Genomic DNA, 139033 nt, shown 5'->3' with positions numbered 1-139033 from the left:
GAGTCTCCCCTCCAGGTACTGGCCAGGCTCACCCTGCTGAGCTTCACACAGGCCGTCCTGCTGGGCTCTGAGTAACTGGGGAAGATGAAAGCTCTGTGTGTGTGTGAGAAACGTGACCTCTGTCCACTGACCCACTGTCGTCTTGGCGACCTCAACGCCACCGCAGACAGGATGTGCTCTCTCAGCGCAAAAGTACCAGGCAGGGTGAGAGGCACATGAGGTCAGGTCACCCACAACAACGCCAGCTGAGCATTTTCAACAGTCATTAATCTGACCCCCCTCTCTGTATCCCCCTCCTTTTTGTGCACCCCTCACACTTTAAATGGTGTGTCTGCCAAAAACAGCCACTGTATGTAATATTATTTGACATCTTCAATTATATAGCTGTCACACAGCATTTATAGTCCATGCATTCGCTCAAGTACGCTATGGAGTTCATGAAGTTTGAAAAATACTAATTTTAAATATAGAACACAGGAAGAAACCGTGTTGATTAATTTGTTAATTGATTGGCAAATGAATTAGCCTCCTTGTCCCATGTCTCCCTGCCTATCTCTCTCGGAGTGTCTCGGCTGCTAGGACACCCTGTGGCATTCAAGGCCCTGGTTGGCAAGGCAACTGAGGAGCTGTCCTCGCGCGGCTCTCGGAATCATGAATGGGGAATGAGAGAGGAGGGGGAGTGTGTGTGTGGGGGGGGGGCACTCCGGGGTTGAACTTCTTTGCCTGTGAAGACAGCGCGGGGCCCGTTGCCGTGGCAGCGCGCTGTCCTTGACGACGGACCGCTGCGCGCAAATGGCGCATCGCTCTGCTTGGCACTCGGGCTCGCAAACGGCACTCGAGCGATCTCCTCTGCTACCCGCGAAGCGGCGACCGCAATCAAAACACTGTGCCGTACAACAAAAAAGCTCTAACATGCCGCTTGGTGACAGTAATAGAAATGGTGTCTGCCCTCAGTCCTCCTGATGAGCAACGCAAATTAGCACCTAATAACCCTCTAATTTCTTAACACAGTTTGATGAGACATTTAAAAGAAAAACTAATAGATTAACAGTACTTACTTGCTGATCACACATTAGCTAAATTTCGAACATTGCAAAGAGGATAAAAAGAGTTATGATTAGCCAGGACTAAAAATGCTCGATTGTACTAGTGATGCTAAACACAGCGGAGGACACACAGTAACTGCAGGCTTCTGGGACTGACCTTGCTACAACCTGCTCTAACGCTGCAGTTTGCGTCTGTCTGTGTCATTTCAGACTGTGACATTTCCACGCACAACTCAAGGCAACTGTTCTGCACGGCCTAACCGTTAGAAGTGTTGTACTGTGGGTGTACCGCCACCTAGTGGACGCTGTCGTGTGCGCCTTGCAATTCTAAAAAATGTAAACTCATACTTATTCAGCTCTTTTCCCACCCAATGTAGTGTAAAGATAATTAAAGAAAAACAGGGAGCATACTGTTCCATTCAAACTCAGTTGATTTAAAAGGCCTGCAATCAGTTTAAAGTAAATGATCTTGTCGCCAGCAGCCATATCACCCTGCAACTCACAACAACCCACTGAAGCTCAGCAGGTGTGAGCCTGGTCAGTACCTGGATGGGAGACCTCCTGGGAAAAACTAAGGTTGCTGCTGGAAGAGGTGTTAGTGGGGCCAGCAGGGGGCGCTCACCCTGCGGTCTGTGTGGGTCCTAATGCCCCAGTATAGTGACGGGGACACTACACTGGTAGTGGTACCAGGTGGATGCTGCATATTGGTGGTGGTGGAGGGGATCCCCATTACCTGAAAAGCGCTTTGAGTGGAGTGTCCAGAAAAGCGCTATATAAGTGTAAGCTATTATTATTATTATTATTATTATTATTATTATTATTATTATTATTACACTGTAAACAGGCGCCGTCCTTCGGATGAGACGTAAAACTGAGGTCCTGACTCTCTGTGGTCATTAAAAATCCCAGGGCGTTTCTCGAAAAGAGTAGGGGTGTAACCCCGGCGTCCTGGCCAAATTTCCCATTGGCCCTTACCGATCATGGCCTCCTAATAATCCCCATCTCTGAACTGGCTCCATCACTCTGCTCTCCTCCCCACTGAGAGCTGGTGTGTGGGGAGAGTATTGGTGCATCACCCAGGTGGGGCTGCACACTGGTGGGGGTGTGGGGGATCCCCATTACCCGTAAAGAGCTTTGAGTGGATGGTCCAGAAAAGCGCTATATATGTAAGCTATTATTATTATTATTATTATTATTATTATTATTATTATTATCATCTTAATAGCGTACTACAGATGTTTGCACGATGTCGTGATAAACGCAAAAAAACAAGAGGCGACACAATCTAGTCAGATTTTGTGCAATTAATCATGCAGGGAAGTGGAGTTGCAGCCGTTGTCTCATAAGACGTCTTACAGCGGATTCATCGTGCACCGTTGAGTGAAAAGGCCTAATTCTCCACGAAAGAGGGTCTGAAGAAATTCCCACGATCCCGCACGGAACGGTGTTTCGTGGGAGATTCTGTTCGATGGATACTACCCCTCCCGCGGAAAGAATTCCTTAGGAAAAGAAAAAAATTCTTCCAAACCTCTCCCCGTATGTTTTGGAGAAGGTGAATGTCGCAGACTCACCCTGTGTACTGATAGACCCCCCACACACATTATATAAAATAATTAATCGTATTTGTGGTTTCATTAACGTAGGTCAGCGCAAAAACGTCTTTATCCTTATTCTTAAATACAACATGATGTCATGCTGTTTTCATCAGCAGTACGGGTGAAAACGACGTTGTGGAGACAGATGCCCTGCAGAGGGCGCTAAGCACCCGCAGTCTGTCCCTCGACTGCTTCGCCCCGCGCCGTCGCTCGAGTTCACGTGTGGAGCCCGATCACCGCTACTCTGCGACGTTCAAACCAGCGCAAGGACATTTTTTTAATTTAGAAATCTGCACCGTAATTCTATTTACACCACTGTCTTTATTCCCATTATCTGAATCCGCTCCTCCCTGAAAGTGTTGTTTTTTATATATATAGATCATTCATATCGTTTAGAGGACGGTTATTTAATAATAATAATACAGCTGCCTTGAGGATCCCGGAGCTTTTGAAGAAGCTGCAGTCACGTTGTACGCATCGCGGAATGAAAGGCGAAGAAGAAAGATATTGCGCGCTGAAGAGCCAGTGTAACCCACAGCGTGAAAAGGGCCAGGATAAAGGAAGCTCTTTACGTGAGACACCCGTCCCGGAGTTGTGGAGTCCGGGCTTGGGCTGGAGTAGAGTACGAGCTGGACCATACTCACGCATCATGTCCTCAACCTGATCTGGTGCTGGCCCATCAGCTCAAGCAGGAGAAACCTCAAACCAAGCCAGTGCAGCATACAGAGAGTGGGAGAAACGTGCTGGTGAAGAGTGCAGTTAGCACACAAGCTGCAGGAGTCTGGACATACTGGGGCCCATTCAAATGTAGAAGATACCCCAGCTAGTAAGACATTAAGCTCTTAACTAGGTCTAAGCATGAGGAAATAAAAAACATATATCCGGTGAAGGACTGGATTGGATCTTTTATATATAATCATAATCAGAGCATTCCTAACAGGCCTTCTGTATATCTTCTGCATAACCAAACTGTTAACTAGAAGCATTGATGACCTTATACCTATAGATGTTGCTTATTCTTAACTTTTTTGTGTGTGCTATTGTTAGATGTTTATTTGTAATTCTGATATAAAAAATATGTGGACTGCTGACAGTTACAAATTATGTGTGTCTGACAGGTGCAGAAAGCACTCCACAGTCTTTTCTATCGACATGCATTGAGATGAGGAAGCAGCCATTGTGCCGCAGTTTTTGCTAGATGTGTTTGTATCTGACTGTAAAGGGAACCTAACTTCTTCTCTCATGCTGCTGTATCACACCTGAACTTCAGCTGAAATAAGTAAATAATAATAAAGTGAGTGGAGTATCCAGAAAAGAGCTATATAAGTGTAAGCAATTCTTCTTATTATTACTCCACTCAAAGTGCTTTACAGGCAATGGGGATCCCCTCCACCCCCACCAGTGTGCAGCCCCACCTGGGTGATGTGTCAGTCTGTCCCCCACACACCAGTTCTCAGTGGGGAGGAGAGCAGAGTGATGAAAGGCCAGGGGGGAAATTTGGCCAGGACATCGGGGTTACACCCCTACTCTTTTCGAGAAACACCCTGGGATTTTTAATGACCACAGAGAGTCAGGACCTCGGTTTTATGTCTCATCCAAAGGACAGCGCCTGTTTACAGTATAGTGTCCCCGTCACTATACTGGGGCATTAGGACCCACACAGACCACAGTGTGAGCGCCCCCTACTGGCTCCATTAAAGCCACCTTTGAGAAGCCACCTTTAAAGGCGCTATATAAAATAAAGTTTATTATTATTATTATTATTATTATTATTATTATTATTATTAACACCCACTAAATAAAGGCCTGATGATTGCTCCACCTCCATAGTCTGGCCTCCAATTTTTTCAGCATAGAACAGTTGAAGCAGGGTTTGACAGACTTATATCAGAACGATACACTTGGGGTTTCCTCACATGAGCTGCAAATGACAACACAAGGTCAAGAGAAACACAAAGGTTTCCAGATTCCACCAACAACCGCAACAACACTGAAGTCACCAACTTTGAGAAGCTCATTTTGGATACCTGTGAGCAGAACGTCAGCCCCGTCACAGCTGAGCTTAAATAAGCTCTGATGGTGTCTGCACCTTCATTACTGACACTTAACACCCATTCCGAGAACCACGATGCACTGTCTGACAAAAAGACAACATAATAAAAGGCACCTAACATTTCCAACTGCCAGCCCAGGTGGAACGCCCTGAGTAAGTGGGGCAACATCAGATCTAAAACATGTCATATTTAAAATTGGCTCCTGCTTACAAAAAAGAGTCAAATTATTTTTGGGAAGAGGCCAAATTATTCCTTAATAATAATTTTCCAAGAGATCCAACCGAATGCTGTGATTAGAGGATTCAAGTGACCCTCTGCCCCAGATCCCATCAGCAAATTTAATAAATGTATCTTAATACTGGACGATCGAGGACTGTTTCAGTACCGTGTCTCAGTCTACACCCCGTTTATTTGCTACTGGTATTTTCTCCAGGTTGTGTGTCATCAATGTTTTTCTTTCCTTTTGTGACTCTTGTCTACATTTCTGGAATTGAATTGAATTGAATTGAAGGTGACAGCCCGTACCGACTTCAATATGCCGCCGTGTTCAAATACTGATTCCACCTGGTTTTGCCAGTTATAATGGCGCACAGCTAGGGATTCCAATAAATCTGAAAAAATAAGCCCCAACCAGAAATAGTAAATGGTGGTTTCTGTGGAAGAGCGTCAGACCTTCAGGAGAAAAAAATAAATCATTGCAAAACATAAACTGCGGTGGCGCGCTTGTTGTTTACCTTCGCCACGTGCCTACGTAATGCGCGCTCCCGCCAACCTCCCCCCCCTCACCAGCGCTTATTAACTGGCAGCGACCAGCAGGGTCCCCTCCTATTGGTGGAAGGGGAGGGGGCGGGTCGAATCCTCATTGGCCGGGGCCCGCGGGCCGGGGCGGGGTTTCGCGGGAGCTGGCCCGTTTCGTAGGTAACAAGTTCGAATGTAACGGATCGGCAGGACAGAAGCAAAACAAAAGCCCAGGCTGCAGCAGCGCTCGAGCTGACGCTGTGATATCAACGCACGGAGCCGTGCGCGAGCCAGCTGGGTCCAATTAGCCGAACGTGCGGCGGAGCCACACGGCCGATCCACGCGTGGGAAGCAGGGGGGAAACAGCGGAGCAAAACCTTTCTTTGATGAAATATTTCTGGGGAAGAGAGGACGGAGGGGGCTCGCCTAGCAAACACTGTCGACGCTCCTACCAGACTCTGCGTTGAACACCTCGGGCGAATCGTCGCGTTGTGTTTAGACCTAAATCCAAAGATTTGTTATTTCGGAGAAAGTCTTGAGGCTTTTGTTTTTCAGCAGAAACAGCCCGCAGTAGCGCGTAGCCGAAGTGCAACCGATGGAGATATCTCGCAGCTAGTTTTTTGTTTTTCGCGTGGAATGTCGCTGAGGTCTCGCCATTCCGCAGTTCGCTCGGCGCTCAGGAGTAAAAACAGACATACGTGATCGCCGCCAATGAATTGCAGGGGTCGGGCGCTGCAATTAACAAGCAGAAATATGAAATGCAGTAACAGACACTGAAGACGCCTCGCCATCGGGCTCAGACCGCAACAGAGAGAGGCTGATAAAAGGGAGAAAATTGCTTCTCCACGATTTGACGAAGAGGAGGAAATTAATTGAGCGTAAGTATGGTTTTCTGGGGACATGCGTTCAGGGAAGACTAAAGTATTGCTTTAAATTAGTTTGATTGCTAATGTTATTTTATGGACTTTGCGAATCACTGAATGTGGCAGTTGTTTGGTTTGAAAGAGATCTAGCTGGCAGTGTTTTGGGATATTCGTGTAGGGAATAAAAGGTCACTCTGGCTTCTCTCTGGGTCATTATCCCAAATAGGTTTATGACATGCGGGCCAGCGCTTCTGAATTTTTGTAAAAAGAAAATTAGTTGGGTTTTCAAATCGATTTTTCAATTGAAAGAGGCGCGTGTTTAGGTGCTCTCGGCGATGGAACAACTAGGTCACAAAGCAGAGAGGACGCGGAATGCAAACACATGACGTCACCCGCTTCTGGGCTGGATCACGGGTTCAGTTCGATGCAGATTCCAGTCCCACTGGGTCCATTGTGATGGAATCAGGAAAACGAGGCAGTTGTCTTTCTGAAAGGGTGGGCATACGCACTGACTTCATGAATGGAAATCGGAAACGCATACACGAATCGTAGCCGCAAGTTTAATTTTCTTAGTTATGATTAACAAACTAAAAACTAGTTTCCTGTGAAGTTGTCCCCGTTTTTTAGATTTATTTTCTTTCGAGTACTTCCGCTGTTGATTGCGGTTATAGAGGAGTGTAAAATAGTCCATGGGTGATTAATTTCCTCTTAATTTGCTTGTTGTGCGTTTTAGATTGATTGCTTATGGGTTAGTTTTCCAGCAGCACATGACTTGTGTAGCATTTTTTTTTTGTCGCGCAGGATTCTTGATTTTATATAATGTCCTCGACGGCTCCCTTCATCTTCTTCCTTTGAGAGCACATATCCGAGATAAACCCATTCTTATTTAGCGTGTGTGCATCAAATGCTCGTGTCTATAGAAACCTTGCGCGCATTATGAAGTCATGCCCAGATCGGCTCTACTGCACATGCTCCGCATGCGTTTATCCCGTATTTGTTTACACATCCGGGTCTGTGATCGTCAGTACCCTGCTCCCGCCCCCTCTTGCCCGCCGGGTGGCCGCTTCGCCTGTCAATCGCGTCGTGATTCGCCGTCGCGGCCCCCCGCCCCTTTGTGACGTCGCCCGCGCGGAGCCAGCAGGCCAGCTGAAACAGACACAAAGAAAATAACAAAGCGGACAGGAGCGCGCCTGCACAGCCTCCGCTGTTACAGCGCCTGACGTCGAACCGGACGAACTAGATACACACTTATCTGCCCCCCCCTTTTTAAAAAAAGGAAATATCTAATTTACCCTAAAGATCTTCTATGTTGGAAAACTGGAGAAGGAAAGAGGTCGTCACAGGTGGTGAGTTTCTAAGTGCTAAATTGGAACGATTAAGGGAAATTAAACCAGCTGGGTCTGATTTCATGCTAAGCGCACAAACGGTTCCACTTCTGTTGTTTTTATTTATTTTTGGGGGGTGAAGGCCATCTGTTTTGACGTGGGTGAAATCACGCTTGGTTCGAAGCTTGGAAGTCTAATGCTATCGCAGCTGACTGCTGAATTAGTTTGAGATTGGCGCAGTATCCTTCTCCTGAGCTCCTACAGTTCGAAAGCGAACACTATGTTAGATGGTGATGGATTTAACATATTTCTAAAAAATAACCTGGAAATCGTAACCCGCGACGTGCGTTCTTGTCTGGAGTTTTTTTTTTTTTCGTTTTCACGCTTCAGGTATGAGACCAAAACTGCTTCCTTTACGGCCTCCATAGAAAACATTACCCCTCCAACATTGTTATGCAAGTGTATTTCTCAACATTTAACATCAGTCAAGAGGGGAACACGGGTCGTTGTAAGCAGACACGTTTCCCCGCACGTAATAGACCCCGTTGTTCAGACTGTCACGGCTGCACTTATTGTTGCAAACTCCAGTCGGGCTTGCAGAAGACAGAAGATGCGCCGATGGCTACTTGATCTATAGGCTAGGCAGGGGGAGCGTGGTCTCTTTGTTTTTATTTTTATTTTATTTTTCTTTGGACTCCGTAGAGCCTTCCAAGACTAGTTATCAGAACGTGCTGTTGAGAACACGGGTGAGCCAGTTCACGACTTTGTTTGAAAGTGGCCTAGACGTCGAGTTTCGAGACGGAAACGTGTTCCTCTTTTATTTTGTTTTTGTTGCGCTTCCTGTTCGGCGAGCGCCGTGGTCTGTGTGTGCGCGAGCGGACGCGCGAGCGCGCGCGCGCCCAGGTGTCAAACCCTTTTCATTCGCGACGCGACAGCTCGCGTTACCGGTGTGGGGGGGATTTTTGTACCCCCAAAGTTTTTTTTGTTTTTGGGGTGGGGTGGGGAATAAGTTCGTTTTTGTCTTCGGGCTTGTTTCAGAGTCGGAGTGGGAAAGCTCCTGTTCTTAGGTTAAGGCTGATCTCGCTGTGTTCGGGGTGTAGTAAAGACAGCGCACGCAGTACAGAAGCACCGAGTGTCCAAAATAAACAAAACAAGTGTACACAGCGGGCGCCTTTGGGTGTACCTGGTTCGGCTCTGTGACCGCCTCCTCACTCGTGAATTTGCTACCAACTCTAAATCATACATTTATAAATAGAACAGAGCGCACGTCAAAGAGCCCCGAGAAGAAATGTACATATTTAAAGACGTGTAAGCTTTAATAATAAAAAAACCTCAAAGCCTTAAAGTGGCCTTTGCCGAGGTGAACGCTTCATTTGAAAGAGCGCGGGGCGAAACCACAGGCGGACTCGTCCCCTTTTCCCTAACTGCGTCCTTCCCACGCGTGGGCTGCAGCTCTTTGTGGACGAAACTCAATGCGGCGAGCTGCTGTGGCGCCCCGGCAGGGGCTACCCGGGGTACCCCCGCCTCCAGCCCGTGTGCGCGGCGAGCAGAGGAAAGCAGTTAACCGCGGTCACAGCAGTAAATCTCTTTCTGCAGCCTCTCCCATAGGAAATAGGTTGTATTTTTGTCTTGTGTTGCTTGCCGTCTGCTACGGTTGACTTTTTTTTTCTGGTGTTCTTGCAAAATTTATTACAGCTCCCTCTCGCTTCTGCTTCCCGTTTTCTCACTGTTTCTGGCCTCGATGCACAGTTTTATAAGTGGCTGGTGTTTACCCGTGTTTAAAAGTGAAATGCGTGGCTTGTCACGTGTGCTTGCTGTGGGTAAAAAAAAAAAGGGAACGTTTTCATGATTGCCGGCTTGAAATGGGGCTGCCTAGTTTCCTGCAAGCAGTGTTAGAAACCCACCACAGCACCGCGGTGACAGTGCTCTAGATCAAACTGTGCCACCTTCCACCACAACTGTGTGAGATTATTGTGTAGGAATACAGGAGTCTTGGTCTTTAAAGGGAGGAGTACGCGTGATGAGGGTCTGTCGAGAGCAGAGAAACTAGCTCAGTTCAGTAAAACATTCTGTACAGCAGCCTGCCTGCTAGTCTGGCAGTAGTTCTCAGTATGTAGCATCACTCTAGAAACGCATCAAGCTGAATTTCCTGTTCTTTTGCGGGAACTCTTGTGCTGGTGTGCGGAGTAGCAAGTGTGGGTTTAGGCTGTGCACATGGTTCCTGTTCTAAGCTGCCTCCTGAGCCGGGGAGATTTTACTATGATACTTGTGATTTTCTGTTTTGCTGTTGTGCAACACGGCTCAGCTGATTAGCCATGAGCTCCAAGGGCCCTACAGATATCTGTGGGCAAAAAAAAAAATGTAGTCACCCAGTTGCATGGCCGCTGAGACGTACCGGATGTTTTGTGGTTTGAAGTTTCAGTCTGTTAGGCTGGGATTTTTTGCAATGAAGTTGACATCGATGCATCACTGATGGACTTCCGCGGTTCCTTTTTATGAGTCTGCTAGCTGGATGCTAAGCTGCTGGGAATTTCTTTTTTTTAAATATCATTAAGACAAGCTCTAGGGGCCCCATAAAAGATGCCATTCATGTTTTCTATTATATGTTTAAAAATTGCCAATGCAAACACCTTCTGATTGGTCTTGTAGGTACAGGATGGAGAAATAAGGGGTTAATTCCTTCGATCCGTGAAATCTGACACCCCTTCTGCTGTCTGGTCTTTTTTCCTTTTTCCCTGACTCGTGTAGACGTGGGGCGTTAGGCAGCTAGCTGCAGTCACAGCATTGCTGTGCACAATTGCAGATTCTAAACGGGAAGACAGTTGTCATTTGATAGCACCTCAGCATGAGCATTGAAACCCCTGCCTGAGGCACAAGTTAAAACTGCACAGAAGTGCATTTAAAATGAAACAGGAGGCACTTCTTTCCCCAAGTGGGGGTTTGGGAATTTGGAATGAGCTATCAAGCCCATGTGGATTGGTTTCCTCAAAGACATGGCATGATGAGATGCTCAGATCAATAAGCTTACTACCTGATAGGCTATGTGGCCTCTTTATCGTGACCTGTCTTGTTCTTATTAAGTGATCATGGGTCAATTCTGATGCCTTCGTCCCATCTGAAAGACCAGATCCATACGGGTCCAATTCAGCATAGATTTCACCTTTTCTAGTTTCAAATGAAGATCAGTTAAGTAGGGCTTACAAGAATAAGCATTTAAAAAGATTGAAAGGTGCATTGAGCTGTTTTTTTGGCCTGAAATAGTGAATAAAATATGAATAAGTGAGGTCATGGTCACTCATGGTCTTTTTGTTTGTCTCCCCTCCCCCGTTTCCTTCTCTGTCCTGCAGGTGTCCATTTCTCTCGTGGTGCTTGTGTGGACCGAGCCACACACCCACTCCAGAACAACGACGGCTTTTGCTTGCATTTTTCAGTGTTTCTTCTGTCAGCAAGTCCAGCAGAGTTGTAACTCTTCCAGCGCCAGCCCCGAGCTCAGCGAGGAGCAGCCCGACACGGAGATGGTGAAGATGACAAAGTCCAAGACTTTTCAGGCGTACCTGCCAAACTGTCACAGGACCTACAGCTGTATTCATTGCAGAGCGCATCTTGCGAACCACGATGAGCTCATCTCGAAGGTAAGAGGTCTCAGCCCCCACCCGTTTTCACAGTCCTGGGGCGGCTGTCAGACTCCTGATTCCCTTCAGTAGTTAGCTACAGTAGGCCGCACCCAGGCACTTTTCAGCTCGGCGATAAAAGCAATTTAAAGCATAAATCTCCTTACAGTTAAAGTGCCAAAGAGTCTGGGGAACTGAGCACAATGCTGCTTCAAAGTTGTGCTTATGTGGCATTTCTGAATTTTCCAGTAGAGTAAAGAACTTTGTTCATAATCAGAATAATTACAACAGTAATATCTCACGCTTATATAGCGCTTTTCTGGACACTACACTCAAAGTGCTTTACGGGTAATGGGGGTCCCCTCCACCACCAGTGTGCAGCCCCACCTGGATGATGCGCCAGTCCTCTCCCCACACACCAGCTCTCAGTGGGGAGGAGAGCAGAGGGATGAAGTCAGTTCAGAGATGGGGGTTATTAGGGGTAACACCCCTGCTCTTTTCAAGAAACGCCCTGGGATTTTTAATGACCACAGAGAGCCAGGACCTTGGTTTTACATCTCATCTGAAGGACAGTGCCTATTTACAGTACAGTGTCCCCGTTGCTATACTGGGCCCTGTACTGGTCCCGCTAACAGCTCTCCCAGCAGCAACCTTAGTTTTTCCCAGGAGGTCTCCCCTCCAGGTACTGACCAGGCTCACACTGCTGGGCTTCAGTGGGCTGCCAGCTGTGAGTTGCAGGGTGATAGAGCTGCTGGCAGAATCACTTTGCCAAGTAAATTACAAGCACAAGGAATCAATATTAGGTGTTCGCCTCACACAGAGCACGTGTACAGATCCACAGCTGTGTACGCTCCACGGCCATGTCCCTGGGTTCCGGTTAAGCAGGGTGATGACATTGGGGAAGACGCTCTGTGGAGGCCGGGCAGGTCTGATGGCGTCTCCCCGAGGCAAGGTTCTGAAACGCACGGCGTCTTGCATCAGGGGAGTCACGAAGAGTCATTTCTGCTCACTTCTTTTAGTCTGAGTTTATAAGGGTCTCCAGTAGATCGCTAATGGCACAGTGGGCCATGTGTGCCGGTAACCAGCTTGAGAGACTGGTAGCACTGCGAGGGTGAAGCCTTCATGTTAGGAGACCAGCTTCTTCCTGACAGACTGGGACTTGGACGGTTCTACCCCCTGGGTTGGCTGTGGCACTAGGACAGCCATCGGAAGCCCTGCCTGGGTGTGCTGGTGTGTCTTCAGTGGTGATGTGCGTGGGGAGAAAATGGGCCGTGGGCTGTGTGTAAATGAGTTCAGACCTGCGCAAGGGTACGATTGCAAGTTCTCCAGTCAGAGATGAAGACTACAGATCCCTTGGTGTCGGCCAGTCTGTTTTTTCTGCACTCCGTTCATCCAGTTGCTCACTAGCTCGAAGAAATAAAAATAGAAATTGCAGTTAAACACCGGCGTGCCCTGTAGGTCAGATCGATAAGGTATGCTGCAACGCCAAACCCATTTCCAGTCTCATGAAAAAAAAAATCTTGATTTCACGTGTCCGGAAAGCAAGATAGTGCACCGAGAGAAACTTGGAGAGGTCTATTCTTAGCACAACTGCAGGCTGTGAGTGAGGCATTGCTTCTGTATGTCCAAGGTGAACCCAGCAGCTGGTGTGGACAGCGGCCAGGCTGCAGGTGTGATCTTGGCAATGTCAGACTCAGGCGGGAGGCGTGGGGGCTGTAAGGCATTCAGTTCCTCAGTGTCGTAAGCATAAAGCATCTGTCAGAGCTGTATTAATACACCATGCACGAGTCAAGTCTATTCAGTCATAAGCCGATTATCGCGTATGAGAAGATGATGCCCTAAACCCCAGCATTTTTTCCATTGGTACAGCAAAGTGTGCTTGTCAAAATCAATTTGTATTGACTTTATCATAGCAGTCAGCATTATGAAGCCTGTCCTGCTGGCGCACAATACATTGCCTGCAAACAAGAGCCCCAAGTTTGATCACTTTGAATATTTGATCACTGTTTTATTAGTATAAATATCGTACTGATCTAAATTAAACAGTTGCACTGTGCTGAAACAGCACAAATTTGCAGAGCCAGTTTAACCTAGTTGTTCATTCTGTAAATTCATGAGGTGCAGGGGGTTAATGAAATCTGATTCTGTTTGTAACACTTTTCCTCTAGTCTAATACTGATGGTAAAATTATTTTCCTAGGCAGATTGGGCACACTGAATTTATGCCTTTCATCGTATCGGAAAAATGCCAAGACTATAGATTTTCACTTCCTGGATGCTTACATCTGAATTAATTTCCAGAGGTTTTTCTCTGCTCCCCTCATTAGATTATGTAATAGCAGCACAGGGCTTTACTTTGGCTACGAACTGCACGTAACCTTCGTTTGGAAACAACAAATCAGAAATATAAAGGCTTGGGTTCTCTCTCAGAAAAGTTCAGTGTGGTAATTGACTCGGAGCTTGAGCATTTCTGCTGATCGCAGAAGGAACAGTGTTGGGTATTTCCTCTCCTTAATAAGGAGCTTAATTCAGGTCGGAAGAAAATGCTTTAATAAATCAGCACCTGTACATGTATTGTCATGGCTTAAATACTTTGCATGAAAGAAAGATTGGAAATGGGCACAGTACTTAACCTAATAATTTCCATCAGGCTTTCCTAGTTTAAAGACTTAGGGGCCGACATATTTTTGCAAGCTGGTTAATTGATGCCTGGCGTGTGACTGAAGGAGAATGTAGTCAGTCTAGTCACTCAAGTGTCACAGGTAATGAAAAGAAGCCATCAAGTATTTTCTAAATGGCTTTCTGTGTTTACATGTCTGTCTTCCCTTGGGTCCTGATGCCAGCAGTGAAGATGACTGTTACAGCTCGTTTCACCTCTGTTCACCTCCTTCCTCCAGGAAGTATCTGCAAAACTAAAACTTTACCACACTCTTGATCTTAAAAAAATAAAGTGTAAGAGTGTAGAGTCGGGGGTGAAGTTTTTGTCCGTGTGTCTCGGCAGGTGCTCTCAACTGCCCATCTAAACAGAAGCTTTTTTTTTTTATTTCTCTTTTAAAAAAAAAAAGTATTCCACAGCTAAAACCTCGTTTATCTCCCCTGTCTCCCTTTTCAAATCAGCATGCTTCTGCCGTGACGCAAGGTGGTAAATGCGTCTGGAGATCAGCAAGAGAGCCCTGAATGCAAAGCAGGCCTGAGCTGCAGGGCACCCTTTCCCTGTCCGAAGGGAGGGAGCTTCATGGCGCCTCTAGGAAAGGGGCTGGAGAGGACGAGCTGCCTACTGCAGCAAAGGTCTTCCTGATGGCCAGTTCTGCAGCTATTTATAACTGTGCTCAGGAGGCTGTACCTTCTGAGCCTCTCGCCCGTAACCCCGTAATGCTTCATGAGGTGAGGTATTACCCTTAAGCTGATTATGCCAATGGAAGGATGATACTGTGAGGCTCATCTTTTCCATTGAGCGCTGCCAACTGTTTGCCTCAATTAGGCATCAATTTAGTGTGGTTTTTGTTTATGTGCATGCAACAGGTTGAAAGGGCTCAGGGTGTATCTTGCCTGTGTAGTGCTCTGCACCCTTGACAGCTGAGCAGCTGTAGTTCTTATATTGAACGCGATCATCAGGAACGTTTGTTCACAGAATTCTAGGTTTTTCCATGAATTTGCCATTAACCTGCAGAGGTTTGTGTTCTTCCCTTGCTCCCTGCAGTTCAGGGGAAGAGACTGTTCTCTGTATGGGCCTGGCGTCCTGTCATGGGAGGATGGAGGGGCTGGTTTGCTGTGGTGTATCGCCCTGTCTCATTGTTCCCCTTGGCCCCGCTTTCAGAATTAAAAAGAGGGTGTGGATTTTGCCCGGCTGGAAGGTTCTCAAAACTCCACTGGTATTATTCTTGCTTTAACACATTTCCTGATAAAATCTGTGGCGTTCTGAAAAGGAATTTGCCTGAAAAGGTGGAAACTGTTTCAGCTGGAGACACCCGGGGCTGCCAGAAATGTACGTTGTTAGGTATTTAGTAACAAAGCTGCAGCACATGGCTTTGCGTTTCGGCACACCAGCAATGGATACTTCCTTTTCTCAGCCCTTTACCCCAGCAGAGGCTGGAGAGTGGGCAGGCAGCCAGCAGGGGATACAGGAGACTTTGCTCCGAGTTGAGCTGAGCCTTTCTGCTCTCGGCCAAGCTCAGAGCAGGCCCGCCCCTCCCTCTACGGGAGCTCTGCTGTGTTGTGAAGTAAGCTAGCTTACATAACAAACACCTTCGTAAAGGGTTTCTTGAGTTAAGATGATGGATGCTACAGTGTTCTGCAAAATCGTGATTCCTTCCGTTTCTTCAAAACGACTCCATTCGGAAACGCAGATCATTTAAGGATAAGGGATCTGCGTTGGAAATGTCTTGATTTCCGCCTGATTCTGTCTGATAGGATCTTCACACCGCACTTGACTGGGCTGTTGCACATTCACAGAAGTGCTCTTTCATGTGAAGTAGGAAACTTAATCAAATGAGGAACTGTCTTTCTGAATTAGCAGAGCCTGGCAGGATTCTGGTGATAAGAGGCAGCAGTAAAGAAAGCTTAGCAACTCCACACCACCCTCAGCAGTGGGCAGGGGTGCGTGTTCCAGATTCCATGTCTGGCTGTGTACGTGCTTGTGGAAAGATCTTTAGAAACATTTTGAAAACAAAATCACGAGTTCTGTGTCATCCTAGCAAGAAATTGAGGTTCTGAAACACTCGCGAAACCTAATATTTAGAGATCTTGTGTGGCATCAAATAAAATACAGCCCTAAGGTTCCTTGTCGGGTGTCTAGAATTTGTTTATAGCTGTAATGACATTTACCAGTTGCACACTAAATATGAATATAGAAAAATGCTGTTTTCTCCAAGCCTATTTCAATAATTCAAACAGTAACTGCTTAGGTGTTATTGCTGTCTAGGTTTAATGGATTAATGTTGCTGCATTAAATGATGGAGCTTTGAGGTGTTATCTGATGGGTGCAAAGCTCTGCTTTTCACAGTGATAAGGTGGCTAGAGCAGGATCCCTGGCAAGCATCTACAGTTCTATTAATGAATAAGACCTGTAGAGTAGATCACAGGTGGATTAAGGCCTGGTCAGTGTGGAACTGAAGATGCTTCCTGCAGAAATACTGGAATATAAGTTAATGGAGCTGTAACCATGCTTAAAATTCAGACCTCTCATCCCGTGCGAGTCTTTTTTTCCCCAGAGATTAACCCTGATATAAACCAGCATTATAGATCACAACGAATATCATGGATACAAATTTTTTTTTTCTTGGATACAAGTGATCTTTTTCTATATTGTGTCTAGGCATTTGTATTGGAGTGATCTTGGTGAAGCACTATGTTCAAGTGAAGAATAGCTGTGCCTCACAAGGGGTTTGAACCAGCAGCCCTCTAGTTAGGTCTACTTATCGCTGCTTCACGCTGCTGCCTGTACATACATAATCAGTGAATGTATCCACACATAGAGAGGCAGCCACTGTGAGATTGCTGAATCGTATGAATCGCTCTATGTATTCCTGAGTATAGTAGCAAGAAACCTTGCCATGCTCCAGGGAAATCTGATTTGCAGTATGATTGTACTTTGCTCCTAGCTGCTCTCCTTCTGTTTCGGGAAGAGCCACGTGACATCCTGGAGGGTTTGTGCTCTCCGTGATGCGTATCCCGCAAGCAGCCGAACCCAGGGGATGTGGGAGTGGGCAGGTTGGCACCACAGGCTTTCCTGAACGTGGCAGACGGGCGGCATGCTTGAGGAATGAAAAAGACGAGCGAGACTGTGCGCCAACCTCTCGGCTTCCTAGCGGGGATGAAGTAGGAGAACCGATCTGGTTTGGCACTTGAAATCGCCTCGGAATGATTTTGCTTCTGCAAGCGCAGAGCAATGAGCTCCTAGCAGGTAGCAGTAGATGGACCATCTCCACTTGCGTTCAGTCTTTCCTGACATTTATTCACCAGACTGTTTTCTTTGCCCTGTTACAGGGATAAGGCAAGATTTTGGAAGAACTACTTGTAGTTAAATCCTTAAATGGTCATTTAAGGGATATATATGAGCACATGTCGCTTGGGAACTAGTAGAGAGCCATGCCACCGAAAACTCAAATCCTGTTCATGCTCAAATGCCCTTGGGAAGTGCTGTTTTCCATGCGAGTTTTCTAAAATGCAGTTCACTTCCAGTCCTTTTGCGCTCCCTGGTTTTGTTTTTTGCTTCTGCCATGTTTTTCTTTTTTAAAGTTTTCGCAGACCCCAGCTTGCTCTCCATGAGACACACAGACAGGGAGAGAAGCTTGGGGTCAGAGCGCAGGGTCAGCCATTCATACGGCGCCCCTGGAGCAGTTGGGGTGAAGGGCCTTGATCAGGGGTCCAACAGGGTAGGATTTCGTGGGACTCAAACCGGCAACCTCCCAGCCACAGCCACAGGCACAGATCCTGAGCCACAGAGCCACTGCCCTGCCCATGCTCTGTGGGAGGCAGCTTCAGTAGTGCAGGGCTTGGCCATTTGGAACGGGTACTGTGTGGTGCCAGTCGCTTGTTCCACGGTGACGGTGGAGCCTGTTCTCCAGCAGATGTGCCGAGCTGGCAGCACTGCCCCACCTCCTCTTCAGAGTTCCCCCTGAAGGTCACTCCAAAGTGAGAACCTGCCTCTCTTCCCAGAGAACAGGCTCTCCTTTTGTGGCTTTGTTGACTGATGTAAGAAGACGTGAGAGGGAGAGAGAGAGACGCAGAAGCAGCAGCTGTCGGCTTTGTCAGCCTTTGGTAAAGCTAATTTGGTGTGGAAAAGCAAAGCCGATCTGATTGTCGTTCGTGTGGTGGTGACAGACACCTATTTACAGGACACCACTCTGCAAACGCACGCACAGACGAGCCTTAAGGGCATTTCTAGCAAACATACTTTTTAAAAAAAAATGCAAAACGCTCTTAACCCATTTGCCTAGTTTTTAATGTGGTTTAACCCACTGGCTGCTTTGCATCTGCTCTGATAACTTTTTTTTGTTGTTCCTAAAACATTGCCCCAAAAGAGCACTTGTTAAGCTGCTGCGTAATCATCTGTTCCCCCTAACACCCCCCCCTGTGTTGCCAAAAACAAGTATTCCATTTTTTTTCTCCTAACGGAAAGGACAATGACAGCAGCTCTTGCTGGAGAACATGGGGGGGTCAGACCACCTGTGTTCCCAGGATGAGCGCTGAGCAGATTGGAAGCAGATGTCTCATGGAGCCTCCTCCTCCTCCTCCTGGTGCTGGCCTTCCTCCGAGCTGCAGCTTTCACGCACTGTGATGGGGACACCAGCACAAGTGCTTCTCCAGATGGACAGTAAAACGTTTCGTGTCAACGTTCCAGCTGCTCGCTGGAGTGGCTTTCCGAGAAGGGCTCTTTACGCGGAATGACGGTAGCTAACCAGCACTCGGCGCCAGCCGCCCTCAAAGGGGCCATCAGCGAGCAGGCTTAGCAGTTCAAACCACACCTGTCGTCTCCAAATGCTGGGGGGGGGATGGCAAAACACCTGTGGAGCACTTTCAAAACGGAGCACGTGAGAAAGGGAAAGAGGTGCCTGCGGTGCGAATCGTCCTGCGCCTGGGTTTGCTCCATCACAGGGGCGCTGGCCTGCAGGGTTCCCAGCCTGCACCTGGAATGTGCTGCATACCGTCGCCCTTTGCTGTGCTGCGCTGGCGCCGTTCCAGCGGAGCACAGCCCCCCTGTGATTCTGCGTCGGGGTACACCCAAAAACACAGCGAGGGGTTTAAATCGGGCTGTGGCCTGGGGGAGCCGGGAGGAGCCACTGTTTTATGAACTCTCCTAAACGGTGCGGACGCCACGTGCTGTTCCGCTGGCGCTTTTGAAAAGTATTTCTGCAGGGGGGAAAAAAAACCCCGAAAGCCTTTGGCTCGAAGGCTGGTCCTCTGGACTGTTCCTGGCAGGACATTTGCAGGAGCTAGAATTCGTGGAATGAACTTGTTCATGGCGGTAGGGCATAGCTGTTGAGATTTTAATAGTGAAGGCTCTGGGGCAGGGAGCTGCGTCAGCATGCGAAGGCTGCAGAGGAACAGGTAAAAGGTCATTCCATGCCAAGAGGAAAAGAAACACCTTTTCGGCCGTGGGGCATTGCCGTTTTTAAATACCGAGGAAGGTTATTGTGCATTATGTTCTGCAGAATCGGGGACGTATTGTGAAGAACCACGACGTGCATTTACGTCTTCAGCCCCGTCTCGTCACATTGATGCCCTTCAGCCTTCAGCTTGGGGGATAACAGGATTACAGACAGATCTGTGTTTCTCTCTTGTCAGAAAAACAACAAGCCGAGAGAGCTGAGGCAGGAATGTGCTTGTGTTCTGGGCAGCGCTGGTGGAGCTGCGCTCGGAATGAAAGGGGGTTTTGTGAGGAAGGCCTGCCAGTGTGCAGGCACCCATTAAACCCTCACTCCAGCAGGCTCCGGCTTTCTGGCAGACCCCTCGGAATCTGTGTACAATAGGGATATTTTATTATTTTAATTCGGGCACAAAGGAGGCCTGCTGTAACCCATTTAAATAAATCTATAGCCTGTGAGAGATGCACACACAAAAAGAGTGCGTTTCATACTTAAAGCACACATTTATGTAACGCGCATGCTGGCATGCAGCCGAGCTGAACAGTCGGGACGGGCGTTTCTTCCACCAGGTCCTAGTGCCCCCCTCACCCGCTCTGCCCTCCCTCGCTACCTGGGCTCCATGTGAAACACAAAGGCACTGTGTGGCTGTGCCCCTTCTCTTCCCAGTCACTCTCAAGTCTTCAAGTCCTTACTTTTATACAGCTGGGCTTCCCTTTACTGAAATGTAACACATTTTCATTGCCTTTCGACTTACGTGAACTCTCTCTCTCTCCCCCCCCATCTCCTTGAAGTCATTCCAAGGCAGCCAAGGCCGAGCCTACCTCTTTAACTCTGTGTAAGTATCACTGAAACTTTTTTCTTTGCAAGTAAAAGATCCCTTTTGGGGAAAAAGGCCGATGCTGAATAATCTCATAGGAGCACGGTCGCAAATGTCAGGCAGCCTTTTGGCCCACCTAACCTGCTTTCCATGTAGTCTTCACTCGCATCTTGTCCACTGCTTAGCAGAAAAAAACGCTGGGCTGACCCTGTCAGCAACCTCTGAGGCTTTTAAATGCTTGAACAGAAAAGACTACAAGGGGACCTGAACAAGACTTAAAAAGGTTCAGTTCCTTCACCCTGTCAGTGGAGGACATCCCTATAAGCCCCAGATTGTAATTTTAACTTTTTACTTTTCTTAACTTTTATTGTGCCTAATTTTTTTCTCGTATGACTTGGGTGCCACTGACCTTTTGGTTTTCGTCTGTGTCCGCCAGTGTGAACGTGGGCTGTGGTCCGGCGGAGGAGAGGGTCCTTCTCACTGGTTTACACGCTGTGGCCGACATCTATTGTGAAAACTGCAAAACCACTTTAGGGTGGAAATATGTAAGTCGTTGGTCGGTCATCCCTTGACCTTGAGCACAGAAACTCCCCGCCTCTGCTTCTTGGGACTGTTCTGGCTGTTTGCCCCTTAATTGGACCTGGAATTTATAGGAATTTGCTTCATTAGGTTTTGTAAAAAAAAAAAATGCTTCATAATTTGATGCCACTTGACATGTCTCGCTATTTGTTTAAAAGAGTTTTTAGTTTTGTAGTAAGCATTTATAATCGCACTAGTGAGGTCATCGAGAGCTCCAATAGAAAGGGACTAGAGGATTCTGATGTCTGTGTGGGGAAGACAGTCCCTCCCCCGATGACATGTCCCATGTGTCCACACCTGGGCTTGAATAGTCACGCTACTGGACCATGAAGCAGTTGTCTCGTGATTCACCCCTTAAAAGGTTAATTAATTCATCTTAACTGAGTTATTACAGGAGGGGGTAAAAGCATTTTCCTCTGTTTCTATCTTTGGGTTAGCTGTGACGTTAATTGTACCTCTGCAGTGCCAACCACGGATAGGTGATTGTCAATTGGCTAATTTGCTGTCTTTCTTTGTTAATTGAATGCTTTCATAGCTTCTCACCAGTAGGATATGTACTTCAGTAAAAAAGGAAGCACAAGTTCTTGGTTTCTGTGTACAGTTATTTCTACATTTTGATCAACATCTATAGTTTCTTTTGCAAGTACTTATCGCAGCTCTGTCAGAAGCACTGTGTACCAACCAGTAATACTTCACTTCAGAACTAGAGGCTAGAAGTGACAGAAACCGTTTCGTAAGGTTCAAAGCGCTGGCTTTATACACTGAAGAATCATAAAAATACAACTCAAAGATCACTACTGATGCTGATTTTCTTTTTAAATTCCGTTTAATGAAATCTCTGCTTGACCCCCGCAGGAGCATGCCTTTGAGAGCAGTCAGAAGTACAAAGAAGGAAAATTTATAATCGAACTGGCTCACATGATCAAGGACAATGGCTGGGAGTGACCCCTGGACCTCTTGAGGATGTTGGCTGTTTCATGCCCTATGCTCTGTCCAGGACTTTGCAGACTGACCCAGGGGATGGAGGACATGTTTTCCAGGTGTCTCCAAGCTTGTCGCAACATTTTACAAGAAGATGTAAAAAAAAGAAGACAAAAAAATCTTTGATGTTAACCTTTTCTGTTGCCTCGTGAGGGGACGGGTGGGGGGGGTGGGGACTCTTTCTTCTGTTACTCCCTGTCAAAGATTTGGTGTTTTCTATTATGTGTGAACCACTATTTAAATGAGAGGCCGCTATTCAGAAAACCTTTTATTTTAAGAAGAAAAGCAAGAAACAAAAACCTTGTGGTTTTAAAGAGTGGGTGTCCACATTTCTCACGAGAGACTTTTACCTGACGGCAGACTGATGTTACTGGTTAGCATTGCTCTTCTTTCAGCTCCAGTCTGTTTCTCTCTTGCTGTGCATGCTTAATTTGCAGTGTAATAATGGGATATAGCTGACGGCTGTGTAGAGGTAGGGAGCAGTACTATGTAGCAGTGTATAGTGTTTTCTAAGTGGGAAGGGGATTGCAGTGAATTGGTATTTTGTATTAATGATATCACCTGTGTACCATCTACTCCTTGTTGTTGTTCTGATTACTTCACTGTGCATCTGTGGGCACACCTGGTACTATACCTTACAGCACCTGCAGGTGTTGGTCGTCAGCCGTAGAAGGTGCTTGGGGAACTTACAGACGATTGCTTTCAGTGGCATTTGTGGCTGGTCCCATATTGCAGCAGTACTGAAAAAAACAATGCACTGGACAGTAGGGGAAACGAGCAGACATTAGACCCCCTCTTTCTCCCCCTCCGTATCGGCGCATTAAGAATTAAAACAAGCATACTTGAATGCAGCAACTCTTGCACTTTGTGGAGGTTCCAGATTTCATGAGAGTTTAGAGGCAAAAAAAAAAGTCTGTTTTATCTGCTCTGTGTGCTCTTCATCTTCATGGCCTTTCCTGGTGACGATTGAAAGATTGTACTTGAATTCAGGTTTGAATGATGGCTGGGAAAACTGCCCCTTTTGGAACTGTGATGTGTGAATATTCGGAAGGAGAGAGGCCGAAAACTGGCAAAGCCCTGATCACCTTTAGAAATAATCGGGGGCAATCTTCTGTTTCTTTCATGATGACACTAATTTCTCTCTTTGCTAATTTGTTTAAATCCATGCATTAGAAACATTACTGTCACGAGGGTTTAACGATCCTGAATATTTTACAACATCCTGCTGCTGCTAAAAGAAAAATGAATCAGTCCCCAGCTCTGAGGTTCTTCTTCTGCACTTTACTGTTGTACCAGAGTGTCTGAATGGTCTTTGCCTCTAATCAACATGAATCTTGTGCCTCTTCAAAAGATATTGTCTCTCCTGTTGTGCAGTGCATAACTTGTGCTCCCTGAGGAAGTGTTATGGTTTAAGGCACGTTTCCCTGAACGTATTCACCAAAACCTAATTATGCTATATAGCGAATGAAATAAAAAGTTACTTTTTTTTTATAAATTATATTGGCATCATTTGGGTGGTTGTGGTTCTGACTATATCGGCAATTTTTAAATTGGGTGGGGAATTTTGGTTTAGAAACATTTTAATAGTGTCGACGTTGCATTACAGAACCCCGTATTCTAGAATCTTCAGTGATATTATTTCTTGGGGTGTGAGGAGGGGAGAGGACAAGCTTTTTTTTTTTCTTTTTTTTTTTTTGGTGAAGCCAAGACTTGGATTGTTGGAGACTGTTGAAATGTAGAAAAGGTCGGTCTGGTTACACGGCCTGTCATTCAGCACGTCGGATTAAACTAAAATGAAATAAAGAAAACGGATATAAAAATAACCTACTTGAAAAACTACAGATGGAAAAACTTAGAAAAGGCGTTTTCCCTGTAACAGTTTTGTACATATAAGAACATATTTAAAGTTTTATACATATTTCTACTGGGTAAGTTCTTTCACTTCCCAACTTGAAGCACTTTTGTTAACTGTACCTCTGGCTATTTTGTGTGTGTGTTTTTTTTTTTGCTGTCACTCTGTATCTTTCTTTTGGAGCTGATAGCGAGCGTGAAGATTTATAGCTTTTTTTTTTTTGTTTCCTTTCTGAAGTCTTGATGGCAGTACAGTCGCTAGCTCTTTTTCGGGAGCCACACGGACTTAGGGTGAGCTGGTTTCTCCTGGACATGTTGTTCTGTGACGGTAAACGGGAGAGGGCTGGCGCAGTTATTCATGGAAAAAATAACTTTTCGGAACCTAGAAGCCATTGTCATTGCGAAAACAGTCGGATTAAATCTCGGGTTAAAAAGAAGGAAACAAAAGGGCAAAAGCAGATTATGAGTTAGTGTATTAAAGAGTTAAAGAACAGCTGATGCTGTTGTGAGGAAATACCACTAGGGATGACATGATTGGAAAGAAACCAGATTTATATACTTTTAAAAACAATGAAACTGTCCCTTTCTTTGGGTATCCAAAGAATCTTGATTTGTGAGAAGGAGTTTACTCTCATTGTTGTGCAATGACACTGGCTGAAGCTTTAGAACTGTTAATATATTAGAGATGCTACTCTAAAGACATTATTGTAGGGTATCTTGGGGATGCAAAGGAAAGGATTGTAAGTTTGAAGAGTGTTATTTTCATAGGACTGTTAAAATATAAGGTCTAAAGCATGTTGTATTTATAATGGTTATATTGAGTCGTGCCTGATTTTACTTCAAATGCAAAAAATATGCTTTCTTTTTTTTTCTTCTTACTTGGTTACATTGCTTCGCTAATTGTCTTAGTAAAGATGTACGTCACATTTGTCTGTTTTTTTTTTCACTGTAATCTACTCCAGATATCACAATAAACTTTGAATGGGATTTGTGTCGGGATACTCACTTACTGTACTGGGGGGTTGTCTCTAGGCGTCTGTGAGCGAACTCAGATCTGCTGTGCACGTCTGGGATTGTACGGGCGGGCAGAGAGTCCGTTCCCTCGGGATCTCGGGATTCTGTGCAGCTGCAGGTATGGATCAGGAGCGATTGCCTTTGGGTGTGAAATGGAAAACTGGGCCATTTCCACAATCGCGAAACAAAAGCACTTGTTTGGCCTTGCACTTGGTTCCAGGCATAATGCACAGGGCCTTGAGGCTGAATGGGGTGGGTTTGAAGTCGTTGGTCCCAAGATCGATGCGAAACCTTCAGTAGCTCCAGGAAGGGGATACCTGAATGCAGTAACCCTTGCACTATGCAGAGTCACAAATGCAAAAAAAAACATGCCTTTTCTTTTTCTTGGTTACGTTGCTTTGTGCTGATCGAGGAGTTGACTGGTCTCCCCCTCCTGCACCGCCGTTGCTACTGGCAAGATCAGGGACCTCTTTAAACCGCGACAAGGCCGAGACTCTCGGATTAATGAGCCGCTAGCAATCGAATGAATTTCTCTTGAGTTGTAAAGGAAAAAACGTGAATTATTCCTTTGTAGTTTTAAAGAATTTCACCAAAAGCTGGTGCCTTTGTTTGTGTGCAGGCCATGTCTGCTCTCCTGTGCATTCATTTCTCTTTCCTGCTGAGCATCACCTCTGTGCTCCTCCCTCCTCCCTGGCTGTACTCCTGTAGCAGCTCCCTGGCTCATTCCTCGTGTGTCCTCCAGGGCAGGTGAGTGATGACAGGTCAGCTTTCAATACGATTCTTCTCTGCTCCGTGTTACTTGGAATTTGGCCGAACTGTTGATTGGTGCAGCTGGTTCCTGCATGTCTGACATTCAGAAGGTGTCCACTTTTTCCTCGTGCCTCTCGGCTCTCCAGTGTCCCCGCCGCCAGCTTTTCTGATGCTAGTTCATCGCTCGGCTTCACCAGGTGTGTAAAGCAGCCCTCACAAGCACCTTGGGGCCTGTGTTATTACAGTGGGGTTGGGCAGCAGCTCGTCTCGCTGGAAGCGATACAGGGGGTGATCAGGTCCGCCCAGTCCATCACTGGGGTACAGCTCCTCTCTACTGTGGACATGTTTACAACTCGCTGTCTCAGGAAGGCTGGAAGTATCGCTAAGGACACCAGTCATCCTGGTTTCTCACTTTTTTCTCCCCCCTTCCCTCTGTTAAGCGTTACAGGAGCATAAAGGCAAAAACTTCCAGATTCAGACAGTTTCATCCCACAAACTGTCAGATTACCGAACTGTACCTGGACCCTTAGCTCACACTTGTGTGTTTTTTTTAAGTTGTATGTTAATTAACTCGTTATTGCTGCTGCTGTTGTGTTTGTTTTTGGTGATTCCCTTCGGTCTTTGTATTGGAGCCCAAATACAAATAAACATTTCATTGTACTTGCGCAGATGACAATAAACTGAAGTTTTTTTCCAAAATATTTTTTCCTCAAGACCAGCGCAAATCAAGCTCCTTTTTTGTGTTGCCAGAGGTAGTTCACTGCTTAGCTAGCAGCTGGGCCATTGTGTCTTTCTTCAGGCAGGATCTTGTACAGTTTCCTTGTTACTTCACTCCATTTGTCCTGTTCCTAATGGAAGTGAGCTGATTTCTACCTTCTCCCAGGCACAGGTGGACGTTCAGTTTAGGAGGAGGGGGGGAGGGGGCAAAGTGACTGTTATGGATGCCAGGAGGATATTGGGGTCAAAAAGCCTCACCTTACAGAAAGTTGTTACACTCCCTGATCACGCTACAAGCTGGATCTCATCCCAGTCTTGGTGGATGAAGACAGGGGTGGCATTAATCCTAAATTCAGCCCCTTCCAATTATAGATACGCCACAGGACAGACGTTTCCTTATGAAGTGCGCTAAAATAGGCAGTCAGCACTTTTCTTTCCATGACCTGTTTAAATATAAACACCACAGTTTCCATTGAGCTCCAGTAGCAGAGTCACAGCTGCTGAGGGCGGCACCGAGCCAAGTGAACGTCACGGGGAAAGTGGGCCTCCTTGCTTCTCGGTGCTCAGGGCTTCCTCAGAGGAATGCCATATACGTTCCGAAGGAATGGAATATCTTTAAAGGCATTTTGAGCTAAGAGTCCACCTCAGGTGTACACTGAAATGAGAACCAGGTAGTTACAGCCCTAGACTGGGAAGAGAGAAGGATTATCCCAACCTTGTAAAAATGCCAGACCATTCCAACCCAATAACTACGTACATGTACATTCCTTGGCTTAAGGGAGTGTCCTACACTTATAGGCTGAAGGAACTGAGTCTCTTTAGGCTAAAGGGAGTGTCCCACACTGACAGGCTGAGGGAACTGCGTCTCTTTACCCTGATGGGAGTGTCACTCACTGCCTGGCTGAAGGAACTGAGTCTCTTTAGTCTGGAGGGAGTGTCCCACACTGACAGGCTGAAGGAACTGAGTCTCTTTAGTCTTGAAGAGAGATGACTACAAGGGGACCTGACACAGGTATTCAAAATGCTCAGAGGCTCTAACAAACACGACCCAGCACGTGAACCAGCAGCCACAAGTGGAAAATGCAGAGAAGTGAACTCAAAACTCAGGACAGCCTGGACCCAAGCTACTCACCCATGTTGTGGAAGCTAATATCCTAGAAAAGAAGAAAGGGCTGGCTGAGATCCTCTGAGCAATTAAATACTAATTCTCACAAGGGCTAGATGGACTGAATGACCTCCTCTGGTTTGTAACTGTTCCTATGTTCTTAAAACCAAGAACAGGACATTTGCATGAGAGTAATATATCAGTGGTACCATGGCTCACACAGGAAACTGAAACCTGCCTCTTGCATGAGGCATATCTCAATTTGAGACGTCCCGTTCCCCATTGATAGCGGTGTATTGTGAACCACAGCAGTGCTCAGTGAGTGTAATTACACAGCAGACAGAAGACAGTAAGTACAGATTTCCTCTGGTCAGAAACACAGTGGCTGCAGCACTTGTCTGCTCTATCTCCCAGCAGTGAAGGCCTTCCTCCAGTCTGCTCTCTCCATTCTCTTGAGGCCAGAGAACTCTTAAAAAAATCTTCTCCTATTTTGATCCTTGAAAGCATAGAACAGTGGAGTAGGTAGTGCTATTACATACAGTATATAAATTCAGATAGGCATAGATCTGTCTGCATAGATGTCATATATATATATAATACATATATCCCTCTGCAGAGCTAGTCAGACAGACAAGTAGGTATAAAAATGCATCTGTTCCTTGTAAAAAAAAATAGGTTCAAATCTCCAGACTTGGAGTGGGCAGGTATGTCTGGGTTTTCCATGCTTGCAGGAATACAATACAGGGGTGTGAAAGATTTTTTTTTTGCTGTGGTAGGAGTGTCCATCTCTCCCCAGCCAGTGGCTCTGTTCACTCCCTCACAGCTACTAGGGACTGTGGCCCCTGCCAGTCCCTTCACGGCGATAGTTACTCCTGCTCCACGCGGGACCGACGGCCTCTCCTCTCCTGTCACGACAGGAGTGAACACCCTCCTTTAATCCTCTCTCGCGCTGTCTCTCTCTGTCTCGTGCCCCGGCACATGCTCACAGTGTCACAGCTGCTGGAATGAGGTTCTTAAAATAGCCCGAGTCTCTGGCGCTGGCGCTGGCTTGGCCCAGCTAAGGGTGGGAGTTCAGGGAGAAATTTAAGCGGGATGCTTCCGAGAGCCAGCAATGACTGCCGGGCTGACGAGCAGTGAAATGACGTGAAAAGATTCAGAACAAACTTTTGCAGCAGATTGAGGTCTTTTTTTTTTTCTGGCCTATACATCAAACGGCACCTGGTCTTCCTTCTTTCTTCATTTCAAGCACTTCCTTCTGAAGGAGGTGCCCAGTGTGTCGTGCGGTGTTTTCGAAAACAACAACAAAAAAAATGTCAGAAGAAACAGGCCCAAAAATAGACATCTCGAAATTCCATTTTGACCCGAAGTGCTGAAGCATTGTTTATCAATCGAGGATGGAAAACATAAGAAAAAGGAGTATTTGTCTTCTTTTTAAAAGTGAATTGAAAAGGGTATGGGAAAATAATTGTATAAAAAAACTCATTTGGCACCTGAGAAGAACAGGAATCCTGCTTTTTCAGGAACTGCGTTCGCACAGACGGTTCTCACACGGGCAGCACCTGGAGCTCGTCAAGGAGACCGCGGGACGTTGCTCTCGTTTCCCTGCGGCTGGCGAGAGGCCTGCGAGGCAGGCCTGCTCTGGGCGGGTCTCCGCTCTCTGCCTGCTGGCACCAGACTCACCGCTTATATCCTGGCAACCGCAGGAACCCAGGCTGCCTTAGCCAGAGTGCACAGGGGTTATTCAGGCTCGAAAATAGCTCTGCAGTCTTCTCACAAGGAACTGAGAGCCGTTTCCTCCTCGCCGGGCCGTCAGAGCTGGGCTGCGTCTGGGCCTCTGGCTGAGTTGGTGCTCATCGTGGTTCCTGCTCGAGCCCAAAACGGTGAAATTCAACAGTGCAGCATTTAGACAGGAAGAAGAGCTCTGGTGCCGGACTGTCCTGCAGTCTGAGGTCTAAGCCACTGAACTCGCCAAAACGTTTGCTTGAACTGAACCGGCTCTCCCAGGTCTTGAATTGCTGGTGCTTTTTCAGAAGTGTCACCCAGGCCCTCAAATGGCAAATAAAAGAGGGCGCATCTGAGACGGAGCAAAAGGAAGAGGCTCTTTGCATGACACGAGGCAGGTGTCTGGAACAGACGCCCCGGCCCTGTTGTGGAAGGTGACTCCACCAGCTCTTTCAGGAAACGTGGATGCGATTCTGGGAGCAATTAGCGGGTGGTGACGAAGCGAGGAAGCCAGGTCAAGTGGCCTCCTGCTTGAACACAGGAGAGCTCCTCCGGCATCGGGACAGCTCGATGTCTGCACTCCACAGAAGCTGAATCATCGTTTCCTGGAGGTGAAAGGCGTTTTTTTTTTTTAGAAACAACAGCTTCATCTCCCTCCCAGAGCGCAGCCGTTTCGAGGACGCGTGACATCATAGACTCCTATTGTGAGACTCCAGGAAGGGAACCTGATCTGCTGCCGTCATTAGTCTTCCAACATCCTTCGCTGTTTGCGGGCAAAGCAAAACAATTCCCTGAATTTTCCATTGTTTATACTTCTGTCAATTTAGCATGGAGATAATGTGTGTATATACACAAGTATATGTGGTTGCTGTGTGTGTACAGTTAAAAGGGTGATATTGCTGCTGCTCTGAACAAGAAGGAAGCTGTACTTGCTAAAGGAAAGGAGAAACGGACTCTTCTACACCACTGTGTTTATATAGCATGCAAAGTAAGCTGGGAGAAGTAACAAGTGCAGCAGATACTGCATAAAACGCCATGCTGAGCAGTTGTAATGTCATAGATCATTCTTAAAGGAAACGGTATTAGACACAAGTGGGAAATGAGGAGAAGTGCACTCAAAACTCAGAACAGGACAGCTTGGACCCAAGCTACTCACCCATGTTGTGGAAGCTGATATCCTAGTTTCTTTTGGAGAAAGGGCTGGCTGAGATCCTCTGAGCAATTTAATACTAACTCTCACAAGGGCTAGATGGACTGAATGACCTCCTCTGGTTTGTAACTGTTCCTGTGTTCTACACCTGTCTTAAAGCCACTGTGTTTATACAGCATCCAAAGTAAACTGGGAGAAGTAACCAGTGCAGCAGATACTGCATAAAAACACCATGCTGAGCAGTTGTAATGTCATAGATCATTCATAAAGGAAACGGTATAAGACTCTCATCTCACCAGCAGGTAGACTTTGGGTGGGACGGCTTCAGGAAACGCCCCCTGGCTATGAGTACGGGCGCAGAGCCGAGACCACTGCGAGCAGGGGTTCGAAAAGCCAGCCCTGCCGAGCCGGGGCAGGACAGGCGAGAGAGAGTTCTCTGGCCGGGCGAGGCTGTCAGGGTGGGGGAGTGTCCGAAACAAGACTTGCGCTGATCAAGGATTCCCTGGGTTGATCACAGCTGCCGAGGAGCTGAGGCAACAGCACACTGCCAGATGCTCCCGTGTGCAAACATTCTCTCTACAGCGGGCCAAGGGCTGAACACAGCACAGGGCTGGTGTCAGGTGAGAGAATGCCACTGCAAGGCAGCCTGATTGCATTTCACTAGGAATGACAACAGCCAGGACGAAAGCACCACGGAGCGAAACTGTGGCTTTAACCCGCTTGGCTGAGGGCTGACCTCCCGGGCAGAGGACGAGGAGGCCAGGACCCCCCTGCAGGGTGACCGGGGGGCAGCTGCAGAGGCGGAGATGGGGTGGAGGTGGGATGCAAGAGAACATGAGAGGGATCTCGTAGGTATTTATCGTGTTTGGGAGAGGAATGGATGGCAGGGGCGATTGCTAATTACTGATGGACGAGTCTGATTGAGCTTGGTTGTTGTCATTCCTCCCAAACTTTCATTCTAAACTCCCTTTGTTCTTCCAGACTGCAGATTACCGTTTAGATTAAAGCACCAGGTGAAACAAAGGCATTTATCCTGTCCAAAAAAAGTCTGGGAAAGCATCCGTGAGAAAAACAGGCCTGGGTGCTTTCCCCTTCATCTTCCTGTTTCGAGCTTCTGCACAGAGTAAGAGGAATCTCAGGGTCACCCACCTGCCTGAGCTGGTCAGCCCTTCCCCTGATGTCACATGCTCTCTGGCTCTTCAGCAGGTGGAAGGCGCAGCAATGCACAGTAAAAAATCAATCAGCCCGGCATGCTTGAACCCCCCTTACTTTGGTGTGGGCTTCAGTGTCCCTCCTGCCTCCATTTCATATCAAGAGTCGGCGTGTCGCTGCTGCAGTGGTGCGCCCGTGCCTGCTCAGTAACGGCACCGCCAGGGCATCAGCGCCCCAGCTCCTGCTGGCCTGTCTTTGGGGGGAGGCTGAGCCTCGCACTGGCCGAAACCAGAGCGCCTTTCAGCAGGAGCTCACTCACTCACTGGGGCCACGGCGACCTGCATGTGGATATCTGAGCTCATCCCTTCCGCTCAGAAGAACTGGCCCCCCGGCTGGAAGCAGGACTCTGGAGGACAGAAGAGAGGCAAGGAAGACGAGGGCGGTTTGTAGGCAGTCGTGGGGATTCAGCTCTTTACTTCGAAGCGTGTTGAGGAACGGTGGGCTCTCACCTGCTGGTTTTCTTCCTCTTCGTTCGTCTGTCCTCCTTCCAGCTGAAGAGAAAAGGGGCAAGCGTGCTTGTGATTACTATTCGGAATTTCACAACAGCACAGCACAAGCAGCACACAGCTCTTTCTGCAAGTTTCAGGTTCAGAGACAATCAGAAAAGGTCTTGCACCCTAGTTGACTGTACTGAAACTCCTGACGTCTGCTCTGAGTCTTGCTGGGAGTCTTTGTTCTATTTTTGAAGTTTACTTAAGGACTGACAGCCACCTCCGACCTCTGGTTTAACAGTTCCTTATGAACTCCAGTGTCAAAGGTTGCCGATGAATCATGAGCATCACAGATCTCTTTCTGCAGCTACTGAACAAAGCATGGCGTCGTTGGGTTAAATACATCCGGAAGTGTACCTTCACCTATAATTATTTTATAGCAGGCAGTACATGCTGTGCCATTTCAATAGGGTTAGACAGGGGCGAGATCTGCCATTCATTATGTCAGCAGCATAAGATCTGGCTGAAGTCCGTTTTTCTGTAAAGGTATGATTTAGCTTCATTACATTACATCAGGGCTGTGAAGATTAAAGATCTCTCCAAGCCCATTGTTTCTCATTTCACCTCTGACGGCCACGACCACACTAATCTCTCCGTCTGTGTTCTCAAAGACGGTTTTCCGAACTCATACATCAGAAAGACCACCGAAACTAAAATTATTCTGCAGTTAGGATCACACATTCTCCCTTCCCTTAACGACAGATTACTGTTCTTTTAAATTTTCTCCATTCATTGGAAGTTTCATTTCACACCTCTCTGCACCCATTCTGACTTCACACCTCTTGATTGGCCTCTCTTTCTGTCCCATGCTCCCGCCTCTCACTCCTCCTCCCTCCCAACCTTTGTTCTCCCGCTACTTTACCTTTGCCTACTGCCCTGTCTCTCTCACACCTGAAGAAGGCTCCACGGCCGAAACGTTGTGTTCTCTTTCTTCTTTTTTTCAGCATGGAATAAACCTATTACTTGTTCCTTTGCAGCCTACGCATGCTGACGCAGCTACCCACCTGAACTTCATTACATTACTCTACTTATTAACCAACAGCATTGCTGTACATCTCCAGTGGACTGTGGTGCACTGCTGAGCTTAAGGAGATTTGACTAACTTTACATTCTAAAACAGAACAGCAAAATAAAAAAATATGGCAAATATTCTGAGAGTAATTCCATGCAAGTGCTGTATCAGGGCTCCTATGTGTTATTCTACAGCATGCCAGCCATGAAACAGAAGAGTCAGGACACTTTCCTCACCCTCGTGCCCCTGGTCCTCTTGACCTCTGACCCTCCCTGAAGAAGGTGAGAGGTCAAAAGGAGGCCATGCCCCCCCCCCCGGCCTCGGGGTCTCCCCACAGGCCCCAGCGCTCTGCCCCGTGCCCACCTGCACTCACCTCTGTGTCCCACCGCCATCCCAGCCAGCTCAGCCTGGAGAATCCGATGCCCCCTGTGTTCAACTCTCCACTGCAGCCTTCGTCTGACCCCGCACAGACTGCGCAAGCAAGCCAGAGAGGTAGGTCAAACCTAGCAAGACCCCTACAGGTTTCCAAGATGCTTTTAGCTCAGCATCACCTTCCTTCTCCATCTTGCTCTCCTCCAGGGCTACTCTAGTAGCCTAGCAACCACAGCCCCTGCTCTGGAGTCCGTGCTGTTGTAAGAACAGGCCTCCTTTTCAGCGCCGTCAGGCCTAGTAAGTGCCTGTTCTCCATTAACCGGCGGGGTCTGAAGGGCCTGGCAGGTTTCAGGAGAGGCAGAGTTAATCAGGCTGAGACCTGCCACACGGGAGGCCCCCCGAGTTTTCAACAAAGGAGGTACAGTGAAGGCAGGCCGGGCAGCGCTCTGGAGCGGGGAGGAGGAGCCGAGCTCGACAGAGGGCCTACACATCAGCGCGGCGCCCCACAAAAAACACCCGCCAGCCCCTCATTACGGCCTTCCGGCCACCTGGCGGTCCGGCCTCTGTTGAAAAACAAGACGTGTCTGAACAGCAGAGGACTTGCGGCGCATGGCCACAGGGCCGGGCCTTGCGAAAGCCCACAGCGGCGGTACGCCGCTTCGCCAGGACAGCGCTCACGCTGGCCCCGCACTCTCCCGCAGAAACCAGGCCGGGGATCTCAGGCACCGGCTTCCCGACAAACAGAGGAGCCGCACTCAATTCCAGCCCACGTGTCCTCGTTCTGGGAATAAGGAGGGGGGAAAAAACAACAACCTCAAGATGAACTGAGCTGTTGATATTATTTTCTCACTGTTTTTCTTTCCCCCCGTGCTCGTAAAGAACATCTAGCCACGATTTCCATGGCAACTCCTAAAGCTAAACAGAATATAAAGGCAAAGGGAGCATGGATCTGTTTGTTTTTCCTTCCAGTCAGGTCTGTGGAAACGCAGCTGTACTACAGAGCTCCAGCCAACCCAGACGTTATGTAAGTGGTGTCAAGGCTTTTTTTTCTGACTCCATATATACCCCCCCCCACACACACACACAGGAAAGTGTTTTGTGTAGCTTTTACATTGTGACCAGAAAAAATAATATTTTTGCTTCCTTTTTCTTGGCAAATGTCCTTCCCAGATATCAGGGAGTCGACTTCAGGCGAATGAAAAGAAAGAGCTCGGGGCTCTGAAAGAGCTGGTGTTGAACTGCCCTTGCTCTCTGCAGTGCACACGGGCCAGTGAGGCGTCCTCTGGTTTGCTCACTGGGCCAAACGGGCCCCGCCTGTACGGTTCTGGAGAGTCCAGCTCCTTCCTGGCAGCCCCATTAATGAAATTACCAGGGATCTCCACTCCTTACCTGAACTTATAACACACACACACATCTTTCTTCATCTTCCCCTCTCTCCTCAAACTATAAAGGAAACTACATTGAAAGGAGTGTCGATATTCAGTGGGGGTTCCTAATTTTTTGGCTAGAGTATAAAGCTAAAAATATGATGTAGACACAGCTCATATTCCAGACTGCCAACATACAGAGAGGCAATAAAAATGCAACATGTGCTATTGTTTCAAAAACTCCGTCCTGCCTCTCGGTGTACATCCAGTTTATGTGGTTAATTGCTTGCATATCTAGCATCAAGACCCCTGCCTCTCACATAAGTAACCCAGGACTGCAGGCAGCACTCGTTAGATCCTTTCAGACGCAGGGAAATTACGCCCAGTAAATTGTAGTAATTAAACCGCTGTAATTATGACTCATTATCTTTTGATGGTTAACTGTAAAAAGGACACAATAAAAAAAAATACATTAAAAACACAGGCCGGCTCTCAACTTTCATGCTAGAATGATTAGGAGGGTTTTGCTGCACAGGCCCGGAGAGCCTCCTGTGGGAGACGCAGTCAAAGCCACCGACTAACGAGGTCATTTAACTGCCGCCCCAGACTTCCTGTCGTTTGTTCTCCTCTTTCCTGGCATTTCGCTCGGTACGCCGTGACCTTTTCTGCAGAATCCAGCGACGCCTCGCTCCCAGTTAAACAAAGCTGCCCGAGTGGCGACGCATAATTCCCCTTTTATGGTGGAACAGGGCTTTTGTCTTTTGAGAGGTTTTCTATGAAAGGGGGGGCTGTTGTAAAACCTTCTTCCTTCACAAGAGACTTGCTGAGGTCTGGCTCTTTGGTGTAAGTACAAGCGTCTGTCTTTCCTTAACGAGACACAGCGCTCCGACGCGTACAAGTGCTGCTATCTCCGGGTGAGGCAGGAACGCACTGCCAGCCTTAAACTAGGATCTGATTCCCGGGATCTTTTTTTTCCGGAGAGTAAAAAACAACTTTTTATCCAAGGGCACTCTTGGTCCATTAAAAAGAAGCTCGAAGAGTGTTTGTCTACTTTCCTGAGGCAGTGGCTGGACGATCCTGCCCACTGTCGTCAGCTCTTACGAAGTTGCTCCTTCTAATTTCATCACCGCAGTCAGAGAAACTTGGGAGATTCTGCTTCAGTGCCTTTTCGTTTCTTGCAGGGGTACAAACATACACAAAAAAAAAGGTGAAAAAAGACTAGACCGAAATCTGACCGCGTGTTTTAAGGTAAGATTTTCTTTCTTTACCTCTGAAAGGCCCACGAGCCCAGGCTTCTCATTTTGTGTCCTTGCAGGTCTCTGCCCCTCCGACTCAACTTCAAATGATTCTGTCAGCAGATCAGAACCGATCGATTGTCCCTGGAGATGTAACTCATTATGACTTGGGAGCCCCATCACCTCCCGCTGGCGAAGGAGTTCAGGAAGAGCAAGGGCAGGGAGATCAATAACTGCAGGTGCCTGGGGCTCACCTGTCGGACTCTGAACTGGCAGACACATTGACAGCTCTGCAGGGTCGTGACTATCAGCTGGGCCTCGGGAGCTGTGCCCCAGTTTCAGATCCAGAGACGACAGCCCGAGCCTAAGGCTTCCTTCTTGTCTCCGGTTCTCTCAGACGACATCAGCTCCTCGCTTTAACACACTCCGCCTCTCTGAACTTCTGAGCTGGGCAGCTTTCAGCAGGTTACCTAGGTATTGGGTACAAACCTTCATTCTTCCAAAAGAACAGATCCCACCCATACTCGTTAGTTTAATGTTGTATATTATCCCTTGTGTTCGTGCTGTGTACCTGCATTCAGTCCTCGGGTAGACTCATACAAGGCCTTTGACCTTTCATCCCTGGGTCTACGACCTTAAACCGCAAGGTGGCAGTCAATGAGACGGCTGTAATCGCCTACTCCGAAGAGTATCCTCGCATCCTCATCACAGTCTTAAGACACACGTGTGATATACGATATACGAAGGAGTTCAGGAAGAGCAAGGGCAGGGAGATCAATAACTGCAGGTGCCTGGGGCTCACCTGTCGGACTCTGAACTGGCAGACCTGATTTTGCAGGGTCACAGTCCAATAGTTTCATCTGGTCTATTTAAATTATAATAATAAATACTTGTATAGCTCTTTTCTGGACACTCCACTCAAAGTGCTTTACAAGTAATGGGGATCCCCTCCACCACCACCAGTGTGCAGCCCCACCTGGATGATATGCCAGTCTGCTCCCCACACACCAGCTCTCAGTGGGGAGGAGAGCAGAGTGATGAAGCCAGTTCAGAGATGGGGATTATTAGGAGGCCATGATTGGTAAAGGCCAGGGGGAATTTTAGCCAGGACACTGGGGCTATGCCCCTACTCTTTTAGAGGAAAAAAGTACCTACAAGAAAAGCAGAATGAGTACAGTATTTCTCTCTTTGACCAAGTGAGCAGTTAAAAAGTGTCCATCAAGAGCCATGAGTCTCTTTTTGGAAACTGGTTTTGCTCTGTCCCTTACTGGCTGTGTTTTGTTCACCTTTTGATTCCTCTGTCCAGAGGACATTCTTCCAGTAGTGTTGAGGACAGTGCAGGTTCTGTTTGGAGAATTTGACACATTTCTCCAACACCTTGATGCTGTACAGTATCAACACATTTGGCAAAATCCAAGAGGTGAACACAATTAGTGTGAGTTTTTTTCCATCTCTATTCTACTATTAAACTTGACACAGCATCAGAAAACTTCTCAGGTTTTTGCTGAATGAGTTCAGCACTGTCTAGGGACATTCACTAACAGATTGGGAGAGATTAATATTTTAATTAATTCACACACAGTAACTCAACCAATAGGGAGAAATTAGACTCTTTGAGATAATTGGTTAATTATAAGGCTCAGGGTCTAGTTTAAGTACTGGATTGTGTGGCACAGGACACATAATTTTTGCTAAATAATAAGTAAAAGAAAATCTTTTATACCTGAGAGATTAATTAATATTAATTTTTCAATTTTCAGACATGGGAGTGAATAAACTAGGAAATATAGCTCCAGAATATTTATCGATGGTTATTTTGGTCGTCCACAACTAATTACAGGCACTTATTACTCCTAGCAATGACGCAATGGTTGTCAGTCACTGCCGACATGGGTAATTCATTCAGAATCACACTTAAGTATGACGTCCAGTTCTAATTTCCCTCACTGCACGACCCCGGTATGTTAACAGGTGATCTTTTCTTCCTGTTTGTGTTAAACAAACATGTCTACCTCTCTGGGAGCTGCAGGCCGGAAAGAGGAGTTGCCATAGTAACCGCATCAGGAGGTGCTGAACCACTCTCCATCTGTTTGAGCCTGAAGGGAAGCATGCTTTTTCACATGAGTGCACAAGCACACCCTTCTGCCAGGAAAACCTATTCTGGACAGCAGGACTGCTCCAGAAGAGCCGGAAATACCTCGGCAGGATCCCCGATGGTTGGCTCCTAAGAAAAGAAGAAGTCAAACCAAATAATTCAACCCCAGAAAAGTAGAGGATGGTCTGATCTTGCCTTGGGGTCAATTACATTGGAACTAAGAGGCGTCACTGTAATGGCTGAGACTTATTACTTCACGATGCCCCACGCAGTCCTGTACTTCCCAACCTGTACTTCCCACAACACACCAGCTGGTACCAGCTCTCAGATCTGGCCTGCTACTTGGAATGGGGTCTCTTTCCTGACATCTGAGCCTGTCATTACAGCATTAAAAAACCAGGCTTGGGTATTTGGATCCAGTTTTCCAGGAATGTCCTGAATTAGCCCGCAATGGCCAAGATCCTCCGTGCTCTTCCTCGTCTGACTGCAGAGCCAGAAGCAATGGGAAAAATATTCCGGCAGTCCTGGAGAAGAGCATTCTCCCGAACCTCACACTACTTCCTTAACCCCCTCCCTCAAACAGAGAGGGGTGTCATCTTTCCAAAAGGGGGTGACGCTGCCCCTGTGGTCGGGGTACCTGATTGCACGAGCCTGGGTCCGCCCAGTGACAGACCCGGCCAACACACAGGGGCGACCAGCCCCACAAGGGTGTTAAATACTGGGGGCGGCTGGAGCCCCTATTTCTCAGACCGGTTAGCAAATCTCGCTAACAAAATCAATTCATCGACAGTATTACAAAATTGGACACCTTCCGAATTCAGCACAAAACTGTGACCTTTGTGGAAAAAGCGCTGAAAGTCGGCATGCTGTCGCAAACTCGCATTTGAGTCAAGGGCGAGAGCGCGAGTTCATGCGAATTCCAATGTGAAGCAGCCCTTCCTGCTCACTAGTCTCTGTAATGAATAATGCGATGTGATGTACAAGCAAACAAGTACAAGTTATGCAGCAGCCACTGCAGAAATGTTCCAACCTGATCTGTAGGCAGTGTAAACAAGTGCCATTTATTGGCAAAAGCATCTCAAAACTGAAAGCAATATCTCTATTGGATTAGAAGAGATGTAGTCATAAGCCTGCTTGTTTACTGCGTAATAGCGATGCAAAACATCACCGGATGTTTTGTTGCCTCCTTCCAAATCGCAGAACATGGTGCTGTGCATATTTTGTGGTGTAAACTGGAAGTTTTACAAGTTACTGTGTACATTTGACTTTTATTGTGGTTTGAAAGGCTCATCAGTGCTGATTCTCTCTAAACCCTGGAATATAAAAATAGCGCTGCGGTTCCCCTTTGACGAGTTTAACGGACCAGATGTCCGTTGTCAGGAAAAAAAGGGATTGTATAACCCTTGATGGGTACAGAAGCGCCCGAATCATCAAACGTGATCTCGCCGCCATTTTCCTCCGTCGTCTCTGGCCATTCCAGACAGCTGTCACCGGACCGCGACTCTGCCCTCGGTGAGGGATTCCCCTTCTCCAAAAGGTGGGCTCCGCAGCTCGGGCGGGAAAGGTCCTGGAGGTGGCTCTGGAGTCTCCCAATTCCCCACGGCCCCGCCACACATCAACGGGGAGCAGGAGCGGCCATCCCCCTCTTTTTGGGCAGGATGCATGTTTTCGGAATGGCTCTGGCAGTCCAGATTGCCATGCTGGGCAGCGATGCCCAGGGATTCATTCCCTTCAGTTTGCTTTGTTTTCCTTCCAGCTGTCTTTCTGTCCTTTCCTCGTTCGTGAGACATAAAGTGACCTACAAACACAGAAACACGAATGACATCCCTATGCAGCTATAAATACCAGGACTGCGCCGGCTGGCTGGCGTGGTGTCTGAAGCGTAGTTCATATTCAGAGCACATCTCCCAGTGTTTTTCTGACCTACTTTCTTCTCCTATTTAACTCACTGTGCCACAGCAGAAAAGTGCATAATCAGAAAGGAGAACATCCTTCTTAAGCATGACACACATTCTCGCTGACACAGAACGGAACTTTCCTGTCTTCTCTCCTGTGTTTTAAACAAGGGCGATCCAATGTAAACATTACCTTACACAGAGACGCGAAGATCTGCACCGGCGGGGCTCGATCAGCTTGTTGTAAGACCCATGAAGAACTGTAACACACAGACAGCAAGTCTGTATCAGTTCTAACAGAATAGCATGTACCTGTAGATTCAAAGAGAAGGGAATCACTACAGCACTGAGAATTCACTTAGAATAGTGTAGGAATGGCAAGGGCATTCCTTACAACACATTTTTCCTTCTACCCCTTCTGATTGCAATCCATTAAGGTGCTAAGACCATTTACCAAGGGCTCCTTGGTCGTGGTTCAAGATGGTTCCCACACAGCTTTATGGGATGTTTGAAAGGGAGCCTGCTTTGCAATCGGCTGGGATTTTGGCTTCTACGACACTGGAATGGTTTATGCTACACATGCCTTAGCAAGTGAGCGTCTGAACGGAATCTATGGCATCTAATAATAATTCCTCACACTTCTATTGCTCTTTTCTGGACACTTCACTCAAAGTGCTCTACGGGTAATGGGGATCCCCTCCCCCACCACCAGTGTGCAGCCCCACTTGGATGATGCACCAGTCCGCTCCCCACACACCAGCTCTCAGTGGGGAGGAGAGCAGAGTGATGAAGCCAGTTCAGAGATGGGGATTATTAGGAGGCCACAATTAGTAAAGGCCAGGGGGTAATTTGGCCAGGACGCCAGGGTTACACCCCTACTCTTTTAGAGAAACGCCTTGAGATTTTTAATGACCACAGAGAGTCAGGACCTCGGTTTTACATCTCATCCGAAGGACAGTGTCTTTTTACAGTATAGTGTCCCCACTGGGGCATTAGGACCCATACAGACTACTGGCTCCACTAACACCTCTTCCAGCAGCAGCCTTAGCTTTCCCAGGAGGTCTCCCATCCAGGTACTAGCCAGGCTCACACCTGCTGGGCTTCAGTGGACTGCCAGCTGTGAGTTGCAGGGTGATATGGCTGCTGGCATGTTCAATATCTAGCAGTGCAATAACAGTGAGCCCATGTTGAACTAACTGGAAATGATACACCTACTGGTAAACAAAGGGGGGTAAAGCCTTATTATACAGAACAGACAGGAAGGCTGTGGGAGATGTATCCCCTTTAAGCACTGAAGTGAGTGGAATGCGTCAGCAGCCAGATCTGCTCCTGAGCTGCCTGTTGGCTCTTTTGTCGTTCAGCTCCAGGGTGCGTCTGAGGTTCACCGGACCTCGATCACCATGTCAGCAGCTGGACAGCACTGCTCTGGTGCTTGGGCTTGGGCTTCATTTCCAAACGGTCAGTTTTTCCCCCCAAGGGTCCACACGCTGGACTGGTCAAACTCCCGACAGCGTGAGTCAAGTGTCCATTAATGAGCTGCACTCACGTGAGAGAAAATAGCCACCTGAATAAACACAGGTAAAGACAGAGCCCCCAGTGCCTGGGCACAGAGCTCATCCTGGTTACTGCAGTGTTGAGTGAACTCCGAGTATGCGACTCCTCCCCTGGACGGGACACCAGTCCGTCACAGAGCCAGTCCCAGTGAGCACAGGTCCCCCCTCCCACAGCTGGGGGAATGGAGCCTCTGGGGTCAGTCACCTCACTCAAGGAACAACAGTAGGGTCTGCAGCAGGGGCTCGAACCCACAACCCGCCGGCCACGAGTCCACAGACTGACCCACTTCTGTATCCCATCTGCCTGTGTAAAAATGTTTTTCATATGTGAGGAGAACACAGTTTCTTAATGACTGCGCTGACACGATTCCTGAATGTACACAGCTCTAATCCCCTGAGATATGCAGCTGACAGGACCCTGAGCTGACGAGCTCAATTTAAAAGCAGGGTCCAGAAGCGTCTGTGAAAATAAGGCACGCGTCACACGATCCAGTCTCGTCCTGCTCTGGGTGAGGAGCCTGAGAGCCGAGCTGCGTCGGGCCCCAGTGGTTCACTGTATGAACCGGTGAAGTGTTTGTCAACAGACCCTGGCACACAACTGCCAAGCGCTTCCCAGAAATCCGACCTGCCCTCTGGATTCAAACACCGATGGGTTATTATTCTTACAACACTCCTTTATCGTCTCAGCAAGGTCAGGATAAATTTACCAGCGGGATTTTTTTTCTTAGCACTGCCTGTGCATTTAATTAACTCAAACGGCACTGTGAGGCAATACATTTGGACACACACAGAATCTAGATGTTTACCATGACATAATACCCATACATTTTTCTAAAAAGGCCTTGTGGATGTTTTAAAATTTTGCCTAAATACAGTACAGATCTTACCCCAGGATCTCTACAGCAACCAGAACTCTTGACCATGAGACGAGAGACGCCACGTGTCTATCAGTAAACTGCAGGCCTTGGTCCTGGAGAGCCCCAACCCAGCAGTGTCTGTAGATCACCATTAGATCACCAAGATTCCACTGTGAACAATGAACAATGAGTTCTCTTAATTGAAAAGTGAATGGATTGCTTTCTTTACTCATCACCAGCACACAGCTTTTGACAATTTCTAAAAACAGGTGAGCTTGAAGACTAACTGGAATGGTGCACCCCAGGACCACGGATGGGAAATCTCTGATCTGTTGGACATCGCTGGAAAATGCTGAAAATTGTGGTGTGATGTGTATTAGTGTCAATGAGAGGACAATTTATAGTGCCAAAGTACTCAAATTGGATCTACTTTCACTTTATGCTGCGTTTCATCATGATGCAGCACAAAATTGTAAATAATATCATGATAGTCAAAGTTGAGTCCCCACAAATACAGGAATACAGGCACCGTTGCGTGTGTGTGTGTGACAAAACACTACATTTAAGATTTACTATTACAAGATCACGTATCAGCTGCAGGAAGACAGCCAGGAGTTCAAGCTACTGTACAGTCTGAAAATAAAAGCTGAAATATGAGCACAGAGCCAGCATCAGCTTGAAATCAAAGTTGCGCCAAGGTTGTAGGAATATGAGCGCGTTTGTACGAGAGACAACGAAGGTCTCTAACACTTGAAGGACACCAATCGCTTTACAGGGAGAAGCTTTAACAGAAGATGAAATCTGAAAGCTGCTCACACATGACAGTGAACCTTGCTTTGAGGAACATTATTTACTTGTATCCAGGGCTTTCCAGGAAAGGGAGAGGGGCAGAGAGCACAGGACTGGTTGGACAGGCCCTGTACACGGTCCAGCGTGCACAACCAGTACCGAGAACTGGCTCCACTTCTCTTTCGACCTGGGTGTAAGGCCACAGTAGATCAGCCTGACTAATTCCCATTAGTGGACTGAAGCCTCTGAATTAATACAGTAAACACTTGTCACTTGAGCCCCCCAGGGACTTGTTTCTCGAAAATTGCTCATCAGGTGAAAACAGATATAATGGAAATTAAATTCCCTTTACTTCCCATTTTAGAATCTAGTTCCAGACCTCAAAAATGTTCCCTAAAACACCCAAACTTCACTTTAATACAGTACAGAACAGTGCCTAAGTATGAAAACATTAACATTCCTGGTAAATTCTTTGAGTAACGTGCTTAAAAGTCGCTATTGAATGCAGAAACAATGGGTAGGAAAACAATAGCACTCCTGCTTGGAGACACTGGCACGCAGTGCATACTGGGGCGCTGGAACGTTTCACATGGATGCAGAGGAGAACGATTTAAAACGTCTGATAAGATGCCAGGAAATAAGAACCCCAGCCATGCTTTACAAGAGCTCAGCTCGTAAGAGTGAAAACCTGCTCATTTCATGACAAAACAGGAATGACCGGATCTCATATACTGTAAATGAAAACTTGAACAATGAGGGATGACTGTATTCAAAAACAGAAGGAGAGCTGAAGTCAGAAAGGATCAGACAAATTCCTCACTAAATCAACAACTGGATTATAAACCATGATCACCCCACAGATTCCAGTTTAAGACAACTACAGAACCACTCAACTGCATGGTGTACAGATATGCTGTACAAATACTTGGTTACGTTGTTGGCAGCCGCAGCCTAATGAATGGACTACCAGTGGTAGGCAACGCAAACAAAGTGCACTTGATCCCAAACCTGACGAACAGTAGGCCGACATGGGGCTGTGCAGTCCAATACTACATCAATACCCTCCCCCAGGAGGGGCTCGGGAGTGGGCTGGAAACACTTCCAAATACTGCGGTTTCTGCAGTTTCCAGCGGGCCAGCATGTTCTCCTGGGACGGTTTCTAATATTTTGGCCAGTGCCCCTGTGCTGGTTCGAAAAGAGAAAGCACAGAGAAGGGCAACAGCACTTGCACTAATGAACTAGTAGAGGCGCAGGCAGACAATGCAAGATGTGGGGACGATCTTGGAAGGAGAGCAGGCGTCGTACAGTACAAGGCACTGTGTGCACCCATTTAGGGGGAGCAAGAAGAAACCAGTCCTTCTCCCAGCACAGGATAACCATCTGAAACAAAAGGCATGTCTTCTGCGCCAATCACTGCTGTTCTGTGCTCCTGTACGCCAACTCCTCACCAGGAGAAGACAGCCGAGTGAGGACTGGGCCTGAGTGAGTGTCTTTGTGATCATGCAGCAGTGTTCCATTATCAGCGCAGCTATTTCCAGAGGATGATGTCACCCGAGTGGCACTGACCTTACCCAGAGAGTGACTCAGTGCCTGGATACCAGAGCACACACACGCCAGCCGAAGATGTCAGCCTTGATATTAGGCTGGAAATACAATTAAGAACAAGACTCAGATTCAGAAGCTGATGCAAGGTAGAGTCAACAATGCTATCTACACGTATTTATAAAGAGCACTCAGTATTCATATGCACACGTCAGAAGGGCTCTGCGATCAATATCTAACTACATTATGTAACTCTCTACATCCATCTAACTAATTATGCTGGTGGGCAAAAAGCCCGTTCTGTCATCGTTTTCAAGTCAGCGCAAGAGGAGGAGCTTCAGAGAGGTGCTGTTTGCAAATAAAAATGGAACTGCAAATATCAACAGCCTTGCTGAAGGCAGATTCCCTTCATCTCCGGCTGTAACCGGGAGAGAAGATGGGGGTGGTGGAGGTTCTTGCTGCCCGTGCATTTCAGCTGAGCTCCTGGAATACACGCGAATTGCAGCCGGGACGCGACACTGAGGTTACCTCTGCTGTGGGAGAGCAGGCCGAGAGCAGCCTCCTGCTCCCCTGTTGGTGATCGTCAGCGCCTGGCCTCCCTCCGGTCAAACCCGTCTCCAGAGGGACGTTGAAGCAGGAGCCACTGAGGTCCCGTCCAGGTCCACAGGACTCCCAGGTGGCTCCAACTTGAAACGCCAGCTGAGCCCTGTAGCTCCCTAACCCTGTGCAGGTGTTGCAGGTTCGAACCTCCTCTGAGTGCTGTGCCACGTGTGGCTGGTGTTCTCCCTGGCGGAGTGCTGCTGGGATTGCTGAACAGATCCTGAGGGTTTCTGCTTCCTTGGGACTCGTGAATGCTTGTCTGACAGTGAGAGTTGTGATGAAACATTTCCTTCTCTTCTCAATCTGTCCGCTGGTGGGGGCAACCCTACTGTACTCACCCACAAACAGCTCCACAACGGCATTTCAGCATTCTGTCTCGACAGCTTTCCATTGATTTGCTTGTGCTACAGCAGGGTTCAGGCCTGGGCTACCCCACCGACATTCAAACCCTCACCTTGCATGACAGACACCGGATATGAACCGTGGGATTTAACACCAGATGACACCCAGCCGGCCTCCCCTGGGACAGAATGCAAAAGCAACACCAGAGGGAAGAGAAAGTCGATCCCTCTTGCATCTCTCTGGGTCTGGATGGTCTGTTGAGCTCCGGACAAAGAGAAATGTTTGTCAGAAACCTTAGAGGCAGGGAGTGGAGGGGGAACTGCGAGAGGGGAGCCCAGGGCTGGAAAAGGGGCCTTTGTGTGGCTTTGTTCTACATTGAAACGGTTCTGACCAGGACAGATCTTTCTCCATCGCTTTTGTTCCCTCTGCTTTCATTGGCAATTCCCCGGGCTGCCGTTTCGAGCGGGAAAGGGTTTTAGCTCCGAAGGAACTCGTTATTTCAGAGGAAGACACCCAGGTGAGGATTCCCTTACACAGGGAGTGGGTTTGCAGGAGAAAAGGGAAGATCTTCCCTGACAAAGCGCACCGATGAATGGGAAAGACGAGGTTCTCCAAGTCATTGTCAACCAAATGACCTTTTATTTTCAACAATAAAGATTAAAGGTCTCAGTGGGCTTCAAGAGACCATGGAGGTTAGGAGGAAATATTTTCAGATCAATGCCTTTCAGGACACAAAAAAAAAACCTTCCATCAGAGTATAAAAACCATGTCTAACCTTTCCTTAAGGAAGTGCAGCAGCTGGAAAACTAATGCTGAAACTTTGCTGGAAGAGAATTCAAAGCATTCTAAGGTCTATTGGAAGAATATTGTTACGGCACATGTATTTACATGCCTGTTACTTCCTTGAGTGCAACTCAACTTGGCTTCTCATGTCACACTGCAAATAACCACATAAGCAGAGGTTCAAGTGAGAGGAGCCCATTTGACCCGTCTAGTCAAAAGATAATTGATCAGGATCTCCTGCTCCGGTTTCTTGAAGGAAGCCAGGGTACCTGCTTCAATACCATGGCTGGGTCCAGACTCCCACATCCCTTCGTGTGAGTAAGTGCCTCCTGTTCTCCTTATTAAAAGCACTTCCGTGCCGTTTCCAGTCACTGGTTCACTGGTTCTCTGTTCCGACAGGAGGAATCCAGTGGGTTGACGTGGTCAGCACCCTTGAAGATTTTGAGTGCTTGAATCTGGTCCACTCACACCCTTCTCAAAATCAGAATTCAAAGCCCTCAAGGGCATTGGAAAGGAAGTTTGAGTGGAGTGGGAGGGGACATCTCGACAGCTGCAAAACACGCTCGGCACAGATCTCCCCCACAGACACGACAAATCCGAAGACATCGAGCTCACTGGGATTCTCGCAGGGCCCTGCGAGCTCAAGTGTGACTCAGCTCACGAAGCAGGCAGCCTGGCTCATCTGGACACGGACTTGTTTGTCCCGTTCCTGCGGACTTGCAGGGGTGAGGTGACGAGAACACGCAAGGGTGCCAGCAGGCTGAATCACTGCACTGCAGAGGACAGCAACATGAGATCACACCAGCTGGCCTCCTCATGAACCATGTTGTCATGCCGGTGACCTCACCACGGCCATCGTGCAGGAAGTGAAGACAAAGGTGCCAGACTAAGCAGAAAGAGAGAGTGTCTGGGTGGCCAGGAAGTTGTCTGTGTCGGATTCAGGAAGATCAGATAACTTTTTTTTTTGGAGAACCCAGCTGTACCATAAGGGACCAGTGAGGTATGAGGCAAGACAGGAGAAGTTACAGTATGTTTCATACTTGATAGGCATGCTTTATGGAGCTCAGTATAGGGTTACAATGCCTATTAATATTTCACAGCAAACGACACAGAGGGTAGCAGTGCACAAGGAGGGATTCTGAAATCAATCTCTTTTTTTCAATGGGTTTCTTCTGAACAGAAATAAGTAAACACAATTTTATGGCAAAGGAAGCAGCAGGAGTGTCCTCTTTTTATATGCCATGACGCACAGACCGTTACTGTGCTGGATACACTGATATTTATTCCTCCTGACTCATGGATACTTGTCTGAGAGGTGCAGCAACAGCTGTGAGAGCTGAGTGTGGAAGAATGGACAGCGTTCTACAGTAAAGATACTGCTGAAAACATATATAGAGAAAAGAAATTATATAACAAATTGTGGAAAGAAGAGACTAACAACTATGAATACAACAAAGACCTCTCCTGTTTAGATCTTGTTCATGATTGTAGAATAGAGAAAGCTTTTTAGACTTTTGGAGTAGGATTCTATCCAGTATCCTTGATTGGAGTTAAAAGCTACATTCTCTTCCCATTTCTATAAGAAACTGTGAAAACATTTCAGACGATTGTGCACACGTGTTGTCCAGCGTCATTGTCTGTACTTACATTTTCTTCCTGCTTTGTGCAGACTTGACAGGGTTGAGGAGGTACCTACTTATCTGTGCAAAGAAGTTTGTAAAGAAGCAAAACAGAGCTTCATCTGTAACCATAGGAACAAGGCGTGCTGCTTAGCCTGCTTCTGCAGAGAATTTGTGGAGACCTAAAGCAGGCCTCATTACTAAAATATCTAGTCCTCTGCTTCCAACCAGGAGATGGGCCCGTCCTACAGTGCTGGTCTAGTAAGAAATGACGCACCGATTTCCTGCTCATGGAACAAACCAGTGCAGACAGATCAGGAAGTTTTGGCGGCAACAGGGGGAAACGAGAAGACACGATCATTAAAAGTGAAGACAAAATAAAAACAGGACATCACACAGAGCGCTTGCTTGCCTGGAGGAGCATGACAGAAATAAAAATAAAAATGTTTTTGGAAACATAACTCCAATGGTATATTTGATTGTCTGTTTAAGGGGAAACTGCTAAACTTTTTTGGTATTTCGGGGTTAGAATCAGCATTGATGACAGCATTTCAAACCCCAATCCGTTAAATGTAAACAGTAACTTGAAAAACCTCCAATTTACATCCAAAAATAGATGAAATTTCCACGTATGTGCAGTGTCATGTTCTGCGATTTAGTACGATATAGCGAAATTTCTGGTACCGTCATGTGGCCCTGTTATACTGTAAACAAGCCGGGTTGTGAATACATCTCTTTAAATCCAATAGAAATATAGCTCTTAACTTCAAGATGGTTGTTGTCGATAAATGGAACTTACTTGTTAACTTTGCATGCAGATCATGCTTGAAACTTTCTACGGTGTCGTCTGCTGCACAACCTGTACTTATTAACTTGTCGCTTGACATTAATCATTACAGGGACTAGCGAGCAGGAAGGGCTGCTTCACTTTGGAAGTCACACGAACTCGCGCTCTCGCCCTTTGGGACTGCAGTTCCCCTTTAAGAAAAAATCGACTGTAGCCACCATAAAGGTATTGTCTTCCACTTTGCCTACAATTAAATGTTTTGCCATTTTAAAATGATATTAAATTAATTAACAAAGCTTTTTTTTTCTCAAAATACTCTCAAGCTTTAAAGTATATAGTTCCTTAAGTTACTCTGTAAAAAATGTGATTGTGCTCGGAAGTGAATCGTTTTGATCATGTCCTGGGGATTACTTGCAGGAGCTAGTCAAATACGTTTGCAAATGATCACAGCAATTGTGGATGGCTAAAAATCCAGCAGAACTTACCGCTTCTGTGTCGGAACAGGTCTACCTGTGGGCTTCTTTAAAATGCCCAAGACAACTTATTGTACACAAGAACAGGAAACAGGGACTCCTGACATAGCCTGTTTTTAGAATTATATTCAAAGCTGAGATCCCAGCCCGAGAGCACAGTATCTCTATCCTCAGCCACACGTTGATTTCTGGGAACACAGCGCTGTCTCTCTCACCCACCCTCTCTTTCATCTGAAATGCAATAAGGCCACTAATTCCATTGGTGTCCGTGTCCCAGAGACCAGCCAGTGGCCAGATTGCCTTCAGCATGGACAAACCCAAACACATCAGACATGGATTAGTCTCATAACCGAGCATCTGCAAAGAATTAGAGTTAGGGCACATAAATGGGGCCTGACACAATGTTGATCCTAACCGAAGCCATAATTCTGTGTTGTTAAATAATGCCGTCCAATGAGGAATCACTGTGGGAGCGCAAGAACAGCAATAACACTTAAGATTGCTCAGTGCTGCATCAGGCCTGCATTAACAGACCCTCTTATGGGTCGATGCACATGCTAAATTTAGTCAGGGGTGTTTATTTTAAGACCAGAGTGTACACAGTCTCCCCCTCCCTCTCCTCTCTCACACACGCAGGACCAGAAATGAAAACACACAGCCCTTTTCTTCTCTTTCTGAGGCCGGTAATTGATCTCAGCTGATTTTCCAATGCATTTAATGCTTCCAAAATAATAAAGCCAAACATACAGTCTTTGCAGAACACAGTTTGGTCTCTCTTGCTAAGTCATACTCCATGAAACCTGGTGCCTTTGTTACCTGAACACCAGCTGTAGGCGTGGTTCCAGGGTCCCGCGGTCTCTTCTAGACAGAAGCAGAAAGTGTAGGAGCCTCTGGACTACCTAGAAAACATTCCCTTACAGGAAACCGACAGCGATGTTAACTTTTAGCGTGCAGAATCTCACAATTTCACTGTTCGTAACCTGACTGACTTGTCTGATGGTGGAATAAAGCACAGGGGGTCTTTGTCTTTCTGAATCAGATTTTTTGGGGGGAACAACATTTTCTTTTTGTTCCGTCTCGTGAGTCAGACAAAAATGAAAACCAGATGCAGCAAAAAGGCACTTTTGCCACATCCGTTACGTTTTCTCATTCAGCTTGATCGTTAAGGAGATTCCTGAAAAAGGTACACCGTAAGAACCGAGGGGCTGAGAAGCAGGGGGTCAGAAATCTTGTTGGTGAGGAGTCAAACTCTTTTCTAATGGGGGCGAGACAGATTCACAACCTGGCCTGGCAGAAAAGACATAATCACCATGCCTGAAGAACTTCAGCACAGAGTCTGAACCCTGCCTTTCACCAGCTCTCCCTGTTCCTTTCCACCTCGAAACAGAATTAAAAGTGGCAGGAAGGCAGGAACATTATTTCCACCATCTGTCATCTGTTTTTAACCTTTCAGGCAGTCCTTCAGCCCTTCATTTCCCAAAACATTTTTCTATTCTTCATCCAATTTCCTGGGGCTGTTATGAATTATTCTCTTGCCCACAATTTCTCAGATGCTCATTTGCTGTTGCGTGTGGAGATGCACACCACGCCTGTGGCCGTTTCTTAGGTTTCAGTGAAACCCCAAAATTAATTTGGTCCATCAGTGTGCAAAGGCAAAACAAAAAAAAAACAGATCCCCATTTTCTGAGAAGCAAATTAGGAGGTTTTTTTTTTTTACTTCCCATTCAAAATCATTCTTCCTATGAAGAATCGTCCGGTCATTAAATAACACAAGGACGCTGAACTAGGCCATCCAAGATAAAAAAAACTGCAACACAGTTCACAAAACTGGACCCTCGGGATAATTCTCTGGCAGTCAGAGAACACAATGAACAGATCCAGCACATGGTGGGTCCATTCACCCGTTAAAGAGGAATCACAGTGCCTCTAAGTAACGGGAGCCGGGATGATGATGGCTCTGGAATACTTCGCTCATCCTTCATCAGAGATTCCCTGATCCCTGGTGAGGGTCACGGCAGGCAGGGGCCTTTCCCAGGAGCACAGGGAGAAAGGAGGGCAGACGTCTGGGTGGGACAGCCGTGCACAGCAGTGCAGCGATTCCGATTGACCCAGGCAGAGCGCCATTGGAACACCTGGAGACAGCCACATGGACAGAACAATTCTGAACAGAGGGAGCCCCGGATCAGCTGCCTCTGCCGGGGAGGAGTGGTGGCACTGTGGCTAAGGATCTGCGCCTGTGGCTGGGAGGTTGCTGGTTCAAATCCTGCAGCCAGCAGAGGAATCCTACTCCGTTGGGCCCCTGAGCAAGGCCCTTAACCCCAGCTACTCCAGGGGTGCTGTACAATGGCTGACCCTGTGCTCTGACCCCCAGCTTCTCTCCCTGTCTGTGTGTCTCATGGAGAGCAAGCTGGGGTCTGTGAAAAGACACATTCCTAATGCAAGAAACTGTATATGGCTAATGAAGTGATCTCATCTCAGCCTGCTGCCCTCCACTATGTTTTCCCCTTTATTTCTATGGCAATGTAACAGCATACTTAAAACCAGGTGCAATCTTTACCATCCCTAAATTAGATGTTGCCGACCCCGATCCATATCTGACCTGGGGGAACTGGGGAGCTGTGGGAGACCACCATCTCAGCGGCAGAAGCGGGGAATTCTTTTACTCCTCTTTTTTTTTTTACCAATTGAGAATGAATCCCAATTTACAACATTGTCCTGGGTCTGTCCTGATCTGAGCCCACAGCCCTCTGATCGTGAAGATGCCCAACAGACGGGCTGAGCCTGAGCCGTGTGTGTGTGTGTGTGTGTGTGTGTGTGTGTGTGTGTGTGTGTGTGTGTGTGTGTGTGTGTGCGTGTGTGTGCGCGCTCTCGGAAATTAAGATCAGGCACTGCGCTGCAGAGAAGGATCGGTATTCGACAGCTGGCACGGAGGAGAGACAGGCCTGAGCCTGCCGCCGTGTGCGCGGGAGTCCAGGGCGGGAGGCCCAGCCGCCCTCAGGGAAGGACCCGTGCGTGTCCGCTGGCCGTGCGGCCCGGCCCGTCGCCCAGGTGTCAGTCCCGGCCTGGAGAGGAATGTCAAACATCTCCCCGGACCCAGAGGGGGCCAGGAGGGCGACCAGCCAAGCCTGCCTGCCTGCTTCACTTTCCCAACAGCGGCAGGCAGCGCCCCACCGCGGCAACTCACTCTCCCACTCCGGGGAACAACAGGACGCCCTCCGTGCCGAAAGGAGAGAGCCGGGACGGGGCGGGAGAAATTTCGGGCGAGCCCGTCTTTGAGAGAAGCGCAGGTTGAAATCGGTAAGGGGGGGTGACATCCAGGACTCTAAACTTCCCTTCTCATGATTTCCACAGATTTGTTCTGATCTCTTTTTATATCACCGCTCTCAGGCAGGACTGACGACACTGCTTCCGTCAGAACACGAGGCTGTCGAGGAGCACAGATAAAAACCCAGGATGGATATCTACGCCTTGATCTCCAGGGGGTTCTATCACCTACAGGCAAGATGAGGGTGAAAACGGGAGCTAAGATTTTAATTTGCCCCAGACAGTAAAAACACCAGCTTTATGTTCCTCTTGTAAAGCTAGATTTATTCTTAGAGCGTGCTGGCAAGAGACAAACTCTCTGTCAGCTGTGCGGATTCTAATGCAGTAATGAACGAGGCTCCTGCAGTGACTGTTATCAATGCTTGAGTTCAGAAAATGAAGGTAAACACAATCACTGACTTTGATTATTAAGGGCTGTCTCTTTGGCTTTTAAGCAGCACAAAAGTGAAATTTAAATTTGGTATGAACCCGTCGGTCCCACGAGTCTGAAAGATGGAGGCCGGTGTGCCCAAAGAGCCCATCTCTGAGTTCAAATGAGTATCAAGGCCTGAACTTTTTTCGAAACATTTTGTCCATCCCTGAGCTCCACGATTTGCAGCCAGCAGCCAGTCAAGGGTCAAAGGTCAACAGCAAACCATTCTCTCATTTTCCTCTTCTTGAAAATCCCACACTCCCGAGACAGATTTCAAAATCGGGAAAAGAGCAGCTTAATATTTCAAGAAAATCAGGTCTTACATACATTATATTTGAGCCTCCAACCAACACATAATATGACTACCGGACAAACCGGAATACATTTCCCTTTGGATTCATGTCCTTTGTAAGGACACAAATGCATTCCACAAGCCAAGCTGACCACAGCGATTTAGTATTTCAGTGGCCCTGGAAAATTCTCTCCTACCTGACCCTCAATGAACTGATCATGCATTTAGCTTAACTACTGTACTGTATATCCCCTCTGTTCTCAAGTTTACAGGTGCTGGGGAGAGAGGAGTCCTACAGTGGATGTACTATAATAATAATAACAATAATAACAATAACAATAACAATAATAATAATAATAATAATAATAATAATAATAATAATAATAATAATAATAATTGCTTACACTTATATAGCTTTTTTCTGGACACTCCACTCAAAGTGCTTTACGGGTAATGAGGATCCCCTCCACCAGCACCAGTGTGCAGCCCCACCTGGATCATGCGCCAGAACGCTCCCCACACACCAGCTCTCAGTGGGGAGGAGAGCAGAGTGATGGAGCCAGTTCAGAGATGTACTGTAAGGGAAAATGACGCAGTTTGATCATCTCAGTGTACAAACACTGCTGTTGACAGAGTGTCTGCACATACCCCTTACATCTGGAGGTAAATCACAATTGAACATAAAGGCAGCACTGCGCAACACTGACTGAGGACAAAAGAACCCAGTCTGCTAACGGCTGTCCTGTTTCACACTCTGGAGATGAATAACAGGGGGGGGCTCTGTGGCTCAGGATCTGCGCCTGTGGCTGGGAGGTTGCCAGTTTGAATCCCGTGGCCGGCAGAGGAATCCTACTCTGTTGGGCCCCTGAGCAAGGACCTTCACCCCAATTGTGTCGTATATTACAGTTTCCTGCTCTCCAGCCAAACTCATCAAGGGGGAACCGCAAGGGCGCCATGCAAATATACCGTGCTATAACTTCCATCAGGGCAAGCATGATGAGCCCCACACAAACCAGGGCTGTCCTGGGGTGCACTCCCTCTCTCTCAGGAACACGCTCACACTAATAGGAGGTGACTGCCTCCCATGGACGAAGCCGTTAAAAACAAGTCCCTTCAGAGAAGATACACAATCAGAATTGAAGGCCCGTCTTCTTCATTTTCATGTTTTTTTTGCTCCTTTCTGTGAATTTTAAAGTGCTTTGCACAACTCTCAGAGGAGAATCACGTCAGGGGGTGAACCAGATTTTTATTTAATGTCTACGGCATAATTTACCATTTTTTTAGCAGGCAATGCAATAACACATACAGCATGCCCAGTTCGGTGCAGACCGTTCCCTTTATTAAAGCATCATGTTGTATAGCAGCTCAAAGCGAGTAAGGCTGGATGAAGCTACTGTAAACTGATCTCTATTTCTCAGGAATCAGGCACTACTACTATAATGCGTCTCTTCAAAGACATGGAAGAGAAACGCAAAGGAACAACAGAGAAATGTGTAACAACTGAAAATCGCACGAGAGCGATATCATTCCTAAGAGCAACCGAGCCAGATATATTTGCCTCAGCGCATTCGTAACTTAAAATCCATCAGGAACTGTTTTTCAAAAATAAAAAAGAAGCGGATTAAAGTTTTTTTTAAAAAAACATCATATACTACAGTGGCTCGGGCACACACACAAAGAAAGTCTCTTATCTCTCTAACCCAGTAACACACATTTTCCCGTCCCGCTCCGTCACTGCCAGAGATCTGCACACGCAGCGTTCGCTGAGGTTTGCATTTCCCGACTCGGCCTTTGTGTTCGGACCAGAGCTGTGGGCTGATGTCAACCACAATGCAAACCCCCCCCCCGAACCGGTCTCCACAGCAGGTCTGAAACCAGGAAGCTTCAGCCAATGGCGCCCCAGGCCCCGGCCGCGTGGGCCCCCAGAAAGTTCCTATGGTGTCGACAGCGAATCGCCCCCATTGTAACCTGAAAAGGTCAGCGCTGCAGAACAGGCCGCCAGCACTCCGGCCCCCGCCGCGCGTCAGCTTCAACAGGCTGGCCGGGTTTCAGCTCCGCACCAGAAAGAAACGCCGCGCCTGCGTTCGTGCCTTCTCTTCTCGGTTTTCACGGGAGTCCCATCCGATCAGAATTCCTCTTCCCCCCCATGACAATGTGCTTCCCAAAACGTTTATTTTTTTAACTGACATTTACACTGCTTTACTGCATTTCTGTTTTCCTTTACAACTGAATGTATCCCTCTTCATTTTAAGATTTTATTTTGACGCTTGGTTTGTAAAGCACTTTGAGCTGCTATATGCATGAAAGGTGCTCTATAAGTAAAGTTTCCTTTTCTTATTATTTTTTTAATATAACCAGCGCCACAGTTTGTTTTAACGCATGGTGGTTTTGAATGCCAGGCTCAGGCAATCAAGGTGTTCAGGTAAGGAGGCTGTCAGCCTGCTTAGGTTGAGAAGGAAAAGGTGAAGAGAGGGCTCGTTCCACGCTGAAAGTTAAAGAGGAGAAATATGTCGGCTTTCAGCACGGAATGACCTTCAGCTGTCCCTTTAAGGCAACCAGTGCTTCACCTTCAGTCAGTGCCGAGAGGGAGCTGTGATAAAAGGAAAGTACCTGAAATGTTTCACTTTCTTCAAATCAAGACTGAAAGTTCTTTCAATCTGCACAGAACATGATGCAGGTCTGAACCTCCGGCTGCAACAGAATCAAAAGCTATTCACGCCCGGTGCACGCTGAGCTAATGCCGAGAATGAGTTATGTAATGGCTACAGAGCAATTAAAAAATGAGAATGAAAAATTTCACATTAATCAGTAATTAACAGAGAACCGAAAAGGGAAACGTTGGTTCCACAAACGAGAAGGAAGACAAGTTTTGGAAAAATGAATTTAACCTGCACAACATCAGCGAGAGAGACGGAAAGAGGAACTACCTGATAAACACAGAAGAGAGCGAAAACGCAGAAACGCCGAGAGAAGACGGAACCTGCTTTCTTTTAGAATGTCAATTCTCAAATAAAATGTATGAGCTAAAGGTCAGGTCATTTGAAGCAGGGATTATACGTTACAAAAATTTATAGAGCAGAGTAAATATTTAACAAGCCTTGGCGGTAAAATTTCCCCCCCATGCGGACAGATGGATAAAGAAGCCAGCAGCCATATCACCCTGCAACTCCCAGCTGGCAGCCCACTGAAGCTCAGCAGTGTGAGCCTGGTCAGTACCTGGATAGGAGACTCCTGGGAAAGCTAAGGCTGCTGCTGGAAGAGGTGTTAGTGAGGCCAGTAGGGGGCGCTCACCCTGCGGTCTATGTGGGTCCTAATGCCCCAGTATAGTGACGGGGACACTACACTGTAAACAGGCGCCGTCCTTCGGATGAGACGTGAAACCGAGGTCCTGACTCTCTGTGGTCATTAAAAATCCCAGGGCGTTTCTCGAAAAGAGTAGGGGTGTAACCCCGGTGCCCTGGCCAAATTTCCCATTGGCCCTTACCAATCATGGCCTCCTAATAATCCCCCTCTATGAACTGGCTTCATCACTCTGCTCTCCTCCCCACTGAGAGCTGGTGTGTGGGGAGCGGACTGGCGCATCATCCAGGTGGGGCTGCACACTGGTGCTGGTGGAGGGGATCCCCATGACCTGTAAAGCGCTTTGAGGTGAGTGTCCATCCATGAAACTCCTGGGCTCAGACTGGCCTCCGGCAGGGCTGGGAGCAGCTCCTTTCCCAATCCTGACAGGTTGGACACCCTCCAGCCCGCCCTGGAGCAGCTCCCCTGCTCCCAGAGAGAGGAGGGGGGCCCGACTCCGCGGCCCAGCAGCGCGATGCGTCAGCGTGGCTTCCCCCTGCTCTCGTCTGGCCGCAGTGCGGACCCGTATCCGGACCTGTGTCGTTCAACCCCCACTTGCTTTCCTCTCTCCGCCACACCTGAAGAAGGGCTCCACAGCTGAAACGTTGCGCCTTTTTTCTTTCCGGCAGGGAATAAACCTTTACCCGTTCCTTTGCAGCCTACACATGCTGACGCAGCTCCCCACCTGAACCCGTTTAACCCCGAGGCCGCCATGTTGCACCCATCGCTGTCGGGCCGGCGGTGAATGTTCGGTGACCCCCGAGGAGGCCAGAGGGTTCCTGAAACCGAGCTCTGGTAAAGAGAGCAGTGCCACGGCGCTCTGACTGACCCTCACGAAGGTGCGCTCTTACCACACGCTTCCTTTGTGCTGCCCTGGTTTTTATCCCGCTTTCCCAAAACTCCCACAAGATTAACCGCGATTTCCCCTCCCTTCTGCTGAAACGAGGAGACGCTACACAGAACGAGGGGGGCGTTCAGGCCAGAGATGAGCTGCGGGACAGGAACTGCATCGCGGAAGTGTGCTGGGACAGACACAGGGCTTTCACAGCCTGGTGACTCACTTCCAACACATCGAGACTTCTCCTGCTCTGAAACAAAACACTTTTCAGGATTTTGCTGGCAAATTCATCTTTAATACAAAAACGCGCGAGAAGGTTATGTGGAGAGGAAAAAAAACAAAACATGGGTCAAACACTTTTTAAATCATCCCCTGGATATAAAAGCCTGAACAGAAAAGTCAGGACATATCCATGGGGGGAAAAAGGGATGTGTGCAGAGGTGAGTATTCTATCCCAACAATGTGGTGCACAGGCACAAGGTCTCCCTGTCTCCTGCACCTGTGTGCCCTGAGAGCAGCACCACGTCCCAATTATTCCCTCCCATCCGGCTAGATGGTCTCCTCGGAGACAGTGCCGGTGCTCAGGAAAGCACTCTGCTCGGTAGATTTGGCTTGTTGTGAAAACTGGAAGAAAACCCTGCTATTGTGAACATTACTTCAAGGTTGTGGGGAGATACGTTACTGAAACCCGCAGAGAGTCCATTCCAGGAATGTAGAACAAAACGGCAGCGCGGAGAAAGAAAGTCATCAGGAACTGGAGTGATCGACGTGGATCGCAGGAGAGATGCACACCCCGACTGCAGACCCTAGCCTCCGCCTCGTCTCCTCAACAAATAAAACCCGTACACGTCTCTGCAGCCTTGATTGGTTAGTAACGGAAGCTATTCGAGACAAAAATCAGTTTCTAACCAGACGCAGCCCAACAACAGCAGTAGTTTTTAATGCTGCGGTACCCTTGCTGGCATTTCTGCACGGATAGGGTGTGCCCACTTCACAGGAAAGATGCCCATCCCAGAAACAGGCTGTGCGGAGACCCATGAGGACTGTTCAGCTTGTACCCCTCCGCCCTCAGCTCCGACAGCCTCAGAGAAGTCTGCTCCTGCAGGGTCATTTTATTAGAGCTTTCCTCTATTCAGAGCGGGGAAAACAACACATAAAAGAATAATAAAAAAAAGTTTGGTTTCCAAACTAGACAGAATGGATGATAGCCATATCCTCCAATTATACAAGAGTAACAAAATATTTCATGCAATACATCCCATTTCCAGATTTTCTTTTTTTTTTTTGTTTTGGCCTCCACACCTCTGGCCTCCAGTCCTCTTATTTTTAAAAAAGTCAAATGGAATAAATTTCCTTTGCATCTGTTTCGGGGGCAGTGTGATGGCCTCCCAGCTCCACTGTGACCCCTGGCCTGTGTTCATCGGAGCTGGGGGTGCACGGCGGCAGTGAGGGGGTGCAGGGTGGCGACGCCAGTTTGCCGCTTGGCGTTCCTGAGGTGGCCCCCCCGCCGTCCCCCGCGTCTACCAGGAGCTGAAGTCCCCAAAGCCGGCTCTTCCCTTCGGCCTCTTGGCCGCGGCGGCGCTGGTGGAGGGGCCGCCCTCGGCTCCGGCGGTGGAGCGCTTCCTGCAAGACAGCAACGATTCCCGTGAGACGGGGACAGCAGGCCGGCTCTTCCGAACGGCACTGGGGTTCGGGAACCAGAGGCCGAAAGCTGAGCCTCATCAAATTGCCCTTTCTCATCACACTTGTTCCGCCCCCATTAATGCCCCCTGTGAGCAATCACACAAGGACACTAATGACCAGCGGACAGATACAAACTGCAGATCGGCAGAAACTCTGCGATAGTTTGGATCATCTCAAATTACTGCTTTATTCTAGTACTGCTGCAAGAACTGCAATTCACATGTATTTAGATTGTGGGAGTTCTCCACTCAGACTGATGTCAGGGCTGTGTGGGGCTCCAAAGCAGATCTTTTAGCAGATCAGCTCCTACCTTGGTTCATGAGATACCTTTTAACTGTATGAGCAACAGCATGTCCCTGGCTCTGAAGAATTCGGACCATGACACTGAAAGCAATCCCATACAGTTCCACAGAACAGTATGGATGCATGTAAATGTGTATGTGTGGGAATTCAGAGGAAAGTGTACTGGGAGACTGGGAGACTGGCAGGGTCAATCAGAAGCCTTCAGCGATCTCTAAGACCGGCCTCAGGCCACGCCGAGTCTGTGTCTCAGTTAGAAACCCCTGCTGACTCAAGCTGAGCTCAGGCCCCCCGAGCACCAGCTCCGAAATTAAAAATAAAAAAGCAGAGCTCAACAGAACGAGGCCGCAGATGGCTAATTAAAAACAACACCCTTACAGCGGCCCTCCAACACTGTCTGCACAGTCTGGGATCGGCTTAGTCTTCGCTTCAGAGAAAAAAAAACCTTACGGATCATCTGAGACAAGCAGAGTGGGTATCTCTTGGATAATACAACATTGTGTTTCCCGGGATCAGTCCGAATCCTTCCCTCTTACACAAGAGAGCAGGATGCCAAGTCAGTCCATGCAGCTGCCCCGCGCTCCACCCTGTGCCTATCACTGGCTGCCACACGCTGAGCAGAAAAGCAATTAATGAGAGCCTGTTGCGCCAGCGCGACGTGGGGCTCTTGGCGGGCGCTCCCTCCTCTGAGCAATGCCCTGCTGTGGGAAAAGCCAGGCCACACCGTGCCCTCGCTTCCTCTCCACGGTCTTATCTCCTGTTCCGGATAAAACACCCAGCGAGCTACTCCTGCCTGGTGGTGGGGGAGGAGAGAGCCGGCTCTGCACCCAACACTACTGTACCGTGCTGGCTGGGCACCCGGTGGGGGTGGGGGGGAGGAGGAGACTGCTCAGGGCGAGCTCTGCACTACAGGAAAAAAACATCAAATCTGCCCTGAAGAGGTGCAGTACTCGCTGGGAAAGCAGAGAGCTCACAGACCAGAGGAGTGTAGCCATGTCTTATCCTGGGGGTCCCAATTTCCCCAATTTAAAGGGGAGCAGCAGTCCCAATTTCTCAGACCGGTTATTAAATCTTGGTAACAAAGTGAACTCGCTGACAAAAAAAGGACACATTTGGAATGAAACACCAAAAAATTGTGAATTTTGTGAAAGAACTGGAAGTTGCCATGTTGTCGACAGACGTGCCTTCCAGTTCCCACGAATGGCGATGTGAACCGGCCCTTCCTGCTCACTAGTGACTGATGTACTGTGAATTACAAGCGAATAATGGGAGGTTGTGCAGCGGATATTTCACCGCAGAAACATTCCAATGTGATCTGCAGGCAGAGTTAACAAATAAGTAGTCTTTGCTGGCAAAATCGTCTCTGAGTCGAGGGCAAATATCTCTATTGGATTAAGAGATGAATTCACAAGCCTGCTTGTTTACAGCGTAATAAGGACGCAACAAAATATCGGACGTTTTGTTGCCTCGTTCTGAATAGCAGAACATTACCTGGAAATTTAATCTATTTTGTGATGTAAATTGGGAGCTATACTGTGTACATTTTATATTTTTTGGAGGTTTGAAATGCACTCATTGGTGCTGATTGTTTCTAAACCCCGGAATAAAACAAAACAGAACGTTGCAGCTGCTCTTCCAATATGGCAGGACTCGTGGCACTAGTGATCATCATCTTGCTCCAGGATTCAGCACTCCCAGCTCCGAGACGGGTCTCTGAACCCCGGAGCAGTGCAGGGGGGGGGGGGGGGGGGTGGGCGGCTGGCTCTTACGTCGCTGCAGTGTTGATGTACTTGCCCACCCCGGGGCGGAAGGTCCTGGGCGCGGCGTCGGCGCCGCTCTTCGGAGCCGCTGCGGTGGCTCGGGCGCGCTCCTCCTCCTCCTGCTTCCTCACATCCCTCTCCCTCTCAGCCGCGATCTGGCGACACAGGAGAAGACCGGCCGCGTCACTGCGCGAGCCGAGGAATGCTGCGGCTCGACCGCAGAAGTCTTTGCAAAAATTCAAAATGGCGGAAAATAACAATGATGACAATGGCGGACTATGTGAACATGAAGATGAAAATAAACAAAGCTTTATATTGAAGACTTGCCTCATACTTTGTTAAATGTCCCTTTGGGCGCATACAAGCCAGAACTCTCCTCGGAAATGTGCGGTACAGATTTCTGACGTAGTTAATATCAAAGCTGACCCAGATATAATGGCGAACAGTTCAGCAGATGTAGTGACATTTCAGGCTTGATTTTCGTTTGATCTTGAACCACAGATTTTCCTTTTTTTTTAGGTCTGGGACTTTGCAGGCCGTACGATACACCGAATATTGTTTAAAATCATTGACAACAAAGGCTCTGTGGACAGGTGCGCGATCATCTCGAAATCGGAATGGTTTATTGAAAAAATGACGGGCCAGTACAGGCCATACATGTTCATCCGATATCTGGATATATTTTATAGCAAGTAATATCTCGGTCAACCACACTCAAAGTTCTACACCGCAGTATGTGATGCATCCCCACACCATTACTGAAACACGTCGCTGGCGTGCATTCAGGACGAAAGGCTTCTTGAGAAGTGCATTTTCTGTCACCTGTATCGATGACTGGAACTTTTCAGGATCAGCTACGTCCAAGTCAAAATATCGAAACAATAAGAGGGCACTGAAGCGGGCAAGCCTGCTTAACAGGCTTAGCAGGCAGCATGGTGAAGGCCCACCAAGAACCCGGACCAACCTGGGCATCGGCTTCTTCATACGGGTCCACGAACACTGTGGCGCTCAGGAGCTTGATCTCTGACTGGGGCAGCGAAGGAGGGGGAGAGGTAAAAGAAATATTTTACACCACAGGAATCAATCAGAATCTACACATACTCTTATCTAAGGATTACCAGGGGGATTTGTGGAATTTAATCTCTCAAATAGAAAAGAAAATCCCTCCCTGTATTTTTTTTCTGACAGGGCCGTTGTCTTTTTTTCCCAGAATTCCCCCCAGCTGATGTGCCAGAGTTCCTCTGACAGCCCCCCTCCCCCAACTCACACACACTGCAAATATTAATCAGAAAGCGTTACATAACTAAGGAACTTGTTTGTTCACTGTTTGCTTGTTTGTGGCGTCTCAGATGTTGCTTTCTGGGTGCTTACTTGTGAGATCGATAAAGGCAGCCTTGTAAAAATGGGTGCTCTCTAAATCATCATTGTTAATAAGACCATGTTCTTAAAATGTGACTTACGAGGTCCAATAAAGGTTTCATTTAGCCACGCTACCGGTCAAATGGGCTAGATGAGCTCCTCTAGTATGGAAGCTGTCTTCTGCTGTTGAGGCTCAGTATCTTGGGGTTCCTGCGAGAGCGCCCCACTTTCCACCTCAGTCCAGCACCCTACGTGCCGGATCTGAGCCCGACTCCCAGCTCTCGATTTGCAGGACAATGTTCTTCCCCCAGTCCCCAGAAGAAAAGATTTCCGAGTCCAACAGCATCAGCTGATTTCTTGGAAGACTCACAACAACCGACTACTACCAGTGCAACTCAAACACTGAAAAAGACATGTTTCTGAGAGAGAAGAGTCCCCTGCCGGATACATATGTTTTAGCTTCCTTTAAGCTGCCTTTGTGATTGAAATATTTGAATAAAAGAACTGCACAGTTAAATGACACAATGGCAGGACTCCCTAAAATCTCTTAGATCATTTTAATTGCAAGCAAGTTACATTCTTATATAATCATGCTTGATGCACCTGAATCATTTTATCACAAAATCAAACACAACAGCCATTAATGAGAAATGAGCTGCACTTTGGAATTAAACATTTGAGTAATGTCAGAAATGGAACAAGGAAGCACAAGTGCTCCACCCACATCTATTAATGATTTCAATAACAGAACCTGGAAGCAGCTCTTTGTGTGGTACTGCAATCAAAATTGAGCCAAAAGGCCTGTGGAAAAGGGGCAAACTTCAAGGAAGGATTTTAGAAAAGCATCCATCAATGGCTTCATACCTTTGGACGGTCTGTTTTGGCATCACTCTCAACGTTTTCCATTGCAGTGAGCGTTTCAAAACCACCTACAACTCTGCAGCAGGGGGAAAAAAGCAGATGTTCAGAGTTTTAATTTATCAGGGTTATCTGGGTTGGATCCTCCCTTGTACACTAAATCCTTAGCCGTAGAAATCTTGGACAACCTTAGACCCTATCCTCTGATGCAAAACTAACAAACAAGAAAACTAGATTAGTAAATCCCATCATCATTTGGACATTTTACTTATGCCGGACAATTTTCGAATTAAAACAGATTAATCACAAGTGAAGCAAAGGTTCTCTTCTCCTGTTTGCAATTTATAGTAACTCAGAGCAGGAAAATGCACTGAAGGGCATCTCTCCTGCATGATGTACTGCTTCCCGATTCAAAACCCAAATAAACCGACTGCTGTCCATTGCTGCCTAATGCAGACTGAGGCTGTTCTGCGTTAGACTCAGACTTCAACTGAAACACAAAGCATAATGCAACAGACTAGAGCTTTAAGGTCACTACAGTGTACAGTTTCACGTTTAAAGGCAGTTTCTCCTATAGGAAATAACCACATCTTTTTTTTTTGCAGAATTTCTGTTCAGAAACAACAGAGTTATTATATTGGTACTGCCAGCACTGTGAGCCAGGAAAAATAAAAATCCCACATTTCTCCTGCAAGGGCCTCGGAGTTTCCCCTTTCCCTTCGTCTGACACAGCAGTGTCAAGTCCTCTCCGAGAGGGTGTGTAAACCTGTCTCAGGGCATTGGGCTCCATGCGACTGGATCGCACCCAGACTCTGGAATTCCAGACCTGTAGCGCACGCACGCAGTCACCAGTTCTCACAGGGGTCTGGAACAAAGGCCCGGGCCTCTCTAAAAATCACACCCGGTTGTGAAAGAGGGTTTTTTTTCTTCTGGTAAATCATTTCAGAATGCTGCATTTGTGTGCTGGCGTACGCAATATGTTGGAAAGATTTCACCAGAAGACAATCCTGAAACCAGTAGGAGAGGTTCGTCTATGACCTTCTTTCTTTAGACCTACATTGGTACGCATGCCCGCTGCTTCAAGCGTGGATGCACGATGAGGAGGCCTTGTAGGCATCTTGAGCATTTTGGTTGTTCAATTTCGAACAATAGGGATTGGTTTTTCCTCCTGGTTAAAAGCGCTAACCCAGCCATAGGGGAAGCGATTACAAATCCGACCGTAAACAATCCCTCGAGGCCTCCTTTACCACGTTGTGATCAAGCACATGGACCTCCAAGGCAGCACATGAAGACATTCCCCTAGACCAGATCCCCTACAGTAAAATCCTCTGAAGCCTCCCCTCCCCCCTGTTCAGCTTTGTGAAGTGGTTTTGGACCTGTGCCACCGTATTGTAGCTTCTTTAATTTTTTTTAACCTTTGAACCTTTTCCTCAGTGTGATAATCCTGCATCTAGGCTGGAACGCACATGGACACAAACGCCCAGGGAACAGCAGAGCGGCCTTTCAGTCTGCTGATGTCATATCCTGTCCCCACCTGCACTTCAGGAACTACTGCAGAACATTAACAAGCAAGACACCGGCCTGGAAATGTTTGCTGTGAGCCATGTGACACCTATTATTTCTTTTATAATATGGCACAATTGGCTGCTGACAGATGCTTACAGCAGATTACAGGAAATTAAAAATAATTACAGCTTTAGATTCAGCTTCAAACCAGCTCAGTACCACCAACTACAGTTAGGGTGCTTTTTTTTTTTTTTAAAAGAGTTGCACACTTCAAAGCCTAACCTAAACAATTACCGCTACTTTCAGAAACACGGCCGATATTGGGGTTTACTGTATGTAGTCTTTGGCGGTTCACAGGGAGTACAACTTTAAGATCCACTTCTCAGGACAGCCTAGGAGAACCCACGCACGCGGGTTGTGTGAGGCGCTCAGTGTGGTCCTCCACACGGACCCAGCGGCACCTCATCACATTCAGAAGCGAGGGCTTCACACGAGCAAATCAGACAGCCCAGCTCCTGGTATCGAGAAGATGCATGAAAGTGCATGCTTCGAACCCCATGAATCACATCAAGCCCAGAAAATAAACATGGCTGCCCCCCTACCCTGAAAGCATGAGCTGATGCTGCTGCTAATAATAATAACAACAATTCCTTACACTTACATAGAGCTTATCTGGACACTCCACTTAAAGCGCTTTACAGGTAATGGGGATCCCCTCCACCACCACCACCAGTGTGCAGCCCCACCTGGATGATGCGCCAGTACTCTCCCCACACACCAGCTCTCAGGGGGGAGGAGAGCAGAGTGATGAAGCCAGTTCAGAGATGGGGATTATTAAGAGGCCATGATTGGAAAAGCCCAAAGGGAAATTTGGCCAGGACGCTGGGGTAACACCCCTACTCTTTTCGAGAAACGCCCTGGGATTTTTTAACTACCACAGAGAGTCAGGACCTTGGTTTTACACCTCATCCGAGTTAGACCATGGGGTGAGCGCCCCCTACTGGCCCTACTACCACCTCTTCCAGGAGCAACCTTGGATTTCCCAGGTGGTCACCCATCCAGGTACTGGCCAGGCTCACACTGCTGAGCTTCAGTGGGCTGTTGGTTGCGAGTGGCAGGGTGATATAGCTGCTGAACCCCTAGAACATCAAAGGCGGAACTTTGCAGACAAGTCATTTCGGGGTGAAACCCGCCTCAAGGCTGACTTTAAATGGCCACCATGTCATCAAACAGTTAACACCGTTGCTTGCTCACTTTTGTGTCTGCTGGAGCCCAGGTCAGTCCAGTGTTTTCTTCATCTAACACAGCTCCATTGTTCCTGTTCAATGTTTGACTCTTACTTAAGATAAGATTTCCCAGGCAGCGCAGAGTACCTGGTAACCAGAACAGCCCTAGATAATTCTTGATGCTGTTTTTCAAGCACACACAGAAAAATGTACACAGTACACACAAATGGCAGTCTCTGACAGCACTCCAATCACTGCAGACGATCAATAACTGTATCTTAAGGGAGCTCAGGTTTAATTATAAACGGATTATGAAAAAAACAAGCCAGCTGCATTTCCTTGTAGCTCTGTCTCACTAGCAGTACATGACAGCATTTTCTTATCGTGGGTTGGAGCTGCTGTTTGCTGTTTGTAAGATACAGTCAAGAGAAGAGCTGCTGTTTGCTGCAGTAATGCCAGCATTTTATTGATTTTATTCGGGGGGGGGGGGTGTCTTGATGATGTGATGGTGCAACAAGCTATTTATTACTAATAGACTGCAGCAATGAATCACAAAGACGCAGGAGGCGTTGCAAGCAATGCAGCCACCTGTTGAGATGGACAAAGGAAAGCCCAGACTGGGGGGTCCATTTTTAATTCTAGTGCATGCTTGTTTTTTAGGTCTTGAACTACTGTCGTCCTCTTCATTAACTACACTTGCTGTATATTGTAAATTAAATGTGTGATGTTGCTTTAGAATACTGGATGGGGTGTGTGCACTGTTACTTTTCCACAGCTCCCTGGATTTCAAGTACAAGTCCCGATTAAAATAGATTTGATACATAAAGAAAAAAATAATCATTTAGAAGAACCTTCTCCCGGCAAGGATGACATAATCCATCCCTGTTTTTTTTTTTGAATGGATAACTTTGCTTGCCAAGTTGTAGCTCCTTGCTAATTCACAGACTGCAGCTTGAGTTTCAAGCACTTCATACTGAACCCCCTTCACTAAGGCTTGTTAGCTTTGTGCTCGTGGAACATAAATGTATACGCTGCGGCTCATCTGCTCCATTTCCTCAGCCGCCTCCTGCTGTGAGAGCCTTCAGTGTTAAGTGATGCAAGATTGTTCTCTCCACAGACAGGCCCTGTATCACAATTTAAAAAAAAGAAATATTGCCTACTTTTTGTTTTAAATTTAACACCCTGTTTTCATCATGTTGTAAAGTTCAGGCGTTTTTTTTCTTAGATATGCATCAACAATCAGAACGAACTGCATTTGTTAAACAGGTTCTGCCACGGATTTAAGACAGACCAGTGCTGAGATTTCTTTATGTCAATCAACATGACATAACATAAAAAAGGCATCCTGAAAAATTTCCAAATTTTCTTCAACACGTATTGAAGTTTTAGCATGCATTTCTCTATAACACCAGACGCTTTTTAACTTCGAAAATACAGTTTTGGAGCTGGGGCTATCTTTCACAGAAACGCTAGTCTCTGACAGTTGTGGGGATTTTTGGTGGCACTCATAATATTGCCCCAGGAGTTCAGAACCTGCACAACAACATTCCTTAGTTTTAATAAGAACCTACAAAAATGAGTTTGCATATTGCAGGTTTCTCAGTCTCTAGTAAAACAACTTTATTCACTGCCTGCAGGCCATATAAAAATTCTGTTTCAGTGTAAAATTTTAATTCCTGGTAATTTATTCCCTAGAATAGCTGGCCTGAGAATGTAATGTCATCTTTTCTTCCTTTCACATGCGGACAAGTTTGTTGTTTTTTTTTTTCCAGGAGGTATGGGGGACGTGCCGAGAGACATAAGGGCAACAACTGACAAACAGAAGGAACAATACAAGTGACTCAAGAGGACACCAGTCTGACCTCTGTTTCCAAGAAAGCCCTCGACCAGTTTAGCTCTGTGCACGTTTAAAACAGGCCACCCCCCTGACAGGCATCACAGCAGTCATTTCTGACAATGCACACGGCAAACAATACTATCAGAAAAGCTTGTTATGTAAGCTGTTATACAAACAGTTCCAGAGGCCCCAGGGGATCCTCAGAATTGCAACTCATCCCAGAATACAACTGAGAAAAGCAGAATGGGTATCTCCTGTCTTTTAATGCTTTTAGACCCAAGACAACCAGGGTTGACTCAAGCGCAACACACACAAGGGGACACCAATACAGAAGCTACAAAAAACAAACAAAAGACAGTCCACACAACGTCTTAGATTACCCCATGGAAATGTTTACTACCACGTGCTAGGATGAGGGAGTATTCAAGAACTCTTAGAAAAGTTACCGCTGACAAATAAGCACAGCTTGATGACACTGAGCACACTTAACACATTAGTGAATAACTCTGTTGGAGAGAAACCTGAACCCAGGACTTGAGGATTCTTAAGACAGTGGTTAGGAAGGTCCTGAAGACAATTATAATGACATTTAACAAAAACTTATTAAATGTTATTCCGTTTCTATTACATCTATTATTAAGTAACCTTATTTTCATAACCTCAATTTTGTGATTTCTGTGTTTTTTCTGATTTTTGTGATTGCCAGCAACTACTGCTGGACGCTGTATTGTTGTGCATTTGATAAACTTTGAGTTGAAAAACATGAACCTGTCTGATGCCTTTTAAAGATCCTATCGCAATGAATGCAGCAGGGGAAATGATGAGCAAATTCTAATCAGACTGGGATTGAGGTCTCAAGAGGGGCTGTTGACTGTGGGCCACAATGGGAGTGATGTCTCGTTTAGCCTCTGTCTCTCCCTTCCGCACTTCCCCATAACCCACACAAAAGCTACGCCAAAAACGGGAAGAGGCGGGGCAAGTACCTTCCAAACACCGTGTGCTTCCTGTCCAGGTAGATGCACGACCGGAACGTGATGAAGCTGGGGGAGAAGCAGGAGACAGAAGTAGCGTTAATCTGGGGAGAACATCGCAGCAGAGCTGACACACCGAAGGACTTTCTTTAGGTATGGAGGACGCAGGCTGCTGTCCCAATTTCTCCGACTGTTTATCAAAACTTAGTGACAAAATTATTTGACTGTATCACAACTTTTAACAAATTCCAAATTAAGCACAAAATCGTGAACTTTGTGAAAGTACTGTATGGTCGCCATGTTGTCGCAAACCCCTGATCTCTCCACGGTTAGAGCGAGAGTTTGCAAGAATCGTGACGTAAAATCTGCCCTTCCTGCTCACTAGTCACTGGAATGACTAACGTAATGAGATGTATGAGAAAATAAGTACAGGTTGTGCAGCAGACATTTCACTGCAGAAATGGTCCAACATCAATTAAGTGGTTATTGTTGGCAAAACTGTTGAGAGCAATATTTCTATCGGATTAAAAACAGATGTATTCATGAGCCTGCTTGTTTACAATGTAATGGGGCCGATTCACCTCGTCACAGGTTTTGTTACCTTGTTCTGAGATATCACAGCATATGGCACTGCTCATACCTGGAAATTTCGTCTATATTGTGATGTAGGTTGGAGGTTTAACATGTTACCGTGTCCATTTTACTTTCATTGTGGTTTGAAAAGTATTCATCACTGCTGATTCTGTTTAGCCCCGAAATATAAGAATAGTGATGCAGTTCCCTTTTAATCACTCATCTTCCCCTTAATGAGTGATCCTCCGGAGCTGCTATATTCAGTCAGGAGTGGGAAATTAAGGATTAGAACTGGGGACTGTGCTAGAAGTGTTCTAGCACAGAATGGGATGGAACACTACAGAATGGCTCAGAATGGAACAGTGGCTCAATTATATTCAGCCACACGGCAAGTCAATTGCGAACAGAGTCCTGACCTGGAGGCCCACACCTACAGCAGCTCTTTTGCCGTACTGGAGGGAACCGAGCGAATGAGTGCACCACGACGGCGTCCCACCCCCCAGTTCCATCTGGATTCAGACCCACGACCCTCCGGGAGGAAGGCCAGGGCCCTCAGCACTCCTCCATGCTGCCACCTTCAGGCGGCACTGAACTGGCGCAGAACAGAGGCGTCAGCAGAAACCCACCCTTCAGAAAACCATTGTCTTGGGTGGGGAAAAAAAAATCACACACACAGGACAGCTACGGCTCTTTTTTTTCCCTGTTCTGGCTCTGCTGCATGAGGAAAATAAGAAAGGGCATTCCTAAACGGATTGACGGAGATACCGCTCCAGATGCCTACAGATCTAAACCGGCCTTAGAAAGGGATGAACTAGAGGGAAGGACTTGCTATGTACCGTTGGGTATGTTCAACGTGTTAAGAGTAATTCAAATGTTCCCTCCATCTCAAACGTTTTTCTAAAAACAGGGGACCCTGGGCCACACCATATAAATAGCTTTTTGAGGATTTTAATTTTTTACCCCTCCACTTTTGGAAACGTAATAAAAAGCCGAGAACAATGTTCCCTGAGCACTTTCCATTGTTACCGCGTGACAGGTAGGTAGAGAGGAAACAAATTACCTTCTAATCATAGCTTGTTCTCTTAGGAAGACTGACTCATCAGTAATGATGGCAGTTTTTTTTTAAAAAACAGCATCAATGAATAGATCTGCTTTGTCCATCATAGTTCCCAGGTCCTCCCTCACACAAAGATGTTTTTAAAGGGGAACTGCAGCACTATTTTTATATTTCTGGATTAGGAAAAAATAGCACTGACGAATGCATTTCAATACAAGTAAAATGTGCACAGTAACTTATAAAACCTCCAATTTACATCACAAAATAGTTGGAACAGGTGTACGTGCAGCGCCATGTTCTGTGATTCAGAACGAGGCAACAAAACATCCGGTGAGGTGAAAAGGCCCTACAATATTATAAACAAGCAGGCCTGGGATCACATTTTAATCCAATAGAAATATTGCTCTCGACATCGAGATGGTTTTGCTGACAAATACTACTTACCTGGTAACTCTGCACGCATATCAGATCGGAACATTTCCCCGGTGAAATGTCGGCTGCGCAACTTGTAATTATTCCCTCGTAAATCTCATTACAACAGTCAATACAGTGACTAGTGAGCAGGAAGGGCCGCTACACGTCTCAATTCTCGCAAACTCTCACTCTTGCCTGTGGAGAAACCGGGGGTTTGCGATAACTTGGTGACTTCACAAAGATCATAACTTTGTGAACAATTCGAACCTTGTAAAATTTTTCTATACAGTCAATGAATTTATTCGGTTACCGATATTTAATAACCAATCGGAGGAACTGGTACTGCAGCTCCCATGCCATTTGCCAGCTGTTTTTATGGACCTTACGCTCCCTCTCCCTACGCCTCTTGAGTTCGTCGTCTCTTCTAGTGGAGCACGGAGCGCGACGGATGGACTTACAACTGGGACTTGTTGGTGTTGGGGCCGGAGTTGGCCATGCTGAGCACCCCTCGCCCAGTGTGGGACAGGTTGGGCCGGAACTCGTCCTTGAACGGCTTCCCCCAGTACGACTCTCCGCCTGCCATCAGAGAGGGACAGACTTACAATCGGAGGACAGACGCCACCTCCTGAACAACGCACATTTCCGCCCGGCAGGTTCACCTCTCTCAAAGAGCTCCTAACTTGCAAGTTCACGTTTATTTTTATAAAATACTCCACGCACAATGGTTTTCGGCCCTCTGACTCCTGAACATGCAAAATAGTAGAAGGTTTCAAAGTAATCCTGGGAAAATGGAAAAATATCCACTACTAACACCTCCATTAGTTAGTGTGGACCACATCTGTAATGGTCTCCTTGGAAAAACTGATGGATTCAGTTTGAATCTTTAAGAACTGATTAAATCAATTCAAAATTCAAATGCAAAAGTGCTGATATCACCCCTGTAATTAACCAATAAAGATGGAGGTTCCCCTAGTAGTGTCACACAGCAGCGCTGCAGGCCTAATTTTAGCCTATACCTGTATGAGTACTCTCTGCTTGCCACACATCACCTGCTAGGGCATGACAGATGCTTGCATGCAGTCAATGAGAGCTGTGTCACTCCTCCAGTCAGTGTGACTCTGCTGTGATCTCTCAGTGCTCAGTGAGGGCTGTGTCACTCCTCCAGTCAGTGTGACTCTGCTGTGATCTCTCAGTGCTCAGTGAGGGCTGTGTCACTCCTCCAGTCAGTGTGACTCTGTTGTGATCTCTCACTACTGTCAGTGAGAGCTGTGTCACTCCTCCAGTCAGTGTGACTCTGCTGTGATCTCTCAGTGCTCAGTGTGAGCTGTGTCACTCCTCCAGTCAGTGTGACTGCTGTGATCGCTCAGTGCTCAGTGAGAGCTGTGTCACTCCTCCAGTCAGTGTGACTCTGTTGTGATCTCTCACTACTGTCAGTGAGAGCTGTGTCACTCCTCCAGTCAGTGTGACTCTGTTGTGATCTCTCACTACTGCCAGTGAGAGCTGTGTCACTCCTCCAGTCAGTGTGGCTCTGTTGTGATCTCTCACTACTGTCAGTGAGAGCTGTGTCACTCCTCCAGTCAGTGTGACTCTGCTGTGATCTCTCACTACTGTCAGTGAGAGCTGTGTCACTCCTCCAGTCAGTGTGGCTCTGCTGTGATCTCTCACTACTGTCAGTGAGAGCTGTGTCACTCCTCCAGTCAGTGTGACTCTGCTGTGATCGCTCAGTGCTCAGTGAGGGCTGTGTCACTCCTCCAGTCAGTGTGACTGCTGTGATCGCTCAGAGCTGTCAGCTGTAGTGATGTCACTTCTCTAGTTAGTGATGCAAGTTGAGATCTTGCAGTGTTTTTGGTGAGAGCTGCATTGGCCCTCCAATCAATGCTCACTGAGCTCATCATGTGAGTAAAAGTGTGACTCTCAAGTTCAGGAACCCATTGCCCTTGAGCAGCCTGCTCTGGGACTAAGATATGAGCAGCAATATTGAATGTTTCCAGTGCTAGGTAAGAAAACATCCTAAGAACTGAATCAAGATGATAAACAAAATTAATAAAAATCTGTGAGGAAATATGAGAAGTTCAAGAGACACATTTATCAAGCTTTCATCACAACAAATTAAATAAGAATAGAGAACATATGCATTTGGACAAAAACAAAGCCATCTAAATTTTAATAACGGCACTGAATCAATTTCAAAACACACAATTATGTTAATTCAATCCTAACAATTTTTTCCTTGGCTGAATTTATAGATGTGCATTAGAATGTTTCCCCTCAGGAACCCCCCCACAAAAAGCTGAATTATGCTGAAAAGCAATGCAGGGAAGACCAGAAGAAGGAAACAAACGCATATGTAGTTTGGAGAGATAAAAAGTAGAAAATGAAAATCTTATTTGGCGTGTCAGGACAATTACACCCGTCTTTTCTTGCAAGAACACAACTCAAAGTTCCACCAACCATTCAACTTCTTACATTTTTTGGCGAAGGTTAGGACTTCGAACCGAAGCAAAATGCATGAAAAACTGCAAAAGGAGCGAATATCAGCTACCTGAACAAAACTGTCCCACAAAATGGAAGGAACAGGTGTGGAGAAACGAGCAGATTGAAGTTCAGAAATCCTTTCAGCCTCAATTTTGTGTGCTTCTGAGCTGGGGAATGAAGAACTGAGTAAACACATTATGAGCTAAAGAGTACGCAGGCCTCTGTCTGCATGCTGGGAGGTTTTACTGCTTTGCATTTTCTCTTTAAAAGCTGTGCTCTACTATAAACCTTCCCTCGGTGACATTTCTGCATTATTTATGCCAAAGCTGACATTTTCACTTCACGCCGGGCTCTCCATTAAATAAGAAAAAGGCTGACTCACTTCCTTAATGTACAATCTAGCACAGCAGTTAACCAAGTAATTTTTTTAAAAAAAACAAAACATTTGGACCAGAAAAAAGGGAGTTTTCATTTGACGTCCCGCTCAGAATTTCCTGTCGAGTTTTTTTGCATCTTTGTCGGTCAAGTCACGAGAAAGCCGAGCTGACTGTCCGGTTAATTAACCTCTCCGCCCAGGACAACTGTCTTCCGAGATTTTCTCCCGTGACCCTGCAGCGCATTCCAAAAAGCTGCAAGGAAGGAATTTAAATCCTGCACAACATTTCCCTGATAAAGTTAAAGATGAACCTTAAACCTTACTGTTTTTCCCCTTCTCTGCAAGTGTTTGATATGTGAATTTGTGCATTAGGCCCAGATGCCTCTGAGAGTTGACAACAGCAGCCGCAGCTTGAAGAGCATATTCTCCAGGTCACCCTTAAATCATTCAATTTCTAAATGCATGGAGCAGCTTCACTCTCTCCACTTAAAGCAGGTGGGTTCTTCAACTACAATAGGTTAGAGATCATTTGACAGAGGTCAAAACTTGATCCTATACTCGGTGTGCCCCACGTCTTACTGACCAGGTGCATTCATAAAAGGTAGGCTCCCACAAACTAGAACGTGGGTGGCATCTTTCTGGCTTGAATGTACATCTACAGTCTTGGCAGGTGTACTTGACTGAATACAGATCAATACTGCTACATCCAGCCATTTCATGGAGAATAACCTCAACCCTCCTGACAGGTTGCGTCACAGTGTGGTATGGCAACTGCAGTGCTGCTGACCGCAAAGCCCTACAGCGGGTGGTGAAAACTGCCCAGTTCATCGCTGGGGTTGCCCTCCCATCCATCCAGGACATTTATGACAGATGGTGTTTGAGGAAAGCTCTAAGCATCATCAAAGACCCCACACACCCCAGCTACAGACTGTATGACTCTCTACCATGTGGAAAACGGCACTGGAGCATTCGGGCCCAGACTACCAGACTCAGAGACAGTTTTTACCCCCGCACTATCAAACTATTAAACTTCCAGCCTCTCTCACCTCACCTCTCACCTATGGTCTGAACCTCACAGTGCCTTCTTTCTTACCAAAAACTTAAACACACATTGAAATCTACCTCTACCTTACATGTCAAAAAGCTCACTGCCCCTAATTTTCTATCCTTTTATTTCATTCTGTGGATGCATGTTTTTTAGCACATCTGATGTTGTTTTTGCACATTACCTGTTACTTTTTGTTGTTTTGCACACTGCCTGTTGTCTCTGTCTTTCTTTTATTATACAATTGTATTGTTTTTGCGTACTGTTTATCGTCTGAGAGCTAGCTAAATAGCATTTCGTTATACCATATACCTGTGTATGAGTATAATGACAAACTTGAACTTGAATACAGTGCAGTCCATAAGTATTTGGACAGTGACACAATTTTTGTTGTTTTGGCTCTGTACTCCAGCACATTGGATTTGAAATGAAACAATGACTATGAGATTAACGTGCAGAAAGTCAGCTTTAATTCGAGGGTGCTTCCGTCTATGTTGAGTGAACCACATAGGAATCACAGCCCTTACTAAAAGTAATTGGATAATTGGGTGCTCAGTTGTTTCTTGGCCAGCTGTGCGTCGTTACCTGTTTTGCCACCAGCAGTCGATTGCTGAAGCCTCACTGCCCCACTACGTTAACTTGCTTCCTCCGAACTTTGCAACACGTTTTAAGAGTTAAGAGTTTTTTTACACCCAAGATTGACAACAGCTCCCTGCATGCCTGCTTTTGCTGGTACATCGCTTTCTTGTCTCAACCTGACACTGCATGCCTTAGGAAGCTGGTATGGCTCATGAAACCCAATACCCGTCTGCCAGATCTTATTCCTTCAGTTTAATTTCAATCCTGTTTTCCAGTCCTCCACATCATCAACGAGCCCTTGAGATCCTGAAGTGGTACCAATGGCCTTTAAAATGGCTTCAGTAATGCCTATGCCTGAAAAACCAAATGTGGCTCTGGGCCACCTAAACAATTTTCATCCTATATCTAACTTGCCTTTTTTAAAAAGAAATTAGAACAATTTGCTGCAATACAATTTAACCATCACCTCATTGTAAAAAACCTCTTCATAACCTGCCAGTCTGGATTCAGGCAATTACACAGCACAGAAATTGCCCTTGTTAAAGTCCATAACGATCTTCTTATGGCAGCCGATGCCAGTTTTGCGTCAAAAGTGCTGCTTTTGACAGATTCTACCCCACTCTTATCTTCCTGATCACTGACTTTGTTTCTCTTGGGGGTCTTAGTTCTGAAGTTGGGTTTGTTAAATCAGGTGTTCTCCAAGGGTCCCCTGCTATTCAGCATTTACACGTTCCCACTTGGTCAGATACAAAAATCACAGATTCTGCACTCTCTGATTGTATCTTTTTACATAAAAACCTGGATGACTCAAAATTTCCTTCACTTCAACTGCACCAACACAGAGAGGTCATGCTGCTTGGCATCTGCTATCACCTATGTAAACCCATTACACTCACCCTGTCTGTGGATGGCACTGTACACTGTACACTGAATTTCATTCACAACTAAAGACGTGTGGGGTGATATTTGATCCTAGTTGGGGTTACCTAAATCCACACTCTTGGACTCCCTGGACTGGCTTCCTATTAGGGTTCGTGTTGACTTGAAAATCCTCCAGCTCACCTACAGGGTTATACATGGCTTGGTCCCTCAGTACCCGTCTCTTATCTGTCTGCTCTCACCTGGCAGCCTGTGTTTGTCTGACTCTGGTCTCCTAGATGTACCTCAAGCTCATTTACCCTGTGGGTAACAGGGTCTTCACCCGCTGCGCCCCAGAGCTCTGGAATTCTATCTGCAAGGAAATCGGAGAGTCATCTACCTCTGAGTGGATATAAATCCAAACTTGAAACCTTTCTTCAGAAAGGCTTTTATTTAATCATTGTCCACGTCTGCTCCATTTTCTAATGACCCCAAACCTTCTGCTGTAATTTGCAATTCTTCTAAAAGTTTTTTTACACCTACCATAAAGCACTTTGAGAGTCACACTGACTGGACACTGACAAAGTTGTTTTAATAAGAATAAGAATATTTTAATACCATTATCCAACTGCCGAACAGGACCAGACCTGGCCATTCCCAACTCCAATTAACCAATTAACTCTTGCACTCCAAGTCTTTACAAAGTGACAATTCAATAATTTTCTAAAGCCTGCTGGATTGTGGCATGCCAGGAGTCTAAAAAAAGTAAGAAAAGAACCCCAACAGCGTTAAACATTGTGCCAACATGCTATTTTAACCCGGATGGAATTAGGGCTATGCTGTGCAAGCAGGGAACACAGATTTCTGAATTCCACCCCTAACCCTCTACTTAACTAAATTAAGCATATGTTTATGTAATATTAAGGTTACATTCAAACATGCTGCTTGAGAATGTCAGTCAGACCAGGCAGATTCATGAACACAGAACTGTATTGCTACATTTCTTCTGGGGCTTTGCAACCATTATTTTTCAAGCATTCTGATTATTTTTCATCTTGGCATGCAAATTCCATGTGATTATAAACCTTCTCGGCTCGTTAAACCCTTAACTTATTCTGAGCACGTCACTCCTAATGAAGCTTAAGCGATTTAGTTTATTAAGATCTCTCCTCTGTGGTTTTTAAATGGCCAGATGCTAAAAGTCACCAAACATAATTGATTAATACTTGGCACGTCAGTCTGCATAAACCTTATTTTTCATCTTCATACCCAGCCAAGATGCCTTCATTCTACTCTCATCCTTAAAAGAGTGGGGTCTACTGGAATCAGACCAATCCAACCTGTTTATGACTTACTGGCATAAACATTCTGCAGCATGTCCTGGTCAACCACATCCTCAGACTGCCCAGTGCAATCGTCCAGCTCTAAAAGTCACATCTGGACCGCAGGCGCAGGACAGACGGGACAAATCAGGTCCAGCTTGTCAAGATAAGACACAGGAGTCACAATGTCTCCTAAATGTGGAGAATTCACCAATCTCCAAACAACTGTGAGTCTGGTAATTGTTTTACAGAAGTGACTGAATAACAATAAGAGTCTGAAACAGTACGGTTTCTCAAAACCTCACCACAAACAAAACACATTCTTACGGGTTGGTCAGCTGTTACTGCAGAAGGCAGATTTGTAAACACAGAGCAGCATCATTTTGTTTTAAACAGAAACCATGTTGGCCTTTCCCAGGCAGTAAAGAAACAGCTCAATGATTTTTCTAAATGTGACGAAATGTAGCATGTAAAGATACATTTAACATATTGTGAAAAGTACACAAAAAGTAGAACAAACCAATATGGAACCAAAGCTCGCTGCCTTAAAACAACCCACTGTTAACTACCTTAAAAATCAGACCAATATTCTAATGGGGATCCCTTCAGGATTAACAAGCACTTTCTATCGGTAAGCTCGTGACCAATCAACCTGATAATGGGGTCAATTATTTCAACCAGAAGCTGAGAGTTGAAAACAAGGCTTTGTAGTTTTCTCGGATCCAAACTGAAGACCCCTGCCTTACACTGACAAGAAAACAGAGTGTCGTAACTCGAGGAAGAAACGCATCTTAAAGACGGGACTCTCTTTCTTCCCCCCCCCCCTCGCGCCGATGTGTTTATCTAGCGGCGCGTCTTGCCAGCTCGGAGGTTTTAGTGCTTGTGACAATCTGTCAAGGCCAGGCACAGGCCCACGTGTCACTGTTCTCTCTCCAGCAAAACAAGTGTGGCAGCGATCCGCAGGGGGAGAGGGACAGAAATAGAGAGAGCAGGGGCAGGGGGGACGTGTGGGTGAAAGCAGCAGAGAGGCAGCATGGACGCGACACGGACCAACCACAGGGCGACTGAGAGCCCAGATTACCCATGAGTCTTCACCTTCACAGCTTAATTAACAGTCCTGTGCTCTTCGCCGACAAAACAGCTGCGGAAATAGATGTCTCCGACACACCGTTAAAGGTGTGCAAGCAATTAAAACCAACCTGTGCCGGCACTGAACATCTTTTACTCTTTCGGCTGTTAACCCCACGCCGACAGTGGGAAACAGAAACACTGAGTGGCTAAAAACATCCCCGCCCTACCCCGAAATGTGAAAATCTCACCCCCCCCCGCCTCCACCACCACCGGGTAGTGCCCGGGTCTTTAAACATGAAATGAGATAATGCCCCTCCCCATCACAAAACCAGCCCCCCCACCGTGGTTCTGTCAAGCCCTCCCGCAATCAGGACCACACTGCTGCCACCAGCCCATCTTCTGCCAGCCCCCGCAGAGCGACCCTCCGCGCCAGCGTGATGCACGAGGGAGAGCAGCATGCGCGCGGGTGTGGGCTGAGCTCCCGGCCACTGTGCACGGGCGTCCTGGTCTCTGTGGTCTCCCCGCACAACTGGGTCATGAACCTGCAGCCCCACTGCCGGTCCCGAAGCCAAAGCACAAGGTCCTGCAGCGAAGCTCCATCGCCTCGGAGGTCTCCCCGCTCCGGGGTGGCCAAGCGGGTCGGCGGAGGGGCCTGTATCCCCTCGATGCAATTCGCCCTTTCTCGCTGCATGCAAAACGATTCCCGACAAATTGTTCTCAAGGTCATCTGTTTTTTTTTTCCTCAAATGAAACAATCACGTCTGCCAAGCTGCTGCACTTTTATAGATCTATCGCATTAGTCGACGAAACAAAAAGGTTTTGCATCGGCACTCAAAAGCAGTAAAGAACTCATTCCAGATAATTAGTCTATGCCTGGGTGATTCAATCTAGTGGTACTCTGAGGGGCACTTATTCCTCTTATTAATCGTTCTCATTGAAGAACTACACATGCCAATTCCCACTGCCTAGATCTTTCTTTTTTTTTGGTACAGAAATAATAAAGCTGTTCTCAACCACTGATCACATTCGTTGAAATAGCTTAAGAACAGTACACAATCCACTGCCTCACGTCCACGGATAAAACTAATACTGCCTCACAGCTCTTAGGTCTCTGGAGCACCTTCTGTGAAGAAACATGCTCTACCATTTGATGGTCGATGGGTGTTCTCAGTTCCACCTTGCTCCCTGTGATTCTGGGACAGGCAGTGGTGCCGTCTAGGGAATCTGGGAAGTGTTCAGGCTGACGCACGTACTCAACAGCTCCCAATCAAGGCAGACTCTAGCTTTTTGGAAGCCCTAGCCAAGACCTTGGAAAGGAGCCTCTCCAGATCACAATCTGTGGATACACTACTATTAATCAGCTCCCAATACAACCCTTTTGTTCTATTTAGAACAATTAAATTAATTTTAATTATTTAATTATTTTAAATATTCATTTATATTAATTTATTTACTAGAAAATGTTTTTGAAGAACGTTAAAAATGAGAACAAGAAGTAAAACTTTAAAAAGGATAACGTATTTTAACACTGAAAGTAAATAGTAAAATTAATAGCAAGAAATAATGATAAACAGGATCGCTGTTGCTTCAAAATGATAGCCAATCATAACAAATTACGGCATTGAAACCTTAGTGGAAAGAAAATTGTAGAAATAATTACGTAATTAATTAAAAAAATAAGTGCACTCATCAAGAGATCAGTGAGGCTGAGCAGATGGGAAAGTTGCAATAAAAAAGTTCTAGAAATCAATTTGCTGAGACTTTAGGGAGGCAAAATCATCAATTACATCTTCGTACAACAGTCCACCCACTGCATGACTGATGCTCATGGGCCATGGCTGACCTCAGGTATGTTTTAATCAGCCTGAGCTCTGAAAAGCCCCTCTCTGCTCCTGCCTCTGTCACTGGGAGAGCCGATGCAATCTGACGGGCTGCAGGCTGGGATCACAATACCCCCAGTTCATGAAATATAGGAGAGAGCACAAGGAAAACGACACGTTTTAAGGCCAATTATGTATAATAGCCGGGCAGTTTTTGTTCTACTGTACAGCTGCTTTCACGCTTTTGCTTGGCCAATCAGCATCAAATTTTAGCCGGGCAACCCACACGGAATGTGTCCAATTGTGGGGAAATGTGAAATCGGTTAACTTGCTACTAAAGCACCTCAAGCAGTCTATGTCTCTAGCTTGAAAATATGGCTGGTCGACCGTCAGCTAGTTACATGGATCTGACAGCCTCAAAAGAAATTAAATGGAAATGATATCGTCATGCATTATTACAATGACCTGAGCGCACCTCTGTTTAGAGATCGCATATCCCGCTCTTCAGAAACATGTTTCCGTACTAGATCAATTGGTTTTTTTTTGCACCAGGCTCCCTTTAGGATGAGCTGCAGCAGCAACAGAAAGAGCCGCAATCAGGAAGTCTCGCTCACATTTGAGCGTGCAGGTTAGAGATGTAACGTTGCACCTCGAGGGGACCCCCAAGCAGCTTCGGGGCCCCGAGCAGCTGCCTAGTTGGCCGATGTTCAGGGCCGGCCCTGCTCCCAATAACCTCCCCTGCAGAACGCCTCCGGACCGCGAGGAGCAGGGAAGGACCTGTAGACTGCGGGGGAGAGAGAGAGCAGGGGCCGGCCATGACAGACAAAACACAAGAAGGAACGAAAGCCAAAGATAGCAGGGGTGATGATACAGGAATGAGGAGAAGATCCTCTGGAAGACTTCAGTGACGTGTGTCTCCGTCTGCCCTCAGACCGGGTTGACTTAACCTAGATGCACGCGATTATTATAGGCCAGTCTGTCTGCTTGCCCCAGAGGGGACACAGATCCTTATTCTTTAAGAATATGCACCGAGACAGAGAAATAAACAAGCCTCTTATGACTGCGCCCAGGTGTCTACATCATTTATTTGTATCTTCTAACACAAATCTGCTGTATAACGTCCATAAGTATTTGGACAGTGACAATTTGTGTTGTTTTGGCTCTGTACTCCAGCACACTGGATTTGAAACGAAACAATGACTATGAGGTTAAAGTGCAGAATGTCAGCTTTAATTCGAGGGAATTTACGTCTATATTGGGTGAACCATATTGGACCAAAAGTAATTGGACACATTAACTCGTTTGGTTTTATTGTCCTGGATGAAGAAGCATTAGGCTCTGAAAATAAATTACCCTGCTTGGGAGGAGAAGCATCATTCATCTGTTCTTTGCTGAAAAGTGGTTGTGTATGCACCCCATGCATGCATGTCTCACAGGTTGTACAACACATGGGAACTAGTTAGCACACGTCATCAGCTTTGTGAACTGGAAGCATATTCTTTGGAAGAACCCACAATTGCAAAAGAGGTCTTAAAATGTGAATAACCCTCAAATCAAGTTCTGTTCGTGACCTGCTCAATGCTTTTCCTCCATCTCAGCTGCCCTACTTCTCACCCACCTGAGCTTCAAGCTGAGCGATGGCCAGAGGTAAAAACAAATGAGCGAAGGTTACGATGCAGTCCATACCAGCGAGAGAATGGAGGGCTCTCTGCAGGCCCGTGTGTCAGCAGGGACTGCAGTTCTCCTTCTGAGCGATGCACTGATGTTTGCCAAGCTCTGACACGCAGCTCAGGGAGGATTCTCTAGACTGGACACTGCAGATTGCAGTCAACTCTTGTTTTTTTCCCCAATTCTGCATCAACATCACCCCGGCAACACCCCCTCCCTCACCCGAGGAAATGCAGGGCTTGTGATTGGCTGGAACACAGCACACTCCCTACGCCCATTCAGCCCCTTCCTGCCTCAGTGCTGTCCTGTCAGCGTGAAGGTGCACTGATCTGAGCTGACAGCAGCTGGGGAAGAGCAGAGTGATGGATGGGGAGGAGGAAATAAAGGACATAAGAGAACAGGAGACACAAAAAAAGAGGGAGGAAGGGCATGCTTCCGGCACATCTCCTCCATCACCATTCTTAGCCTGATTACAGTCCAACGAAATCCTCCGACCTATACCACAAAACCACATTGCATAACATTTATTTTTTTTAAAAAGCCATTTGCTTTCAGATCGAAATCAGAAACACTCAAGTCCTAGAGTCGTTTCTCCAGAAACAATCTCTGAGCAAATTCTTGCTTTGTTGTTTGCACATTTGTATATTTCAGCAACAATGCAATAAAAAGACACTCTGCCTCCCTTCCCAGCTCTCCATGCCTGTTAGCAATAAATTCAGGTCTGAACGGGACTTCGCTACAGTGCATCACTGACACTGGGAACCACCTGGGCCTGCAAATACTCCTGTTCCACTGCATAAACTTGTGCAGAAAATATTTTGAACAGATGCAGGTGTCTCCTTCTCTTCCCTAAGCCCATCAGCTGTGACTGTATAACAGGGGTGGTTTCAAGGGTTTGAACTGCTCCTGAAATCCGAGTTTCGGCTGATAAGTTGCCAGTTAAAAAGAAGAAATACAGTGCTTGTCCAAAAAACACATCTATGAGGCAAAAGGAAGAGAGGAGCAGAGGAGTGCCTTTGGCCTTTTAAAAATGAACCATGAATGTGAGTTTAATAAAATGCTGTGCTGGGAACATAAAATGCTAACATCAAAGAATCACCATACACACAATGGAAATGTATTCTGTTTTATGTATATGTTTAATTACCTTAAATGTAAAATGTACTTCTCAATGCCTACACATTAGATGTGAAAAGCTCATCCTTTTATAAACTGGAGGTAACCAAGACTCAGAGTTTGCCTTTATTATGTGTTGTGCACAGGAAACATATATTAGACTTAGTTATTGAATCCTATGCTGAAAATGTGTGTTTTCAAGAACAGCACCATGCAGCAGGTGTGACTTTCTTGCTAGATTCCCACCTATCTAGACAGAGGATATTAAACCACTGTAGCTACTGATCTTTACAGTTCCACTTGCCTTAAAACACCATCTGCCCTCCAGCTGTGTAAAGCATCTGTGTTATGGATTATTCACGGTACGGGGACTATTTTTTGCCTCTGTATACATTGTATATTTATCAAAAGCATCACACAATTGCCCCCGGTTATATAACTCGGTATTTTACTGGAGCAATCCATCTTGTACATTGTACATCTTGCTCAATGCAGTCTCACCTGGGATTCAAACCCACAACCTTCCAGTTACGAGCCCAGAACCCTGACCACTGCTCCACACTGCTGCCCTTAAAACAATTTCCTTTTTTTTTTTTATTTTCCTTTGCCATTTCTGCAGACCCCTAGCTTCCTCCAACCATATAAGGGTTCAGTTTGACCATTCACATTTTAAAGAATATTTTCCCTTTAATGTTTGAATGCGTTTGCAGCATTTGGAGTTGAAAGAAATGAAAGCAGAGGTGAATACTTTTGCAAGGTACTGCAGTCAGACTCTTCCATAGCACTGTAAATGACAAACTGGCTGTAACACAGCTGAGTGGTTTAATCAGGGCCAGATGGAAAGTCAGGCACAAATATAGAGACTGGAAAAGGACCCAGAATCCAACAATCTGACAATAAAAAGGCCCATATATCTATATATTTATTTTTCCAAAAAGATAACCAACACGAAGAAAAACATTTTTTCGGAGGAATCAAAAGGAACAAAAATGAAATTTTCCACTAGAAAAGCATGCCTGTCGTGGAACCAACCAACCTATTAAAATGAGAATCTACACACCACAACTTTGTTATCATTACGTCCATCTTAGTGGCATAAACACTGTCGCTACATATCCAAAATCCTTTCTGACCACCCTGTGTTAGACTTTGTACTTTCAGTGTTAAAAAAAAAGACTTCAGATGTTCTCAAACTAAGCATGACTTTTTTTTACCTGATTACACAAGCCAACAGAAACGCATATTAGAAACAATTCACAACACCATCACCTTCATTGCTCTCCTCTTTCACTCCTGGGAAACTATCACATCCACAGGCAACTACAAGAAATCGTCCTAACGATTCCTTGGATTTTCAATACGATCGCACGCCTGCACTTGCAGGTGATCTGCGGCTGGGAATGGCTTAAAACGACCACCTGTTAGCTCAAATCCTGCTCTGTGTACAGTATGGTATGGGCTCAAGGTGAAAAACCGGATACACCTTCATTTCTTCTGCAGGTTTGGATTAATTAGGGGCAGTCAGAACGGATCCAGCTGTCCAAGATTTTGTTCCTAGATCCCTGATTGCACAGACTAAAGCGGACAACTAAATCCGTTTGCTGTCAGGAAGGGCACGGTGGAAGATAGAGTATGGATTTTTTCATTTCAGAACCTTGCGGTGAGCCAGTAAAACCCCCAAGGTGTCAAGACACTGACCACAGACACATCACTGTATGGAAAATGTGAAGAACGCAAATTAAGTTATTAGTTATTAATGGGAAGACGAGTGCCGAGCCTCTTCAGGGTACCTATGTTTGGAGGACAGTGCTCACTCACCTAGAAATATTTGATTATCTGCCCAAGCTGCTCAAGTGTTGTTCTTAGAATAAAGAACCTTTGAAAAATCAGTAGATTAAAAAAGCCTACTTTTTTCCATTCACAGGAAGTGACGGCACACTTCTGCATTACACTGAAATCATGCAATGAAAAAATATAGGAGCAAACGTCCCAAAATCATTACCTGTGCCAGTTCCAGTGGGATCCCCACCTTGAATCTGGAACACAAAGAAAATATCAATAAAAGATACATTTCACACTACGGAAATCGGTTAAAAATAACCCCTCAACAGCATTGACGAAGTCATCCCAAAGGACTTTTTCAGGATCAGCAGTCAAGCAGGACGCAGAGGACTCGACTGAAAATTAAGGGGGCGCCCTTTAAAAACAGGAGGCATATCTTTACAAAGAAGGGTGATTGTCTAGACGAAGTAATATTGTGAAAGCTGAGAGACAGTTAGACTCCTACAAGACATGGCAGGGTGAGATCTCTGGACAAATGAGTTAATAACAGCCAAATGGAATTTTCACCTTTTCAGTTTTTTAGCTCTGAAAAGGGCTGGGGAAGTCTACGTTGCTCACAAAAATCCACCAATAACTCAAAATCTAAAACTTGTCTTTAGGTTCTCATTGGAATATCAGTTCAAACGCGATTTAAGTAACCGAAAGCCCAGCTGGAAAGAGCAGAAAAGACTGGGTTTCTGAGACTTGTCTCAAGAACAGACAGGAGAGCTCAGATAAACAACATTCAGACGTGATAGCACAGGAGTAAAATGTCCTCTGACTGCAGCGTTCAGGCAACTGCGCCCAGAAGCTACTGTCCAGGACAGTCTGACTCTCTCTCGGGTTTCTCTCCCCAACAGAGCAAGCATCGTGCTACCGCAGACACAGACTGATCGACTACGAGATCTTGAGATGGAGTAAATGCGACGGCGATCGATGGAGTGAGTGATTAATTGCTTGACCAGTGGGACATCTGACAGTCAAACTGAACGCTAGTGTAGCGGCTCTCTTTTAATGGTTTCTGAGCCTTCCCAGTTCTTAATCACAGGCCGCTTGATTTCAATTTCGGTTAGAGCTGTGTTTCCGCAATCGTCTTTCAGCTCTTAAAAAGCCCAACAGGACTCGTAACTGGTGGTATAAACCTTGTGCTCATCACTGAGTTTCAGGACTGTCGCCAAGTGAAATCAACTGGACTTGAGCAGAGGGGACCTTGCCTGATCCAGTCCTTCCCACCTGCGTCAGTTCATCAACAATCCTTCACTTGTTAAGAGCTGTTTGGTCAGAAATACGGGATCAAATTCTCAGTTAGAAAGTTCGGTGTGCTGATGTTGTTGGACATAAGGACTGAATGCAGCAAAAACGTTTGTTTTCTTTTATTATACCAATTAATCAATCACTGGCACTTAATTGGCACCACTGATTAAGAGCGCACTTCGGATGAAAACCAGCAAACACAATGGTCCCTCGGGGCTAGAGTTGATATGCATTGTGCCAGTCTACACCAATTTAGTGCCAGTCTACACCTGTCACCCTGTTTCCCTCCCCCAATTACCCCACGCCCCCTAAAAACAGGACTTAAGACTTTGAGTCAAGTCCGCAGCATTTTTAATGAGTTGTATTGCTCCTGCACATCTGGAACACGCTGTTTCAGAACACATCATTAACTGAATCCTCTCCCCATTAAATATTTTTAAACTCTAAAAGGCCTTTGCCTATTGCAAAATACACAACTTTAGATGCCAATAAAGATATTTTTTTTTAAATAAAGTAACTCCATAAAAAAACCTGGACACTGATCAGAGTGGAAACATCTCAGACGCTCAATAAGTCTAGCCAACCACTGGAATAATGTCAACAGAGGGAAACAGCGTGCAGCAATTTTTCTCTACCTCACACCTCTCAGTGCTGCCAGTCAATGCGACCAATAGGCTGATTAGCACACTAGCTGTGCAGCTGACACCAGATTGCAATGATCGCGAGATCAATACGCTGAGGGCACTGCATGTCTATTTGGCTTTCTGGCAGCAACGCGAGGGTAGTCTGTTGTGCAACGGAGCCTGTGAAGTCTCCCCAACTGATCACTGACCTGAGACGGACAGATGGTGATCTCCTGCCGAGCTCCACAGCACAGAGCCCAGATACAAAGCGTCAGCCTCAAACACCACATCCAGGAAAATATTCTCCTTGATAAGGGAGGGGTTTTCTAATGAACTTGAATGTTCGGCGTTTCCCCTTCTCCCTGCATCGTGAAGAGGCTTCCGGCACAACAAAATCTGAGATCCCCCATCCTCCCAAAATAAAACATCACCTTGTTCAGATCTGGATCAACAAAATTGACTTGGCTTTTATAACTTTCAGAAAAACCCCTGCAGGTGTGAAGACAGTTCAAATTCAAAGAACTTTATCGGCCAGATTGACGAATTATAGCATCACCAAAGCGCTAACAATTAGCAAAACACAGATATTTACAACAAAAATATATTGCTGGACGTTTACAAAGAAAAACATTCTATTGAGAAGCTCCGGCCTCTGATTTTAGGATCAGGTGGCTGAGGGGGCTCTTCTCTGGGCTCGGCAGGGTCTTGTGGTGGTAGGAGTTCTGGTCACCTATACTTTCGTGCCCTCTTCTGTAGTAACAGTGACAGTTCCTCCCAGTTTGACCACAGGACAATGGAACTATTCGGGGAAGACTTGTGTGAAAAACACAAAGCTAATTGCATGAATAATGCAAAGCTTATTGTCAGGGCCACACTTAGGCAAATTAACTTTTGCGAGAGCAGCTGGCTGAAAGAATGAAAGAGGGCCTGTCCTTCATTTCACAGATCAATATCACATTTGCAAATCTATTTACCCCACTTCCTCGCAAAGGCGAGCTGACAATAGAGGGAGGTGCACGCACACAGTTGTACCTTGCAGGGGTACAATCACACTTTCGTAAATTACCCACGCAGATGTGGTCACCCAATGAGAAACACAAAGGAAGCAGTTGGCTGTTTAGAAATAAAAAAAAAAGGTGGCCACACAGCCCGTTTAGCTACTTTTGGTTGCTAGTAGGCGATTCATCACACCCAGCCATTTACTGAACAAAAGCAGAGTATCAGCTTTAGCAATATGACCGGATATTGTGTTCTACAATCACACATACAACATTATATACATAAATTATTGTTTTCAGTTCTATTTGAAAATAAAGCTTATAACCAGGGTGCTGGATTATTACACTGTATTTCAAATGGGTCGTTAAGTTTTTAATGCAACCATACCATAAAATTTCGGATCGACCGGTGAAAAACGGTCCCGTCATAGTATCCTTTCTGGCAGAGTTTGATGAAGTTTTCACAAGCTTTTGGAACCTGGCGAAAACAAAAAGGGAGATTTTGTTTTAAAACTACAGCACAGACTTGTATCTCAGCAAAGGACTGAAGAAAGAACACGGAAAGACTTGTATGAGTTTTGGAAAAGAACACTAAATCACTTCTACCTCTATAAACACACTTACATTCTGAGTTTTGAAACAGAACGTTGGCACGTTTTAAGGCACGTTGTGTTTAAATGTTTCAAAACACAGGGCTGTTGTCCTCTTGGGGGAATCATCTGGAACAGCACACTTTGAATATGTAATGACGGTCTTTAATAAAGATCTGTTTTATGATTTGCTCCAGGTAGTTTTGTGGAAAAGGAGACTCTTACATGCCCTGCAGCTGATTTTTTCCCAAGCTTTCTACTCTGTAGCATGCTCATAATCAGAGCCCCACACATCAGTTAATCATGTTCTTCTCAAGCACGTTTATAAACAGGTCTCTGTTGATCAATTTAGACTTCACGTACGATTGTACATTCGACCTCCCACTCAGCTGGGTAGCAGACAGTCAGACGTTATAAAGCACAGCCTGCAGAAAACAAGCCTGCTCCTAACACTGTCAGCCAACAGGTCTCAAAACAACCCGCGCGCCTTGGAAATAGAACGAAAATACTTAAAATCAAATCACTGCCATCAAGCACCCTGAATTTTTTTTTTATCACTCATACCACATGGGCATGTATCCCAAAGCACTCTTTTGAAAACTTTAAAATCCTTTTGAAGTCTTCAAGTCTAACAAGCTTTCAATCACAGTTTGCACAATATTCCATTTTAGATGCCAAAAAATACATTTTTAAAAATCAAAGGAATTCCATTAAAAAAACGGGACACTGGTCCCAGTGGAAACATCTCAGGCACTCAAAAGCTGATGGGGATCTTTCACCTTGCTGCAATTTTGAATTATTTTACCACTGCCCTTTTCTTCTAACAAGACTTGTCTTTTCGCCGTTGGCTTTCTGAATGAATCCTACCAAGAGACGCCTGTGAGATTTTTCAGAAGCAAGCTCATGCGTGATGATCCTCATGGCATTTATGAGCCCATTCATTCTGGAAATGCCCAACCTGAGCTCCACTTTCTGAGTCACTCACACCCTTTTTTCAGGTTTCATTTAATCCAGGCCTGGTGGGGTTGTTCGGCTCCGTCAAAACGTTATAACAATATAGCTCCGCCTTTCCTGTCACCTCAATTCAGTCCACAGAGCCACTTGGCAAGGAACCTTTTCTTTTAGTGTCATGTATATTTCAAACCCTTGGAGAATCCTTCCATTTCATCACCTATAAAGCACTAGGGCATCAGCTGCACTGAGAGATATCTGGATGACACACTTCACACGCGTAGCATTGCAAAAGCATTTACTTTCTTCGAGATCCCAAGAAAAGAAAAGTAACTGTGGCCACTGTGGCTTCTCGGTAATCATGCAAAATCAGGGCTGTTACTGAACCTCACTTCTGGCAGGTGTCGGGGAGCTAGACGTCAACTTGTCCCCCAACACACATTTTCACAGCAATGCTGCAGCTTTTGATGCTCCCCTCATCAAAGAATTCTCATTCTTTATGAACTGCATTTGCACATCACAATAACCCTGTGCCTCTCCTTCTTAGTGACTGCATCTCAGAAAAGGGAAAAGGGCTCCCATTTATTTTGTGACATCCAGGTTCGAGAATTTTAACCATAGGCTGTATTCTATTGAGTTTAGAAGGCAGCTCATCCCTTCTTTCGGCCCTCGTAGGCATTATTTAAGAGTCAAATACTTGGTAGCAGTCTGGGGTTTTCCATGGTGGTCTAGACGTAAGTCTCTGAAACAGTAACTTGCATGCTGCATGTTTACGTTGGGTGTAGTGTGTCTTACCGCCATTGTTAATAAATATTTGTTTAACCAAGTGTGTCTGAATTACCACTTTTCACAAAAGAATGAATTGAGAAAAAATTTGTCACGAACTTAGTAGAGAAATCCTTAAAACATGGCGGTTAAGATTATTTTACTTATTGACTAATCCGCTCGGTCAATTCCTGATATTTCGCTATTATTTTCTATACATCTCTATTTGTAATTCATTCACAAGCACTGGACACCAAAATAACAGAGAATCATTACAGCCGGGAGGATATTTTTTTGTGTGAAAATACGTACGTTTGAAAGGTTACATACAGCACAAACTCATGGCTATAGCAATGACAAGCCTAGTTTTTAACCACTTCACTTACAATCAAAGTCAGTCTCGTACTTATAATCTGTTATACGCTGCTGGGCTTGTTTCACATGATCTTCCTTTGCCTGGGGTTTTATTAGGTGGAAAAGGACAATACCTGCTTTAGGCGGAAGCTAAGCTTTGGAGGCAAAAGATATGACAGGACAACACTGATAGCAAACTACCATCTGCTCTGTAACTCTTAAACCTGAGGTTTGATGCATTAAAAAATTAAGTGACAACCACCCTGTGCTAGTCTTTATGATGACAACTAGAAACTGCAATGGCCCATCTCTCTCGGGTTCAGTAAAACACGTAGACACCTGCATATTTAGTCACAGAGACGGTCTGGGCCAGAACCACAACCAACACCACCACAAACACAAACTGTGTTACAAATATTGCAGCTCAAGGACAAGTGAGCAAAAAAAAAACTTCACACCTTGTCAGCTCCCCTTGCAAAGAGATGCTCACTCAGCTCAGAATGCTAACAATCTTCGCCTTGCTAAATAAAAACAAAAGTAACGACATTTAACTCCTTCACCAGGGTGTTTAAGAAGCAGAAAGAAGAGTTTCATAAATCCCTTAAGATCTCTAGGCAATGACTAGAACCTGTCATCTTTCCCTCTAGTCCAACTCTTAAGTGTCAGTCCTCTAACGGGCAGGGGGTACAGTCTACACCGTTACCTGAACACATCTGAACACACCTGAACACACCCTCCATTCATCTATTCTTCTGTATCGCTTTATCCAGTACAGGGCTGCAGGCAACAGGAGTGTGTCAGGGTACGTCCTGGACAGCATGTCACTTCATTGCATCGCACATAGACACACCAGACACATTACTTGCACATTGTCTATTGTTTGTACATTGTCTTGATGCACTGTTTGCACTTTGTTTTGTTTCTTACACTTGTTTTACAATCGAGAGACTTTCTGTAAGTAAGAATTCCATTGTACCAGTACTGGTTATGTATGGCAATAAAGTTCAAGTTCAGGGCCACATTTCCCAGAAGCCAATTAACCTACCAGCCTTCTTTGGAGCTCCCGGGGGAAACCCACGTAAACTTGAAGAGAACATATAAGCTCCACGCAGATAGTAACGCAGGTCTGGAATTGAGCCCAGAGCCAAAGCACTGCAAGGCAGCAATGCTAACTACTGCAGCACATGTTTCAAAATAACATATATACTTAATTCAGCTGATTGTGTTCCACATATAAAATCACCCAGATATCTTACCACGTTTTTAGTATAATTTTTGAGAACCGCATCTGTGCCCTAATTTGGAAAATACACAAGTAAATCGCAGTTTTCAAACAAAAAGAGTTGATTAGGCACTCAGAACAGTAACGGTGAAAGCTGGTTTTATTTCCAATTGCTTTAATATGAAAGGTTAACAAATCTGGGCATTCTTGCGGTTAGATTTTTCATTAAGAAAAATACGGCCTTTGTAAAACGGATCAACCACAAAAACATTTACTTAAAAAAATTCCGGCTCTGAAAAGCGAACCAAGCTAATTAAAAGGAACAGGCATTTGTGGGCTAAGCCTGTAAGACTGGGGATGACTGATGCCATATCGAGTTAAAATAACACTTATTAATTTATCATCAGTATGCCATGAATAGAAACACAGCAATTATGAGTGGAAGCGGGGCAATTTCCTTATCACTGGGACTTCCTTCCTTTACCCTGATTGGACAGCCAGCGGCCAATGAAAACAAGGTCAAGGAACACTGTGCGTTCTGTTACCGGGGTAAGAATGGATAAAGCAGTTTCCATGGCTGCAAGGAAGGTTTCAAAATGTCTCAAAACAAGCCAGTACACATATTGTTCTTTTTTTTTTTACTTTTTGAATTAATAACCAAACAGGGGAGAAGTTTACTTTTCGGGGACGACACAAAAGAGCACTCAGCAGCCTAACTGTCCTGGCTGCAGCCTGTGTGAGGCCCGATTGTTTCAAGCAGAGGATGACTCTAAAAACTAATAATTTCATTATTGTGTCCCTTTAGTCAATGCCCCTCATTATCTGCCCCCCTGTTCCTGTACAAGACAAAGGAAGGGGGAAGAGCAAGTGGGATGGAGGCGATTCCTCTGAGCAGACACTTGCGCCCTGTGTTGTGAAGAACAACACGGACAGTCATCCGGCAGTCCTGAATCATTCAGGGCCCAGGTCCAGGGTGCGCGCTGGCATCCCACGGACGGCCTGTCACTTGCATTCTGGGACGAGCTGATAAGGCTGGCTGTGCGTTTACACGGTCCGAGGGGCCGCCGGCACGCTAGGGCCGAGCTGTGGTATTTCCTGGGCTCCGCAGGCCAGCTGGAACAAGATGGCACAGCACAAGTCGTGTGTGTGCACATGCTGGGCCGGGAGGGGAGAGGAGGAACCAGATCAGCTCCAATATTAGCCATCGGATATTAAAACCTGCTAGAGACAGTACACACTACATAGAGTTTGCACACGCGCAATAACGCAGGTCTTTAATAATAATTGCTTACACTTATATAGCGCTTTTCTGGACACTCCACTCAAAGCACTTTACAGGTAATGGGGATCCCCTCCACCACCAGCAATGTGCACCTGGATGATGCGACGGCAGCCACAGTGCGCCAGTCCTCTCCCCACATACCAGCTATTAGTGGGGAGAAGAGCAGAGTAATGAGGCCGATTCATAGATGGGGATTATTATGAAGCCATGATTGGTAAAGGCCAGGGGGTATTTGGCCAGGACGCCGGGGTTACACCCCTACTCTTTTCGAGAAACGCCCTGGGATTTTTAATGACCACAGAGAGTCAGGACCTCGGTTTTACTTCTCATCCGAAGGACGGCACCTTTTTACTGTATAGTCTCCCTGTCACTATACTGGGGCATTAGGACCCACACAGACTGCAGGGTGAGCGCCCCCTGCTGGCCCCACTAACACCTCTTCCAGCAGCAGCCTTAGTTTTTCCCAGGAGGTCTCGCATCCAGGTACTGGCCAGGCTCACACTGCTGGGCTCAGTGGGGCTGCCGGTTGTGAGTTGCAGAGTGATATGGCTGCTGGCAAGAAGCCCCTGGTACTTATGCTTACATTTAAAATTCAGTCAGAGCCTGTTCGGCTCCTGCAACATCCCACTTTTATCTCTCTCCCACGAAGTCCTGCGCAGGATATTATTTACCGGTCTGAGGCAGAAGAGGGCACATTTAAGCGTGCATGGGAGCCAACAGAGGCAACTGAGACGGAGACAAGCCAAGCTGCTGGGTGAACTCACACCCCGTGGGCTAATTTTAACATCCACCCACGCAGACGGAGCTGGTGCATCTTCTCCCACCGGGCTGAACACCCCAGCGCTCCAACACCGGCTGTCAGCTGTTTGGAGGTTTGGAGACAGGGCGAGCCAAGCAGCGCCGCGGACAGGTACTAAAATCTTTACACGTATTAAAGCGAAAAAGAAAATCACCTGAGGGACTACTTTTTTTTTTGTGCTTTGCAAGTTTTGCACACATTCGGTTTGTGAAAGCTTTTGTATGTAGGTCCCAGACGCTGTTAAGATACATTTTCAACAAGGTGAAATCCAGGAAAAACAAAATAATAATAATAATAATAATAATTGCTTACACTTATAAAGCGCTTTTCTGGACACTCCACTCAAAGTGCTTTACAGGTAATGGGGATCCCCTCCACCACCACCAATGTGCAGCCCCACCTGGATGATGCGACGGCAGCCATAGTGCGCCAGAACGCTCACCACACACCAGCTATTAGTGGGGAGGAGAGCAGAGTAATGAAGGCGATTGATAGATGGGGATTAATTAGTAAGCCATGATTGGTGAGGGCCAATGGGAAATTTGGCCAGAACGCCAGGGTTACACCCCTACTATTTCGAGAAACGCCCTGGAATTTTTAATGACCACAGAGAGTCAGGACCTCGGTTTTACGTCTCATCTGAAGGACGGCGCCTGTTTACAGTATAGTCTCCCCATCACTATACTGGGGCATTAGGACCCACACAGACCGCAGGGTGAGCGCCCCCTGCTGGCCCCACTAACACCTCTTCCAGCAGCAACCTTGGTTTTTCCCAGGAGGTCTCCCATCCAGGTACTGACCAGACTCACACCTGCTGAGCTTCAGTGGGCTGCCCGCTGTGAGTTGCAGGGTGATATGGCTGCTGGCAAAAAAGCAAATAAAGTCTTGAAATGTGGGGGTTGGCTACAGCACCCACTATGAAGCGATTCAAAGTAAACTGCAGTGAGTACTGGATGGACGAAAGGAAGTTTCCTACACTGAACTTTCACCGGCTGTTGAATGTTTTATAGCCAATGAGAAAAGTCCAATTCAATGAAAAAAGGAGCCAACTAATAAACACAAAAGAATTAAACGGGTTCCATAAACGGGCTCAAACACATAGAGGCACTCCTGATCAATACAGCGGCCGTGAAACTGATCGCCTGTGCCAGGGAGATGAAGAACAGGCGCCTTCTACCTCTTCAGCTTCCAGCCATGACAACACTGGTGAATCCGAAACTCCTCAAGCGAGGGAGATGGAGGGGGGAGAGAGAGAGAGAAAGACAGAGGTGGGGAAGTAAAACTAAAGTAGGTCACCTCATCAGTCCCTCGCCGATACTGCACTTCCCTACAGAACGCGCACTCTTCAGATGAATTATACATCAGACCGAGGGCAGCCTGAGAGAGCTGTGGAGCCCAGGCCTGCAGCCTCATGCCAAGCTGTGACACGTTACAGGGCTCGCACCCCCATCTGGACACACCCCCCCCCCATCCCCTGCACTTCACTTGCCAGGATCCACACTTGATCTTCCTCTTCTCCTCCTGCAGGGCAACTTCAAACGGTTTGTAACCCAGCGCTTGGCATTTCCGGAGGCGAAACTCTAAAGAGAGAGGGCTCGATGCGTCTGGGCTGTTAGCTGTCGGTCAGTTCGGTGCAAAGAGGAGGTTCCGTAGCACTGATAAAAACATTGCTCCCTTAGCCTTTAAACAGCAGCTACGACAACAGCTGTGCACGTCTGCCTCCGAGACCTAGGAGATACAGTATGGACAATGTCTCTATGTTGCTGCCCTCCTTTTTTTGAAATCATTTTTAATTTATAAATCTCATAAACCCTCATGCTCACCTATAAGGCTCTGCATGGCTGGGCACCTCAGTACCTGTCTGAGCTACTATCGTCCTACTCTCCACCTCACAACATTCGCTCTTCTAATTCTGGTCTCCTAACTGTCCCCCCAAGCCCGTCTACATTGTATGGGTGACAGGGCCTTTTTCTGTTATGCCCCAAGGCTCTGGAATTCTCTCCCCAAGGATATCGGAGAATCATATTCTCTAAACTCTTACAAATCAAGAGCTTTTACTTAACTGGTTCTGTTCTCTACCCCTCTGCTCCTACTGTACTTAGTACCACCATCTACGGTCTCCTCTAACTGTGTATTGTCATCATGCATATCTTGTGTATTTTTTTTAGCTGTTGTTTCTATTCTGTCAAGTGTACACCTTTAAAGGCTCTACTTATAATAAATATATTTTTTCTTCTCATTACTATTGTTGTTTTTGGTTTCAAGACGTATCTGACCCTGTTAATTTAGAATGTCCATCCAAATGAGAAATACATAATAGTCAACAATATAAAATCAGGAGCACAGGACCAATGTACATTGGATTTCGTTTTTAACCTGCAAGTTTAACATCAGTACACTTCACAACATGGCTGTGCTGTAACAGAAGAGGGCCCAGTTACAGCTCAAGTCATGACAATTGTGTCTCTTCTTTTTTTGTTGTTGGTTTTGAATGCCCAGCCAAAACCAAGAGAGCTTCAAAACAAGAAGCTGGGCTCGGGACTCTCCAAGAGACGTGTTCATGTCAGTTCTCGTTAATTCAAGGCCTCTGTACTTCACACTAAGTGCTCAAGCAATGTTCCTCTTTAAATTATCCCAGCAAGCCTTTTATTTTTTCAATTTGTCACAAACGGTTTTATTTCACTAGCTCCTGTGAGTTATGACAGTGCTGGATGTGGAGCTATCGAGCTCCCTGCTCTGTTGCTACCTTGACATTTGCCTCCAAGCCTCCCTTGTGCCAAGCGTTACTTGAGCCAGCAAAAAGTGGGGAAAAAAAAAACAGCCCGTAATATTTCAGCACCATCCTCAACTGATGCTCTGTTGCCATAAAACTTTGTGACTTTTATATCCCTCGAGCACCTTGGAACAGATGCTTGAGAAAATGGCATCGCCTTCAAAAGGTTTAAATCACAGCACTCGGAAAGAAAGCTGCGGAAAAATAAAGTGTTATTTATGGGATAACTTTTTCTGCAAAAGCAATCCTAAAAAAATCAATTATTTTTTTCCCTAGGCCGTTCTAAAAAACAGGTGCTTTTAGGACACCCTAACACCTTGGTTTCTTGTATAAAATTCCTTTAATGATCTGCCTGCCACCAGGTGATTGTAACTCTTTATAGGGGATACAGAATACCAGTGTCTAAAGCAGATCAATTCGCATTTAAAAACTTGTGGTCTCTCTAGACCAAAGGTGATGGATTAAATAATTCTGCCATCCAAGAGGCAGGATTACATTCACAATAAAAGACGGATTCTTCCTGGAAATAAGCCTTTGCTTCTCCTCGGACACAGTCGAAACAACCTGCCTTAAGATCCAGTGGGACTGCAGCCCAAAAAACACCCTACCAGAACCCAGGCCGACAGACCAGCATCATTTCTCTCCTCTGTCTTCGAAGGAAAACCTCAAGCAAGGCACAGTCTGACCGGTTTATCTACCCAAACCGTTGCTCCAGCTGGTTGGCTAGTTTACCCAGAACCAATTTCTGATTTCCATGGTGGGTCCCAAAATCAGAAGCCCAAGAGACCTGACCCTGTTCATAAAATGCAGATGTATATTAAAAAGCCAGCAAGTCTGCATTCAAAGCCATCACTTGGTTTAGCAGGATGTACAGTACATGAGTCAGCCTCTCTCTCGAGAAGATTACATCTGACTAGAGCCTTAGACCATATACTAATGTATAGTTAATGATCTTAACTATACTGGCACGACTTCTCTTGTGATCACACCCGAAGAGCCGTGGTTTATCCATTAAGCTCGCATGCTTCTACACTGGAAAAAAAAAAAGAATACTTCTGCCTTCCAATATGCTATATGTGGAAATATAATCTACACAAAACAGAAAAATCTGTGCTCAATACTTTTAGCCGATCATCGGGATGATGCCTCTTCCTAAATCAAAAACTGGATGACTTGTCCTTGTCACCCTGCGGCACGCTCAGCAAATTTACAAGGCTCGCCACGCTTACAGGTCTTCTCTGGACATCCAGACCAATCTATCCATGCACCGAAGCTGCCATTCATTAATCTACAGGGGTCTTCAACCTGGCTCCTGAAGAGCCCCGATCCAGCAAGGTGACCTTTACTGAACAATTAACCTTTATATATATATACCTGAAACAATTTAAAGGGGATCTGTAGACGCAATTTCTCAGACAGGTTATTAAATCTTGGAAACAAAATAAACTGGTTGACGGTGGAGAAACATTTCACAAATGTCGAACCAAGCACAAAATTGTGACCCTAGTGAAAGTGCTGCAAGTCACCATGTTGGTGCAAATCCCTGGTCTCACCACGTTCCCATGAATTGCCAAGTGATGTCAGCCCTTCCCGCTCGCTAGTCACTGTAATGACCAAGGCAAGGCGATGCAGAGTGAATAAGTACAGGTTGGGCAGCAGACATTTCACCGCAGAAATGTGATCTTCAGAATTCAGAAAGTAGTATTTGTCGGCAAAACCGTCTCAAAGTGGATAGCAAAACTGGAGTAAAATTGGATTAAAAGAGATGTATTCACAAGCCTGCTTCTTTACAGTGCAATAAGGCAGCATCACGTCACTGGAAGTCCTGTTGCCTCGTTCTGAATCGCAGAATATGGCGCTGCGCAGACCTGGAAAGTCTTTTTGTGAGGTTTTACATGTTACTGTGTATATTTTACTTTCATGGTGGTTTGAAATGTGTTCATCAATGCCTGATTCTTTCGAACCCCAAAATATAAAAATAGTATCGCAGTTCCCCGTTAACCGCACTCAGTGAAACGGATAACGTGATTGCTGAATTGATTTAGCATTTTGAGTACACTTCAGCCCTAGGGGAGACACGTTCAGCCCTGACAGACAAGAGTTCCCTTAACTTATCTTTAAAAATAAAACAGCTGATCCAGGGTGACCCATGGGACCAGCTGGACTGGAGGCCCCCAGGAGCAGGAGGGAGCCCCGTTATCTCTGCTCACCTTGTCACAGTGCAGCTCCAGGTTGACGTCCCCCTTGTTGGTGTGCAGCCTGACGTAGCCCTTCTTCTTGACGTACTGGTAGCGCACAGCATCGTCTTCAATAGCATCTGCCCAGAGAGAGACAAACAATCAATCAATTCTCTTCCCGTATAAAGAGACTCTCATATGGCGCCTTCCAATCCAGAGTGTTCTCAAGATGCATAAAAAAGTACAGCGATTACAAAACACAATAAAAGAAAGAAAAAGTTTTGAGGTGAGATTTAAGAACATGAACAGAGGCCGCATGTTTAACGTGGTCACGAAGAGTATCCAAACATACAAAACATATACAAAAAAGAGCTGAACAGGCCTAATGCAAAACGTGAGCCAGGTCGTCTCAGATCCCAAAAGCCACATGACTTCCATCTTGCAGGGCCTAGGCCTGCAGTTCAACCTTTGAACTCTGCTTCAAGTTCGGGGGGGGTCACCCAATATCATAATTAATGATGTGCAATTTTTTTATAGTGCCTTTCATCCCAAAAGACGGCGAAGCATTTCTCCCATACAGAATGGAACCCACTTCACCCCCCACCAGGGCAACGCACAGCAGTTCGGAGGGAGTCGACAGAAACTGCCTCACCTTTCAAAACAGGGGGGGGGGGGGGGCTTGGGACCCCCAAAAAAGAAACAGCCTTCTACTTTATTGCTGCTGATACCACTGCTGCAGTGCTAGCCAGATCCAACACACAACCCCCTGAGACGGCCTGCGTCTCGGAGATAGGCCGGTGCATCAGAAATCGAAAGAAATACGGGCCGACTGCTGGTGCTCCAGTGTTCCAGACGCTGTTTTTTTCTAAAATAAAAAACACTTTCATGCTGCCCAGGCTCCCTGTGATGCCTGCAGACCCAGATCTCTGCTCTGCGACCGGAGAGGGGAAGCTCCAGGCCGCGGTCTGGTGGGTTTGTCTTTCTGGTCATAAACCACAATGCTTGGAAGCTGGGAGAAAAGGAAAGTTACCATGGAGAAAAAAAATATTAAAAAAAAAAACACATCGCCCAGAGAACTGCCAAATACTGCAGCCTCACCTCGGAAAGCTGGGAAGATCAGGTCTCGCATATTTAACTCTGCGCTGGCCAGAAGGAACGGTGAAGGGCGGATGGTGCACAAGGAAGACTGTCAGACGCTCGGCCTGGTTTCTATACGGTGTTACTACATCGCACCAGGATGCAGTGCGGAACGCCTAAGACTGGGCCCCTAAAACCGAAAAAGGGCTCTGGAAGAACGAAAAGGTTCACTCAGCGCTTACCCACAGACGGGAAATGGCCCGACAGCTTGAGCTGCTGTGGGTCAACGCCGAGGGAACCTTTTCGGCTTATTGAGCCGCAGTCCCGATTTCCCAGAAAGGTTCTAAAATCTTGGTAACAAAATTCATCGACGGTGTCGGGAAAAAAAAGAACACATTCTGAACTAAGCACAAAATCGTGAACTTTGTGAAAGTACTGTAAGTCGCCATGATGTCGCAAACTCGCATTCGAGTTCCCACCACTTGTGACGGGACGCGGCCCTTCCTGCTCACTAGTCTCTGTAAGGAGTAATGCGATGTGAGAGCTAATAAGTCCAGGTTGTGCGGCGGACATTTCACTGCAGAAATGGTCCAACCTGATCTGCAGGGAGAGTTAACAAGTAAGCAGTTTTTAGTAGTGGAGAGCATTATATTAATATTGGATTAAAGAGTTGCATTCATAAACCTAACAAGCAGTATTTAACAGCAAAACCATCTTGAAGTTGAGAGCAATATCTCTATTGGATTAAAAAAGATTAATGCACAAGCCTGCTTGTTTACAGTGTAATAGGAAAGCAACACATCACCGGGGCGGAGTGGTGGCTCTGTGGCTAAGGATCTGCACCTGTGGCTGGGAGGTTGCCGGTTCAAATCCTGCACCCGGCAGAGGGTGCCTACTCCGTTGGGCCCCTGAGCAAGGTCCTTAACCCCAACAGCTCCAGGGGCGCTGTACAACAGCTGACCCTGCGCTCTGACCCCAAGCTTCTCTCCCTGTCTCTGTGTCTCATGGAGAGCAAGCTGGGGTTTGCGGAAAGACAAATTCCTAATGCAAGAAATTGTATAGGGCTAATAAAGTGATGTTATGTTAAATGTTGTCACCTCCTTCAGAATTGCAGAACATGGTGCTGCAAATACCTGGAAATTGAGTCTATTTCGTGATGTACATTTTTCCATTTTACTTTTATTGTGGTTTGAAATCCGCTCATCCATGCCCGATTCGAACCCCCCGAAATATGAAAATAGTGCTGCAGCTCCCCTTTCATGCTGAACATCTAATTACCTGCTTCGTGCGTGGTCTCGGGAGCCATGGCGGTGGAGGTGAAGGAGGCAGACACCCTCCCCGTGGAGTAGTGGGCCTGTGAGGAAAGACGGGGAGGGAGAGTTTGTCATCCGGCCTCTGTTATCCTGTTACCTCCCCCCAGCACCTGTCTGTCCGTCCAGCTGCTCCTGCCTTCAGGAGAAGGAGGCCTGATGAGGCTCAGCTGTAGAAGCAATGAGGAACGCTTTGCTGAAGCCGCAGTCTGCTTTGCGGTAAAAAGGGCAAAACTCAGATTTCGAAGGGGTCTGACCCTTCCCCCCAGATTGATGGTGATTGTACAGCGCAGAAGAGAAGAGAATCGCAAGGTTTCTTCCTTTACGCAGAAGTGTGGGCTTTATTTCTCTGCGAAAAAAACAATCACTGAAAAAGAGTTAAAGAAGGGGGAAAAAGCTGGAGAACATTTATCCCCAGCAGCTGCAACTAAGGGACGAGGGGGAAGACACCGCTGTCTCACAGAGACAGATAAATCATCCCATTAACCTGCAGTTCAAGCAAATTCCCCTTTTCAAAGATGTCATTTTTGCAATTACTAAGGATTCCACGATTCCTAGAGCACAAGAATGCAAACTGCATTTGAAAGGGGGGGGAGATTAAACATGACATACTGTACAGCCATACAGCTTGGGAGCTGTCCCTCTCGGCTTTTAAAGATAAAACAGATTTAAAGATTCATTTAAGATTTCCACATTGGTAAAGAGAGATTGGAAAAAAAAATGTCCTCTATAAGGGTCCAAGGTTGGAGATGTCAAGGGGATCGCAGTCAGCCTTCCTATCTAGAGCATGGGGTTATCTATGATTACCTTCTATACAAAAGATCTTCCTATAACAGACAGCATGCTGCATAGATCAGAAATCCCAGACTAACTTCAGGCTTTGTAATTGTTTTGATATTTTCTTTAAATGACACTTAATTGGGCTGCTTTTGATTTTCTTCATACTGAAGTTAAGGACACTGTTATATGTTCTCACTGTTGTATTAACAACATGTGCACGTAACTGTAAAAAGGTAAGTCACAGGTTAGAAATGCAGATACAAAAACCTTCAATTCTAAAACAATATATTCTCATAAGAATCTGCACAGTTCATACAGTACTGTCTTTCGGTTAACTGGGAAGCCATGTGCTTCTTTGTAAGGATTTGAATATTTTATATGCGGCTTCTGTTCAACAGAGTATGAGAACATGTAAAATTGGTCTACGTCTCTTACGTCTTTTTCCACAGGCGACAGAAAGAATTAATATTGCTTTTCCAAATCGACCAGTCCAGCTTGCAGCTCCAGCCTTGGCACTGCGGAGGACTCCATCTGCAGCAATCTGAGCTTAATTGAGCCTCCTATAGGTCCAGGTCCTAGACTTGCTTAGTGAGGGATCATTGCTGTGCCAGGAAATAAGTCAAAGCTGAACAGCCCAGTCATGTGTTGTTTCACTTAGAAAATGTGAAAGAATAAACTTTTCTCTGCATTCTTTTCCCTCTCTGCCCGGGAAACATTTCCTAGAACTTCAGACTGGAACAGCGTGGCCCAGCGCCTGTGAGCAATTCTCCTGCGATTGCTGCCAAATTCATTTTCATCTGAAAAGCATTTTCTCTAGAACCTAACCTGAAGGCCCCGCACAAATTCAGATTTTTTTAGCTGTTTCTACAGACAACAGCTTGAACGGCCCATGATGAAATGAAATTAATGGTCAAAACAAGCTCTCTAGCGCAGAACAACAGGAATGGACTGGAAATCACCATTGTGTTGCTGATCTTACAAAATCTATTTGGAAAGGCCTGGTTGAGCTTAAGTATCTTTTCTGCACTAAACACGTTAAGTGTTCTTTGAAAAAATGAGCTATAAAGACCCGAACTACATTATTTAAGGGAATATTTTTTGTATAACAAGTTACTCTGGCTGGTATGTGACTAACCCAGATAGCCGGTTACAGGCCTTGGTTCAAACAAGCCCATTTCACCAATATTGCGGGCTAGATGGACTTATCTTACCCCTTGGGGACATTTTTTTCACTACTTTGCAGAAACAGCCCTGAGGTTGTTTCCATAGCTGGTGTAGCAGAATGACGGGCTGGAACACAAAACACAGGAGCAGAGGGGAGTTCTGGTGGCCCGTCAGCTGGAACTGAAACCCAGGACAACCAGCAATCTCGTTCGTCCCAGAGAAAAGAAAACTTCAGAGGCAATAAACAAAAAGGAAAATAAAAATGGCTAAATGGCGGTGTACCGCTTCACAGCGCTGTGCTTTGTCTCTGCTTGCTCCCGTGCAAATACAGCGTTTCACACGAACAGCCTCAACAGCCTCGCAGTTCATGACACTCCTGAGCCACTCCTCCACTTCAGGAAATCACATTCCCGCGATAACTTTCTGTATAAATGTTCTCCACAATTTCCAGCGCTCGCAGTCACTCTCCGAAAAAAAAAGAAGAGAAACCCAGCGGTCCAGATTCGACAAACAAACGAGCTGCAAATCTCCCAGGTCTTCACATTCTGCACAAAACAGTTTTTCTAGAACACCCTTCAAAGCCATTAAAGCACAGCCCGAACATAACACACAAAAGACGTTTTGAGAAGCTGTCAGGGCGTACAGTCCTGCCTGGAGCTGCTCCGTTTGTGCCTCCCAATCCCTCTTACCGCGTTCAGCCTGTCGGTCTTCTTTTTCTCGGGCTCTTTCATGGTGGCTGCGAGCATCTCGTCGCCCTTGAAGTCTTTGTAGAGCTCGGCAAGCGTCTCCCTGGTCTCCAGGTTGGCGTTCTTCAGGTGGTACGAGGGGTCCAGCCTGGCCTTTTCCTCATCTGCAAGGTGCAGAACAGAGAGCAGCTGAGCAGTGACGCAGGGAGACGCAGGGAGACGCAGGGAGACGCAGGGAGACGCAGGGAGACGCAGGGAGACGCAGGGAGACGCAGGGAGACGCAGGGAGACGCAGGGAGACGCAGGGAGACGCAGGGAGACGCAGGGAGACGCAGGGAGACGCAGGGAGAGCTCCAGCCCGGAGGAACAGGACCCTGTCCTCGGAACGCACCTGGAGTCCGGAGACCAGCAGCGCAATACGTGCCCCTAAAATGTAGCGTCTGACGAAACGACACAAATAACGTCAGAGCAGGCGCCTAGATCTACGCACCTGGATCTGGGACCTTCAGGTTGTTCTTCACGTGAAAGAAGTTGGAGACGTTGAACTTGTCCAGGTTTGTGGGGTCCTTGGGGAAAAAAAAAAGCAGTGAAAACAACCGTCATGACATGTTTTCTGGTCTCTTCAACAAGGTGATAGTTATGAAATATGCTTTAAGAAATAAAGCAATAACTGGATTTACTAATTGACTGAGAAACAACATGCGTGTAAGAAGCGACAAGCTACATGAGTTCCAGAAACAACTGGAGCAGCCAACACTGAAGTTTACCGCATACAATGAGATGGTTGTCAATTCAAAGTGCAGTGTCAGTTTTGGGCAGATCACTAAAAGGCCCGAGAGCACTCGGGACTCCGATAAAGCCAAATGTCTTCATATTGCTGTCGGACAATTCAACTTTCTGGCTCTCTGTCACTTGATGAAAGATATACTGGTGCATGTAGTCCTTCTCTCAAAGCATTTTCAAAGGGAAGACAGACTTCTCCACCTGTGGTTCACTATACTAACGAAGGACTGGGAGAGATATTAGTGCATCCTGGGCCCTCAGCGAGGGACTTTTTCGGCTCCCTCGAAGGTAACAACTTTAAAGCAGACAAACTGTTAGACGGTCATACACAAAAGCCTGCGTTTGACAACATGATACGTGGCCTGCTTGATAAGGAAGAGAAAAAAACACTCAACCTTCTCCTGTTTTCTTGTACCTTCAATGGAGAGGCGGTTGGCAATGAAAGACAGATTGACAACAAGGTAGGACAGTATTTACAATGAAGCTTGTGTTGTGTAATAATTATTTTGATACTCTCGTTTCATTGGTCTAGTATTATTCCCGCCCAAGATAATAATAATAATAATAATAATAATAATAACTGCTTACACTTATATAGCGCTTTTCTGGACACTCCACTCAAAGCGCTTTACAGGTAATGGGGATTCCAATGTGGAGCCCCACCTGGATGATGTGATGGCAGCCATAGTGCGCCAGAACGCTCCCCACACACCAGCTCTCAGTGGGGAGGAGAGCAGAGTGATGTAGCCAATTCATAAAAGGGGATTAAGATGCTGAAATCCCCCCAGTTTCACGTAAAGGGGGAACTCCCTCTCATTTTCAACAATTAATTTCAAGCCCTGACAAAAATCCTATGCATTATCCTTCAAGTAAACATTGTAGTGAAGGATAACGGGAGATTTACTGTTTGTTCTGCAGAGATAAGAAAAGAAGCTGCTGAAAATGGGCGACAGGCAGCGACGAAGAGCAGGCTCCTGATGTTGTCCCCGAGCTGGACGCTGGCATGCAAGAGGCTCCACAGATTCAGCAGCTCGTGTGCTGCAGCAGAACACCATTGCCGTGTGTGTGTGTGGGGGGGGGCAGGAATTAAAATCGAGTGCATTACAAGGCGGAGCGTCTAACGCAATGCAAAGCACAGAAAGGCCACTTTGAAAAAAGTGCACTATCCAGCTGAGAAAGTGTCAGCTGTGAAGAAATTGGCAATGTCCTGTGTGCAGAACAAGCACCTCCTGTTTTTTTTTGTTTGTTTCATAATATAATAATAATGTTGCTTTATTAACCCTATACAATTTCTTGCATTAGGAATTTGTCTTTTCGCAGACCCCAGCTTGCTCTCCATGAGACACACAGACAGGGAGAGAAGCTGGGGGTCAGAGCGCAGGGTCAGCCATTGTACGGCGCCCCTGGAGCAGGTGGGGTGAAGGGCCTTGCTCAGGGGCCCAACGGAGTAGGATTCCTCTGCCGGCTGTGGGATTTGAACCGACAGCCTTCCAGTCACAGGCGCAGATCCTGAGCCACAGAGCCACCGCACTGCCCCAATGTTGTGTTTTTGAGGCGTTCATGTTTTTCCTTTCCTCTTTCTAGAAACTGGAAGCGAGTTTGGCCTATCCAGCCAAAGTGATCGTTGGGCTTTCATCTTGAAAAGCTCTTCCTCATTTATCTTTTCTTTTTTCAATCCTGATAAGCTTTTCGGAGAACTTATTTAAAGCATTGTATGCGTCATTAAGTTTCTTTGAAATCTCTGCGCTCCTCACAATTCGAGGAATGGAAAGAAAAGGACATTTAGTAAACACAACAGCCTACACTGACACCACCAACGAACAAAGGATGTCTTGTATGTCTTGGATCAAAGCGTCACATTGCCTGAGGCACTGGACACAACTGACCAACATCTCATTAAAGCTCAATTGCCCACTTTATTTAGGGGGTCACGGGGGAAGGGCATCCTGAATTTGCCAATTGAATGATTTCATAATTTATTTTTATTATTTCATTTTAAGGACAAAAAAAAAATCTTCTTCTATGAAAACAACAAAAAAGAAATCTGCTCTTTGCAGCACATTCAATAAGCATTCCAGCTGGCATTTGTCAAGCTAGTCCTTACGTCTTAGCTAAGATAACACGCAAACTGTTTAATTCAATTCATTAAGCTGAAACAATACACCAAGAAAGTTTGGAAGCATGACAAATCCACCCTTGAACATGCAAATACCCTGTTGCTGCTTAGACATTGACGCTTGCACTGACCTACAATCTACCACACACATGGAATGGGCAGCAAATTATACATCAAAAGAAAATTATGAAAGTTGTCAATGTGGCACAGCAGTTAGGGTTGCAGGTACAAATCCCATGCGAGACGTGAGCGAGACTGATCAAGTCAAAACCCAGTTGTAAGTGGGTGTAAATATAAGTTGTCACACAAATAAACACACAAAAAAATGGAAATCCAGCTTCCTGACCCATTTTACAGATGGAAACAGGAACTGGCTGCTGACTCTAAACGCGTAATAAAACTTTCCAGTCTTGTAAAATGCATTGCACCACAACTCAGGTTGCAAAACCGAAGATTTTCAGGGTCATTCTTTCGAAACACTTCTAGAGTGATTGTATTAACTAACTCCTCTGCCTCTCCTGTCCGTGTGGTACTGGACTCTGTACCCTTTCATTGCTCTCCTGCTTCCTAAAGCATTAGTCACTTAGCAGCTTTCGCATAATTTCCTGAGAAATGCCTGAAGCCACAGAAATTGAAAGTATGAAGGAGAGAATGATTTGTCAAGGTAAACCAACACTCAACACAATGACCAGGCCAGGGCTGAACACTGCAAACTCCTCTCTTTACCTCTGTCGGGAACACACTCATACAGCACTGAGCACTGAGGCCTGCTAACCATCCAATTTCACCCACACCTGAGAACAGATTCCAAAGTACTCTTTAATATGTGGGATGTCATGGCCAAACCAAAGCAAAGTGTAGCAAAGCACAGTGCACGCCGAGGAGACTATGCTGAAATTATCATGCAGAGTAAAGTAAAATTAAGAGGTTGAGTATAGTGTTGTAAACAGTAAAATTGTAGTTAATCAGAAAGGGGTTTTGTACAGCACGGGGCAAACTGGAGGGAACTATGCCAAACTAGAGCATAATTGTGGTGTAAGTTAGAGCAGAATCACTAGAAAGATGCCTAAATACAGGGCAAATCCACTGCGATAAACTGACACAGGTGTCCCGCCAGGAAATCCAGATGTTTCTAATAAAAGTGAACTTTTTCCCTCCCCCTTTTCCCCCCAAAAGTTAGCATGGCTAGCCAGTTGGAAAAAGAACCCAGATCCGCACGTGAACTTGTCTTCGGACAGATGCTGGGAGCCTGGAGGGGCGACAGCCAGATTGGGGGTGCTCTGTACCTGCAGGGTGATAATGTCCTGCCGGGTGAAGGGCTCATCGGTCAGCAGATCCTTGTAACTTTTGGTTTTGATATTAAGCTGTTCCACTGCCTGTGGCGAACAAAAAAAGAGCAGCGGTTTTACACAGCAAATCTCCAAGATCCTCCCAAAACAGCTGTGCACAGACACAGAATGGGCTCACAGTGGAGCACGAAGCTTCGACGTTGTGTCCTCTTGGGTACTCCTGCACCTGAGCGACTCACCTCGTGAGAGAAGACATTCCCAGTCATGCGGTTGGCCACGATGTGGGAGTTATTTGTGAAGACAGTGTACAGCACAGGGCAATGGTACTTTCCTAATTCAGAATGGCAAAAGAAAAAGAGAAAATAAGTATTACATATTTTTGTTTCCTCTAATACAGTATAAGGGACCAAATCTAAATGGGAGCAGTTCGCCACAAACTGACAGGAAGGGATACTTAAATATTTCCTAAAATATGGAGATGGCATTGTTCTATACAGATAATAATAATAATAATTGCTTACACTTATATAGTGCTTTTCTGGACATTCCACTCAAAGCAGAACTGGACATTTTCCACTCAGATATTAATCATGTGTCATTTATTAACAATTTCATAATAAATTAACTTCTAGAAAGTGTGAAAAGACATGCACACCCTCCGTCTTTGCAATACTATAGTACCAACCACTGTGATTTAAAACACAGCCAGCCCTGGCTTAGAACGTGTCCCACAGTGCATTTGTGTCATGCAGGGTCTAGACCTGGGCTGAAACAAAGCAATGCAATGCATGTAGGGAGATCAAAATCGTACTGCTAGTGCAAGTTTATTTCTGGTAATACTAAATGTTTTAAAGAGATATTTAAAGAGAAGAAAAATCTTCACCCAAAAGGAAGGGGGGGGGTGTGTGTGAAACAAGCTCCATGTTGTTGAAGCCACTACCCTGGGTTCTTTAAAGGAAAAACTGGATGAGACTCTTGGATCAGTTAATTGCTACCTATCAAACAGGCCAGATAGGCTGACGGGCCTTCTTTCGTCTGTAAGCTTTCTTAAATAAAATAACTCCTTACATTTATATAGCTCTTTACTGGACACTCCACTCAAAGAGCTTTACAGGTAATGGGGATCCCCTCCACCCCCATCAGTGTGCAGCCCCACCTGGATGATGTGACAGTGGCCAGAGTGGGCCAGTACTCTCCCTACACACCGGCTCTCAGTGTGGAGGAGAAGCCAGTTCAGAGATGGGGATTATTAAGAGGCCATGACTGGTAAAGACCAGGAGGAAATCTGGGCAGGACACTGGGGTAACATCCCTACTCTTTTCGAGAAACACCCTGGGATTTTTAATGACCACAGAGAGTCAGGACCTCGGTTTTACGCCTCATCTGAAGGACGAGGTCTTTTTGTTAACAGTATAGTGCCCCCATCACCATACTAGGGCATCACGACCCACAGAGACTGCAGAGTGAGTGCTCCCTACTGGTCCCACTAACACCTCTGCTAGCAGCAACCTTAGCTTTCCCAGGAGTCTCCCATCGACGTACTAGCACTGAGCTTCAGTGGGCTGCCGTTTGTGAGTTACAGGGTGCACAGATGCTGGCTATAGTACGTTCTTGACACATGAACAAGCACATAACCCACACTGACAGCCTTCTGTGGTGACCTGCAGACATGCTGCACGTTTGTTTGCAGTAAACACATTTAGTCGGTAAATCATAGTAAGCACTTACATAGCTTTGGCTGGGATTGCCACTGTGCTTTTGTGGTTACTTGCACTGTCAACTTTCTAATTAAAACGACAAATCTTTCTGCTAACTTCATTCAAAGCTGCCTCCCGACAGCCAGTCGGTATTAAAGAAACGCTGCAGGGGGTGGGGGTGCAGAGACAGAGCGAGCCAGACCTCACGCTGCTGACGAATCCCAGACCTGTCCTGACCGCGCACTGCCAGTCATGCGCCAGCGCTTGGGCAGAGCCAGCCAGTGGCACGGCTCAGCTCCTTTCAGACATTCTATCTTAATGTCTCACCACCAACTGCTGGGATGACAGCATAGGCCTCTGCTGACAGGATAAACGAACCTTTTCATTCTTCGACAGAAAAGACTTCAAGGGAATCTGGTATGATCCAGGAGTACTGGTGCTGTACTGGTATGATCCAGGTGTAACGGAGCTGTAGTGGTATGACCCAGTGCTGTACTGGTATGACCCAGGTGTAACGCAGCTATAGTGGTATGACCCAAGAGTACTAGTGCTGTAGTGGTATGACCCAGTTGTACTGGTGCTGTAGTGGTATGACCCAGGTATAACGGAGCTGTAGTGGTATGACCCAGTTGTACTGGTGCTGTAGTGGTATGATCCAGGTGTAACGCAGCTGTAGTGGTATGACCCAGTTGTACTGGTGCTGTAGTGGTATGACCCAGTTGTACTGGTGCTGTAGTGGTATGACCCAGGAGTACTGGTGCAGTAGTGGTATGACCCAGGTGTAACGCAGCTGTAGTGGTATGACCCAGGTGTAACGGAGCTGTAGTGGTATGACCCAAGTGTACTGGTGCTGTAGTGGTATGACCCAGGTGTAACGGAGCTGTAGTGGTATGACCCAGGAGTACTGGTGCTGTAGTGGTATGACCCAGTTGTACTGGTGCTGTAGTGGTATGATCCAGGTGTAACGCAGCTGTAGTGGTATGACCCAGGTGTAACGCAGCTATAGTGGTATGACCCAGGTGTAACGCAGCTATAGTGGTATGACCCAGGTGTAACGCAGCTATAGTGGTATGACCCAGGAGGGAGTACTGGTGCTGTAGTGGTATGATCCCAGTGTACGGGCGCTGTACATAAAGTACAAGGATTGTGGGGGCATGGAATAAGTTACACAGCCATGTTGTTGAAGTGGACACATGGGCTTCATGTGACAGCTGGATGAGATCGTGGGATCAATTAGCTACTGGCTGCAAAATGGGCTGGATAGACCTTATGGGCTCCTCTTGATTTGACCTTTCCTATGTTGTAAAACAGCAGAATGGAATGATGAGCAGCTTTTCAATATAAAAAACCGCACAATGACTCAGGTCATCTCCCAGAAGGTATTGATGGAGTTAACCCTGTGGACACACCAGTGGACACTAAGCGGAGGGGTTTCTTAACACTAAAGGCTGCAGGTGCGTGGAACAGGACAAGCAGTCATGCTGCTGAAGCATGTTGGCTTCTTTCTGGAAGAGACAGAACGAAAACCTCAGAGCAATTAGCTACTGGCAAAATGTTCTTTGTGATATCGTTGTGCTTTTTTAAAAAAAGAGGTAGAAAGACTAGCTCCAGCTATGACAAGCAGAAGGACAGTTAGAAGCCACGCATTTATGAGGCAGAAAGAAAATAAAATCTGGTGCTGCAATAAACATTCCTAATAGCTCCCTTGTCTTAATAAACGATACCTACTTGCTCAATAAAAAAAAACATCACAGACTTACATTCAGAATTAAAGATATTCAGTGAAAATGTCTGATGTCAGAGCTCTCCACAGTTTCGAACTATAAAACTTGCTCTTGCCTGTTCAATAATAATAAAAATGTTAATATTGGAGGCATGAACTGTGGATACCTAAAAAATCCACTTTAGAGGAATAACACTTAACATTATTGCGATCTATCCAGCAGGGCTTAAATTGCAGGGACAAAAAGCACGGGACCTTCAGGAAACAGATGTGCCCCAAACCCGAAAGCCCCGCTGATGAGCTTCCAAGCCGTAAGAGCACAACCAAAAACAGCAACTGCACCCAAGAACACATTCTCTGCCAATTCCTGATCATGTCTGAACGTGCGCCTGCAGACGAAGACCGTCCTTGCACAAGCAAACACAAGACTCCCCTGATTGCCTGGCTTGATATATCTCTGTTTACAGTGCGCCACAGCACTGAGAGATCAGCTGCTGCCGGGCCCCACCGCTATATTTATCTTCACAGACAGCGAAACCCTGCCAAGACGTCCACACTTCAGAGCTGCAAGATTACAACTGATAAGAGAAAGCAATTACAGCACTGATTACTTCTAGCAACTGCAGCTGGGAAGGAGGTCATTAACATATTCGCATATGGTTTAGCAGCTTCTTATTGGTAGCACTTACACAGCCACAGCTCTGCAGAAGCAATTCTGGAGCACAGCGGTGAAGCTGTGTACAGAGCCAGCGGTGAGAACGGAATAGAAAATGGCCATTTAGCAGATCAGCTGAACGCAAATTGTAAGTGCTTGTGCTCCAGTTGCTTATAAAAGGGGGCAGTGTGGGAGTGGGAGGCAGCGTGCCAACTAAACCATTGCTTCTCAAAAGTTGGCGAAGGCTTGAGCCCATTTGCTCCTGCCGTCATGATTTCCTGATGTTCTGATCCTGCCTAACTCGACAGAAAAACCTTTTTTTCCTACGTTGCTTTTTGGTTTAGATTAAATCGCTGCATCCCACGCACCCCCAAAACTGCCCTAACCCAAACACATCCAGCTCTTAACTGCCCCAGGAGAGTCAGAAGGGTGCGTGTGGGTACAGACAGCGCTCGTGCAGTTACCAAACAGCGCCCCCTCCTGGCGAGCCGATCACTACGCTGCAGGGAGTCCGGCCCGCCGCAAACCCGCTCCCCCGCCCCCCCACCCCCAGGTCTGCAGAAACACAGGGCTGGAGCACAGCCATAACCTAGATAACCACGCATTACTGTAATCCCTCTGGGCTGCCGAGGCCTTCAAGCGTAAGGGGCTGAATAAGCCGCCGGAGAGGCGGCCCACCTGGCTGTCTCGGCCAATGAGAAGCGACGCGCACCGTCTGTGATGACGCTGGCGAGTCCTGACCGCGGCACGGCAATGTACACAAACACACTCACGCCTCCGTTCCAGTGGGTGTGAAGAGGAAGCCCAAGAATTTGAAGTTGAATGGAGACGAGCTGGACTGTTATGCTGCAATAACCTGGTCATGACTGGTGATACACTCCGATACTTTCAGGGGTCAGGAGATATCCCAACACTTTTTCTGTGGTACTGCTGTGCAGACAGACAACTCCCGAGTGCTGACTCAGACTCACTCTCCCTGTTGATAATTAAATACACTATGGTGATCGTCTGGCTGTGCGCTGTTCCCACTTACTCAGCACGGAGGTACTCTATTAACTGATCTACACGCCCCTGTTTAGTGGGTTTTCTCCACATAGTGCACCATGTGATAATTATACAAAACACAACTGAGACCCCATCTAGAATACTGTGTACACTTTAGGTCACAACAATACACAGAATATACTGCTGCTGCTCTTGGATCAGTACAAGAGCAAACCGAGACATTCGTGGGCTTAAAGATGCAAAGCATCCTACTCTGAGAGGTTAAAATTTTCTAAACTGATCCAAGTACTCAAAGGCACTGATAAAGCCCCACCTATCATCGCATCATCCAGGTTGATGCGTCACATTGGTGGTGGTGGAGGGGATCCCCATTACCTGTAAAGCGCTTTAAGTGGAGTGTCCAAAAAAGAGCTATATAAGTGTAGGTCATTATTATTATTATTATTATTATTATTATTATTATTATTATTACTACTACCTAAGGACTTCTTCAGAGTAATAAGCTAGAGAACCACATAAGTGGAAACTAACTAAGAGGTTGTTTGTTTAAAACTGAGAACAGGAGGCCCATGTTTACGCAAAGAGTGGTGGGAGGGTGGAACAAGCTACCCAGCCACATCAAAGTCGATACCCGGCTTCTTTCAAGAAACGGCTGGATGTGATCCAAATCAAGCTCCTCAAAGCTAAAACGAGCAACACAATCGCCCCCTTGTTTACAAACTTTAGAAAAAAAGTCCTCAGAATTAACACAATACCTCATATGACCTTGCTGAGGTCATAAATGTGAAAAAAAAACAGAACAGAAATTAGGCATTACCGTGCAGTGTTGTACAGACTGCTGTAACAAGCAGCCACACCTTTGGCACTCAAATAAAAATGAACAGGGTGAGAGGGTCACGTCCGCGCCATCGCATACCTTCGTTGTTCTTGACAACGTTCAGCTTGATGAGCGACTTCGCTTCCAGTTTCTAGAAAGAGGAAAGGAAAAACATGAACGCCTCAAAAAAACAACATCAGGGCAGTGCGGTGGCTCTGTGGCTCAGGATCTGTGCCTGTGGCTGGGAGGTTGCCGGTTCACATCCCGCAGCCGGCAGAGGAATCCTACTCCGTTGGGCCCCTGAGCAAGGCCCTTCACCCCAGCTGCTCCAGGGGCGCCGTAATAAAGTGATCTTATCCATGGCAAGACAGGAACTTGATTGTAGCAGAAAGGCATAAGCTCCAACTGCTAAATTAATCATTTGATTTTGGAGAAAAAAAACAAACACAAAAGCAAAGCACAGGCCTTGGCTGTCATCATAACTTCAACCCACTAAATAGAAAAATTGAGCTTTATATACCTACATCCTGTTTTATTTTTCACACAACATCTTAGAGGTAACTGTATCTCTTCCATTCCTATAGAGGGACACAGCCTACACACTCTGGTTCCATAGGGCCAGGAATATGTCTTTATAGGGCAAGTGTTTCATCCTTGGGCCAGTTTTCCTTATGTTTGAATGGCCTCTTTTGTCTTTGGGACCTTTACCGGAGCCCTTAGGGTGAAAAATGAAGCTTAAGGATTTGAAAACAGCCACGTACAAAAAAAAACAACCAGCGGGCTTTCAGCAACCTGGAGCGCTCGGTTCTCAGGGCTGAGTCAAGGCCCCATTCAAATTTGCCATGGAAACCATCCGAGAGCTGCAGCACGGCAGCGCATCGGAGCTGGGAAGAGGTGCAGGAGCCGGCTCTACGTCAATGCCAGGGCCAAAATAGCACCGCGGCTCTGCAGGCAGGGAGGAAAGAACACACGCCGGCAGCAGGAGAGGAAGAAGGCCCTGGCGTAGGCGTTGCGGCTCATCACACGGAAGGAAATGGGCCGGGGAGAAAGTGTTTCGGCAAGCCTTTCTGCCACCCACCCCCACCTCTCTGCACGTAGTGCCACGAAGAGCCGACCGTATCGCCCCCCCCCCCCCCGTCTTGTTGGCAGAGACGCCGAGCCAGAGAAAGCGCCCGCGATGCCACTCGATGCGCCCCAAGGACTGGCCCGATACACTGGAGGGGGCGATCTTTGGTCGAGACCCATTACAACATTAGAGGCAGCGCATTCTGCCGGAGTTTTCTTAGACAGAGAGCCTTATTCTGGGGGTGCCTCTGTGCCCATGGGGTGACCTCAGCCACACCTGCCGTACGAACAGAAGGCTGAGACCTGTCTGTCTGGAAACACTGACATGCAAAATGAATCAACCACTGAATAATGACTCCGATGTGCTGCGTAGGCATCAGCCACGCGGACAGATGGACAGACACTGCTGGCAAATACTCTGCCAAACAAATAGTATTAGCAGCAGACACTGGTATCATCCAGTGTCTGTCTGGGGCTGCGTCAAACCCCGTAAGCCAATAGTGTGAGTCACAGCATCGAGACAGCAATTGCTCCAACATGACATCTCCCGCTGTGAGGTCCCTAATGGGTTTGGAGGGTTCCACACATGACATCACCCGGGCTGAGCTCTCGGGTTTAGCGGAACTCAGACGCTCCCCCCTGTGATTAGAACGGAGAGTGGTCAAACCCTCAAGTGCTACTCAGGCCCCATCTCCCTAATCCTTCACTCTCCTCCGCCAGCCAAGCAGGGGCCGAGCCAGATCGGCACAAGCTCGTGTGTGTCACAGAGCAGATACTGCAGAGGAATGGCTTCAAAACAGATCCCATTTGGTAGCTCAAGGATCTCATCCAGCAGTTTCTTTAAAGAAGAACGGGCCTTGGATTCAACAGCTCGGCTGGTTTTTTTTTAATCTTTGGGTACAAAAAAAGTGGCTCCTGTCTTTGATTTTAAATGCACTTCCACAAACTTTCCACAGGTGCCCCTGGTTCATGTGTCACTGCTGAAGAAGAAATGATCTCTAATACTTTTATCTGGTCATCATATTGACAGCTGCAGCTGTGTGGTTGTTTCTTACCGGTGTCACATCCTACAGTGCGAGATATCCTGCGACATATTTTCTATAATTAATGTCGACAAGTGACCAAGAGCTGCGACACTTCATTTTTAAAATAAGATCACTTTATTAGCCATATATAATTTCTTTCGTTAGGAATTTGTCTTTTCGCAGACCCCAGCTTGCTGTCCATGAGACACACAGACAGGGAGAGAAGCTGGGGGTTAGAGCGCAGGGTCAGCCATTTATACAGCGCCCCTGGAGCAGCTGGGGTGAAGGGCCTTGCTCAGGGTCCCAACGGAGTAGGATTCCTCTGCCGGCCGCGGGATTTGAGCCGGCAACCTTCAAGCCACAGGCGCAGATCCTTAGCCACAGTGCCACTCCGTATTATTTTGCCCTAATACAAGCAGAAATGAGCAAGACAGAATCATCCAAAACATATCAAGTGGCCTGCCCATGGAGAAACGAAACCCCTCTGTCAAAACCTGCAGGGGTGCTGTCTGCTTAAACCAAAACTGGTCTGAAAACTCCTTTACTGAAAACGGTGAGATCGTGAGATGGTGATTACTGCTGACTATCAGAGCCTGGCAGCAATACTGACCTTATTTAATAGCACCGCCCAGCCAGCAGAACCTGCCCAGGCTTGTTTCTAATAAAGCCCTCAAACAGCCATGGTCCAGAGGAACTGCTCTGCCAGAGGACTGCGGCCCCAGCTGCTCGGTTCTCTCACCAAAATGACAAAAGAACGCAGCAGTGCAGCTCTTCCGTTCGGTGGGTGTTATCTTACAATAGCCTAAATACAGACATGCCAAGCGTTTCTGAGTGCGAGAGTCCTGAGTCTCAAATGAGCAGGGAGGGAGAGGGAAATGTGGGCTTCTCAGAACCAAATTGTCTAAAATTCAGTCAGAAAAGCTCTCTGTGGCAATTGAATCATTGCCATTTTCAGCTTTTGCCAATCGAATCGGGGCCTTGATCTGTCCTGGTGCTCATAAGTTCCAAACTAATGCAAATTGTGCTGAGGAAGCAGAAAAGCAACACAATACACATGATTTAAATTCCATGTCTGTCATTCCACAGCGATTCAAAACGAACAAAATGACGAGGACCTCAACGCTCAATTAAAACTACAATGCAATAAGACAGAGGTCATTTTCTTGAAGTGGTAAATGCAGAAGAGGACCGACAACAATCAGTTTATCAATTGTTTAGCCCATTCTTCATGGTTTAAAGTGCACTTCAGACACGACTGCCAAGGGCGGTTGTCTGTGGGCCCATCTTTGGCCGTACGGCTGGTGTCGAACTCACAGGCACACAGAAATGCCACAGGGACCAGAACAGATCTGACCAGCCATACTGTAGGTCGCTGAGACTTGCTTGTTTCTGCCTGAACGCCACAGAGGAGCCCCACTGCACCGCCATCAGTCCCAGACGTGCTGTGCACACACTCCTCGGGCCAGGCACTCGTGACAGTCTCGCAGCAGGAGAGATGGTCTGCATGAAACCCACAACCAGCCTCGGGCTAAAACACTGCCTGAATCTGTAGGTCTAGATTTCCTCATCGTCTCCCTTCTTATCATCTGCAAAGTGCTCTCCACCACTTCAGATTAATAACCTCTTCACTTCCGCCTGTCACACGGTCTGTCCCTTAACACAGGCCTTGCATTCTCTTCCTATTGGAGGCTCGTTCTTATCTGTGCTTTGGAACAGCGAATCCAGCCAGGACTGAGCTTGCCTCTCCAGCCATTTCACCTCAGAGCTCCCAGACACAAGACAGCATCTGGCACCACCTAGTGGCCAAAAGCCTGTCTGCAACTCAGCCTACACAGTATGACAGTCGAGATGGGGGCGATACCGATGGATAGATACTTTATTGTTCCCGTGAGGGAAACTGCAGAGATTGCAATAATTAGAGACCTGGAAGTCTTACGTCTGGTAAATGGACGTTGAGGTTAAGGATGACCAAAAATAAACTAGAGGATCATGCAAATGGTAAAAAGAGTCCTGAGCTGAGTCGACAATGATTTCGAAAAGCAACAGCATTATTGAATATAAATGGGGCATGCAGTATCGTACATCACACATAACATCTATGTTTTCAGGTCCTAAAGGGATGCCCTATGCTGGCAGGTTAGAAGAACGTGTCCAGACCTGTTAAGTCCGCAACAGGGAAGACTACAAGGGAACCTGAATCAATTATTTAAAATTAAGCTAAAGGTAGTAGCAAGATCAACCCAGTAGACTCCAGAGCCGACAACGAAACACAAGGGAACACAACACAGGGACACAAGCAAAACTACAGGGAAGTGCATTCAATGCAGTGGCCCGTTTTTGTCTGCAACTTTTCCGAGGTTTTAAGATAGACGATTGATAGACAGACACAAAGAGCTACTGCCCTTTCTGCTCATAGAACCCAACACCTCATCACATCACAGGTGATCGTTCCCTTACCTACTGCGCAGACCACAACAGCATTACAACCCACGACACGGTCTACAATGACTTTGTTGGGTTTACCAACTTCTGTGACTCAAAGAACAGCGGAAGAAGATTGAAAAAAAAAATCAGCCTCAGGGACGGTAAAATCTCTGTAAAGTCCATCCTTCTGTAGGGGTTTTTTGGTCTCTTTAAGTCACTGCCCACAGCAGGATTTGGAAAACAGTGTCATTGGTCCAATTCAGCAAAATCAGGTGGTAACTCATAACGATGGAATGAAAACCAATCTGCCATACAGGTCGGATCAGAGAGCAAAGAGCAAAGTCGTCTTAATAACAAAAAAATGCAAGAACATTTTGCTCTAGAGAAATTATGGAAGCAAAGAATAAATTAATTAATAATTGCTTACACTTAGCTAGCGCTTTTTGGACACTCCACTCAAAGCGCTTTACAGGTAATGGGGATCCCCTGCACCACCACCAGTGTGCAGCCCCACCTGGGTGATCCACCGGTCTGCTCCCCACACACCAGCTCTCAGTGGGGAGGAGAGCAGAGTGATGAAGCCAGTTCACCTTAATTCATAAAGGTGTAGCACATCCATATTTCTGGATATAGTCTTCAAAACCCACCATCAGAGGGGCTGCACCACAACTCCAACATGTCGTTTCAGCTGCAGAGACGAGATCACAAGAATTTTTTCTTCAGCCTCTGACACAACTCACCTCTCCAGTGATCGGGTTAGTCCCAAACTTCTTGATCCAGGGAACGATGCTCCTGCACAAAGGAGACGAAGGTTGTGTAACTGTAAAGCCTGGTTATGACAAACAGTGGCATTACAGTGACCAAAATATGAATTCTGAAACAGTCAAGTGTCCTGCTAATGCAGAGACAAAACATACTAAGCACTTTATCGGAAATAATATTTAGGTTTATTATAAAACCGGGAGAAAGCATCTGGCTGAATAATAACCTTTAATTTTTTATGACACCTTTAGAAGAAGCATCACAAAGCACTTTACAACAGGTGTAGAAAAAAAACGAAGTTTAAGGATAGCAAATTACAAAAGGAGCATAGAAGAAACACGAGCAGCTGCAGCAAATGATACAAGGTCATTAGTGCAGCAGACAGACACTGATTAAATAAAATCCTCTCTCAAAAGGTTTTGAGTCTAGACTATGAATGCACTAGGGAAGGCAACTCTCCAGTATCCCTGGGCATAGAATTCCAGAGCTCTGGGACTCTAGATAAGATTTAAATAATGTACCCAGAGCTTTTACGGCACATTTGGCTGGGATTAATTAATTCATTTTAAAGATTTGGAAAACAGTTTATTTGGTAATGATGATTTTAGACCAATTTAATAAAGATATTGTTCGTTAACGATAAAATCGCATTATATCTGTGAACACGAACGATAATTCAGATAGGGGATTCAAGGGCAGTGCATTAAGCAATTCTGGAAAAGACAAATGTGTTAACCAGCTTCTCTGCTGCAGTCGAAGAGACACAGGATGTAGATTGGTGATATTTATTAGATGGAAGAATGATGTTTTTACAATATTCTGCACATGAATCAAATGTCAAGCCTGGAGCACATATCACCCCTATGGCAGAGCCAGTGTCTTGCGAGGGGTAGCTGTGACTTTTGGGGTGTAGGTACCCATCTAAGGCTGTGCAGCCTCATAACTGAAGCAGGATCCCAGACACCTTTTAAAAAACAAGTGGATGAGATTAATGGATGTTTACATTACAAGCAGCTGTGAAACAGAAGCTTTCATACAAAAAACAGCTCTAGCCAGTTATTAAAGGCTGTGGGAGCAGGAGAAATACTCACAGCAGGTCAAAGACGTGTCCTTCAGGAGTGCACATGGGATACTCGAATGGCTGCAGGGACAAACTGGAAAACAGAAACCGGTGGTTGGGAGAATTCCACTGGAGAATTGGAGAACATTGGAGAATAGAGAAACTTTGCCTCACCTGCAGTGATCAAAGGGCAGGCGCCTGAAATTCGCCTGTGGAATTTCTAGAAAGAAAAGGGGGGAAAAAGGTTAAAAGAACTGCATTTCTATTTTTATATTTTAGGGTGAGAAAGAACCAGCATTGATGAGTTTCAAACCTCAATAAAAAATAAAATGTACCCAGTTACGTGTAAAACCTCCAATTTACATTACAAAACAGACTAAATTTCCAGCTCTGTAGCTCCGTGTTCTGCGATTCAGATAGAGGCAACACAACTTCTGGTGACATGTAGTGGCCCTGTTACACTGTAAAGTAAGCAGGCTTGTGAATACATCTCTTGTCATCCAATGGAAATATTGCTCTCGACTTCCAGAGAGTTTTCCCAACAAAACGGCTAAATTGTTAACTCTGCCTGCAGGTCATGCTGGAACATTTCTGCAGTGAAATACCTGCTGCACAGATAAGTCATTACAGGGACTAGTGAGCAGGAAGGGCTGCAATTGCGTTGCTATTCATGGGAACTCTCACTCTCACCCGTGGCGAGACCAGGGTTTGGCAACAACATGGCAACTTACAGTACTTTCAAAGTTCACATGATTTTGTGCTGAAGTCAAAATTTGCCAAATTTCTCCATACCAGCAAATGAATTGGTTTTGTTACCAAGATTTAATAACTGGTCTGAGAAATCGGGACTGCAGTTCCCCTTTAAGTAACTGTACCATGTACTGTATTTTAGAACACAGTGTGTTTGACTGCTTCCCTCCCCTGGTTCTAGTACAGTTTTAGACTTAAGTTTAATTTCCCACTTCTTAATCTGGTTATGAGAGTTGGCTAAGTGGGTTTTTGGAGTTTCAGGCCTCTATAGCACAGCCTCTTTGAGTGACAGAATTTACTCCTTCACATTCTGCACAGCTCACTCCTGACTGCCTTGGAAACCGAGGTTCGTGTATGATCCCAGTTTACCGTTCTGCTTGTCTTATTTCACTCCCGTTTCCCTGCACTTCGCTTCAGGGCAAATAAAGTTAAAAGTGACTCGCTGAGCTGTCGTGTGAAGCTGTCAGCTTTGAAAACTGGATAAATGGAATAATGTTTTCAGCGTTCTCCAATGAAATCTGAAATTGGGAGGATCACAACTGTGAAAAGACTAAGGTCAGTGCTGTAAACCTGTCAGTTGATGGCAATTTGCCTGAGATTTAACCCAAAAGAATGTGGGGTTACAGTCTAACCTGCTCTAACTTTTAAACTGGATGTATATTATTTTTCTACCTTTGAAACATTGCCTGGCTGTTGTGTACATGCTGTATGTTATCTGCTTTTGTTACAGAAAAAAGGTCCATTAAAGTGGTTTTTCCAGGGACTGATTATTCTTACTTCTTTCTAACAGGTACCTCTAGGTCACTTGCAAACATCACCCCTGTTCTGGAGTCCCTGCACTGGCTTCCTGTACAATTTTGAGTTGATCATGATGTCTGCTTCCATTCAGGGCTCCATAGTATGACTGCAAAAGGTTTGACTGCTTTTAAGTGTCCATCACACAGGACCTTCATCCAGTTGATTGCAGTTTTATATGTCCCCTGTTCATGCCCAGTCTTTTTAAATCCAGTCACATTTTTTAGACTTATATGACAGTTACATCTTCTACTGTTTGCTTTGTTTTTCCATGTGGCTTTGCAATCGGATTTTAGATTTTTATTGCGATATGTGATTTTTAGGAGCTGAACTTGGATTTCAAGTTAGCTCTAGGATGTTGAGATGGCAGATATTGTATGCACGACATAGAAGAAGTTTACTGAGAGCTTATAGCTTAAAACCTGCACGTAAAAAACGATGAGAGTAAGTCTGGGCGAACAGCATAATCATCCACACATTTAAAACAGGGTTAAGTTTGCTTAGCTGCACAGTACAGACAGCTGCGAATGACACAAAGACGGCATAAAATACTGCAAAACTCAGAAAGAAGCTAGACAAAGCGAGTGACCGCCTTGCCAGGGAAGAAGTAATACAGATACTGATGCTTTTGCTTCCCCTCACACATGAAATTCCGCTGCAGGACAGTAAAGACGTAAAGACAGACGAAACATTCACCGGTACCTGCTCTTTTGCCTCCGTAGAAATGTGTGTATTCGGAGCAGGTGATGTACCTGAATACAGACGAAAATAATCACATACCATTTTCATTGTGATTTCAACGGCAGTTTCAGACTTGAGGGTATATGAAAAACGACACAGGTTACAATAATTTAAAATAGTAACGAATGCTATACGATAACATGGAAGACGATATTGTTTTTCACTTTGTCTCCACAATATACTATTGACCAACGTATCATTGTATTAATTTGCATTAATCCTAACAATAATATAAATCCCTGATTTTAGGCAGCCTCGGCGACCATATTAAAATTTATCTTAACAGGCTTATGGAACCAATACTGAAACAAAACCTTAAACACCAGCATTTAACGGAGATCAGATGCATAGTGGTTGTAATTAGGACGCAGGTGAACTTACATTTTATCTTTCTGATGCTGTCTTTTCCCCATGACGGCGGCGGTGTAACACGCAAATCCAGGAGAAAAACCACTTGCGGGTAAGTTATCTAATCACTTCGACCGATACTAGAACCTGTACAAACACTGGAACACTTGTCTATACGGTTTTTGAAAAAAAAAGACACACAAACGCTCCCGACTTCCGAAAACACACCAATACGACATCAACACCCTTCCGACACGCAACACGAAGCCCAGCAGAAGTGGTTCCGCCTTATCCTTAATCACAGCCGTAGTAATTTAAGGACATACCACTAGTAGGCGATATAATTCCAGTACAGTTTACCGGCAGAATTCATTTAAAATTACAAAATATCTGTGGTTATCGATGCATTGTTAAAAAAAGTCGACTTTTGGATGTATTGTAAAACCATCACCGACAGAAACCATTTTCTTTGGTAACCCTTTTTGTTGAAATAGGCGTGAAAGGAACGCAGCAAAGAACGACATTTGCTTTTAAGTTAGGCCTAGCTTTCAAATGCCAGATCTTTTCTGTACTGAGTATGTAAGCTTTAAGATGACAATCACTGAGTAATGTAATAATACAACCAGAGAGTCTTACTGTGCATTTGACTTGGATTAAAGTATTTACACTACAAAAGGTTTATTTAATTATTTAAACTAATTTAATTTAAAAATATATTGTTCGTTTGCGTTAAAATCGCGTTATACCAGTGAACACGAAAGATACTCCAGCCACATGATTCGAGCTGACGTGATGGTTATATAACGCTGTTCTCACTCCGTGTGGGAGAGTGTAGCGCTGGGGGCAGTTTAACTCGGTGTCAGGAAGACTAGACGTTTCCAGAGGTAGTGCGCTGACTTTCCACTTTTTCCAAGGCCTCTAATAATAATAATAATAATAATAATAATAATAATAATAATAATAATAATTCCATAATGTGGATCCTCTCCACCACCACCAGTGTGCAGCCCCACCTGGATGGTGCGCCAGTCCGCTCCCCACACACCAGCTCTCAGTGGGGAGGAGAGCAGAGTGATGGAGCCAGTTCAGAGATGGGGGTTATTAGGAGGCCATGATTGGTAAGGGCCAAATGGAAAACTAGGCCAGGACTCCGGGGTTACACCCCTACTCTTTTCTAGAAACGCCCTGGGATTTTTAATGACCACAGAGAGTCAGGACCTCGGTTTTATGTCTCATCCGAAACACTAGACAAAGAAACAGTTCGTACAAAGTCCACACTGTTATAAGGGCAGATTCTGACAAGGGCTTTAATACAAAAGGAGGCTAAAAAACAAGTGTATCACAATCATTTGTTACAGAACTGACAAGAATGGACTATTTTAGGCAATTGTGTCAGAACATTAGAAAGGCCACAGATGAGAGTCTTGCAGTCATTATTATATCTAGAGAGGAGCCCCTCCTTTGTATCTAATTTTGAAATGTTTCTAAAAGGCATACAGCCCCAGCCAACACAACATGCAACAGACACATACAACGTCTCTCCAAAATCTATTTCACCGCAGTCCCACAGACAGGGTGAGAACACACAGACTCCATACAGACAGTCCACAGACAGGGTGAGAACACACAGACTCCATACAGACAGTCCACAGACAGGGTGAGAACACACAGACCCCACACAGACAGTCCACAGACAGGGTGAGAACACACAGACTCCATACAGACAGTCCACAGACAGGGTGAGAATGCACAGACCCCACACAGACAGGGTGAGAACACACAGACCCCACACAGACAGTCCACAGACAGGGTGAGAACGCACAGACTCCACACAGACAGTCCACAGACAGGGTGAGAACACACAGACCCCACACAGACAGTCCACAGACAGGGTGAGAACACACAGACCCCACACAGACAGTCCACAGACAGGGTGAGAACACACAGACCCCACACAGACAGTCCACAGACAGGGTGAGAACGCACAGACTCCACACAGACAGTCCACAGACAGGGTGAGAACACACAGACTCCACACAGACAGTCCACAGACAGGGTGAGAACACACAGACCCCACACAGACAGTCCACAGACAGGGTGAGAACGCACAGACTCCACACAGACAGTCCACAGACAGAGTGAGAACACACAGACTCCACACAGACAGTCCACAGACAGGGTGAGAACACACAGACCCCACACAGACAGTCCACAGACAGGGTGAGAACACACAGACTCCACACAGACAGTCCACAGACAGAGTGAGAACACACAGACCCCACACAGACAGTCCACAGACAGGGTGAGAACACACAGACTCCACACAGACAGTCCACAGACAGGATGAGAACACTCAGTACGTACAGACAGGTTCCCCAGGCTGGCAGATCCACGAAGTTGTGCAGAATCAGTTATAAATGTCACACAACTGCGCCATTAACCGAAGTTAAAACAGAAACCCGACACAATAAGCCCGTCGTAATTTGCCGTTTAAAAAATATTAGCGGTTTCTTAAAAAACAATTCGGTACATTGACATTCACGTTGACCAGATCATTGTGGGTGCTGCACATTGGTTGTGGTGGAGGGGTGTCCCCATTACCTGTAAAGCGCTTTGAGTGGAGTGTCCAGAAAAGCGCTATATAAGTGTAAGCAATTATTATTATTATTATTATTATTATTATTATTATTATTATTATTGTAAACACTCAACCGAAACATTTAGATTTACAAACATTAAAACCAGATTTTTATGAAGCGGAAAGGGAGTGCTATTCCTATTCTCAACGCCAGGTGTCAGAGTTCACATCTCTGCAGGAAGGCGGAAGTTCTGAATACATTGTAACCATTTCGTCGGAAACACGTTCTTCCGGGATTGCTGCTGTGGTGTCTTTTTTTTTTTTAACGTACAGCTAATTATTTTACCTCTACAGAAAGAAAAAAAAAATACGTGCATACTATTGATAGTCATAAGTCATGAAGGTAATTAGGTTGATTGCCATAATCGCCGTTCTCCTCGCATCCCTGCAGTGTGTAGAAGCGGCTCGGAGCCGGAAGGATTCCAGCAGCCAGAACAGTTTTAGAAGGGCGGCGAATGGTCTTTACCAGACCCTGAGTAGCATCTTCGGAGAGGACAACATCAGAGCCTTGCATAAGGTCAGTGCGCGTGTCCCCCCCGGTTCTCGATCGACGCACCGTTGCGCGAGATACTGTGATACGAGGGGTCAGGATCGCGCGGCGGAGACCGACGGGCATCGGTTGCCATTTTGATCATTGATTCGCCAGTATTGATTGAATGAGTCGGGCTGGCCCGTGAAATGCGTGCATGGATGTACCCAACAATGTGAAATCTTTTTTTTTAATGCACTTTATTATTGCTTCCTTTTTTTAACGTCCCCGACGTTGCAGGGCTGAGGACTGTATTGATTGTTTTCCGATTTCACAGCGTTGGCAGCTGACCTGGAAATGCCAATATACCGCATCTGAAGTTCCAAAATACAGTTCTCTGAGTGCCGTTCTCAGGCATACGCTAAAGCGCCTACGAGGAACGGGGAAATTCCCTACTGGATTGAAGCTGTGATGTCATTGGGAGTAATTAAGATTCACGGAAAACTTCGGGGGGTTGAACGATTTTGTCTCGTCTGAATCGGTCAAAGGCGGAACTGTCTCTCGCGTGATGTCTCGCTGGCGGCCCTGTACAAATCGGAAACAACTGAAATACTTTACATCTTGAAACCATCACGAGACTGGGAAGCATTGGGGACAAAATCGAGCTTCACTGCAGTGTTCATAAAACTAATATTATTGTTTTTATTTAACAACAACAATAATAATATACATCTTGCCGTGCCAAATGACTTACAAAACGGTATCAGACCAGGGTCCTGTATGAGTAGAGAGCTGATAGATGTTAACGAGAAGCCAAGCTAATTGACCTAATTAAATCTTGCTTCACCTGCTAGATCGAACCCTCAGGAGGTGATAATGTCTGTGAGGGGCCAGGTGTGGGGTTCACTGACTACATTAGCCAATTGACCTGGTAGTCAGTGAGCATTGACTGTCTCATCTCAGCCAACCACAGGACACAAACCTGATCAACTGAGTTGAAGCTCGTTTAAAATTAAGAACAGGTGATGTCTTTACACAGAGGGTGGCGGGGGACTGGAGCAAGCTGCCCAGTTATGTCGTTGAAGACCGCATTGCAAGAAATAGCTGGATGACATCCTCGGATCGATTAACCAAAATGGGCTGCGTGAGAGACGCGTTGTCCTCTTTCATGTTGTTAACCTCTCATTTGTCCTTCAGTTCTTTTCGAAGACAACAGAGCGCTTCGTCTATGGTGTGGACGCGTTCCTGGACACAATATGGAAGATATGGACCGATCTTCTCGATGTTCTTGGAATTGACTGTAAGTTTTTGTTTTTTCCTCGCTGCATATGTTACAGGTTCTCTCTGCGTTAAAATGCCCAGTAGTGATACGCTCTCCAACACAAACATTTTCCTTAAGTGTCGTAAATCCGTGCAGGGGAAGTCTAATGAGGGTCCAGGTGGACAGTATGTGGAAGTGTGTTTAAAACTGAGAGCAGAAGGTGCTAATGTACCCGAATGGTGGTGAGAGTATAGCTACCCAGCCATGTTGTTGAAACTGATGCCCTGGTATCGTTCCAGAAACAGCTGGATGAGATCTTGGGTTCTATTAGCTGCACGCTACCAAACAGGCCAGATGAGCTGAATAGCCTCTCTCTTAAACTCTTATCTGCAGTGATGTGCAATCTCCACCCTAATGACATGATGTCCTAACTCTGATTGACAAACATGTTAGACTGGCTGGTCAGTGTGTGCAGTGCTCCATTAGTTGTATCTGCTGTGCAATGGAGTTCAGAGCGCTTTTGGAGAAGTAGTGCCAGTTGTACTTCCAGAAGCTCGACGCCGAGTTTTAGGATTCGAAGGACACGACAGATTTAAGATCCTGTTTGCCGGGTTTTTAATTATTGCAAATTCTAGCCCATCGCAGACGGTCCTGACCCCTCTCCACAGCAGGCAGGAAGTCCTTAGAAGAGGAGCTGTAAAGACGTTTGTCAGGTTAATTTCAACTCTCCCCTCCCCAAATCAAACAACGGCACCTCCCACAGCTGCTTCATCTTAGGTCGAAGAAGTCTTGGAGCACATAAGAGCAGAACACCATCTCACTTCCTCATGCAGACCGGCCTCATGGGGGCGCTGTGGAGGAAGTGTGTTTTTCAGCTACCCTGAGTGTGATGATATTGGCGATAAGGCTCGTTTTCACAACTTGGTTTGGGTTTAAAAAAAGGAACAAAAACACACACAGTCTCTTGCACAAACAGCCATACCATATCTCTTATTTGTCATAAACCTGTCTTGTGTCCTGCACTGAGCTGCTCCACATTTATTCGATATCTGTCAGTATAAGGACACTTAGTCACAACTTAGTGTATTGGCTTTGATAGGAGGGGAGGAAAAAGGACTTGTTAATTATTAATTAATTATTTCATTGCTCTAGAATTGCTCATACCCCCACTACTTTTTGGGTAAAGGAGTACCCCCTATTTTCAGCTTCCATTTATTTCCACTGGTTTGTGTTTCACTGTTCATTCAGGAAAAATGTGCTGGTTTGAGGCTTTGGAGTACCTGTATCGGGTTCCCTCCTCGTCTCCTCTGTTCAGAACAGAGGTCCAGTTCCTCCAGCCTGTCATTGTCCTGCGTTCCCAATCTTCTGTGTAGATACAGAGGTGGATATTATTAGTCCAGGTTTGTCCCAGAAATAACTCTAGTGTTCAGTGCCATTCCCAGAAGTGCTGTCGCTGGGCTTGTAGGACAGGCTGCTCCCTGACGCTGGAATTCTGGTCTCCCCTGCAGCGTCCAACCTGACCTACTACTTCAGCCAGACTGCGCTGACCAGCTCCCCAGCCCGGACTCTGCTGCTGGTGGCCTCTGTGGTGGTGGCCTACTGGCTGCTCTCGCTGTTCCTGGGCGGTTTGTTCTACCTCCTGCAAGTGGCGTTCGGCCGCTTCTTCTGGCTGGTGCGGGTCGTGCTCTTCGCCCTCTCCTGCCTCTACATCCTGCAGAAGTTCGAGGGCGACCCCGAGCGGGCCGTGCTGCCCCTCTGCTTCGTCATGGCCGTGTACTTCATGACGGGGCCCGTGGGCTCCTACTGGAGGAAGGGCGGCAGCTCTCTGGAGGACAAGATCGACCACCTGGACGGCCAGATCCGCCTGCTCAACATCCGCCTGAGCCGCGTCATCGAGAGCCTGGACCGCGGCAGCGAGCAGTAACCAAGCAGCCGGCGGGGGGGAGGGGTTGGACACCCGGTGGGGGATTGATAAAGGGATGGAGCAGACGGGGAGGGAGCCTGAAGGGGTTGGAGGCCGGGGAGTGCTGTATGGAGGGGTGCCTGGGGGTGTGAAGGGGCTGAAGGCTGGGGGGGGGGGGTGGACGGGGGATGGGTTAAGGGTCAGGGAGGGGTGGGGGCGTGTAGGGGTTGGACGCCGGGGAGTGGTGGATGGAGTGGGTGGGTGGGGGCGTGTAGGGGTTGGACGCCAGGCAGTGGTGGATGGAGTGGAGGGGTGGGTGGGGTATGAAGGGGTTGAAGACTGGGAGGTGGTTGGGGTGTAAAAGCGTCAGAGGGCAGCTGGGGCTGGATGGAGGGATGGATGGGGTTGTTGTATGGGTTTTGGATAAAGAGGGGTGGATGGAAATGGGGCTGATGGAGGGGTTGGAGTCCCACCTGCCAAATCCTGCCCTTAATGGGATTTCTACTACTGTACTGAAATAATCTCTGCTTTCTAAAACACCTTGATGTTTATGAAAACACAATCCGGATTGCGAATCTCTGTAGTTTGGAAGAGTCAGTGTGTGGTATAATGTGATAGGGCATTGCACTCTCTCAGTTTGGTGTTTGCATGGTTTAAGTTGCATTATCCTTTTATGTTGCACTGTACCTTGATAATACATTGCTGGTGACCCTGTCTGTGGCCGTGTAGATGTTGTACCACAGAAGGTTATCTGATATTCTTGGCTTTTTCCTTGGTGGAGACGTTGTAATGTTTGTTTGTTTTTCTTCTGTTTTTAAGACCACATAACGACAACATGAGCCCCGTGCTGCTTTTCTCGAGCTTTCAGACCTCACAAGAATGTTCTCATATTTAAACCAGGGAATTGCTTTCTCTCTTTGCAAGAGAGACCTCAGTTAGGGTCAGTTGAACTTATGAGCATCACAACCTACCCTTTTCTCACTGTAATTCATTGGCAGTCTTTTTACTCACCAATTGCCCTTTGGGCTGCAAAAAATAAAACACTGCTGAGCTCTCAATCAGCCACTGGTGCCATTTTGACTTCACCTCTTACATATTGGGTAGGTGACATGTGAGCAGCTTGTCTGTGCTGGTTCCTGTATTTAAGATGGGAGCCAGGAGAGCCATGCTGTGTCTCTGAGCGCACAGGGACTCAGCTGCTGCTCAAACACAGCAGGCCGGGCTCCTTTCCCGGGACTGAGAAGATACCGGTCAGACCACTGTTCAAGCACTGGATGTGTTTCTGTAGGAGCAGGCTAAGTACCCTCAGGTGAAGGGGGGTCACAGTTGAAACGTTATGTGGTCTTGTCACATGCATTTTAAATAACACAATCAGGGGAGAAAGGGTGGAAATGGTGGAACTTTACTGCCCATCCTTAAAAAACAGCTTTTTTTTGTAACTACTGGATTGGGCTCTGGTGGAAAACAAGCAGGAACCTGGTTTCTCTTCTTTGAAGGGGTAGCCCTGATTTCTTTGTGCGCTCGCCGGTTCCACGCGCCAACGCAGAAGTGCTGGCGCTGTTTTAGCCGAGTGGAACGGGCTCGACAGCTTTCCTGCTTGCCCGCGGAGCGCCGGCCTTTCAGCTCAGGCCTGGGAGCAGGAGCAGGCTTCCCAGAGGGAATCTCGTGGGGCGTCGAGGCCGAGACCCAGTCTGCTGCCGCTGGAGACGCAAACTCCTTCGATGCTCCATGCGGATAGCGCACGCTTCCCCGTGCTCGAACACTGGATTTAGGACACTCGTAGTCTGTCTACTTTTGTTGACCAATATTGAGAAAAAACGCCAAACAGTCTGGATGGAACTGTCACCATTCCATTGTAGCAATACAGAATATCTCTTTCAATATCAGGATTTTTTCTATATCGCGGACCAGTAGAGGGTTTGTTAGCTGCTGAATGGAAAGCGTGGCTGGGCCTAGGGAGGGAGGGGGGAGGGGGGGTCTGGTCGCTGTGCTGGAAGACTTCTGTTGATCTCAGGGAGAAAAACATAGCAGAGTCACTAAAGCCCTTTGCATATTACACCTCTTAATGGCAACTGCTGTTGCAAGCAATAGCTCCTGGGGGCTTGTAACCATGTCAGAAAAAGGACATTGTCTTCCACCATACTGCATCAGCCCCTGAGGAGGCCTGGACGAGGAGTAAATCAGAACTTTAGTCCACTTCTCAGTTCCAAGATCCAAACCCACTGCCCGGTGGAGCGTTCTCACTGTGCAGACCCTGGAAGTGTTGGGTTTGTAATGGCCAGCTGGCGCTGGATTGAAGTTTTGATTTAGTTCAGGCCTGGATCTATATACGGTTTTGTTGGGGGTTTTTTTACGTGTAGTGTTATAAATGGAGAATGGACAGCATGCATCTACAGTATTGTACATTTCAGGAAAATGTCTTTTCCTATGTGGTTGGTAGAGTTAATTTTGTGCAGACAGCTCTTGAATCCAATATAAGCTATTATGTTCACAGGTTACCAGGAGTTGTTGAGGAGCTTCTTTAGAAAATTGTAAAATGTTGCACAGGTCACTAGTGTCATCCCGTAACAGAAGCAAATTGACATCTTAGAAGAAATGGAAAATATACAGTGTCTGAAATCCTGATTTGGTTGAATGGTTCAGGAATTAACTGGAAGGTTAAGAAAAGAGCTTTGGTCCAGTTGTATTTCGGTGTGGCTATAACCTTTCCTGCTGATTCTCTAATTTTTGTAAAAGAGTGTGACTGCGAATTGGATGATCATACGCTCATTTAAGATGATATTTACACACCGCATGCATCTCATGTCCATCAACGTCATATGTTAAATGTTTTGTGGCCAATGTGCAGTGTGTCTGCCTGATGCATAGTTTCATTTTTCAACTCATGAAACATCTTGAACCCCGAGGCTGTGCCCCAGTGTGTGCTCAACTAATTTACTGCTTTAAAAAAACTTGAGAAAATCTGGGAGGAAAAATAGCACTTAAGAGTCAAATGCTGCTCAGAATAGACAAGGAAGTAAAAGCCTTCTGCCGACTTGCATACTGTGCACAGAGACAGAATTTGAAGCTTGGAGATAAAACTGCTGAACTTCACCGTCACTTTGCAGTCGTTTTTGATTACGAGGCGAATGATAGAATCTAAAACTGAGTGGTTTGTGCAGATTGCAATGTGTGTAAACAGCCACTCGCATATTCCTTTTTCATCATTAATGTGCTAAGAGTCTTTTAAGCAGCTAGGAATGGGACCAACACTCTTTTCCTCTACAGCTGCTTTTGTTTTAATAAAAAGGAATGTTAAACAGTGACCATGAACACAGTACAGTCCTGCAAGCTGGCCACAGACGTCAGTAGCAGTGCAGGCCAGGAGGTGGGTGCATTCTGGGTGTTAGATATGGCTCCCTGTCCCCTTAACAAAGGGGCCAGCTTCAATGTGCTCAGCTCCCCTGAGCGACCCGCAGGGGGCGGGTGGGCAGGGGGTCACAAAGTCCGTCCACATGGTCACTGGAGGAGAGGACTCCCCGTCTCGGAGACCTGGCCAGTCGTAGGCTTTTCCTTCTCAGAGCAATCCCACATGCAGCTGTTGCACATCTTGGGGTTTTATCTGCTTCTCCACTGGCTGCACGGCTGCACCGTCACATGGAAGAGTCAGAGGTTTTCCTCCTACGCAATCCTGTCCACAGAGACCCTGTCTTCACTGTGCAGTGTTACGCCCGTCGTGTGTGTGTGTGTGTGTGTTTTTCTCTTATACGCCTCTTGGCATTATCAGCACACCAGCCATTTAACTGAACTACTGTCTTCTCCTATTCAAGGGGGAGGGAGAAGGGAGGGGCACAGCTGAAGGTTTTTTAAAAAAAAGAAAAGATAGCTGTTCTTGAGAGGTTAACTCTGCTTCTGTTTGTATTTTTTAATACAGTAAAGCGTTTTTTTATTACACACAGTACATCTTTGTATATTTATAATTACGGCTTAGCATCGGTTAAAGAACTGGAGTCAAAGGAAAAAAAACACGAAACATTTACCTTTATCTGTTACACTAAAGACTCCTGTTTTTGTTTTTTTCCCTTCTGCACTGGACTTGTTTTACTGTACATAGGCTGATGTGTGTTTTTTGGTATTTAATGTAGTGTCTTTGCAATGCAATGGTTAAAATACCAGATGTGCCCACATGCAGATGCAGTGTCTTTGTAAGTGCCGCTCAGATGTGTGGTAGGCAGCACAATGATGGGAACACAAATTGCAGGCAGCATTCTCTGATGTAGATTTGTTCTTCTTTCCAGGATCTACAATACACACACCACTGCCCACATGAATGGGTTCATATGCAATCATATGCAGCAGTGAAATATTGATGTGAACACGTTTCTGAAGAGATGTTCTAGCCAATAATAATTGTACATTTATTTTTATGGTAATACTGTGTTATGATTTTTTGTATTATATATTTTTCAGTACTTTTGTGATTTTATGACGTGTACATGAAGCCTGCTGTCAATTTGTAGCGTGTTATGAGTTTTGCGTTGTGAGACATTTCTTCTAGGTGCCATTTTACAATGAAACCTGAGCAGCTGAAATTGATGAATAAAAAGGACTTTAAGATTTTATCATTAATACTTGTACTTCGCCTTTCCTTGCAAAAGCTGTTAGTGGTAATAATCTTGTTCTTTCTCCAGTTCTGTTAATAATTTAATGCTAAATTGCATAAACTACAAAAGAAAGCAGCACCCTGCCTCTTTCAGCTCAAAAGAAAGATGAGCTTTTAGCGTCCAAAGAATCAGTGACCAAAAAAAAAGGACCTGTGGTTATCTGTGCTATATTTATGTAATTGAATCACAAGGTTAAGCAAGGATAAGAGCCTGGTATGTTACTCACACTGGGGCACTAATGAATTACTTAGGTGAAGAGAGTGAGAATGGGTCAATGAGACCCAGCCAATGAACATGCAGAGCTCGCTGTTTCGTAATGCTGGCAGTGTGCAGACTGGCTGCACATAGCCACCTCATAGTGGTCTGGACCCAGGCTCTGTGAGCCTCAAGTTAAATATTTATCATGCAGACTCGCTCCAATTGGTTTCCGCTTCATGGCAGAGACACCTGTCAGTTTTACCTACAGCTTCGGTTTGGTAACCCTCTTGGTCGTCCCAAAAGCAGACTCTTTTTAGACCTACTTTCCTGTGCCATGGTGCTGTACAAAGGCTTGGTGGGAGTCTGAAAGGAGCTGCCCAGCCATATTGTTGCAGCTGATACCCTGGCTTCTTTCAAGACAGAGCAGAGTGAGGACCTCCAGTCAGGACAGGAGGCTGTACTGTACACAGAGGGGAGTGGGAGTCTGGAACGAGCTGCCCAGTCATGTTGCTGAAGCTGATACCCTGGCTTCTTTCAAGACAAGCAGAGTGAGGACCTCCAGTCAGGACAGGAGGCTCTACTGTACACAGAGGGGAGTGGGAGTCTGGAACGAGCTGCCCAGTCATGTTGCTGAAGCTGTTACCCTGGCTTCTTTCAAGACAAGCAGAGTGAGGACCTCCAGTCAGGACAGGAGGCTCTACTGTACACAGAGGGGAGTGGGAGTCTGGAACGAGCTGCCCAGTCATGTTGCTGAAGCTGATACCCTGGCTTCTTTCAAGACAGAGCAGAGTGAGGACCTCCAGTCAGGACAGGAGGCTCTACTGTACACGGAGGGGAGTGGGAGTCTGGAACGAGCTGCCCAGTCATGTTGCTGAAGCTGTTACCCTGGCTTCTTTCAAGACAAGCAGAGTGAGGACCTCCAGTCAGGACAGGAGGCTCTACTGTACACGGAGGGGAGTGGGAGTCTGGAACGAGCTGCCCAGTCATGTTGCTGAAGCTGATACCCTGGCTTCTTTCAAGACAGAGCAGAGTGAGGACCTCCAGTCAGGACAGGAGGCTCTACTGTACACGGAGGGGAGTGGGAGTCTGGAACGAGCTGCCCAGTCATGCTGCTGAAGCTGATACCCTGGCTTCTTTCCAGACACAGCTGGATGAGATCTTTTAATCATAGCTACTGGCAACCAGGCCAGTGTGACTGTCCGCCTATGGTTTGTGTCCTTTCTTCTGTTCTAGGTAGCCAGTACAGTGCACTTTGCTAAACAATGTCTTGAGACATAAAAAAACAGCAATTGTGCGTGACAGACAAAATCTATAGCACCAGAAGTACAGGATGAAAATTCTCATAGGTTCCAGCTGTACCCTGAGTGTTGAAGAAAGTTTCTGGGTGTCTGCACAATGTCTTCATTTTAACCCAAACCTATACTACCTGAACCCCTCAACAATTTGATTCTTTTCAGATTTACCACTGAGAACATATATTGCTCATAATAAATGTGAAGTGCATGACAGCTCGACCTGTCTATATCTGAATTAAATCAGCGCTAAACCTTTGCACAGTAGTTATAAGACAAAAGGGACATTTGTTCTTTCAAGGAGACATCCTGATAGCCTATAAAACAAGAGATATGTGGTCCAACCCACTCAGTTTAGAACACAATTACACCATGACGAATTCTCTGGGAGACATCTGTGGTGACTCTCTGAGGTTAATATTGGCACTGATTAATTCATGGTCAGCTGAGGGAGCTTTCACAATGTTACCTCAGAATGCTGGCTGCATGCAGGAGAGGATTTCTTCATCAGAGCATCAGACTTTGATTTGGCTCAGATGGGACTTCAGAGACCTTATCGGCATTTTTTAACCTTTTGTTTAATATCTGAAATTGACAGTATGATCGTCTTCAAGAAAATGGAAGTGCAGCACAATCAGTTCATTAACCAGTGAAAATTGAAAAAAAGGAGGGTTCCTTAACACCAGGCATTTGGTATGTGGTTTGAAAATGTGTAGGGTTGTTGATCAGACGTATAGGAAGAACGTCACTGTTGTCACTTGACACCACCGTTTGCTATAGAAATTAGTACATATTGGAACAGATGAATGGATAACAGTCGTATTACGAAGGACGCACTTTGAGATATGATTTCTTAATGAGCTTGAACAGTGCTCATAATGACTCCATAAATTATTGTGTAGCATTTTAACAAACTATCACATTGACTTTACTTTTTACTATTTGTTTAGCATTTGCACATTTATACCATCTGGGTCAGTTATTGAATTATTTTAAACCTGTGTATATGCATGTATCCTGTGCGGGCACAATTCAGCACATTTCAGAGTCACCCTTAAATCATTAATGCTACACACTTGGAACTTTTTTCATTTAAGCAGATTATTTGTTCAATTAAGTAGTTTAGAAATTATTTTAAATGAATGTATCAATGACCACAGTTGAACATTGTGCATTATTTCTTTTTTTTTATTAGCCCACTACTAATATACAAAAGAGAGCAATAAAATATTGGTTACAGCTAACAAAAATGACCAGAACTCCTACCACTATAAGGCCCTGCTGAGCTCAGAGCTGAGACATGGGAGGGCCCCTCAGCCAGCTGGTCCTGAGGCTCACTGACACCAATCAGCCTCAGGACAGCAGAACTAAAACAACACCAATCAAAGTCAACCACATCACAAGCCAAACAACACTACCTTATCAACTGGGCCATGCACACACAAATACAACACAAACTGGAACACTACAGGACCCTAAACAGACAATACACACTATCTGAATAGCTGACCAGGGTAAGAGACAGCAAGGAGAAACAGACTCCGACAAAGTACAGGCTCAGTGACCACAGCCTTGCTAAAGAAACTGGGCAACACAGGCAGACCTGGCTGCCCAGAGAGGACAGGCTGTGCTCCCACTGCCAGCAGGGAGAAACTGAGACTGAAATGCACTTTCTTCTGCACTTTGAGAAATACTTTGGGATTAGACAAACATTTGTCCCTAAAATAATTAGTTTAAGCCCAAAATTCCCACACCTGCCTGAATCGGAACAACGTCCGCTCCTTTTAGGGAAGGAAACTCAACAGAGCTGCAGACCAGTCTGTGATCTCCTTTCAAATCCTGCAGAGCAGACAGTGAGCCTGTCTAACAATTATGTTTTATGCGACGTCTGTAAATTTCCAGTAATGTTTTTTTTTTTTACTGTAAATGTAAATATTGCGTGTTTCTACTTTGGCAACACTGTAATTAACCTGTTAGGGCAACGAAGCTCTTTGAATGTGAAACATTCCCGATTTAGCTGAACCAGTAAAACTCATTAAATTGATCAAACCTCGCGTGGTGTAATATAATATTCACCACAAATTGAACACAAAAAAGCACCCACGTCCTCCGTGGCATCTGTACTGTGATTGGGCACACCTCTTTAAAGGCTGTCAGCCTCTCGCCTTCTGATTGGTCACGCCCCTTTCCGCTCCTTGCAGTGACTGGGCGCTGGTGGGCAAGTGGGCTCTGATTGGTCGGTTTGGCTTTCGGTCTCGACGGTCCGTCACGCCCGCGGACTATGCGTTCCTCGGCTGATGTGGAACCATCATCACGCCGCACCAATCAGAGGTCTGCCCGAGTGTGGCGTGCTGCCAGGCAGTATCACTCCGCCGTGGTACAGGCGAGGACCACGCAAACAGCAAGCTTGCACAGCGCTGAAGTTTTTAAAGGCACAGCTAGTTTTGAGATCCTGTTCACTAGAACAATGCATTACACAAGGTAAAAACCCGATCAACACATACATTGAAGTGGTGCAGTAGCATTACTGTGCTATTGCAGTCTATTAAAAAGTTTATAAGATAGCTTTCGCACAGTGCAAAGATTAAATGTTCAGTAAAGAAGAGAGTTGTACTTTCTGCCACACAGAAGCTTCAACGCTGGGAGTACACTGTTTTCTTTATTATTCCTTTAAATAATTCACTTACTGACATGTCCCATTCACAGTAATTCCAGTTATTCTAATGTCAAATTCACCTCAATACTGCTCATTACTGATGTATAACTCAGAGCAATACCAAAGTCCAATCAATTGCACTCCAATCAGCAGTTTAGTAATGGCAGGTCCAGTCAATCACAGCCAGCAGCTACATCACCATCCAAATCCCAGCTGGCAGCCCCACTGAAGCCCAGCAGGTGTGAGCCTGGCCAGTACCTGGAGGGGAGACCACCTGGGAAAGATAAGGCTGCAGCTGGAAGAAGTGTTAGTGGGACCTGTAGGGGGCGCTCACCTGCGGTCTGTGTGAGTCCTAATACCCCAGTATAGTAACAGGGACACTTTACTGTAAAAAGACGGCTTACTTCAGATGAGATGTAAAACCGAGGTCCTGACTCTCTGTGGTCATTAAAAATCACAGGGCAGTTCTCGAAAAGAGTAGGGGTGTAACCCTGGTGTCCTGGCCAAATTACCCACTGGCCTTTACCAATCATGGCCTCCTAATAATCTCCATCATTGAACTGGCTTCATCACTCTGCTCTCCTCCCCACTGAGAGCTGGTGTGTGGGGAGCAGACTGGTGCATCATCCAGTTGGGGCTGCACACTGGTGGTGGTGGAGGGGATCCCCATTACCTGTCAAGCGCTTTGAGTGGAGTGTCCAGAAAAGAGCTATAGAAGTGTAAGGAATTATTTTTTAATGTTCCAACAGAGGAAGGTTGAAAGGAAAAGCTGTGGTCATTCTTCACAAGTGCTGACAGCGGTGGACAGCTCATCCGCCAGAGTATTAGGCAATCCTTAAGTGTCAGATAACGGAAACTCCTACAGCAGATGCAGCGCCTTTCTGACTTCTTTGTCTATATTTCTGTTTAGACTGTGTATAGTTTTCAACTGGTTTCTGCTACAGCGTACAATGTTAGAGACACTGTGCAGCACTGCAGGAACAAACTGAGGTTACTGACAAGATGCATGCTTTGTTAACCACACAAGAGTCAGCATAGATTAACCCAGCGTTCTGCTGTGTCTCTATCTGCTGTGTATGTAAGATGGGAAGGTTCACTTCATTACTGTACTGCCAGACCACAGGTCCCTCAGGCAAATTAATCTGTTATAATATAATACTAATATGTAATACTATTCCCAGGTTT

General features: G+C 46.2%; 3 protein-coding genes and 2 long non-coding RNA genes across 11 annotated transcripts; 4 read left to right on the top strand and 1 right to left on the bottom strand.

Moving 5' to 3' along the window:
• Positions 1–5630: 5630 nt before the first annotated feature.
• Positions 5631–24533, top strand: ypel1 (yippee-like 1). 7 transcript variants are annotated; one of them, XM_015365920.2, is made up of 5 exons: positions 5631–6311; positions 11053–11253; positions 20110–20153; positions 20572–20680; positions 21570–24533. In XM_015365920.2, exons 2-5 carry the CDS (start codon positions 11137–11139, stop codon positions 21657–21659), a joined length of 360 nt encoding a protein of 119 aa, XP_015221406.1. In that variant the 5' UTR covers positions 5631–6311; positions 11053–11136; the 3' UTR covers positions 21660–24533. The 7 variants fall into 7 exon arrangements, with proteins under 7 accessions (XP_015221406.1, XP_015221402.1, XP_015221405.1 ...); XM_015365916.2 differs by having other exon boundaries at positions 10969–11253; XM_015365919.2 differs by lacking the exon at positions 5631–6311 and adding an exon at positions 7423–7642.
• An 8209-nt stretch (positions 24534–32742) lies between these two features.
• On the top strand, positions 32743–37461 carry LOC138224499 (uncharacterized). Its single transcript, XR_011182998.1, has 3 exons — positions 32743–33211; positions 33299–34115; positions 35774–37461. It is a non-coding gene; the product is annotated as an uncharacterized lncRNA (long non-coding RNA).
• A 14358-nt stretch (positions 37462–51819) lies between these two features.
• On the top strand, positions 51820–58084 carry LOC107079732 (uncharacterized). The gene is made up of 3 exons (XR_001480643.2): positions 51820–52325; positions 52416–52733; positions 57054–58084. It is a non-coding gene; the product is annotated as an uncharacterized lncRNA (long non-coding RNA).
• Positions 58085–58330: 246 nt separating this feature from the next.
• Positions 58331–123069, bottom strand: ppil2 (peptidylprolyl isomerase (cyclophilin)-like 2). Its single transcript, XM_069182121.1, has 20 exons — positions 122822–123069; positions 122402–122451; positions 120329–120374; positions 120186–120248; positions 119073–119124; positions 113918–113969; positions 108161–108252; positions 107919–108008; positions 104224–104299; positions 103737–103897; positions 101072–101147; positions 98750–98856; positions 88192–88281; positions 85110–85143; positions 71236–71353; positions 68746–68802; positions 63200–63272; positions 61941–62003; positions 60986–61131; positions 58331–58856 (listed from the first exon to the last, which is right to left on the bottom strand). Exons 1-20 carry the CDS (start codon positions 122851–122853, stop codon positions 58754–58756), a joined length of 1581 nt encoding a protein of 526 aa, XP_069038222.1. The 5' UTR covers positions 122854–123069; the 3' UTR covers positions 58331–58753.
• A 2547-nt stretch (positions 123070–125616) lies between these two features.
• Positions 125617–129221, top strand: bri3bp (bri3 binding protein). The gene is made up of 3 exons (XM_006640103.3): positions 125617–125943; positions 127093–127195; positions 128665–129221. The coding sequence occupies exons 1-3, from the start codon at positions 125764–125766 to the stop codon at positions 129078–129080; spliced, it is 699 nt and encodes a 232-aa protein (XP_006640166.2). The 5' UTR covers positions 125617–125763; the 3' UTR covers positions 129081–129221.
• The last annotated feature ends 9812 nt before the right edge of the window (positions 129222–139033 follow it).

Source organism: Lepisosteus oculatus, chromosome 22 (genome assembly GCF_040954835.1).
Source record: "Lepisosteus oculatus isolate fLepOcu1 chromosome 22, fLepOcu1.hap2, whole genome shotgun sequence".
Taxonomy (NCBI): domain Eukaryota; kingdom Metazoa; phylum Chordata; class Actinopteri; order Semionotiformes; family Lepisosteidae; genus Lepisosteus; species Lepisosteus oculatus.
This window is presented reverse-complemented; position numbering and strand designations above follow the sequence as displayed.

Excerpts from the sequence above, each read along its gene's own strand:
- bri3bp (XM_006640103.3), top strand. The coding sequence starts at position 125,764 with ATGAAGGTAATTAGGTTGATTGCCATAATCGCCGTTCTCCTCGCATCC. Across the intron at positions 125,944-127,092 it reads ACATCAGAGCCTTGCATAAG|TTCTTTTCGAAGACAACAGA; the intron begins GTCAGTGCGCGT and ends TTTGTCCTTCAG. Across the intron at positions 127,196-128,664 it reads CGATGTTCTTGGAATTGACT|CGTCCAACCTGACCTACTAC; the intron begins GTAAGTTTTTGT and ends TCTCCCCTGCAG.
- ppil2 (XM_069182121.1), bottom strand. The coding sequence starts at position 122,853 with ATGGGGAAAAGACAGCATCAGAAAGATAAAAT. Across the intron at positions 119,125-120,185 it reads GGACACGTCTTTGACCTGCT|GAGCATCGTTCCCTGGATCA; the intron begins GTGAGTATTTCT and ends TCCTTTGTGCAG. Across the intron at positions 62,004-63,199 it reads CCAAAACAGACCGTCCAAAG|TCAGAGATCAAGCTCCTGAG; the intron begins GTATGAAGCCAT and ends TCGCTGCCCCAG.
- ypel1 (XM_069182355.1), top strand. The coding sequence starts at position 14,409 with ATGCAAAGCAGGCCTGAGCTGCAGGGCACCCTTTCCCTGTCCGAAGGG. Across the intron at positions 20,154-20,571 it reads GCCTACCTCTTTAACTCTGT|TGTGAACGTGGGCTGTGGTC; the intron begins GTAAGTATCACT and ends TGTGTCCGCCAG. Across the intron at positions 20,681-21,569 it reads CCACTTTAGGGTGGAAATAT|GAGCATGCCTTTGAGAGCAG; the intron begins GTAAGTCGTTGG and ends TGACCCCCGCAG.